The 134,078-nt window shown below is 43.3% G+C and overlaps 6 protein-coding genes across 9 annotated transcripts in view; all 6 read left to right on the plus strand.

The window, feature by feature from the left end:
- The window catches only part of SH3BP5L (SH3 binding domain protein 5 like), a 16,604-nt gene extending 3,634 nt beyond the window's left edge, over positions 1-12,970 (plus strand). For 2 of the 3 annotated variants that reach the window (XM_070936744.1, XM_070936746.1), the window contains exons 2-7: positions 2,233-2,899; positions 4,239-4,301; positions 5,724-5,852; positions 7,339-7,500; positions 7,720-7,893; positions 11,207-12,970. In XM_070936744.1, the coding sequence (XP_070792845.1) occupies positions 2,681-2,899; positions 4,239-4,301; positions 5,724-5,852; positions 7,339-7,500; positions 7,720-7,893; positions 11,207-11,608 (1,149 nt within the window). In that variant the 5' untranslated portion in view covers positions 2,233-2,680 and the 3' untranslated portion in view covers positions 11,609-12,970. The remainder of the gene's footprint in view (positions 1-2,232; positions 2,900-4,238; positions 4,302-5,723; positions 5,853-7,338; positions 7,501-7,719; positions 7,894-11,206) is intronic. The other variant, XM_070936747.1, reaches the window with a different exon arrangement.
- A 20,844-nt stretch (positions 12,971-33,814) lies between these two features.
- Positions 33,815-41,791, plus strand: LOC139312164 (zinc finger protein 345-like). Its single transcript, XM_070936730.1, has 3 exons — positions 33,815-33,905; positions 37,002-37,109; positions 40,269-41,791. The coding sequence occupies exons 1-3, from the start codon at positions 33,815-33,817 to the stop codon at positions 41,789-41,791; spliced, it is 1,722 nt and encodes a 573-aa protein (XP_070792831.1).
- Positions 41,792-51,111: 9,320 nt separating this feature from the next.
- LOC139312162 (zinc finger protein 345-like) lies at positions 51,112-60,681 on the plus strand. The gene is made up of 5 exons (XM_070936727.1): positions 51,112-51,142; positions 54,342-54,437; positions 55,213-55,287; positions 57,534-57,761; positions 58,814-60,681. The coding sequence occupies exons 1-5, from the start codon at positions 51,112-51,114 to the stop codon at positions 60,679-60,681; spliced, it is 2,298 nt and encodes a 765-aa protein (XP_070792828.1).
- Positions 60,682-66,463: 5,782 nt separating this feature from the next.
- LOC139309430 (1-acyl-sn-glycerol-3-phosphate acyltransferase alpha-like) lies at positions 66,464-81,962 on the plus strand. The gene is made up of 6 exons (XM_070933497.1): positions 66,464-66,648; positions 73,620-73,753; positions 75,491-75,666; positions 77,219-77,314; positions 80,034-80,106; positions 81,762-81,962. The coding sequence occupies exons 1-6, from the start codon at positions 66,464-66,466 to the stop codon at positions 81,941-81,943; spliced, it is 846 nt and encodes a 281-aa protein (XP_070789598.1). The 3' UTR covers positions 81,944-81,962.
- A 6,585-nt stretch (positions 81,963-88,547) lies between these two features.
- Positions 88,548-98,514, plus strand: TEKTL1 (tektin like 1). The gene is made up of 7 exons (XM_070933498.1): positions 88,548-89,102; positions 91,690-91,794; positions 93,581-93,779; positions 95,405-95,571; positions 96,665-96,760; positions 97,020-97,133; positions 98,314-98,514. Exons 1-7 carry the CDS (start codon positions 88,548-88,550, stop codon positions 98,512-98,514), a joined length of 1,437 nt encoding a protein of 478 aa, XP_070789599.1.
- A 4,165-nt stretch (positions 98,515-102,679) lies between these two features.
- Positions 102,680-110,495, plus strand: RPS5 (ribosomal protein S5). 2 transcript variants are annotated; one of them, XM_070936753.1, is made up of 6 exons: positions 102,680-102,770; positions 104,475-104,580; positions 104,711-104,920; positions 108,855-108,983; positions 109,066-109,164; positions 110,374-110,495. In XM_070936753.1, exons 2-6 carry the CDS (start codon positions 104,476-104,478, stop codon positions 110,440-110,442), a joined length of 612 nt encoding a protein of 203 aa, XP_070792854.1. In that variant the 5' UTR covers positions 102,680-102,770; position 104,475; the 3' UTR covers positions 110,443-110,495. The 2 variants fall into 2 exon arrangements, with proteins under 2 accessions (XP_070792854.1, XP_070792856.1); XM_070936755.1 differs by having other exon boundaries at positions 102,712-102,789.
- Positions 110,496-134,078: the final 23,583 nt, after the last annotated feature.

Raw genomic sequence — 134,078 nt, forward strand, 5'->3', positions numbered from 1 at the left:
TTTCATCAAGCCGGGCTGACCTAAGTCTTTCCCCTTTTAAATGGAAATTTTAAATCTGGTTTTAAATTATTGGGGTTTTAAATTTGTTCAGCCAAATTATTTAATTTGTTTTAATCTATTTTAAATTTTGTATTTATATGTTTTATTCTATGGCTGTTCACCGCCCTGAGTCCTTCGGGAGTAGGGCGGTATACAAATTCAATAAAATAAAATAAAATAAAATAAATAAAATAAATCCCCTACACAAAAGAAAAGATAATAAGAGGGAATGCAAATATACAGGAAGCTTAGAAGGTGGTTGGCAGAATTTTGATTGGAAGTGGACAAGTGGTGGCAGAGAACAACATTTGGAGTGGAGATCTTGAGATCCTAAAAAAGAGACAAGAAATATAAGAAAAAGAGGCAAAAAGCAAAAAGCCACAAAAGGCGTCTTTTGGGCTTTGGTGTAAATTAATTAAATTCAGGTGGTCCTCAGTTTACAATGGGATTGCCATTGCTAAGTGATGTGGTTATAAAGCATGAAGTCATGTGACCACATCACTTAGCAGTAGCAATCCCTGGAGTCCCAATTGTAACCCCAAGACGTGCAGATCAGGTCATTAAGCAGGAAAGAATGGGAGTCCCAGGCAACATGTGGAAGGTGGGAGGCTGGGAATCCCTGGCACAGGCCAAGTATGAATTGGAGGAGGGCTTGGGAGGGCTAGTGCAGGTTGTGTGTGAGCACAGGAAGACTGGGGGTGGGGGAATTTATCAGAGCAATTTACTGCCGTCTTCCCCATTGATTTTGCTTGTGGGAAGCCAGTGGGGAAGGTTGCAAATGAGGATCATGTGACTGCGGGGTGTTACAACCATCGTAAGCGTGAGCCAGTTTTCAAGCACCCGAATCTCAATCATGTGACTGCAGGGGTTCTGTGGTGGCCAAAACTTTGTTGTAAGTATCATTGCAACTTTGAACCATATGGAAATGAAAATATAAATACACGTAAATAAATAAGAGGAATATATGAAATGGTATATGGATGGGATGGAACTAAAGTGGTTTGCAAGCACATAGAAGCATAGGGAATACTGTAGTGTTGGTGTAAACTAAATTTAGCCATGTTCCTTTGTTCTTCTCTCATGCCCTAATTTATTTGGCTGATTAGTTCTGCATTGTGCATAATGTTGCTGCCCCCCCCCCAGGAAATAGCATGATGGGTGTATGTATTTATGTATGTTTGTATGCATAGAGTGGCACACATGGCTTTGCAGGGAGGAGGGAATTACAGTTAAATAGAAGGTGAATGCAAAGCATTCTGATGCAGGTTGCAAAATGAGTACGAGTGTGCAGTGGTAGGAAGACAGATTGTCCCTGTAAAAGCTGTGTGTGTATCTAATGAAAATGCCGCTGTTCATCAATGCTTATCCCACAGTGAAGTTGTTAGGCTCCAAGGTGCCCCAGCTTCCTGCAAGAGACAGCACGGTTGCCTTTCTAAGACTTTCTAAAAGACAGGAAAAGACTTGAGATGTCTTTGTGGCGAAGAACACAACTTTAGTTTGCAGCACCTGAAACGGAGCTGTAGTTGTCTGTTGCCTCTTAAAAGGTAAAGGTTCCCCTTGAACATATGTGCTAGTCGTTCCCAACCAGGGGTGGGTTCTACTTACCTTTACTACCAGTTCGCATTGCACCTGCGCGCACTCTTCTGCACATGTGCAGAAGTTTCTGCGCATGCGCAGATCACCTATGATGACATCCGGGCCAGTGGGCGGAGCCTCCCTCCGGTTTTACTATCGGTTCTTGCGAACCAGTCCGAACCGGAGGCAACCCACCACTGTTCCCAACTCTAGGGGCGGTGCTCATCTCCGTTTCAAAGCCAAAGAGCCAGCGCTGTCCGAAGACGTCTCCGTGGTAATGTGGCCGGCATGACTTAAACGCCAAAGGCGCACGGAACGCTGTTCCCTTCCCACCAAAGGTGGTCCTTATTTTTCTACTTGCATTTTTTTAATGTGCTTTCGAACTGCTAGGTTGGCAGAAGCTGGGACAAGTAATGGGAGCTCACCCCGTTACGCGGCACTAGGGATTCGAACCACTGAACTGCTGACTTTTCGATCGACAAGCTTAGCATCTTAGCCCCTGAGCCACCGCGTCCCATTGACTTTTTCTTTTGACGTTGTCTGTTGCCTCTTACTAAATAGCTAGTTTTTAAAATGTATTTTCTGTTTTTTCTCTTGCCTCTCGCTTGACTGTTTCAGTTCATTAGGTTGTGCTGCTGGAGCTTTACCATCAAGAGAGGACCTTAAGAGAATGCAGTAGAAGGGGGGGGGGGTGGAGGATACGCCTGACAGGGAACTTTCTCCACCCCCTCTGCAAAGGAGCATCTTTGGGAACCTCCCTGCCTGTGCCCCACTCTCTCTCCGTGGGGAAGATCTTGCATTCCATTGCACCCCTTTACTTTTCGAAAGGATTCCAACTCAGCTGACATCACCAGAGGCAGCCTACTGCTTCCCGGATCGATGCCGTAACTTTGGCCTCTTCTCCTCCTTTGCCGCGCCTGCCAAAGGCATCTGGATGAGCTCAGAAACCCCATGCCAATTCCCTGTGGGCGGGCCTGGCCTGCACATGGTGCCTGGGTTTTTGTGACTCGGGCAGCCTGCCCACCGAGGGAGAGCAGAGGCCGCAGAGAGGCACAGGAAGGCAGGCATGGAGGACTCTGACCAGCGCTTGGTGCTGGGCATGAACATGGGGGATGGGCGGCAGACGCCTCCGGGGCAACTGCAGACCCCCTCCGAAGGCAGCGAGGAGCAGCGGGTGCCTGGGCCGGAGGCCATGTGTGATGGTAGTGGCGATGCCAAGAAGAAAGAAAATGAGGAAGAGGAGGAGGAGGAGGAGGAGGAGGAAGAGCTTGACCCTCGCATTCAGGTGAGGGCTTGCTAAATTCCTTCTCTCGTGGCCCTGCCTCCCTGACCGCACACTTAGGAAGTTTGGGTCCTAAGGTCTGGTTGCAAAACTCTAGGGCGCCACTAGGTGGCAGCAAAGGGATACAGAAAAAGTCTTTGCTCTACCATTTAGTGAGGGTGGCTGTTTGTAACCCAGATCTGGTGGCCTTCAAAAACTGGCTTCATCTGTGTCAGAGGGGAGCTGAAACTTAGCCTTCCTGCCTCAGTCTGATTTTGAGCCACAATCTGTTTTTGGATTATTTTGTAGGCGTTTAGGAAGAAAATGAGAACAGCTTGTCTCTGGGAGCTCTCCTTTTTTTTTTCTTGCCCCAAAAAGGGTGAAAAGAATTGTACTGCCCCATCATCAATACTCCTTACGTTCCTGAATCTTGTCAATTCCCTTCATACAAATAAAACATTAACTTTATTTTGAAAGCCATATTTTCTAGTTTAACAGAATAAAATTGTTCTGTTATAAATAAAGTTGTTCCATAGAACAATTAATCAGTGGAACAACTTGCCTCCAGAAATTGTGAATGCTCCAGCACTGGAAGTTTTTAAGAAAATGTTGGATAACCATTTGTCTCAAGTGGTGTAGGGTTTCCTGCCTAAGCAAGACCTCCAAGGTGCTTTCCAAATCTGTTATTCCATTCTGTTCTGTTCTGTTCTGTTCTGTTCTGTTCTGTTCTGTTCTGTTCTATTCTATATTCTATATTCTATATTCTATATTCTATTCTATTCTATTCTATTCTATTCTATTCTATTCTATTCTATTCTATTCTATTCTATTCTATTCTATTCTATTCTAAATCTGTCAGGCAACACGATATAGCAACAGCACTTAGACTTACATACCGTTCCAGAGTGCTTTACGGCCCTCAGCATATTGCACCCAATAATTTGGATCCTCCTTTTCCCAAGCTCAGACGGATAGAAGGTTGAGTCAACCTTGAGCCGGTCAGGATTGAACTCCTGGCAGCGGGCAGAGTTAGCCTGCAATACTGCATTCTAACCACTGTGCCACCATGGCTTTTAATTTTCCATTGTTTATTCTGCATTCAATAAAGGATTCCCTCCCCTCCTGCATGTTCTGAATGCTCGAATGAATACATACCTATGCATGAGTGCCTATGTTCCTCCCTGTTCAGAAGTCAAGTAGGAATTAGGACACGTCGAGAAGTGAATTCCATCCCTCTGGATGTGCTGGGATGACAAGTCCTAGAATTCCCACCTGATGGCCATGCCAGATCAGAGGAGAGTTGTGCGCTGTGCTTAGTTCGGTGCCTTCTCTTAAGCCTCGGTCTCTGATTTTCTGCCCACAGGAAGAGCTGGAACATCTCAATCAAGCCAACGAAGAGATCAATCGAGTGGAATTGCAGCTGGATGTACGGCAACATTCCTTGAAACACCAAGGGAGGGGAGGGGAGGGGGGCTGTGGGCTCAAGATTTTCCTTCATATTGTAGGGAGGGGAAAGCACCCTGACTTAGGCAAGGAAGTGGAAATGGGTTGAATCCAGACATACAGATATTCCTTGACTCATGACTGGATCGCTTAGTGACCGTTTGAAGTTATGACGGAAGTGAGGGAAGAAGGGAGGATCTTCCAGCCAGAAAGATTGCAGTTAGAACTCTCCTACTCAGAGAAGAGGCAGCGTAGTAAGCTTCAGTGCCAGGAGGTCAGCCAATTAAGACAACTGTCTTAATTGGCTGTCACCAGAAGGTTGAGAAAGGAAGTCTCATCTGGTTAGCGTAAAACTCCACATTTGGGCTCTTTATCGTGTTGCAAGCAAGTTGCCTCTTGGAGGATCTGCAACTTATATGAAGTTTAAGAGTGGAGATAGGAGCAATGGATGCGTGTGTGTGTGTGATGGAAAATGTCTACCCCTTCTAAGGTTGCCACTTTATCAATGCCCCCTGGACACCCAGGAGACTGAATTGCAACTCCTGAGTCTTCCCAGCGTTGACTATCCCTCCTTGTCCCAGGACTGACCCAAGTTGTGGTTCATAGTTTACACTGGTCTCCACCCCCACCCCCACCCCTCCGGGACCACCTTTCTGAAATTCATTGGCAGATTACAGATTTTAGACAGCACAAAGGAAGAAGAGTTGGGGTATTTTTTGTTTTGTTTTTTGGGTGTTTTTTTTTTTAAAAAAACTAAGGCTAAAATAGTTGCGTCAATATTACTCAGGATGCAAGTCCTAAAAATTGTGGCCTTTCACGAATGTATCATTTATCCTCTGCAGTTTCAACATCAGAAGATTTTATTTTTTTTTTTTCTAAAGGGAAAAGGCCCCTCTCAGAATTCATGTCATGCGATGTGGGTGGGGCAGCCTCATGGTCCTGCGCGGGCTGGATTAATGGCTTCGGCGGGCCGTATCCGGCCCCCAAGCCGTATTTGAGGACCTCTGATCTAACACTTGGGATAGGTTGGCACCATCAGGGTCCAAATAGTGGCCGTGTGGTATGGACCCTCTGCCTGAGTTGCCCTTGAACATCCAATTTACACAGCATTGGAATCCGTCGCAGAGAAAGAATCTCATAAAGCAGGGGTCTCCAACCTTGGCAACTTTATGACCTGTGGACTTCAACTCCCAGAGTTCCTCAGCCAGCAAAGCTGGCTGAGGAACTCTGGGAGTTGAAGTCCACAGGTCTTAAAAGTTGCCAAGGTTGGAGACCCCTGTCATAAAGGACAAAGGCAGGCTAGAAGGGCAATGTCTGAATAAGAATAATAAATATGGCAAGAATTGTAAGGGAGGGGGATGTTTATTAAAGATGCTGACACAGTTTATGCCTTTGGTCTTAACAGGAGGCCCGCACCACATACCGCCGGATCTTGTCTGAATCTGCTAGGAAGCTGAATGCCCAGGGCTCCCAACTGGGGAACTGCATCGAGAAAGCACGCCCTTATTATGAAGCCAGGCGCTTGGCCAGGGAGGTACGCAGGCCGTGGCTTTTCAATACTTTTTTTTCATATGTTTTTATTTTATTTTTATTTTTTATTTTTTTAATTTATTTTTATATGCCGCCCTTCTCCGGAGACTCAGGGCGGCTTACAATGCATTAAGCAATAGCCTTCATACTTTTGTATATTTTTATACAAAGTCAGCTTATTGCCCCCACAAACCGGGTCCTCATTTTACCCACCTTAGAAAGGATGGAAGGCTGAGTCGACCTTGAGCCTGGCGAGAATTGAACTCGCAGTAATTGCAGGCAGCTGGATGTTAAATGCTGCCTTAGTAGGAGGCATTAGCTTCCTATGCCACTCAGGCTCCTTATTCAAAACAAAGTTAAAATACAAAACAAAACAAAAAATCCAAGGACACAAAACAAAACAATCAGAGCATTAAAAAGGGTGCATAAATCCTCCCCCCACATTATACACATATTATTCCCTCCAGTTGAATACTGATTAATATATTAAGTACAATGTTAATTCCCACCCCTCGCGAAAGAAGCCCTCCCAAAAATTTTAAACTAATAAATCTATTTACAGCCTGTCTTCTGTATGTTGTATTAAAGACAACTTAGTTAAAAGGAAGAACAATAATAATGACAAATGGCCATGGCCTTTCATGAATATATGAGCCGCGGTGGCGCAGTGGTTAGAGTGCAGTACTGCAGGCTACTTCTGCTGACTGTCGGCTGCCTGCAATTTGGCAGATCGAATCTCACCAGGCTCAAGGTTGACTCAGCCTTCCATCCTTCCGAGGTCGGTAAAATGAGGACCCAGATTGTTGGGGGCACCATTATCTTCCATTCCTTCTCAAGATTCAAGCTGCTATAATAATAATAATAATAATAATAATAATAATAATAATAATAATAATAATAATAATAATAATAATAATAATAATAATAATAATAATAATAATTTTATTTCTATACCGTCCTTCTCTCGAAGGACTCAGGGCGGTGTACAGCCTATTAAAAGCACAAGACAAACATCAATTAAAATAATTTAAAATTATTAAATAATTCGGCTCAATTTAAAACCCCAGAAATTTAAAACACCAATTTAAAATTATTATGTTGATAGCCCGGCCTGGCGGAACAACAGGGTCTTGAGGGCACAGCGAAATACGGAGGTAAGGTCGGAGATCTTACGCATTTCCGGGGGCAGTTCATTCCACAGGGCTGGGGCTCCCACAGAGAAGGCCCTCCCCCTGGGTGTCACCAGCCGACATAACTTGGCCAATGGCACCCTGAGGAGACCCTCTCTGTGAGAGCGAACTGGCCGGTGGGAGGCTAGTCAGATCAAATCTGACAGAAATGAGAAAAAAAATATGGGTGGATTTCCCTCAAGAGGGAAGGGGAGACAAAAGAGACTGATTCCTTTTCTGCAGACTGGTTGTATGTAGGCTGGTTTAATAGTGGTGGTTTGATTAAGATTGCTGATTCCATTTTTTCCTACTTTCTGTCAGGCCCAGCAAGAGACTCAGAAGGCTGCCCTGCGGTACGAACGAGCCGTTAGCATGCACAACGCGGCCCGGGAAATGGTTTTTGTGGCTGAGCAGGGAGTCATGGCAGACAAGAACCGGCTGGATCCCACCTGGCAGGAGATGCTGAACCATGCCACCTCCAAGGTGAAGTTCTTCTTCTAGAGTGGAATTGGACTGATGGGCTCCAGAAGAGTCCTGGATGATCAGGAGGGTTCCGGAGAGGGAAATGTTGCTCTGGAGCACCCCATAGATGTAGCTTCTGTAGTGTCAGAAAGCAGCAGTCGCCATGAAGATGGAGAGAAGAGAATTAGCAAGGCTGGTTCCAGTATCAGTTCAGTAACTCGTGATTCCTCTGCCCTTCAGGTGAACGAGGCCGAGGAAGAGCGCCTGCGCAGCGAACGGGAGCACCAGCGTGTCACCCAGCTCTGCCAGCAGGCCGAGGCAAAGGTGCAGTCACTCCAGAAATCCCTCAAGCGAGTCATTCTGAAGAGCAAGCCCTACTTTGAGCTGAAGGCTCAGTTCAACCAAATCCTGGAGGTGAGGTCGACCTTTGAACCTGCCCTAAGTCCCTTGCCCAGGGGGGGGGCACGGGGAAGCAGTGGTGGGTTTCAAAATTTTTTACTACCGTTTCTATGGGTGTGGCTTGGTGGGCGTAGCGTAGCTTGGTGGGCGTGGCAGGGGAAGGATACTGTAAAATCTCCATTCCCATCCCACTCCAGGGAAAGGATACTGCAAAATCCCCATTTCCTCCCAATCAGCTGGGATTTGGGAGGCAGAGATTAGATGGGGGCGGGGCCAGTCAGAATTTTTACTACCGGTTCTCCGAACTACTCAAAATTTCCGCTACCTGATCTCCAGAAGTGGTCGGAACCTGTTGAAGCCCACCTCTGGGGGGGCAGATGTTGATCTTTGCAAAGCTGGGTCTATAGAGGTAGTCCTTGACTTACAACAGTTCATTTACTGACCGTTCAAAGCACTAAAAAAAGTGACTTATGATTGTTTTCCGCAGTTACCTTTCAAGCAGCCCCACGGTCACGGGATCGAAATTCAGACCCTTGGAAACTGTTTCATATTTCCCAGGGTCAACTGATCACCTTTTGTGACCTTCAGACAAGCAAAGTCCATGGGGAAGCCAGATTCGCTTATTTATTTATTTATTTATTTATTTATTATATTTCTATACCGCCTTTCTCCCGTAGGACTCAAGGCGGTGTACAGTCAAGAAAAATATAGACACACAAACATCATAAAATTGCTAATTAAAATTGTTACTTAGTTTGGTCAATTAAATAAAACCCAGAATTAGATAACATTTAAAAAATCATTTGCATGTTTGTATGTTTAGCCCTGCCTGTTGGAACATCAGGGTCTTGAGGGCACGGCGGAAAGCACGGAGATCAGGGATATTCCGTATCTCCGGGGGCAGTTCATTCCAAAGGGTTGGAGCCCCCACAGAGAAGGCCCTCCCCCTGGGAGTCGCCAGTTGACATAATTTGACTGACGGTACCCTGAGTAGTCCCTCCCTGTGAGAACGAACTGGTCTTAACAACCGGGTTGCTAACTTATCAGCTGCGGTCATTCACTTAACAACTTTGGCAAGAAAGATCATAAAACGGGGGCAAAATTCACTTAACAAATGTCTCACTTAACAGAAATTTTGGGCTCAATTGTGGTCATAACTCAAGAACTACCTGTAATTGTTTCCCCTCTGTCCTGAGACTAAGCTAGAGAGGTAGCTTCATCGTTTCCTGATCAGATATGTATTCCACTCCTAGAAACTGATCAAAGAGGGAAGCAGCTTAGAACTAAGGAGAAATTTCCTGACAGTTAGAACAATTAATCAGTGGAACAACTTGCCTCCAGAACTTGTGAATGCTCCAACACTGGAAGTTTTTAAGAAGATGTTGGATAACCATTTGTCTGAAGTAGTGTAGGGTTTCCTGCCTAAGCAGGGGGTTGGACTAGAAGACCTCCAAGGTCCCATCCAACTCTGTTATTCTGAAATTATGAAACGCTAGGCACAAATTGGAGTTTTGAAGAACATTGTCTATCATGAGTCATCCAGCTCAAGTTAAACATTTGGGTTATCTTGGAGGATAAAGTAAACCCTCTTTCTGAGTCAAATTCAACTTTCGGTGCTTACCCGTGTAATTTCCTTGGAGGTACAGGTAGTCCTCGACTTGCAACTTACTCATTTAGAGACCGTTCAAAGTTACAACGGCACTGGTAAAAAGTGACTTACGATGGTGTTTCACACGACGTTTGCAGCATCCCCTTGGTCACATGATCAAAATTCGGATGCTTGGCAACTGGTTCATGTTTATGACAGTTGCAGTGTCCCCGGGTCATGTCATCAGCTTTTGGGACCTTAAGACCAGCAAAGTCAATGGAAAAGCCAGATTCACTTAACAACCATGTTAAGTTAATATTAATTTAAGTGAACAGCTGCAATGATTCGCTTAGCAAGTGTGGCAAAAAAGGTGGTAAAATGGGGCAAAACTCATTTAACCAATGTTTCACTTAGCAACATAAATTTTGGGCTCAATTGTGGTCATAAGTCGAGGACTACTGTTAGTATGGAAGTGGTTTGCTATTGCTCTGTTGTCCTGTTGGCATAGACCAGGGGTGTCAAACTGCATTTCTTCGAGGGCTGGATCATCATTATAGTTCTACCTCACAGGCCGGCAAGGGGGGGGGACGGGGAGTGGGGGGGGACAGATGCCTCCTACAGCACCCTGCTCACCAAAACAGGGCGCAGGGAGTCCGCGCAGGGCCCCCCTGCGCCTTGTTTTCACCCTCCATGGCTTCCTGCAGCACTGTGCCGGCTGTTTTCAGGCGGCAGAGTTCTCCAGGAGGCCAGGGCAGGTGAAAAAGAGGCTCAGGGCCCCTGCACCCAGCCTGATTTAGCTGCCAGAGTCACCACGGGCCAGTCCTTTGATATTTCCAGGCCAGCCCCATGGGCCGGATTTAAGCACCCCACGGGCAGGATTGTGATCATAAATCAGGGCCTTGAGTTTGACACCCCTGGCATAGACTCACCTGGCGTACACATAGTCCTCAACGTACGACCACAGTTGACCCCAAAAGTTACGTTGCTAAGTGAGAAATTTGTTTTGCCCCATTTTATGACTTTCCTTGCCACACATATTAAGTAAATCAATTAGTAGCACGGTTGTTAAGTAAATTTGTTTCCTCATTGACTTTGCTTGTCAGGAAGTTGCAAAAGCCGAAACACATATGCCTTGCCTAGGACATTGCAGCCGTCATAAGTGTGAGACAGTTGTCAAGCATCCGAATGTAAATCATGTGACCATGGGGATGACGCAATGGGCCATACGTGTGAAAAATGGTCATAAGTTACTTTTTTCAGCGCCATTGCGACTTCGAACGGTCACTAAGCGAAGGGTTGTAAATCGAGGACTGCCAGTACTAGCTTAGAATTCAGATTTTTCAAATGGGACGGGAGAGAATTTGGAATTCTACGTAGAAATCAGGAATTGACTTTGGAATAGCGCATCTCGTTCCCAGCTGGTTATACACAAGTCTAAATGGACAACCTTTGAGCTGAGGGCTGCAAACTCCCGTCCTCTTTTTAATTTGGATTTTGTCTCTTCCCATCCATCTTTTCTACCTAATGCAAACTTAAACCACAAAGTTTTAACTACTTACTCGGTATGGAAGGTGACCGAAGAGTGCACTTCTATGGATGTCTATATCAGTCTCCGATCTTCCTCAGCGATACTGTCCCTAAGGCAGATATCTTGTCTTCGGTGTAATACAATGATGTACCGATGGATGCGATATTAACCCTCACGGTAGATTTTCATGCCTGGTATTCCTTGCGTTTTAGGAGCACAAGGCCAGGGTGACGTCCCTGGAGCAGCAGGTCGCCCAGGCCAAGATGCGCTATTCCGTAGCCCTGCGCAACCTGGAGCAGATCAGCGAGCAGATCCACGCGCGGCGGCTCCAACGCTTAGTAGGACGGCGCGCTTCCCCAGTTGGTGCTGAAGCTAGCCCGGCGTTGCTGTATGGTGGGATGGTGCTACCTCCTGAGCCCGTTGCCTCGGCCGACACGCTCTCGGTCCTCAGCTTCCAGACCATTGCCTCTGACCTGCAGAAGTTTGACTCGGTTGAGCACCTGCTGGGCCTGTCCGATGCTGCCAGTCTCAACAGCGATGAGCTGGAGGAAAGGGAGCAGCGGCGGATGGCTCAGCCCCACTCCTTTAAGCACCACCGCAGCATCAGCCTCTGACCTGCCCCTTCTCCCGCCACCCCTTTAAGACCCGGCCTTCAGAAGAATGGGGGGGGGGGAGTGCTGGTTCCCAGGCACTAGGAGAAGTTGCAAGCGGAGGCATGGCGTCCACAGTGGTTTTTGGCCTCATCCATCTGCAGTGTTGATTTCCCCCCACCCCCCAGGTGCAAATCCCAGATTTTCTGCCCTTTTAATCTCCCCACCTCAGGGGCTCAAGTCCAAGTTCCAGATTTGGGGGGTGGGGGTTTGGACATTTTAACATTCTGAATCCCACCTTACCTGATCTATCAAGCTGCCATCTCCCCAAGCATGCCCCTCTTCCCTGGGAGCATTGCATGCTGGAAGTAATCTGCAACTTTGCACTTTTATCCTGGCTTGTTAGATCCTTGGTAATGTACCGGTAGTTATTCTCAGCTGCTGGAAGGCTGGTCTAGAAGCCAAGAGAAAGAGAAAGAGAAAGAGAGAGAGAGAGAGAGGTGTGGGAGGGAAGCAGCTTTGCTCCTTTTAATATTTCTTTGGGGGGGGGGAAGAGGAATATAGGTGGGCTATAGAGCTATTAGTGTAGAGATGCTCCCCCCCCTCCACGCCTCTTACTGCATTTGAGAGAGAACTTCCCACACTGCTTTCCCGCAAGGCTAGAGATGACAATAAATGGCTTGTTTAAAGAAGAACTCTGGTGCCCCCACACAGGGCTTCTCACTACCACCCATAACTGACAGGGCATGCTATTTGTCCCTCCTTTGCAACAGGGGGTGCGCGCATGCACACACACACACACACACACACACACACAAACAAGATGGCAGTCATCCACCTCTTTCTAGCTTCTAAGCTAGAGCCACGCCCGTCTTGCCTCATTGCAAAATCCAATGGAGAAACTGGTACCGCAGTGGTACCGTCCAGCACACTCCCAGGAGAAAAGAGATGTGGGGCAGGAGGCTCCTTCCACCCGAAAGGCCCCCCCTCCCGCCTACCCAATAACCCCCTCAGCACAACCCTTCCTGCCACGTGTTCTTCTGATCTTCCAATCGTTTGCACTAGCAGGTGGCAAAAGAGGGGGTACTAGTTTTTTTTTCTTTCTTCTGTTTTCCAGCAGTCCCCATCTTTCCATGCCTTTTTCGGCAGGTGGGTGGGTGGGTGGGGGCGGCGGGCAAGTTGGGGAGCAGTTTCTGCCACTCTAAAACAGATTTGCTGGACTTTGGCTGTGATGAGAACTTGCCGGTTTGAGGCAGCCATACAGCAACTCTGTACATGTTTGTGTGTGTATGTGTGTGCGTGCGCGCACGCACGTGGATGTGTGGAAGTTTGTATGACCGGCTTATGCTGTGTATTTTATTTAAAGTAAAATTTATGCCCTATCAAGTGACTTCTTTCTTTCTATTTTGTTAAGTGCACTCAGGTACAATATGTGTGTGTGTCTCCGCCCCCCCCCAGCTGTGTTACTGAAAAAACCATGGGGGGGGGGAGGAAAGAGAGACCTTCTTATGTAGGAAAATAGAGAATTGCAGATGTTTCATCACTCCTTCCCAAATGTTTTTGCTGCATGAACAAACTGGAGTGACGAGGCAAGCTTCCCCATCCTTGGCAGAACGCAGGGGTGAAATGCTACCGGTTCAGGCCGCTTTGCCCGAACCGGTAGCAAAAAATGCTTTAACAAAGTAAAAAAAAAAGGTTCCAAGGATCGCGTGGCACAGCTGATTGTCACAGCTGATCGTCGGAACCTTTTTTTTTTTTTTACTTTTTAAAGCATTTTTTTGCTTCCAGTTCAGGTGAATAGGTATTAAAAATGCTTTAAGAAGTAAAAAAAAAAAAAAAAAAAAGCTGTGCCACTTTTTTTTACTTCTTAAAGCATTTTTTACTACCTATTCACCCGAACTGGAAGTAAAATAATGCTTTAAAAAAGTTAAAAAAAAAAAGGTTTCGACAATCGTGTGGCACAGCTGATCATCGGAACTTTTTTTTTTTTTTTTAACATTTTAAAAGCATTTTTACTATCTATTTACCTAAACCGGAAGTAAAAAAATGCTTTAAAAAGTAAAAAAAAAGTTGGCCATGCCCACCCAGTTACATGACCACACCAAGCCACGCCCACCAAGCCACGCCCACAGAACCGGTAGGGAAAAGTTTTGAATTTCACCACCGACAGAACGTGAAAGGTTTTGTAGTTCACGAAACTATATGCCATGCTTGTGAGAGCAAGAAGTACAGACCTTTTCCCTCTACTGTATGCAAAACGTGTATCCTGAATGTATCTTTTTAATATGTCTAGTCCTATAACAGGAAAAAAACCAACCAGGAGTCTAAATAGCACCAAAACCAAAATAAACTGGAATGTAACTTGAACACAGAGGATGAAAGGGAAAAAAAAGAGGAAAGAACAACAACAAAAAAATAATCTTCAGACAAGTATAGAATGTACCAAAAATCAGCCCCCCAATCACAATATATTTTATTAATATTTTTGGAGTTTTTGTTTAGAGAAAATGTTACCACGCTCAGGAGTGTTTAAAGGCCCAATTTGAACATTTACTATAATTTATATAAAAATTGTCTATGGGGCATGAATTTTGGTACATCCTGTATAACCACATCAAGTCTCAAACAATAAAGTTTGGCTGTATGAAACTATTGATTAGTTTCCCATGGCATCAGTAGAAAGCCAGTTTTTCGGTTAAAAGTAGCCTTCTGGTCCAGGGTTTTAAGTTGGCTGCACTAAAATTGAACCATGTTCCTAGCAGTAGCTACAGATCCAGCATTCTTCATACTTCAGTATCATGTAACATGTTCAAAAGGCATGTTTTCCTTTTTTGAGCACCCTATGTACCATTGAAGATTGAACCAAAATTATGGTTCAGAGCAGGCCTAAAATCTGGGCCAGAAACCAATATAACTGCACTTCCAACACACAGAAGGTAAACTCCAACCCTAATTATATATCCTTGAAGAGATCCAGTATACCCAGGAAAGAATATTTTGTTGAATTAATCTCATCCAGGGGTTTTAGACTATCGTTCTAATGAAATATTATACACTACCCTAATTTAATTGATTTGTTAAAACTATGTTCCTACTCAGTATTCCAAATAATTTGCAGCCCATTTCTAGCTTAATAGAAATTTAAAGCTGAACGGGGAAAAAAAGTAGATTTAGGACCTTTGAAACTTTTTTTTCTATTTATTTATTATTTATTTATTTATTAATCAAATTTCTATACCGCCCTACTCCCAAAGGACTTAGGGCGGTGAACAGCCAAGATAAAATACAGATAATACAAATATTAAAAATCCCTTAAAATTATTAAATATTTTGGCCAAAACAGATTAAAACACCCAATTTATAAAATCACGAATTAAAAATTTAAAAGAGGAGAGTTAGGCCAGGCCAGCCTGCTGAAATAAAAAAGTTTTGAGAGCACGACGAAACGTGCGCAGGTCCGTGATCCTCCATATCTCTGGGGGGAGCTTGTTCCAGATGGTAGGTGCCCCCACAGAGAAGGTATGATGATTAAGATAATCTTAATCATCATTTAAGCTCAGATGTAGTTAATGCACCAGGCTCAAATTAATACAGTCAAGAGATCTTCTAATTGCAAGTACTACTGCTGAGCAGTCAAATTGTTTTTGCAAAACATCAGATGTTTTGAAAAAACTGATTAGTACAGAACAGGGGTGGGTTCTACTTACCTTTACTACCGGTTCGTAACGGGATCGACTAGAAGTTGGTAAACGGGCCATTTCTGTCCTCCGGAGGGCCTCCAGGGGGGTAGGGAAGGCCATTTTTGCCCAACCCAGACTCCTAGAAAGGCTTTGGAGCCTCGGGACAGCAAAAAATGGGCCTTCTGATCCCACCGTAAGTTGGCAAATAGGCTGTTTTTGGCCTCCGGAGGGCCTCCAGGAGGGTGGGAAGGCCGTTTTTGCCCTCCCCAGACTCCTAGAAAGGCTCTGGAGCCTGGGGAGAAAGAAAAACGGGCCTACTGGGCCATCACGTGCCAGGAACGGGGAGTGGGGTTGTGCGTGCATGTGCAGGGGCGGGGTACATAGAATTATGGGTGTGGGCACACATGTGCGCGGCCCCCCTTCACACTCTCCCCACTCCTGGTATGTGATGACAAAAAGATTAGCCATCACTGCTCTATATAGTAATATGGTCCTCTAAAATATTAATGCTTTTCTGTCTGTAAACTACGGAAAATTGGTTGGCAAGCCTGCTAAGGAAATGTGTTACCCATAACAACATCTTATGAGAGTTTGGATCACATTTAAATCTGCCTGGCGTATTCCAAACCCATCTTGTAGCTTTTGATGGGGAAGAATCAAGCTGAAGCCAGGACTCTGCTAAAATATGAAAGGGGCAAGATGACATCTTTCTAAGTTTTGTCTACGGCGATTTTTCAAATAAAAACAACTGATGGATGAAGGCAAGGAAACAACTGAATCTCAGGAAGCAATAGAAGTCAACATATATAGATGTATTAACTCTGCAATTCCCCCACATGCTGATTTGAAATTCTGAATAGTAATGTCCCAACAAAACTCTCCTGTTTTCCTATACATGATATCTTCGTTTTCTGAAAAAAACTTGCTGGGTCACAGTCTTTATGACATGGGTACAATGGTGATGGCTGCAAGCAATTGAGTATAATTGTTTATGCATACTTCCAGAATAGATAAGCATCACCATCTTGAACTGAACACAGAAGCATTTTGAAACAGCCATTAATCTGTTAGGATCTATTATGTTTAATGCTATCCAGATTGGCTCTCTTAGTAATATTTGCATTCTTTGTCCTTAAGACCAATCCATCAGTCTAGCCACATTCACAAGTTTTCAAGGGAAAGCATCTTAATGGGTTTCTTAGGAAGGACATTAGATGATACTGAAAATCAAAGCTAAATAATTGTTCATTCTAGAAATAGAAATAGAATAACAGGGTTGGAAGGGACTTTAGAGGTCTTCTAGTCCAGTGGTCCCCAACCTTTTTATCGCCGCGGCCCGCTGAGCGCGCGCAGGGGTGGGGCCGCGGCCCGCTGAGCGCGCGCAGGGGTAGGGCCGCGGCCCGCTGAGCGCGCGCAGGGGTGGGGCCGCGGCCCGCTGAGCGCGCGCAGGGGTGGGGCCACGGCCCAGGAGCCTTTGCGCAGGCCCATTGCGCATGGCCCAGGAGCCTTTGTGCTGAAGCGTTCCTGTCCCCCGGCCGCTGCGCGGCCCGGTGCCAGGTACTTCACGGCCCGGCACCGGTCCGCGGACCGGGGGTTGGGGACCACTGTTCTAGTCCAACCCCCTGCCTAGGCAGGAAACCCTACACCACTTCAGACAAATGGTTATCCAACATCTTAAAAACTTCCAGTGTTGGAGCATTCAGAACTTCTGGAGGCAAGTTGTTCCACTGATTAATTGTTCTAACTGTCAGGAAATTTCTCCTTAGTTCTAAGTCAGCGGTTCTCAACCTGGGGGTCGCGACCCCTTTGGGGGTCGAACGGCCATTTCCCAGGGGTCGCCAAAGCCCTCTCTCGCCCCCCCCCCGCCTTCACTCACCCTCTGCCTCTGCTGGATCGCCCGGTCGCCGTTCGCTTACCCCGCCCACTCCCAATCTATTGCTGCTCCGGAGTCCCAACTGATGGCTAGAGGGAAAAAAACTTTAAATTCTTGCCGCGGGGCTTCAAAGACCTAGCTGCAAAGAGGTAAATTCCTGGAGCAAGTTTTTTTCCCCCTAGCTATACTGAAAAGAGAAAGCGAAAGCAGGGTCTTAGCTGCAACGTGACAAAATGAGGCAGAGAGGTTTCTTTTTCTTTTTCCTCACCAAAAAAGGTAGGTACAAAACTGCAAACAATGGGAAATTTAGGGCAAGAGGAGGTTCAAGATTTTAAAACACAAAAGAAAAAAAGCTCTATTTAACTAGGGAATTGTAATAATTGAGATACTATTAATTGTATATTGTGTTGAAAGCAGAAATGGTTAAGTTGTGGTTTGGAGGAATATATGGGGGAAATTATTTGGTTTATTATTATTGGTAAATATAATTAATTGGATTGCATGAAAATAATTGGAATATTCATGTTCATATTGATAAATATACAAAAAAGATAGTTATATAACTAATTGATTTATATTAAAATGTTGAATTTGTATTAAACAACTGTATTACATAATTAACCAATGTGAGGATGGATATAAAAATAGATGACAATGCAAAGGAGTATAATATAGAATAGAAGGGAAAAATTGAATTTGATTAAGATTAGAGATGAGGATGAAGGGTAATATTGGTTTTTTTAAAAAATAGTTGAGGAATAAATATGGTAAAAAGGAAATACAGAAATTGTAAATTTAATTGAAATGACTAAATACTGTGTTGGAAGAAATATCCTTCTGGGTTCTGCTCCAAGTGGGGAAAAAGACACTGGAAACATGGAGACTGTTTGGAAAGATGTTTTAATAGTGGACAGGATCACATGGCTTGATGGGGCCCATTGTGTTAGTTTCTGTTGCTATTGTGTTGCAAATGTCCTTTGACAAAGGATTGACTTTCTGCCTCTGGCCCATTAACAAAGGGTGGGGGGCAGGAAGGTGGGAGCTGCTTTGTCTGTAAAATATGCTTCTCCATTTCTCATCCAGGGAAATATAATATTCTGCCTTTTTAATATTTCCCAAAATATTTCATTCTTCTAGGAAAGGGGTGGGTGCTAACCTCCTACAACTGTTTAAATTTGTGAACCGGCCAAATACTCTGTTCAAAGAAAATATGTTGTATGTTTGTATGTGTGTTTCTAATTATTGCTATTTATTCCTATTTGTTCTCTTTTATTCTTTAAAGTTTAACAATTCATTCTTTATCTTAATATCTTTATATTTGTTTGGGGTTGGCTTTCTTCCCTTTCATCTTTTTTATTGTACAGCAATCTTTCTCCTCAAACCTACCACCTTTGTCTTTTCTTTCTTACTTACTTTCTCTTCCCCCCCCCCGCTTCTTCTTCTCCCTACTTCCTCTTTCTCCTTCTCCTCCTCTCTTCCTCCCTCTCTTACCTTCACTCCTATTCTAATTTCCCTTCCCTTCCTTCATCCCTCTCTATTGCTGTATCCTTTTATGCATATGGACTACTCAGAGGGCTGAAAAAGTTATTTTTGACTGGTCCTCGCACTTTTGACCAGTCCTCGAACTTACGACTGTCCTCACATTTTACGTTTTTGCCCTATCTTGTCACCATGGTGAAGAGAAGCAGTTGTGAAATGAGTGACATGGTTGTTAAGAATGCTACAATGGGCATAAATGATGTCCAGTCATAACTGCGAAGACCGGTCAAAAGTGCGAGGACCTGTCAGAAATCACATTTTTCAGCCCTCTGGGTAGTCCTTTTGTGCACAGGGACTACTCAGAGGGCTGAAAAAGTTATTTTTGACTGGTCCTCGCACTTTTGACCAGTCCTCGAATTTACGACTGTCCTCACATTTTACGTTTTTTGCCCTATCTTATACCATGTTGAAGAGAAGCAGTTGTGAAATGAGTGACATGGTTGTTAAGAATGCTGCACAGGCATAAATGTGAGGATGGTCATAAGTGTGAGGACCAGTCAAAAGTGCGAGGACCTGTCAGAAATGACTTTTTTTCAGCCCTCTGAGTAGTCCCTATACACATAGCCATGGCCACCCGGTCACATGACCAGCTAGCCACGCCCACTCAGTCACATGACCTCCAAGCCACGCCCACAAAATAAGCCACGCCCACAGAACTGGTAGTAAAAGAAATTTAGAACCCACCCCTGGTTGGGGGTCACCACAACATGAGGAACTGTATTAAAGAGTCGCGGCATTAGGAAGGTTGAGAACCACTGTTCTAAATTGCTTCTCTCCTTGATTAGTTTCCACCCATTGCTTCTTGTCCTGCCCTCAGGTGCTTTGGAGAATAGTTTGACTCCCTCTTCTTTGTGGCAACCCCTGAGATATTGGAACACTGCTATCATGTCTCCCCTAGCCCTTCTTTTCATTCAACTAGACATACCCAGTTCCTGCAACCTTTCTTCATATGAACTTCAATTTTATTTCTTCTGTGCATGGATTATCATCATTTTTTCCAGTGCAAACCTCCCATTTGAGAGTATACTCATTAGAATCCATATGACTCAGTCATGACAGGCTATAATTGTTGGAAGCCAAGAAATCAGAAACTTTCTCCAAAAAGGAAATGTTTGACGTGGCTGCTGAAATCCCTACCAATGTATCCTTTATTTTAGAGGGCATGAACGTTTGAATAGGCATTAGCAGGAATAGAAAAGAAAGAGGAATATGAACAAGATCATCTGGAGGCAAAATAAGATAAATGCAACAGAATTTTAATTCATTGTGGTTTAATCAAGTGACCAAGCAATAAAAATAATTCCAGGAGTGCAAATAATAAATAACGCAAAGCACATACAGGAAAATAACCCCCAAAAAACATTGCTTTAACAAGCTGTCTTCCGATGCTGAATCATGAAATACTATAGTTCAGCAACCCCCCTGCGACTTTTAAATTACCCAGTTTGAGTTTTAATACCCTGCTAAACAAAGTAGTTTAATTTTGGCTTAGCTGATGTATGGATCTAATCCCTGTGGTTGTAAATCATGCTTGGTAGATCAGTGTATACTAGTGTAAGTTAGGATACTATAGCTTGTTCATCAAGCCGTAGTTGAAAATCATGACAATGAATGAATAAGCCTAGCCAGAAACTTGTCCATAATTCCAGTTTTTCTCATGGATTATCCCTAAGGATCAGTAGTTTTTTTTAAAAGCTGTTTTAGGCTCCATGTAAGCTGCCTCCATGTTTATAGCTTTTGAGACTACACTGGGGTTACATTAAGCCAAATAGGAGAATATCCTTTCTTCCTTCCTAATACCTCCGATTCACATCTACTGCATTACCAAATTCATTGTGATGAGTTCACAGGTAGACCTCATTTAGCTATGCTAATTGGGACTGGAAACTCTGTAATTAAGCGATGTTGTCAAAAACTGTGTGACTGCAGTACTTTGTGACAGCAGCTCTGGCATCCTGATTGCTGTTATTAAATGAGGACTACATTTTTTGTTAAGCAAGGACCTTATGTGACTGAGTTGAGATTTCCCGCTGGCTTCATTATGTGACCGTGAGATGCTGCAATAGCTGCAAATTCAAAGTCCAGTCATAACAGGGGGCTAGACTAGAAGATCTCCAAGGTCCCGTCCAGCTCTATTTTATTCTAATATAATTACCTCTCATTCATCACCACCATAAATTCAAATTTATGCTGAACAAGTGATTGTTAAACAAGACCACTTATATTTCTGGCATATTCAAAAGTTTTGCTCCAGCATAAAGTAGTTCTAACTTTTATGCCTCATTTAGGTATGATTTATATGCCTGATTTATACATCTGTTTTTTTTTCCCCTCTAGTTCCTTTGGAAAGGCAGTTTCCTCTAGGGAGAAATAATATATCAACTTTGTTCACAAATCATGCTAAAAATCATAGTTGGGGTTTAGAATGCTAGATAAACTCAGCTACTGTGGCTCGTAAACCACATCATATGGATTAGTCCGAGTGTGAGTCGAGTCAAATGCAGTTTCCTCAATAAATCACTTTTAAACAAACCATGTCTTAGCCTGATCTATAAACCCACCGCATCCATATTTTCAAAACAAATAGCAAGACAAATATTTTGCTATTTGGGCTGTCTGAAAATATCTTGCAAGAATCTAAATGACATAATTACATAATTCTCATAGCAGAGAAACACATTCTTACATAATATTGTTTACTCGTCTTTCCCTTGCTTATTTCGTCACTTTGCAGTGTTGTGGAACGAATATTCATCCGCTTGCATTCTCAGAGTGAAAATGAATTGGAGTTTTCTCAGTCTTCCTGCTAGAGGAATGTTGCCTTTGAACAAAACCACTGGGAGAATATAGCAGTGTTCTTTGGTAACATCCAACATATAAACAGTAAATGGGGTTTTGTAATGAACTTTGGAGGGGATATTTTCCCAAAAGGAATTTGGTGCATCTATACTTTTCCTTTTGTCCTTTCCATGTTATTATAATTGGATTGTGATCTTCCCAAAGATTTGAGTCAATATTTATTTCTTGTATATTGTCTATTAAATCTGATGACATCCATATCATGTCTGTCCTGGACCATGACAGGTGTCTATTTGAATAAAAGGTATATTGTTTTCCTTTCAAATGTCTATTTCTCCATACATCTTTGAATCAAACAATTCTAAATGAAAAAGAATTTCAACAATTTATGGAAAAAGAATTGGAGTTTTTCTTCAGAATAAGGAATTTGGTGCTTTGGTAAAATCCCAAGACAAGATGCTACCTGGAAACGGAAGAACAATTTCTTCCCTTTGTAGGCATCGCCTTCAACTTTCGTTCAGGCAATTGAGGAATTCAAGCTCTTGTCAGTCCCAAAGTGGAGGTGAGAAGGATTGCTGCTTCTCCGGTGTCCGAATCCCTCTCCTTGCTTGGTGAGGTGGGCTCCATCCATGGGAATCTCACTACAGTTGTTCAGCCTGAAGCAGGATAGACGTCTGATAAATAAAACTAGAAGAGAAGGAAGGGCACAAGTGAAGCCATGCCCATCACCACATCATCACACCAATGGCACAAGTTTATAACAGGTTTCATTTCTGCAATAACATCAGGGGCCACATGGCATTGTGGTTTCTACCAGTTGCCTTTTCCTCCAACTATTTCAGCCTGCCAACGGGAAGACAGAGTAATCCCGGTCTGGTCTGCCTGTTTCTAGCCATGCCATTCAAATCAAAAGGAAGGGCCCTCCAGCTGTGGCATCAATGAGATGCTGCCCTAACTTGTTCCCAGAGCAACGGTTGAGTCTGGTTCCTCATCTGCAAACATTTAAAAAGGAACTGCGAAGAACAGCAGCTAATTGCCTAGCAACCATCAAGCCTGTATCCAATTTCCTTTCCCTTCTCCCACTGTGCATTTTATTTTTCTTTCCTTCTTCCTGATGCATTGTCTTTGGTAGAGGAAGAAACCTGATGTTCTTTCTGCAGCTCAACCTGACACCTTGAGAGGTGGATTGCTGTTTTCCTTCACCTTCCATATTTTGGATCCCTTCCTCCCCCACTTTCAGTGTCTTGACTCACACTTTCCATGGCTGTTGTAAAGGTTGTTGTGTGTTGCACACACTAAGGCAGTGGTGAAATCCAAATTTTTTTACTACCGGTTCTATGGGCGTGGCTTGGTGGGCGTGGTGTGGTTTGGTAGGCATGGCAGGGGAAGGATACTGCAAAATCTCCATTCCCAACCCACTCCAGGGGGAAGGATTTTGCAAAATCTCCATTCCCACCCCACTCTGGGGCCAGCCAGAGGTGGCATTTGCCGGTTCTCCAAACTGCTCAAAATTTCCGCTACCGGTTCACCAGAACCTGTCAGAACCTGCTGGATTTCACCCCTGCACTAAGGGGGATACGTAGCAAACCACTTGGGGATAATATGAGCTGTACAAGTCCTCAACTTACAACAGTTCAGTTAGTGATGGTTCAAATTTACAATGGCACTGGAAAAAAAAGTGACTTATGAGCATTTTTCACACTTACAATCTTTGCAGCATCCCCCATGGTCATGTGATCAAAATTCAGATACTTGGCAACTGACTCATCATATTTATGACGGTTGCAGGGTCCCAGGGTCATGTGATTCCCTTTTGCAACCTTCTGATGAGCAAAGTCAATGGGGAAGCCTGATTCACTCAAACGACCATGTTTTACTAACTTAACAGCTGCAGTAATTCTTTTTTTTTTGCTTTAATTTATATGCCGCCCTTCTCCGGAGACTCAGGGCGGCTTACAATGTGTTAAGCAAAAGCCTTCATACTTTTGTATATTTATACAAAGTCAGCTTATTGCCCCCACAATCTGGGTCCTCATTTCACCTACCTTAGAAAGGATGGAAGGCTGAGTCAACCTTGAGCCTGGTGAGATTTTAACTTGCAGTAATTGCAAGCAGCAGATGTTAATAACAGTGCTTAGTCCACTGTACTACAGGCTCTTAATTGTGGCAAGAAAGGGCATACAACAGGGCAAAATTCACCTAAAAACTGTCTCACATAGGAACAGAAACTTTGGGCTCGATTGTGGTCATAAGTCAAGGACTACCTATATTTGCAAGATATACATGCCATGTTTTATTCAGTTCTATTTTCTTGTCCGATGAAATAAGCTGAATCATGAAACACTGTCTGGCTTTGTGGCTCTTAGGGTGTGGGCTCCAGCTGTCTTGAGAAGCCCGTCATAGATTCATGGGTGACGTATTGCATGGCATTTGTGACAGAGGTGGGTTTCAGAAGGTTCTGACCAGTTCTGGAGAACCGGTAGCGGAAATTTTGAGTAGTTCGGAGAACCGGTAGTAAAAATTCTGACTGGCCCCACCCCCATCTATTCTCTGCCTCCCTAGTCCCAGCTGATCGGGAGGAAATGGGGATTTTGCAGTAACCTCCCCCTGGATTGGGGAAGGAATGGAGATTTTACAGTATCCTTCCCCTGCCACGCCCACCAAGTCATGCCACGCCCACCAAGCCACACCCACAGAACCGGTAGTAAAAATTTTTGAAACCCACCACTGATTGGTGACCCAGGAGGCCACAAATGCCATGCAATGTGTGGATTTAGAGGTCAGAGGAGAGAGACAGCGTCTTCTCCATAATGCTTCTAGTTTCTTTGTTGTCCCTTGCTCTGCAGTTAAATACAGCGGCATCCAGGGTAAGTGTCAAAAAAGTCATAGTGCAGCCGCCCCTTATGTGTATTACAACCCATGTTAAAAAGAGGAGGGGGTCCAATTGTCCTACTTGACATTTTTACCACCCTCCCCCATCAGCCCTGCAGAGTTCTAGAGCAGGGGCATCCAACCTTGGCAACTTTAAGACTTGTGGACCACAACTCCCAGAATTCCCCAGCCAGCATTCTGGAAGTTGAAGTTCATAAGTCTTAAAGTTGCTAAGATTGGATGACCCCCAACCCCTGGGCCGTGGCCCACTACTGGGCCTTGAGACAATCAGAATCGGGCCATGGAAGTGACGGGCAAGCACATCTGTGTGCATCCCCCCTTGTGCAAGCAGCAGGCGAGTGCATCTCCGCATGTGCTGCCGCTCTTGCAAATGGAGCTGTGCACATTTCCCCGCCACTCATGTGGAACCATCCCCTCCCTCCCCTATTTGGCTGCATGCCAGGAAGATTGGGGAACTCTGCTCTAGAGGATCATGGCAGAGAAGGGACAATAACAGCCTCCCCCTCCCCAAGAAGCCTTTTGTGATGTCCTCCAACAGCTTTTGTTCCCGTGCTGTTTGCACTTTCTCTGCAGAGATCTTGGAAATGTGGGTTATTGGCTCTGTAAAAGGCTGGTAAATAATAAGAGGCCAATAGGTTTTGTGGGATTATTGATATGATTACCCAGACTCATCCCCACAGGTCTGGAGCTTCACGTGGAAGATAAGAATGTTCTCAGTGTTGCTTCTGGGGAACTCCTGGGTTCAAAACCTCTCTACTGTCTCACAGGTCAAGGGAAGCATCAAGCATAATCATTAGACCAGTTGTGGAACATACTGCCAATAAACTGACACTCAAAACTTTTGTATGTTTTAATTTTTGCAATCAGCTTATCTGTGGGTGGCACACTTTTCATGAAATTTTGGTTTAAAATGTGGGGGTCAATTTATAGGCTTATCCATCAGTATTTATATAGGTAGTTAAAAAAAATGTATCACCATATATATTCGTGGGGGGAAAAAACATCCACAAATAAACGGAATCCAATTTTGGTGTATTTTGGAACCTAGAATTCTCAGTTTATCCACAAGTTTATACAATGTGTGTGTGTTTTAAACATTCCCGGAAGTCTTAATCAAGAGGCAAATCGCTAGTGACAGAAAATTAGCTGCATGAAGCCTGCACAACTGGAAAGTGCCAAATTAAGCACAACCATCCAAGGGAAAGAAGAACAAGAGCTTTGAAACATCTGGAGTTCTCTCCACTGCATTTGCAGACTTACCAGGTGTTAAAATGCTTCTCTTATGAGCTGCCATCCTGAGCCAGCTGATTGCTATTTCCTCTGATGGGAAGTGTGTGTGTGTTGTGGCCCGTCAGCGGCCTGTGCAACTAGTAGCTAATTCCGACAGCGAGGAGGCTGGTGTGGTGCTGCGCAGCCTGTGCAGTTGGCCCTCGAGTCAGACAATGAGGAGGCTGGAGAAGATGTGGTGCTAGAGGCAGGGATTCAGCCAGGGCCTTCAGAACCTCCAGAAGCTCCTTCAAGTGAAGAGGACGAAGAGGAGGAGCCTCTTCTTGATGCATGGACGTGCAGAGCTGCCAAAAGGCAGGAGTGGCTCCTCCGGAGGAGGTCTCCTCATGAGTAAGGCTTGGGGCTAATTGGCCACTCCCTTAGCCTATTTAAGGAGGAATGCCAACTGAAGCAATTTGCAGGGAACAACTTCGTTCACATACCTTCGTGTCTTGTCTTGCTTATCTTATCAGCTTCCTGCAAATTGCCTCTGGGCATTCTGCCAACCACAGTAAGCTTTCAGTATTATTCTTTGAATTCTTGGCGGATGTTAATGCAGTTAATTAACAGCCATTGTTGTAAAAAACTGATTTAGTAAACTAAGGTTTGAATGGACTTTGTGCGTGCTGCGTTCTTTGGGGTCCATAGCTGGGGCAGAACAGTGGGGGGGGGGTGGGCGGGAGAGAAGAGAGTTAGAAAAGTAGTCAGAGACAATGCTTTACTTTTCCTTAGTTAACACCGGGGGTGTCCACAGTGTGTGTGGATGTGCATGCCTGTCAAAAAAATCAAGATGGCAGCCATGACCATGTGTGAATGAACCACTGGGCCTTTGTAATATGTATTGGAGAAGAACCACTGTGGTTAAAAAAACAATGTTTTTTTTTTTCCAAGAGGCAATTGGACTTTCTGGTTTTTCTTTGAAGACGTTTCCCTTCTCCTCCAAGAAGCTTCTTCAGCTCTGACTGGATGGTGGGGAATGGAAGGATTTCTATTCCTTGCAGACAGCAATAAATCCTTCCATTCCCCACCATCCAGTCAGAGCTGAAGAAGCTTCTTGGAGGAGAAGGGAAACGTCTTCAAAGAAAAACTAGAAAGTCCAGTTGTCTCTTGAAAAAATAAAGAAGCACCTTTGGGACAACCATGACCTGGATGACTGAGAATCTTCATAGACACTTAAAAACTATGGTTTATGAAATCATTGTGTGAACCCAGAGAACTGTGGCTTGTTCAGAAAGTTCCAGTTAAATAAAAATTAGTGTGAAAAGCGAATAAGGTTTGTAATAATATTTTTTTAAAAAATGCTCACTTTATTGGTGGGAGAACTTAAGCCAAAAAAAAAAGAGGCCCTGAATGTAAATCAACTACATCCCAACCAGTGGTAAAATCCAAATTATTTTTACTACCGGTTCTGTGGGCGTGGCTTGGTGGGTGTGGCAGGGGAAGGATACTGCAAAATCCCCGTTCCCTCCCCACTCCTGGGGGAAGGATATTGCAAAATCCCCATTCCCACCAGATCTCCTGTATGGAGAATTAGTGCAAGGAAAGTGCCTCAGAGGGAGACCACAGCTGTGATATAAGGATATCTGCAAGAGGGACCTAAAGGCTCTGGGAATGGACATTAACAATTGGGAAACCTTGACCTCCGATCGTTCAGCTTGGAGGCTAAAGACGCAGCATGGCCTTCTCCAATTCGAAGAGACACTTGTTCGGCAGGCTGAGGCAAAGAGGCAGTCCCGGAACCAGCGAAATCTGGGGGCTGGGCAGGGGACAGAATGTATCTGCCCTCAGTGTGGAAGGGATCGCCACTCTCGAATTGGCCTTTTTAGTCACACTAGATGCTGTTTTAGGACCTCTTTCCAGAGCACGATACCATAGTCTCTTGAGACTGAAGGATGCCAATGGAACTACTCAAAATTTCTGCTACCGGTTCTCCAAACTGCTCAAAATTTCCACTACTGGTTCTCCAGAACCTGTCAGAACCTGCTGGATTTCACCCCTGATCCCAACCTGGTGTTCTCCATATGGGTTTGGATACAGACCCATGTTTCCTAGCTCATATGACCAAATTCATTCATCAACAAACAAGTCACCATGTGATTAGAAAGACCTAGAATTGAGTGGTAGAACACCAGCCTTACAAGAAGCTCTTTACTGAAACCTTACCTTAACGTTCTTGATTACTCTGACTCTGAGATAAAGCTGGGCCAGGGAAACACTTTTCCAGGCGTCAGGAAGCCTCAGACCTTGGACAGCTGCTTCTCATCAGGACCAGGGCTAGTATCAGATTCAAAATGACAGCAGCCCAACCTGCCCTAACCGGTGCCAACTTCCAGGTGGGTTTCACTAAAGTAGAATGGCTCTTGTGTTGGGTACCTTGCCCATACTGGCAGCAGATGCACCCAGGAGGCATAGGCAGAGATCTGATTTGAAGCTTGACCACCGTGGATTGATTTTGCAGTTCTGCTGCCAATGCTCTGAATTTGGTTGAAAGGGATACCGTCTTGGGCACTGGAAAGGAAGATAGCTGGGTTTCCCCCTTCATTTCCCCACACTCCAAATTGGTGGAGAGTCCTACTGAGTCCAAGATCTTTCTTCTCCTAAATCTGTCTATCTCAGTCAGGACTGTTGCCTTGCCCCTTTCTCCTGGCCCGGGGCACGGCTGGGCTTTTACACAAGGTTCTGTCTTCTGCCGCTGCTGAACCCCTCTGCTCATCCTAGGGAAGGGATCCCGCGCTTCCCTGCGCAGCTCCATGGCTACTGCCGAGTGCTTTCTCCTCCGCTTGGCCCTCCTTCGCCTTGCGAGCACCTGGGGCTGACTGGAGGGGTGGGGGGTGGGGGGGAAACCCCTGAAAAACGAGGGGTCCCACCCCTCCACTCAATGCATTGTTATTGGCGACTCTCAGCCACCCCTCCCACCCCTCCCACACGGGCAGACACCCGCCCGCACCTACGATTTCAAGAGGTTTCAGACCGGCTTGCTATTGCGAGGACACAGGAAGGGGCTGGAGCAAACCGGTGGTAGTGCTTGGATTTGATGCTGAGGGGAGAGGAGGGGGAGGCAGGAAGGCGGGGAGGCGGAGGACCATAAAGAAAAGCCAAGGAAGAGCCGGACTCGGCGCTGGTGGGACGGGGGGGTTGCCTGCCCACGGTCTCGGGCTGCCTCGATCTCGCAGACGGCAAGCGGGGGGGGCTTCCCGGTCCCCCCCCTCTGCATCCTCCCCCCCAAAGGCCGGGAGGTGCGCCAAGACGGCTCGGAGGGAAGACCTCGGGCCGGGAGGCGAGAAATTTCCTCATTGTTTGAACGGCTGGGGTCGAGATCCCTCGAGGGACCTGCTGCAGCCGAAGAGGGCAGGTAGGAGAACGCCTGGAGGGGGAGAGGAGACCCGTGGGGGGGGGGGAGAGGCGAGGAGAGCGACCCTCTCCCCTATGGAGCAGCCTTCGCTCTTTGCCCTCTCCCCGCCCCCTTCCACAATTCTCCCCATACACACCGGAATGGGGGGGGGCGGATGGGGGGGGGGCGGCTGATCAGCTCTTCAAAGAAAGGGATCGGTGGGGATCAGCCAGGATCGGGATGGAAGAAACCCAGGGAAACTTCGGCAGGAGCCCTCTTCAGGTCCCTTCTCCCCGAACCGAACAATGGTCCAGCCCCGCCAAGGGGAATTCGGTCGCCTTCAAAAGTTTCTCTTTGGAGATCTGGGAACCCAAGATGCCTAGGAGCCCCTCCGCTCCGCCGGGGCACGGTTCCTTTGTGCAGTTCCCAGCAATTCTGCCACACGCCTGCCTCCTTACCTGGAACTGTAAAGGTGTTTGGAAAACGCAGGTTTTGCAAAACAAAAAACAAACAAACAAAAAACAACCCTAAGGATGCAGAACAAGCCTTAGATCTTAATTGCTCTAAAATGTCTGCTATTTTGCATTAAAGATGCCAGGGAGAAAGAATGTAGGTTGGTAGGATCCTGGTATTTACAGAAGTTCCTCTGGATAGCTTTGGATTACAATCTCTCTTTCTGCTACAGCTTCTCTCCTTCATGAAATGGGAATAAGAAGTGATCTAACAAAGACGATTAGGGGACTGGAGGCTAAAACATATGAAGAAGGGTTGCAGGAACTGGGTATGTCTAGTTTAATGAAAAGAAGGACTAGGGCAGACATGACAGCAGCGTTCCAATATCCCAGGGGCTGCCACAAAGAAGAGGGAGTCAAGCCATTCTCCAAAGCGCCTGAGGGTAGGACAAGAAGCAATGGGTGGAAACTCATCAAGGAGAGAAGCAACTTAGAACTAAGAGAAATTTCCTGACAGTTAGAACAATTAATCAGTGGAACAACTTGCCTCCAGAAGTTGTGAATGTTCCAACACTGGAAGTTTTTAAGAAGATAGATAGATAGATGATAGATAGATAGATAGATAGATAGATAGATAGATAGATAGATGATAGATAGATAATTTTATTTCTATACCGCCCCTCTCCCGAAGGACTCGGGGCGGTGCACAGCCAAGTTTAAAACACAATACAAATCCCAATTAAATTTAAAAATTATTAAAATTATTACATTTATGGCCAAGTTTCGTTAAAAAACCCCAAAATTTAAAACTCCGAATTTAAAACTATACAAAGATAGCCCTGCCTGTCAGAAGAGCAGGGTCTTGAGAGCACAGCGAAAAATTCGGAGGTCAAAGATTGTGCGTATTTCTGGGGGCAGTTCGTTCCAAAGGGCAGGAGCTCCCACAGAGAAGGCTCTCCCCCTGGGTGTCGCCAGCCGACATAGTTGGATAACTATTTGTCTGAAGTGGTGTAGGGTTCCCTGCTTAAGAAGGGGGTTGGACTAGAAGACCTCTAAGGTCCCTTCTAACTCTGTTATTCTATTGTATTCTACTTCACTATCCTTTCTGAGATGGGAAGGACCCAGGGATGATTTAAGAGCAAGGGGAACTAAACTGATTGAGGATTTAGTCCAGTTTTTAATAGAGGTAGGTAATTGCTGCCAGGTATTCCCCTTATTAATAAAGTTCAATACAGTGAGGTGATTAAAAAAATCTACCCATATTCTGTCTTAAATCGAGACATTTACCATTTTTTTCATACCCGCAATAGCCAAGATTGGTTCCTCTGAATTTTTGTTTTAACGTGCAGATCTGATTCACACACTATGATTAAGCAAATTTGTTTGGTTTTGGCAAAGCATGTTGTGTTTTTTTTTTAAAAAAAAAACATTGATCAAACAAATCATGATTTAGGATATTTGAAAGTCAGCCACCTGCTTCTGGAGGAAGCAATTCTGGACTGATATCTCCTTTTCTTTCAGGCATATTTGTTTATTAAAATAAATCTTCATAATTGTCTGTGACTGCTTGATTGGCATTTTCAAAATTATTCAGAGCCAAGTGCCTTTTAGAAAATATGTTAATCTTGGATTAGGCCTTTGAAAATAAGGGGTTCAATATATAAGGTTGATATAGATACTTATACATGTGCGCACACAACCTATGATTCAATTGTCTGATGCTCTGCTTTTTAAATTCCATTGTATGAGGATCAATAGAGGGAGAAAGAGATTTTGGCATTAGTTGGTCATTTCTAAGTCCCTTGTATCAGGCACAGAATAAAAAGACTTGAATGGGATGTGCCTGTTTGCTTTGCACAGACCCTGGTAATCTCCATCACTATTGAAAACCCTCCAGTATAAAACCCCTGATAAACTTCTTGCAATGGTATTCATTACCTAGGCATTTCCTTGTATGCTGTTTTATGGCTTAGCAAACTGCTTTCTTCAAATCAGGATAATCCTTAATTAAAAGAGCAGTAGGCAGGTTTTCAGATCTAGGAAAGATGTACAGCTAGGTTTGTTCATAAACATGTTGATTTCTCTTGATTTCTCATGGGCCAGTTTTCCTGAAGGTTGATCAGAATGAATGAAATCACTATACGTTGTCACCTGAGTTGATAAGGAGTTTTCATCGGCAATGATTTATGTGCAGTTGTCATCACTTGATGGCTGACTGGACCATCATAAGGTCCAGTCATAGCTTAAGGATTGATTAAGGAAGACTGCTGCTTCCTTTGATGTGTTGGACCGCTATTCCTCTCCTTCAGGTTGACTTGGAATTAAAGGTGTTGTTATCCAAGACATTTGGAATGGCTACTACAAGTCTAGGAAGACTTCCATATTGTAGGTCTGTTCTTCAAAGTGGAATATCGGAAACTTGAGCCTGAGCTAGGATGCAGCCAAGATTTATCACTAAAAATAGCAACGTCCTTTTGCAGGGACTTGAGTATGTTTTAGTCTTCCAGATCTTTACAGCTTTTAGGAACCAGGTGATGATTTCCACAGCATCCTCACTTCAGTCTGGGGTGGCAATGTAGAGTTGACCATCATTGACTAGACAATCCTTATACATTGGTCCAATGTTTTAGATATCTCCTGATCAGATTCCTCAATACTCCCAACAATGACAGAACTTCTCAAGTACTTGAAGAGTCCTAAAAAAATTAGGGAGATCTTGAGAGCTATATCTGCCTTGAAAGCGGCCCATGTTGAATTACACTGTACAGTCAAACATTAGGAGCTGATCGCAGGAAGTGTTTTATGACATGTTGTAGGATGTCATAAAATGCTTCATGGTGATTTTTATATCATAAAATGTTTCATAAAATTTGCCAAATTTAAATTCCATTGGAGACACAGATCCTGGATTTGGGATGCATTCTGTAAATTGGCGTATTTGAAGTACCTTGGTTGAAAAAGTGTTGCCCTATGATGCACTATTTCGCCCAGTTAAAGGTTACAGACATGAACATTTTAGTAGTATATAGATTTATATTGCTATCACTGATGATGTTACCTAGTTGGATAATGAAACATTTGCAAGAAAACAACTGAACTCAGAGAACACCAAAGACTCCACAGATACACTGTTGATACTTCATCCCAAATCTTGCATCTCACCCAGGCACTGAAATCAGGGCAGAGGTCCAATTCATAGGAGACAGGACTCAAGCCTCAGAGAACGCTAAGGTAGGGGTGTCAAACTCGATTTCATTGAGGGGTGGGCATGGCCAGGGTGGGCATGGTCAGCTAGACATCACTCGTGTCGGGGGTGCCTGTGGTGGCCTGAGCACTCTTTCACGAAAACAGAGCTCAGGTGGGCCGCATGTGCTCTCCCAGGCCCCGTTTTCAGCCGCAACAGCCTCCTGCAGCCCTCTGCCAGCAAAAACAGCTTTGTTTTCTCTGGCAGAGGACTGCAGGAGGCTGTTTCAGCCAAAAACGGAGCCTGGGAGGGCCACACGCAGCCCTCCCAAGTTCCATTTTTGCTGGCAGAGACACCATGGGCTGGTCCTTTGCTGTTTCCAGGGCAGCCCCACTTGCCAGATCTAAGCATCCCGCAGGCCGGATCCAGCCCCCAGGCCTTGAGTTTGACATCCCTGCCCTAAGGCATTGTCAGATTCACCTCCTTATTCCCTGCCCAAATGGAGTTCCACATCTATGTGAATGCAAGCAAGATAACCTGCAAAAACACCTCATAGCAGCCTGGTTACTCTCTTGCTAGGTAAAATGTGATATTTAGTTCAACACCAGTGATGATTATGAACAGACTGAGGATAGGATCTATTTTCAGCATATTCAGAATTAAAAGTAGGAGATCTAGCATTATCTTACCTCCATAAATAACTCCAACAGAACCAAGCGGGTTGGGCATCAAACTGATAATCCAGATGCAAACAAAAAGTTAGCAACTGTATTTTAAAAGGCAGTGTGTCGTGACTTCCAAGTGAGGGCTATTGCTGTTATAGTTATTGCATTTCCCTGCTTATTAGCCATTGCCAGAAGAAGAGATTGTTATAGAATAATAGAACAGAACAGAAGAGAACAGAACAGAATAGAATAGAATAGAATAACAGAGTTGGAAGGGATCTTGGAGGTTTTGTAGTCCAACCCCCTGCTTAGGCAGGAAACCCTACACCACTTTAGACAAATGGTTATCCAACATCTTCTTAAAAACTTCCAGTGTTGGAGCATTCACAACTTCTGGAGGCAAGTTGTTCCACTGATTAATTGTTCTAACTATCAGGAAATTTCTCCTTAGTTCTAAGTTGCTTCTCTCAATGTTATGTGTCAATGGTGTGAATAACATTGTTCTTGTTTTAGGAGCTGGTTCATTGTCTGGAGGTGACTTGGGACTGAATGATGGAGAATCAGTGGCTAGTTGTAGATCCTAAGCAGAAGCCTTACAAAGAAACTCACCAGGAGACCTGTGAAACTCTAGTGGCACTGAGTAAATATAATTTTATTTGCTTACTATATGTATATAACCAATATATATAACCAAAGAGCCATGGTGCAATACTGCATCACCATGCAGTATTGCAGTCTAATTCTGTCAATTGCCAGCAGTTCGATCCTGACCAGCTCATGGTTGACTCAGCCTTTCATCCTTCCAAGGTTGGTAAAATGAGGATCCAGATTACTGGGGGCAATAGGCTGACTTTGTAAACCCCTTGGAGAGGGCTGTAGAGCAGCATACATGGTTATCCTTGACTCCTTACCTTGTGGCCGAAAGACCGGCAAAGTGACAATACTTGCCTATTTCTATTTGCATCCACAGATAGCTGTTTTGCAGCCTTGTTTCAGATAACATGTTGCCCTCTTGGGTAAGGGAGGGGGGCAGTGGTGAAATCTGAACTGGTTTACTACTGGTTCACTGGCCGCGCAAGCGCCAAATGTGCACTGCATGTGCGCACCAAATGTGAGCTGCACCGCACAGTGTGCACCAAAAGGAGGCTTGGGAAGGTATGTAGAACAGCACGTGGGGGGAGGTGATCAGCTGTGGCGCGCGGGGGAACCTTTTTAAAAAACTTTTTAAAAGCATTTTTTTACTACTGGCTCAGGCGAATGGATAGTAAAAAATGCTTTAAAAAAAGTAAAAAAAAAGTTCCAATGATTGCACGGCACAGCTATGATCGTCGGAGCCTTTTTGTTTTACTTTTTTAAAGCATTTTTTTACTACCTATTTGCCAGAGCCAGTAGTAAAAAAATGCTTTTAAAAGGTTAAAAAAAGGCTCTGACAATCACAGCTGTGCCGTGCAATATTGGAACTTTTTTTTTACTTTTTTTAAAGCATTTTTTACTATCCATTCGCCTGAGCCAGTAGTAAAAAAATGCTTTTAAAAGGTTAAAAAAAGGCTCTGACGATCACAGCTGTGCCGTGGGATCGTCGGAACCTTTTTTTTTTTACCTTTTAAAAGCATTTTTTTTACTACCGGCTCGGGTTAATAGTTAAAAAATGCTTTAAAAAAGTTTTTAAAAAGGCTCCAACAATCAGCTGGAGAACCGGTAGTAAAAAAATGCTAAAAAAGGGGGAAAGGGGGGAAAAAAGTTCCGACAAATCGCTCAGCTGATTTGTCGGAACTTTTTTAAAAACATTTTTTACTACCGGTTTGGCGAACTGGTAGCATTTTTTACTGCCGGTTCGGGTGAACCGGCCCAAACCGGTAGCATTTCACCCCTGGAGCGGGAGGGGGAATCAGAGGTCCTCTTTCAGGGCTGTGCAAAAGAATTTGCTCAGCATCTGTCAGCCAAAATCTCTCAAATTTGTTCTCATTTGGACGCCAGCCTTGGGGGAGTGCAGATCTTGGGGGGAATGTCTGCAGTAGTGGGATTCAGCCAGTTCACACCACTTCGGGAGAACCGGTTGTTAACTTTCTGAGCAGTTTGGTGAACTGGTTGGTGGAAGAAATCATTAGGACAGAGAACCGGTTGTTAAATTATTTGAATCCCACCACTGGATGTCAGATACAGCATCTTACCCTGTTATCTCAATCTGGTGGCCTGAAAAAGTAGATAAGGTCCTTATGACTTTGACCTAAACCACTTCTCTTTTAACTAAAGCTGGCCAGGAACGTTGTGTGTGGGGGGTTCTAGCAGTGGTGACTTCTTCCTTGGGTGAGAGGTTTGTTCCTCCATCTCTTAAGGACATTCTGGTTCACCTACACCTCAAGAAACCATTGATGGATCCCACTATGCAGGTAGTCCTCGACTTACAACCACAACGGAGAGCCCAAAATTTCTGTTGCTAAGTGAGACATTTGTTAAGCGAGTTTTGCCTCGTTCTATGACCTTTCTTGCCACAGTTGTTAGGTGAATCACTGCAATTGGTAAGTTAGCAACACGGTTGTTAAGTGAATCTGACTTCCCTGCTGATTTTCTCTTGGCAAAAGGTTGCAAAAGGTGATCACATGAGACACAGCGACGGTCATAAGTATGAACCAGTTGCTAAGCATCTGAGCACATGATCATGGGGCTGATACAAAGGTCGTAAGTGTGAAAAATGGCCATGCATCGCTTTTTCCAGTGCTGTTGTAACTTTGAATGGTCACTTAATGACCTGTTGTAAATCGAGGACTACCTGTAGTGGACAATTGTTGTCCAGTATTTAACTCCCCCTTTTTGGGAAAGGTGGTGGAGAAGAAGGTCACTCAGCAGCTGCAAAGGACCCTGGATAAAGCAGATTATTTGGACCCTTTTCAGTCAGGATTAAGGCCTGGCTATGGGATGGAAATGGAATTGCTCAGACTTTTAGATGATATTTGGCGGGAATGGGTTGTGGATTGCATGTTTGGAAGGCATCAAGATGTAGAAGGCTATGGGGCAACTATTACTGGGATTGGACCCGTAGTGGGTTTCAATTTTGGCTGCTACCAGTTTGCTCATGGGTGTGTGCGCGCTTATGCGTGCAACAATTCTGCACATACGCAGAAACGTCCGGGTGGGTGGGCGGAGCTTCCCGCAGCTGCTGCTACCAGTTCGCCCAATCTGGGGTCAACCGGTAGCAACCCACCACTGGATTGGACCTATTAAGCCATCTCGTAATTAGTAGGTTTATGGGTAAGCATCAGAGGTGGGTTTCAGCAGGTTCTGACCAGTTTTGGAGAACCGGTGGCGGAAATTTTGAGCAGTTTGGAGAACTGGTAAATACCACCTCTGACTGGCCCCGCCCCATCTATTCTCTGCCTCCCGAGTCCCAGATGATCGGGAGGGAATGGGGATTTTGCAATAACCTTCCCCTGGATTGGGGAGGGAATGGGAATTTTGCAGTATCCTTCCCCTGCCAAGCCCGCCAGGCCACGTCCACCAAGCCACATCCACAGAACCGGTAGTAATAAATTTTGAATCCCACCACTGGTAAGCATGTTGTGGAAACCGGGCCCATCGTTATGTCGGAGGTGTGATGCATTTTCTCTGGATGAACAAGGAAGTGGTCCCTGGATTGATGTAGAAGCTGCAGCTAAAGAGGAGAACAAATCAAAAAGAAGGATGGAACCAAGCAAACCAGCAAAGTTAATTAGTATATCTTGCTTTTTTCTTCTTCAAGCAGGATCTTCAAGTTCCAAACCCAGTGAGATTTTCTTGGTGAAAGAGGAAGAGGAATCCAGCATCCTGGAGCCTGGTAGTAGGGAGAACCCAAGAAGAGCCAATTTAGGTGAGGAGGGGGGGCAGGGTTGTCAGCCAGGTTGCAGGTCTCAGCTTTTCTCTTCAGTATGTTTTCCTTCACACTTTAATGGATCAGTGGGAACATGAAGCTTACCTCCATTTATGCTCTAGTCTGACAAGGGTCAAGTCTTGATAGAGCCTTGATAGTACAGTGGTCTAAGCATCCTGTTATTAACACAGCTGCCTGCAATTTACTGCTGGTTCAAATCTCTCCAAGGCTCAAGGTTGACTCAGCCTTCCATCCTTTCTAAGGTAGGTGAAATGAGGACCCAGTTTGTGGGGGCAATAAGCTGACTTTGTATAAAATATACAAAAGAATGAAGGCTATTGCTTAACGCATTGTAAGCCGCCCTGAGTCTCCGGAGAAGGGCGGCATATAAATCAAATTTAAAAAAAAAAAAAGTCAGTGGCCTTGAATAAGATTTAAGCAAGAGTAAAGGGTAGAATTTCTCCCCTCTCTGGCCCCTCAAAAGGCTAGAAAGAGGTTTGGGAAATGGTGCTCCATGATAAAATGATCAAATCTGGGTTGGAAAAACCAAAATGGTGGTGGTGAATGAGAGAGAAAGTGTGTGTGTGTGTGTGTGTGTGTGTGTGACAGAGAGAGAGAGAGAGAGAGAGAGAGAGAGAGAGAGAGAGAGAGAGAGAGAGAGAGAGAGAGAGAGAGAGAGAGAGAGATGCAAAACATTTTTCAAAGCTTTGCAACACAATGCACGCACAAAAGCTCTCTCACACAAATATATTGCTGAAAAATATATTTATGTAACTATCACTTGCTTATTTGTTTTATTTACATCCCATCTTTTGTACAGGAGTTGAAGGCAGTGTACATAATGCTACCTCATCCTGTTTTTTTCCCTATAGTAATATTTTTATGGACTTAAAGCAGGGGTGGGTTCTACTTACCTTTACTACCGGTTCGCAACGGGACCGCGCACACGCACTCTTCTGGGCAAGTGCAGAAGTATTTTAATGACATCAGAGTCAGTGGGCGGAGCCTCCTGCCGGTTTTACTACTGGTTCTATAGAACCGGTGCGAACTGGGGGCAACCCACCACTGACTTAGAGTGACAGGCACGGGGTCCTCGGGAGCTTCTGTGGCTGAAGTTTGGCCTAGAATTCACATCTCTCCACTTGTAGTCCTACCCTTCCCCCACTAAACCACACAGGAATCATGAGGAACTGGAGATTCAGACATTTGGTGGAGGTGTATTTGAACTGAGAGATAAGCCGTGAAATGTGGCAGTAATAATGGGATGTTTTTCAAATTAAAAAGAGGTAGATGAATCTAAAGGGACACGGTGGCTCAGTGGCTAAGATGTTGAGCTTGTCAATCGAAAGGTCGGCAGTTCAGCGGTTCAAATCCCTAGTGCTGCATAACAGAGTGAGCTCCCGTTATTTGTCCCAGCTTCTACCAACCTAACAGTTCGAAAACACGTAAAAACTGCAAATAGAAAAATAGGGACCACCTTTGGTGGGAAGGTAACAGTTCCGTGAGCCTTTGGTGTTTAGTCATGCCAGCCACATGACTATGGAGACGTCTTCGGACAGCGCTGACTCTTCGGCTTTGAAACGGACATGAGCACTGCCCCCTAGAGTCGGGAACAACTAGCACATATGTGCGAGGGGAACCTTTACCTTTACCTTAGATGAATTTGGGGGGGGGGGAATTACAGCTTCTGACACCTAACCACAGTAGAAAATGACAGCCAGTTTGTCACGAGTTTTGCCTTGCAAATCTATTTAAGTTTATTCTGCATTTCTCCTAGCTAAATATATATATACTTGACTGGAGCTGACCACAATAGGAGCCAGAAGGATGGACAGAGAGGACTCTGGACCAAAACCTTGCATTGTGGAAATGATGTCTTAGCAGTGGGGCTTTGGTTACAATCAATATAAACCTGATCACCTGTCAGATTAACTTGCTCTGCCCGTTCCTGCAGTTTTTCACTTGGCATTCCTGAGGCCGAGATGAGGATGAAGAATAAGGCAATTCCTTTGGTTATTTCCTTGTGTTAGGTGAAGGAGGCGCCTTGTTTGCTGCGCTCTGTTTACAGGACAAGAATGGGAATTGAGAAGTAATGAGGCATACATTTCCTTGTTGCCGGTTGCTTTATCCTCTTGTAACCACAAAGTCTCAGAGCAAGGCCAGAAAAGGTGGGGGAAAAAATGGCCGAATGCTTGTTAGCAGAGAATAGAGTTTGAAATAGGGCACCTAAGGGTTTATTTATTTATTTATTTATTTATTTATTAAATTTATATACCGCCCCACTCCCGAAGGACTCAGGGCGGTGAACAGCCATAAAAATAAAACATGGAAATACAAAATTTAAAATAGAGATAAAACAAATTAAATAAATTTGGCTGAACCATAAGGGCTCTAAACCATAAGGGCTCTAAACCATGGTTTAGAGCCCTTAGCAACTGAAAGCTTTGATTTGAACAAACCTATACTCCAGGTTCTGGCCATCTCTTCAGGATACAGGTAATTCTCCACTTACGACCGGTTGCTTAGCAACTGTTCAAAGTTATGACGGATTCCTTCCAAAAGTTACTTACAACTTGGTTTTGAAGATCTGATATTCAGCCCTCTCCCTGCAGCAGTGGTGAAATCCAAATTTTTTTACTACCGGTTCTGTGGGCGTGGCTTGGTGGGCGTGGCAGGGGAAGGATACTGCAAAATCTCCATTCCCACTCCACTCCAGGGGAAGGATATTGCAAAATTTCCATTCCCACCCCACTCTGGGGCCAGCCAGAGGTGATATTTGCCGGTTCTCCAAACTACTCAAAATTTCTGCTACTGGTTTGCCAGAACCTGTCTGAACCTGCTGGATTTCACCCCTGCCCTGCAGTCATGTGACCCCATTTGGTGCACTCCGCAACTGGCCCATATTTACTGCCATTTGCAATGCCCTGGTGATTACATGACTGCAATTTATCTTTTTTCGCTGGAATTTATTTCCAGTTTGCTTAACAACCGCTGCAAAAAAAGCCATGAAATAGAGTCTGGTCACACGGTGACTCACTTTTAATGACTCTTATGAGTTATGTCTGCAATTGTAGGACACCATTACAGTTGTAACTTGAGGACTATCTGTGTGGACTATGGGAATATTGGAAAGGTGATGGTGTGTTTTCTTCCTACCAGGTGAGGGGATGGGCAGTGAGGAAGAGGAAGAGAGCGAAGAGGAAGAAGTCCCACAGCAACACCAACCAGAGCTGCTCAAGCTGGACGCCAGGGTGGTTTCTGGGAACTGCAAGAGCCTGCGCTGGAGGGTGGTGCAGCCGTCCAGCAGTGGCAAGGTCCTGGCAGGGGAGGGGCCCCCCATCCTGGTTCTACAGAAGGGCTACGAATGCGAGGACTGCGGGAAAGTCTTCAGCTGCAGCTCGCACTACAGCAAGCATCGACGAACGCACACGGGGGAGCGCCCCTTCCATTGTGAAGACTGCGGCAAAAGCTTCAACGTCAGCTCTAACTTATATCGGCATCAGCGGGCACATGCCAGTGCCAACACAACCCCAGGAACTCCCTCCCCGGCCCTCCTGCCCACCCGGGGCTTGCCCTACCAGTGTGCCGAGTGTGGTCAGTGTTTCCGCCGCAACACAGAGCTGGTGACTCACCAACGGCTCCATACTGGCCGGCTGCCCTTCCAGTGCAGCGACTGTGGCAAGAGCTTTTCCTGGAGTTCGCATTTTGCCCGGCACCTACGCATCCACACTGGGGAGAAGCCCTATCCTTGCAATGAGTGTGGCAAGCGCTTCAGCCGCAGTTCCCATCTCTACCGCCACCAGCGCACTCACGGCACCAATGCAGCTGCCAATGTTACCCGTGCCTACATCTGTACCTACTGTGGGCGCAGTTTCAGCACCACGCTGCACTTTGACCAGCACCAGCGTACCCATCGTGGCCGCAAGCCCTACAAATGCACCCTTTGTGGTAAAGCCTTTGCTGATGGCTTGGCGTTGGTGAAACACCAGCGTCTGCACTTGGTTGGGGGGGACCAGAGCCACGAGTGCTCAGACTGTGGGCAGAGTTTTGGGGGACGGTCCCAGCTGGCTCGCCACCGCCGACTCCACGGCACTGCCGATAAGCCCTTTGGTTGTGGGGAGTGCGGGCAAAGCTTCAGTGCTCGCACTCAGCTAGCTCAGCACCGGCGGCTTCACATCTCCACTGATAAACCGTACCACTGTGGGGAGTGTGGGCTCAGTTTTACGTGGAGCTCCCATTGGGAGCGACATCGACGCATCCACACAGGCGAGAGGCCCTACTCCTGCGGGGACTGCGGCAAGTGCTTTGGGCGCACCTCCCACCTGTATCGACATCAACGCACCCATGCGGGGGGGCAGCCGCACATCTGCCCTGACTGCGGCAAGAGCTTCAACAGCACCTTGCATTTCCAGCGCCACCAACATGCCCACCACAACCCCGACGGTACTCAGCTCTCTGCCAACGCGTGTGGGAATTGTGGCGAGCCGTGTGCCGATGCCTCGGCTTTGCTGAAACACCAGTGTGTGCACGTGGAGGAGAGGCTGTATCCCTGCCCCCAGTGCAAGCGGCACTTCTGTGGGACCTCGCGCCTTTACAGGCATCTCAGAAGTCACGCCCGCCAGACAGAAGAGACAGTACTGGGGTTGTCTTCCCCACAATATGAAGGGGTTGAACCATGCTAAGGAGAGGAGGGGAGGCTAGAGAGGTGTCCATGACTGGCTAATGCCAAGGTAGTTCTCCAGGCTAGACTTCCCAATCCAAAGTCCAATGTAAATGATCCTGTTCAGGTGGGTCTTTGGGCTTCATGTTCTATATTTGTTTCTGAGCAGTGGTGGGTTCCAACCGCTGTTACCACCGGTTCTCTTCGTGCACGCGCTTTGCACGTGATCGCCGTGTGCATGCTCGCTTTGCACGCACGTGCGCTGAATTTACATTCTGCGCAAGCGCGTTAGGTTTCTACCCAGCTGAGGTGTGGCAATCCACTCTGCTGCGCCTATCAGCTGGGCTAAAAAAAAAAGAAATAAAGGTAGGAATAAAACGAGGGCGGACAGGAGGGCCCAGCTCCCAGTCAAAGAGAACCGGTTCGGTGACATCACATCATTACCACTACCGGCTCGGCCGAACCGGGCCGAACCGGGAGCAACCCACCACTGTTTCTGAGGCATAAAGGAAGAAGAATTAGATCCTCTAGAACCTAGGCAGAATTAATACCAAGGCGGAAACAGTTTCAGGGTTTTTATCAAAACATTTAAAACAAAACCACTCATCCTGCTAGCAGGAACCAGTGACCCTTTCCCCTGCTCCGTGTTTGCTCTCCTTCATGTCCCAATGGCAGCCATAACCCTCTGAGAGAAGGGTGGGCCCTCCATGGAGGGCTGTATCTGGGGACCCTGCATTCCTTCGCAAGGACACTTTGCTACCCAGAGCCATGGATCCTCCTTGTAAACAATTTTCAGCACACACCTGCAGCAGGTGAAGGAATCTATCCTATGGTCAAGAAAAAAACCAAGGTCATTAACTCCTCCAGGGCAGATTTGGGGGTTTGAATGAAACAACGGGGAAATCCTGCACAGCTTGCAGGAGTTCAGTTCATCAATGTCGACAATTAATTTGCCGAACTGATTCATATGGGTCTTTGGATTATCCAGTATGTTTAGGGCAAAGATGGGAGTAGATCTAGATAAAAGAAGAAGTGATTGATAGCTATAACATGCAAGGGGGAGGTTCCACCATGGTGGAATATCTGGCTAGAATAAAAGGGGGAGTAAAGTGCTCGGCTAGTTCAGAGTGGTTCTGTGGGACTCCTGAAGCCTTTATCTGGCTCTTCTCTAGAGCAGGGGTCTCCAACCTTGGCAACTTTATGACTTGTGGACTTCCACTCCCAGAATCCCTCAGCCAGCGCATGCGCTGGCTGAGGAATTCTGGGAATGGAAGTCCACAAGTCATAAAGTTGCCAAGATTGGAGACCCCTGCCCTGGAGAATGCAGGGAGTATGGAGAGATTAATGCTAGGTGCAAAGAACCGGAATGACGCATGAGCAGATCAGAGAAGTTTCTTTATTGCCTTTATTCACCTGTTTCCAAGAATTTCGCCAAACTAACTTCACTCTCTTGGGAACAGCCAGATAAAGGTTTCAGGAGTCTGCCTTTGTCACCTCCTCCCATTTACTTCTTTATTCCCCAATCTACTCTAGTTTGAAATTCCAGCATAGTGCCTATAAAGGTGTTAAGAGCTCTTGCAATTCCTAGCCACCATGGCTATTTAGCCATATCTGGAGATATTAGGATTGAGGAGGCTGACCTAAGCCAACCGATTCAGTATTTTGTCAAGGCTAACCTATAATACGTTGTCTCCTTCCAAGAAAAGTCCTTCCCACCCTCATTAGCAGGGATCTTCCTCGGTGCCCTTGGTGGTCTTTGAGCCTGGATATTGGCTTGCAGACATTTCATTACCCAACTAGGTAACGTCATCACGGCTAATGAAACCTCTGCAAGCCAACAACCATGCAGAGAGAGCACCACAGTTCAACTCTGAATTACAGATATTCCCTTCTATTGGGTGGATTTTTCTGCACAAAACCAGGAATGGGCTTCAAAAATTTTAGCAAGGGGTTCTCTGCCTGGTTGCTGGGTGGGCGTGGCCTAGTCAGCCTCCTGTACCACAGAGTGGGGGGCGTTTTTACCCTCCCTGGGCTCCCGAGGCTTTTCTCGAGCCTCCGGGAGGGCGAAAATGGCCTCCCCATGCTCCGGAGGCCCTCTGGAGGCCAGAAATTTCTGGTCTACCTGAACTTCCGTTAGGCCCATTTCTCACTCTCCCCGAGCCTCCGCACGTGCCCTGCACCTACCTGCATCCAAAATGGGCCGCGTGGGGACTCCTTGAAGGGGCGGGGCGGGGTGGGTGGGGCCAGCCAAGAGTGGGATTTGGGGGTTCTCCGAAGTGCACAGATTCTTAGCTAGAGCTTCTCCCGAACCCCTACAAATCCCCGGCAGCCCACCCCTGCACAAAACCATCTACAATGAAAAGAAGCTCAGGATGGTTTAGTGCAAAACATGCTAATAACAAGGCTAACACAGTAATAATTTGCAGCCAATCTTCTCAGGTCTCCAAGCTGGTCACTGGACACACCACAACCAAAGAGAGGTAGCTTATCTTGTCTCCAAAGAACAGCCTCTAACAATGCTGGACCTCAGCTGTCCCCTGTAGCTTCCAGAAACACAATATTGGCATCACGTGGGCTGTGACCCATCCGTTTGTGAGGATGACAAAAGTATGGGATTAATGCCCCCAAATTTTCCCAGGTTCACCCTTCCTCGTGCTCTAACAGGGAGTGATTTCAGGGGGCAGACAGCATCACAGCAGAAACTCTACAGAATGTCACTTTCCCCTTCAACTACTAAACTATGATATTATGCAGAAGTTATATTGCTACTGCTCAGAGTCAAAACAGCCAGTTTTTTTTTGACTAGTTGCATTGGGAATCTTTTAAGTTAAAAGCAACCTGTGTGAAATGGGTAAATATAGCCTATTTAATTTTGCAACCATTTGAATGCAGAAACCCCACGAGAAGAACTAAAAGGCAGTCCCAACTCCACCTGTCCTCCTTCCCCAGTGGTGGGTTCCTCCCGGTTCCGCCGAGCCGGTAGCGGTGACGATATGACGTCACCGAACCGGTTCTGCCCCCCCACCCCCCACTTTATTCTTATCTTTTATTTGGCCCCACCCCCAATCTATTGCTACCTCCTGAGTCCCAACTGATGGGCTATAAGGAAAAAAACTGTTTAAACTCTTGCCGCGGGGCTTCAAAGGGCCGCCCTACAGCTGATCAGTGGTAAAAGGCAGTTTGGTGGTAGACCAGTGCCTCCAAAAATAAATGAATAGACCAGTGTCTGCAAAAATAAATGGGTAGACCAGTGCCTGCAAAAATACATGAGTAGACCAGTGCATTGCAAAAGTAAATGGGTAGACCGGTACAGCTCTGCAAGCAGTTAAAAGCCTGGTAGACCAGTACCTCTGCTAAATCCTAAAGAATTGTCACATGACCATCAAGCCACACCCACAAAATAAGCCACACCCACAGAACCGGTAGTAAAAAAAATTAGAACCCACCCCTGTCCTTTCATTGCCGTAATATGCTAGATCTGAAGGAAATCATATTTTAAAAATAGACGACATTAAACTGCAGGTCCCTCCAATTTACATACTAATGTATGTTGCTTGAGAATCCGGGATTTTCTGGAAAAACTCTCTGTGGTATTCAACTAACTCCACAGCATGTAATCCATCCATCATTCTCAGTTGGGATTGAATTTGCAATAGCTATTTATTTATCCTGAAACTTGCCCCTACTTAGAGGAAGTTTCACCTCTGGGAGCATCTGTATTTCAAAATGAAACTAGTTAAAACCTTACCATGTTTTATATACTGGTGGTCCTCAAATTACAACCACAATTGAGCCCAAAATTTCTATTGCTAAGTGAGATGTTTGTTAAGTGAGTTTTGCCCCATTTTACCACTTTTCTTGCCACTCTTCTTAAGCGAATCACAGCAGTTGTCAAGTTAATAACACGGTTGTTAAGTGAATCTGGCTTCCTCCTTGACTTTGCTTGTCAGAAGGTCGCAAAAGAGGATCACATGACCCCCAGGACACCGCAACCGTCATAAGTATGAACTGGTTGCCAATTTCTGAATTTTGATCACATGACCATGGGAGTGCCGCAATGGTTGTAAGAGTGAAAAAATGGTCATAAATCACATTTTTCAGTGCCATTGTAACTTTGAACGGTCACTAAACTTTAAATTGTGGACTACCTGTATTTCAGGTTTCCCATTTGACAGAATGAGCCCAGCTTCCTTCTGAGCCAACATTCCAAAAAATGAATCAAAATCAACAAAACAAACCTACCATGTAGTGAACCAAATTGCAGGCCCATCTTTCACTGATTTTTTTATTATCACTAGCTCAGTGGTGGGTTTCAAAATTTTTTACTACCGGTTCTGTGGGTGTGGCTTGGTGGGTGTGGCATGGCTTGGTGGGCGTGGCAGGGGAAGGATACTGTAAAATCTCCATTCCCTCCCTAATCCAGGGGAAGGTAACTACAAAATCCCCATTTCCTCCCAATCAGCTGGGACTTGAGAGGCAGAGAATAGATGGGGGTGGGGCCAGTCAGAATTTTTACTACCGGTTCTCCGAACTACTCAAAATTTCCGCTACCGGTTCTCCAGAACTGGTCAGAACCTGCTGAAACCCACCTCTGCACTAGCTGTCATCCTTCAGAGTCTTCCCATGTCCTCCAGTTATTAATATCCCTTGATGAATCTGTTAGCAATCAAACTTGCCCATACCTTGGAGGGATTTATGTATTACTTTGTCAATGGATATTAGATAGGAAGGGAGGTCATCATGGGTGACTAGACTAGACCAGTGATGGCGAACCTTTTCAGCACTGAGTGCCCAAACTGGAATGCGCGTGCATTGGGAGCACCGGAAACCCAGTGACCAGCTGGCTGGCATGCACATGTCTGTTTTTTGGCCGTTTTTGGCCATATTTCGGGTCATTTTTGGGGGTGTTTTCAGGCCATTTTTCAGGCCCTTTTCCAGCACTCAAGAGCCCACGAAGACCAGCTGCCAGAATAGCAGCTGGCAATGGCGCGCATGCCCACAGAGAGGGCTCTTGCATGTCACCTCTGGCACGCGTGCCATAGGTTCGCCATCACAGGACTAGACAGAGAAGACGTAGAAGGGATAGTGTTAGGATCCAAGGAGCAGTTGCCCAATGGATGTGGGTAATTTGTAGGATCACAGTCCCTAGACCCCCGGGAACCTACCACAGCAATTTCCCATCAGGACTGTTGATAATGCCTGGTTGATGCCTTAACTACTAAGTCCCTCAGATCTGGAAATGGCAACCAAATGAACAGGAAGAGCATAAGCAGGTCTATTCGAACGGAACAGTTTTGCTCTGATGTTGTTCAGTTTAAAGAAGGTGAGCGACCACAATCCCTAAGATGTTGTCTTATGCTGTCTTTGCCAGAAATAGTTGCTTATTTGCATTTGTTGCACGTCCAGATTATACATGTCCCGTGTTCATTCCCCCTCTTAGAGAGTCTCTCTTCTCATTCCTTTCCTTTCCCCCATTGATCCACACTTTCCTTCTCATTTGCCATGCTGCCCTGCAGCAAAATCTGGACATGCCATGATAGAGCTGTGGTGGCGCAGTGGTTAGAATACAGTATTGCAGACTAATTCTGCCGGCTGCCAGCAGTTTGATTCTCACCGGCTCATGATTGACTCAGCCTTCCATCTTTCTGAGGTCGGTAAAATGAGGGCCCAGATTGTTGGGGGCAATATGCTGACTCTGTAAACCATTTAGAGAGGGCTGTAATGCCAAGTTTATCATGTTTTCTAGAGTGCAAATTTGCTGTGAATGCAACGGAAATGCCGATCAAGTCCTTAAGCTTCGTTTATGGATTTGTTAAGACTGCACCGTAAGTCAGTTTTTTTGGTGCCCAAATGAGGAAACCTAACTGGGATCAGTCACAGAAAGTTTAAGCTGATTGGTTCCTCCTGGTCCTTTCATAGAGGTTTAATGATCAGAGATCAGTCACCAGAAAACACCTGGGGCACAGATGCAGGCCAGTCACTGCAAATCATAGTTAAAGGAACAGCCTTCCCTGAGCTAGTATTCTCCAGATTCGATGGATCATGCACACCGATGGAATTTCTACTTCAAGCCACTTTCAGGGTCCTGCTTTAGGGAAACAGGCTAAAAAGATTAGTTAAAAAAAACCCTGAGATCCTGTTCAAACTGACCATCTCTTCATTTTAAGGGGTATACTATAGATGGAATTTGAATGTGATAAAACACGTATCTAACTTTAGATGTGTCTCCAAAGATACTTGATTGCTTTGAACAAAGGCTATTTGGTGCCGTGTTCCACTCCATCTTGCTGGGTGTGTCATTTGAAAGATCCATTCATATATTTTATTCCCCATCCATTCCTGGTACTATTTTAGTATTAAGATAATTGTAGGAGGAAGTATAGAGGTTGCCTAGCAAACAGAAGGTTCTCCTCAATCGGCTCCTGTATAAATTAACCAAGAAGTAGTTTGGTTGGGGGGCAGGGAGGGGAAATTCTTTTCTTTCCTTTTCCTCCACAGTGAAGTGGGGAATAGCAGTATCTGATGACAATTTATGGTTGGAATGGATCTAGGAAAGTTGTACACTTATTTTGACTGCCTTGCCTAGGATCTAAATGGATATCCACTATATTCTGGGATGAATGAATTTCCAAAGGTGCTAGAAATTAGAACCATCACCTTTACATAGGGTATAGCTCATGTGTAGAAATTGTGTGCCAACTGAGGCTGTGATCAGTAAATCCATTACTCTGAGGTTGTTGAGCAAGGAGTTGATGGTTTATTGTCCATAAAGTGGATAATCTCCAATACAGCCATGTCTGAAATGAGCAGGAATCTGTGTGTTGTGAATCAAATAGACTAGGGTAATAAAAATGTTTCAGTCAATAAATCTTGTTTTTATGCCTACAGCAAACGTTGTTTCACTCAAACATTCTTTGGTAATACATACATTGCCTTATTTTGTAGCTAAGGCTCGTAGATCCCTTTTTCCTAACTGGGTTTGCTTATTGCACTAAATCCTAGCTTCTTCAATTATGGTTTGTGGAATAAGCTAGAGCAAGCTGGGTGCCTATAATATTTAATTAAATAATGATTTACAAACCACAGTGGTGAGGTTCATATAGCAGGCTAAACTATAACTTTTACTATGCCAACCCAGTCCTATCATCATAGGTATAAAGCTCTGATAAACCATTTAAAATATCCTTACACTGTCTTAAATTTACTTTTTATTCTACTTGATGTGCCACACACACAGATGCAGACTTTCATAGACAAAATGGTTCTTGTATAGCTTCCCATTGCCAAAGTGGTTATTCAATTATATGAACTACAGGAAGATAATCATTTTCCAAGGATGGGTATGACCTTCTAAGATCTGTTTTAGGCCCAGTGCTCTTCAACATCTTCATCAATGACTTGGACGAGGGGATAGATGGGGAACTCATCAAATTTGCAGATGACACCAAGCTGGCAGGAATAGCCAAAACTCCAGAAGATAGGCTTAAAATACAGAAGGATCTTGACAGACTTGAACATTGGGCGCTATCTAACAAAATGAAATTCAAAGGTGAAAAGAGCAAGGTTCTACATTTAGGGAAGAAAAACAAAATGCACAGGTACCGTATATGTGGTACCTTGCTCAATAGTAGTAACTGTGAGAGGGATCTTGGAGTCCTAGTGGACAACCATTTAAATATGAGCCAGCAGTGTGCAGCAGTTGCCAAAAAAGCCAACACAGTTCTAGCCTGCATAAACAGAGGGATAGAATCAAGATCACGTGAAAAGTTAATACCACTTTATAATGCCTTGGTAAGGCCACACTTGGAATATTGCATTCAGTTTTGTTTATGTTTATGTTTGTTTATGTTTTATTAAATTTATATCCTGCCCTACTCCCGAAGGACTCAGGGCGGTGAACAGGCACAGAATAAAATACATGAATACAAAAGTTAGAAATAATTTAAAACCAAATTAAATAATTTAGCCCAAGACAATTAAAAATCCCAATAATTTAAAATAAATTAAAATTTCAGTTTAAAAAATTAAAAGAAAGGGGAGAAAATTAGGCCAGGCCGGCTTGCTGGAATAGGAGGTTGCCGTGAGGTAAAAAAGATGTTGAGACTCTAGAAAGAATGCAGAGAAGAGCAACAAAGATGATTAGGGGACTGGAGGCTAAAACATGAAGTTGCAGGAACTGGGTATGTCTAGTTTGATGAAGAGAAGGACTAGGGGAGACATGATAGCAGTGTTCCAGTATCTCAGGGGTTGCCACAAAGAAGAGGGAATCAAGCTATTCTCCAAAGGACCTGAGGATAGAACAAGAAGCAATGGGTGGAAAGTCATCAAGGAGAGAAACAATTTAGAACTAAGGAGAAATTTCCTGACAGTTAGAACAATTAATCTGGATCTGCCTTGTTCTGCAGCAACTTGAAACGCTACTTCGTCTTCTAATGGCACACCTTTCCATTATCTGAAGATGTTTTATTGTTGGGAGTTTTAGGTTCATCTTCACTACATCTGTCCTTTTCCATCATCCCTCCAGGGTTGAACATTGGGCGTTTCCAACCAATGTAGGGGAACGGAAGGGGGGGGGGGGAGCGTGTGAATGTGAGCGTACACAGGACAAACCAAGACGCACGTGACTGGGATTCCCACCCCCACTCCCGCCCCGGTAGCGCGTGGATATCGAGGGAGCCAGCAGAGGGCTCCGGCTTGCCGATTTCCAGGCTTTGGGGGGTTGCGGGTCTTCCCACTCGCCTCTTTTTGTTCGCCGGTTGTATCCGGGGTTGAGCTTCCTGGGTCGGGGAGGTGGCGGCTGAAACCCGAGCGATCAGGGCATCCCACCTCCCAAAAGAGACCAGCCGGAGCTGCACCTCCCTTCGTAAGCGGGGTTTAAGAGACGGCTGCAAATAGGAGCGGCGGCATCGACGGTGCTCACGAACAGCTGGAAACTCCGGAACTTCGAAGGTGAAGTCTGGGAAGAGAAAAACCCAGGTTCTCTCCGGTGGGAGAAGAGGAAGAGCCGAAAGGAGCAGCAGCCTCCAGAGGACGGAGGCAAAGCTGGAAGCCGCTGGACTTCCTTGAGAGCGAGTCCCGTTGAATTCAGAGTTGGAAGTTAATTTGAAACTGGAGTAATCCCGGAGAACTCCCTTTTGCAAGATCCGACGGCTCTTCTCTTCATCCTTGTTTCCTCCGGCGGCCAGCCATGCCCCTACTGGAAATGCCATCAGAACATCAGCCCTTTTTCCCCCTGCTGGACGTCCTCTGTAATTGATTTCAGTGGTAGCTTGCCTTTGGATATGGAAGCTCTACACCGCCGTCCTGACAGTGAGCCGTTGATAACCTCCCATCTTCCATTCTATGTTAGTCGCTTCTTGTGGGTGTAAATTCTGTAAGTTGATTATACACTCTGCAAAGAAACTCTTGCCTTCATTGGCAGTGGTGAAATCCAATTTTTTTTACTACCGGTTCTGTGGGCGTGGCTTGGTGGGTGTGGCAGGGGAAGGATACTGCAAAATCCCCATTCCCTCCCCACTCTTGGGGGAGGATATTGCAAAATCTCCATTCCAATCCCACCCTGGGGCCAGACATAGGTAGTATTTGCTGGTTCTCCGAACTACTCAAAATTTCCGCTACCGGTTCTCCAGAACCTGTCAGAACCTGCTGGATTTCACCCCTGTTCATTGGCCTTCAAGCCCTTTCCAGGGCCCCTTAAGATGCAAAGGTTGGCCTGGGCTTTCTCTGTTTCTCTTATATGGGCAGCTTTCTTAGGACCTACAACAGAGGTTCATTTACTGCTAGGACGTATAATGCATTGCTATAGCTTACCCTTCTACTAGAGGTGGGTTTCAGCAGGTTCTGACCAGTTCTGGAGAACCGGTAGCAGAAATTTTGAGTAGTTTGTAGAACTGGTAAATACCACTTCTGACTGGCCCCGCCCCCATCTATTCGCTGCCTCCTGAGTCCCAGCTGATTGGGAGGGAGTGGGGATTTTGCAGTAACCTTTCCCTCTTGTGGGGAGGGAATGGCAATTTTACAGTGTCCTTCCCCTGGAGTGGGGAGGGAATGGAGATTTTACAATATCCTTCCACCAAGCCAAGCCACGCCCACCAAGCAATGCCCACAGAACCGGTATTAAACAATTTTGAATCTCACCACTGCCTTCTACCTCCAGTTACTCTGCCAATCAACCTTTCCCTTAGTGGGTGCCTTTCAGAGGAGTTGAGCTTGCAATGTGGTTTGCACAGCAAGCTTAAACCTGGTTAATCAAAAACCTACCATCCGTATTGATACATGTTCAGCTTGGCTAATTTTAACCCATGATCAGTTTTGGGGTGGATTAATAGGTTGTGCCGACCCAACCCAATAGTTGGTGATTTTTTTTTTTATCGAAAAGTTTTACAAAAAACGTTTCCCCCCCCAATATTCCCCCCACCCTTTTTCCCTCCCCCCACCACCCATTAGTTGGTGATTGAATGTATTCTCTACACCGAAAAAATGGATAACCAAATAATATATGTACTGAGCTCAGCTCTAGGTTTTATTTATTAAATTTATATGCTGCCCATCTCGCAGTTCGAGGCGATTCTCAGCGGCTTACAGTATAATAAAACAGCTTTAAAAACAATGATGAATATAAAAACAGATTAAAATGACAAAAAATTAAAACGAACTAAAACAACCCATGGGTTTGAATTCTCACCCACATAGGCCAAAGGAGAATCTAGTGAAATGCTGAATTGTGCCCGCTTGGAGAAAGCTACTGTACTAATCATCGTCTCTGCAATTAATAGGCCACTCATTTAAAATCAATTAAGGAAAGAAGAAGGACCAACAATTACATGGCATGTACTGCTGAATTAACTTGACATGCTAAGCCATAAACTGGAGAGGGTCCACACGCAAAGCTAAAATGTGTCTGGGTACTTTATGGTTCAGCCCTGTGTAAACCTAGGCAACAGTTTATGAACCATAATTGGGAAGTATGTATACACAGTCATAAAAGGTTTTGTCCAGCTTGCACTTCAGTCTGTTGTGCACAGGTAGTCCTTGACTTGCAACTATTCATTTAGCGATCATTCATAATACAATGTCACTGAAAAAAAGTGGCTTATAACAGTTTTTCACACTGATGACATTGCATCATTCCTCAAGTCATGTGATCAAAATTCAGGGACTTGGCAACTGGCATTAATTTACAATAGTTGCAGCATCCCGAGTCATGTGATTGTCACTTGTGACCTTGCTAGCCAGCTTTCGACAAAGTCAAAGGAGAAAGCTGGATGATTCTCAAACATTTTTTATATTAGGTTATAAAGTATTATAATATGCAAACTATAAAAGTAAATAAAAGAGCAGTGAAAGAGGAGGGGAAGGGAAAGAGAGAAGTGAGGAAAGGTAGGGAAAAAAGAAAAGAAAAGCATTGACTTCTGACTCTGCAGTAGAATAGGGCATTAACATCAAAGAGCCTTGATAGTACAGTGGTCTAAGCACCCTGTTATTAACACAGCTGCCTGCAATTACTGCTGGTTCGAATCTCTCCAAGGCTCAAGGTTGACTCAGCCTTCCATCCTTTCTAAGGTAGGTTAAATGAGGACCCAGTTTGTGGGGGCAATAAGCTGACTTTGTATAAATATACAAAAGTATGAAGGCTATTGCTTAACGCACTGTAAGCCGCCCTGAGTCTCCGGAGAAGGGCGGCATATAAATCAAATTAAAAAAAAAAAAAAACGCATTGTAAGCTGCCCTGAGTCTCCAGAGAAGGGCGGCATATAAATCAAATTTTTAAAAAAATCATAGCTTTTTGTTTTTCCATAACAATATGAACACGTCATTTCTATAAAGATCTATCAATCTAATCTGTAAAACTCAAAGTCAAAATTAAGCTGGAATTTTAATGACCGTACTTAACAATTGTGGCAAAAAGCTCATAAAAATCAGGTGTGACTCACTTAACAACCACCTTGTTTAGCAAGGAAATTCTGGTCTCAATTGTGGTCATGTTGAGGACTACTTGCAAACATAGTCACTGCAGGGGTGAAATCCAGCAGGTTCTGACAGGTTCTGGAGAACCGGTAGCGGAAATTTTGAGCAGTTCGGAGAACTGGCAAATACCATCTCTGGCTGGCCCCAGAGTAGGGTGGGAATGGAGATTTTGCAATATCCTTTCCCCAGGAGTGGGGAGGGAATGGGGATTTTGCAGTATCCTTCCCCCGCCACGCCCACCAAGCCACACCACGTCCACCAAGCCACGCCCATAGAACCGGTAGTAAAAAAAATTGGATTTCACCACTGAGTCACTGTATTTGATTTGGTAAACAAAGGTCCAGCAAAATATGGCCTCATTCAGCATAGGGAACTCCATTATCAATTGCAATCTGCAAGAGTAAGACTAGATTTACCAATTTTCTAATAATGTCCCCCAGGGCCTCATTTTTGCTCTTATTTCCTTATGGAAGAGAAAGTCCATTTGTACTCAGGCTCCCTGTTGTCCAGGAGTAAATTCTTGCTCCTTGTAACCCCTGTAGTCCAAATAATGCAATCATGCTTCACACAACAGAATTCTCTCTGTGTCCTGCCACTTGGCTCAGCATGCAGGACGTTGTCATTTCAGGGTTGGCGATATTCACAGAAGCACCTGATCATCAACGTCATGCAGGAAAACTATGAAAATGTGATCTCACTGGGTGAGTAGCTCCTCATCCAACAGGTTGTTGCTGTGTCATCTCTCCTGACTCTGCCCCTAGCCTTAATCCATTGCTGCAATTTCCATCCAAAAGTTGAATTTTGAAAATGGTCCTTATCTAAAGCAAACAGATAAGCCACGCTTAACATTTTGGGGATGGGATGTGGGTTGATCGAGCGATGCAGCACAGTGAGAGAGAGTTGGTTTATTGGTGGGGAGAACTTCCTTGATTTTTAATTAAATTGAGATCTGTTTATGACAGCAATCCTGGTTGGAAGAGACTCTGAGGGCTGCCAAAGGGAACCCTGACAGCCAGGGTACATTGTTGGACTGCCCCACTGGGTGACACAAAATAGCAATAGCACTTAGACTTATATACCGCTTCACAGTGCTTTACAGGCCTCTCTAAGCGGTTTACAGAGTCAGCATATTGCCCCCAACAATCTGGGTCCTCATTTTACCGACCTTGGAAAGATGGAAAGCTCAGCCAACCTTGAGCCAGGGAGAATCGAACTGCTGGCAGTCGGCAGAATTACCCTGCAATACTGCCTTCTAACCACTGCGCCACCATGGCTCTAAAAATTGGTGGTGCCTTGAGTTTGACACCCCTGCTTTAGCTAGTCCCTCTTTCTTTCCAACCAGTCTCACAGATTTATTATTGTAGGTATCAGATGAAGGGAATATCTTACGTTTGCCTGCTTGAGTTCCTTGATATCAATGTAACAAGTGGTACCTTGATGTCTTCTGACGTGCAACCTCCATTTCTCCCATTGCAGCAGAGGAAATTGCAATCAGTTGGCCTCGGATAACTGCCTTTGCTGAGTCCCACAGAAGAAGAGGACTTGGGCCTGGTAGGTTTGCAGGGAGGAGGAAGACTCTCCCTGTCTCTGAATAAGTGCTCAAGTTCCCTGAAACCTGGATTCCTTTCCCCTATAATCAGAGAGCCAGTTTGGTGTAGCGGTTAAGGCACTAAGGTAGAAACCAGGAGACTGTGAGTTCTAGTCCTGCTTTAGGCATGAAAGCTGGCTAATAGACTTTGGGCCTGTCACTCTCTCAGACCAACTCGCCACACAGGGTTATTGTTATGAGGAAAATAGAGGGAGGGAGGCGTATTAGATACGTTCGCTGCCTTGAGTTATTTATAAAAAAATAACAAAGCAGGGATATAAATTAAATACATTTACCCAGGATATGCCAAAAACAGCTGGAGCAGGCTGCATTTTACCCTGAGGTTACTATCTTAGGTTAAGGCCATTTCTGGAGTTTATCCTTGAAAAAGGGACTTGTTTTCCAGTCGTATTTTTTGTAATGCCATGAAGAGCTTTATTATTTATTTATTTATTAGTTTGATTTATATGCTGCCCTTCTCTGGAGACTCCGGGCGGCTTACAATGTTTTTAAGCAATAGCTTTCATACTTTTGTATATACCTGCTTAGTAGGGCTTTTGCCCCCCACCCCCCCAAGCGGTGTTCTTTTTTATACAAAGTCAGCTTATTGCCCTCACAAACCAGGTCCTCATTTTACCTACCTCGGAAGGATGGAAGGCTGAGTCAACCTTGAGCCTGGTGAGATTTGAACTCGCAGTAATTGCAGGCAGCTGGCAGCTAAATACTACTTTAACATTAGTTTAGTCCACTGCACCACGAGGCTTTCACTTTACAAAACATCTACCTACATTGCTATTAGGATACTGCAATAGTAGTAGCACTTAGACTTACTTACCGCTTTACAGTGCTTTTATAGTTCTCTCTAAGCGGTTTTACAGAGTCAGCATATTGCCCCCAACACTCTGGGTCCTCATTTTCCCTCCCTCGGAACGATGGAAGGCTGAATCAACCTTGAGCCTGGTTGGATTTGAACTGCCAAATTGCAATCAGCCGGCAGGTAGCAGAAGTAGCCTGCAGTACTGCACTCTAACCACTGCGCCACCGAGGCTTTTATTGCATCTGTTTTTCTTTGTAATAGTTTTCTGATGTGGCTTTTTTTTTATATTTTACTTTTACTGTTGTCAGCCACATGGACATTGTATCTAAAGTGGAAGGAAAGGCAGCATGGACATCCAAATAGTATGACCGCAATATCAGTGGATCGCAGCAGTAGTTACGTCAGCACAGTTTTTCTGAACTTGAGGCTCTTCAGGCATACTGACTTACGACTTCCATAATTCTTACCCAGCACAACCCTTGGATGCTCTGGTGGGAATTATTGGAGTTGCTACCTAACAGATTTGGAAAACCTCAAGTGGAAGAGGTTGGGCTAATTCAATAGGCAAGTGGCCGACTGCTCCCCAGTGTCCTGTTGCTTTTGTATTTGGCTGATATTTGGAAATAAGGTTTGCCAACACTTTAGCTAGCCTTTGTAGCTGTGTCCCTATAGACCACTTTATACCCAAAGCATTTTTTTCCTTCCCTTCAATCATGTCCAATTCTTGCATACTCTGGACAAGCTCCTGCAGTTTTCTTGGCAAGGTTTTCCAGAAGTGGTTTGCCATTGCCTCCTTCCTATGGCTGAGAGAAAGTGACTGGCTTGAAGTCACCCACTTAGCTTTGTGCTTTAGGTGGGACTAGAACTCACAGTCTCCCCAGTTTCTAGCCTGACGTCTTCACCACTACATGAAATAGGGTCTCCATCCAAAGCATGTCCAGAATAATTTAATAATAACCATGCTCTGAAAAGCTTTTCTGGCTGATTTGTACCCGAAACATTGTACCCAAGACATTAAAAGAGCCTAGTGGCGCGGCAGACTAAAGCACTATTATTAACAGTTATTAACATCAACTGCCTGCAATTACTGCAAGTTCAAATCTCACCAGGCTCAAGGTTGACTCAGCCTTCCATCCTTTCTAAGGTAGGTAAAATGAGGACCCAGATTGTGGGGGCAATAAGCTGACTTTGTATAAAAAATATACAAAAGTATGAAGGCTATTGCTTAACGCATTGTAAGACGCCCTGAGTCTCTGGAGAAGGGTGGCATATAAATTAAATGAAAAAAAAAAAAATTAAGGCATTAGAGAAATACAACATTTTTTTCTCTACCTGGATCAGTTGTCAAAGCTATGCAGGAACTCTGTTTGTGTTTGTGTCTCTGTGGTGCAGTCATGGAGTCTGAACGGAGCCAAGCACCGCAGGCCCAGTTGCAGAGCCAAGCAGCTGGCCCAAGCGAAAGTGGACTCAATGCTGACCTCCGTCGCCAGCTGGGCTTCATCCTTCAGACGGCGGGCAGGAGCCAAGTGGAGAAGATGCTGCGGGAACTGGTGAAGGAGCAGAGCCAGGAAGGGAAGCGGAAAGCAAGGAAGAAGGCACCTAAGAATCACAAAGATGAAGGTGAGATGGTCTCCTTGCAGGAACTGTGGGAATACTGAGAATGAAGGGGACGACACTGCAAAATAACAGGGAAAGCATCTACAGAGGGAGTCAAGCGGGAACAGATTGGGGGAGACCTGGCTCAATAGCTGTAACTGTGAGAGAGATCTAATGGACAATCACTTAAATATGAGCCAGCTGCAGTGGTGGGTTCCTCCCGGTTCCGCTGAGCCGGTAGTGGTGACGATATGACGTCACTGAACTGGTTCTGCCCCCCCCACGCGTTATTCTTACCTTTTATTTGGCCCCACCCCCAATCTATTGCTGCCTCCTGAGTCCCAGTTGATCAGCTAGAAGGATTTGTTTAAACTCTTGCCACCAGGCTTCAAAGGGCCGCCCTACAGCTGATCAGTGGTAAAAGGCAGTGTGGTGCCTCCAAAAACAAATGAGTAGACCGGTGCCTGCAAAAACAAATGGGTAGACTGGTACAGCTCTGCAAGCAGTTAAAAGCTTGGTAGACCAGTACCTCTGCTAAATCCTAAAGAATTGTCACATGACCATCAAGCCACGCCCACAAAATAAGCCACGCCCACAGAACCGGTAGTAAAAAAAATTAGAACCCACCCCTGGCCAGCAGTGTGCTGCAGCAGCCAAAACAGCTAACACAATCCTAGGTTGCATTAACAAAAGGATAGAATCAAGATTATATGAAGAATTGTTGTTGTTGTTAGTTGCGAAGTCGTGTCTCTGTTTTCGCTGGCAGAGGCACTGCGGGCCAGTCCTTTGCTGTTTCCAGGGCGGCCCCACAGGCCAGATCTAAGCATCCGGTGGGCCAGATCTGGTCCCCGGGCCTTGAGTTTGATACCCCTGCACTAGATGGTAGCAAGGAGATGCAAAAAATTATCCTTGTATGTGCCTAATGGTGATCTGGATTATCGCAGCCCTCTTTTTGTATCTGTGGACGATGGAGCTGGTAGGAGGGTCACTCCAAAAGCCCTGAAGGACGTCACTTTGAGAAAACTAATCATTTGGAGTTGGTCCTGCGGCTTCTTATCTTCCTATTTCTATTCCAGCTGTTGGGGAGAATGAAGAAGAGCTGCAGCCAGAACAAGACTGTGCGGAGAAGGGGGCATCGCCCTCAAGGAGGTCTATCAGCCCAGATGAGGCTTGTACAAGCAGCAATTGGTGCCCGCAGAGCCTAAAGGACCAGCAGCCTCCTCAAGAATCCGCAGTGCATCAGCAGGAAGGGAAGAATTCCGACAGCCAAAGGCACCTGGAAAAGTCTGGGGTGTGTGGGGAGTGTGGGAAGAAAAGCATGAGTGGTAGTGGACGAGGCCACGGTAAGCCCACACCAGAGAGGCCACACCAATGCACCGAGTGTGGACGTTGCTTCCGGCAACACTCCATCCTGGCTAAACATCAGAAGATCCATACGGGGGAGAAGCCCTACCTGTGTGTGGCTTGTGGCAAGAGATTCAACCGCAGCTCCAACCTGGTGCAGCACCAGCGTGTGCATACAGGGGAGCGTCCCTTTCCCTGCGCAGCCTGTGGCAAGGCTTTCACCCAGAAATCGGATCTGGAGCGTCATCAGCGGGTGCACACAGGGGAGCGGCCATACATCTGCCAAGACTGTGGGAAATGCTTCTCCGTCAGTTCCCACCTCGACCGGCACAGGCGCACCCACCAGGATAACCCTCAGGAGCAGCCTTCGGCCACTTCTCTGGTCCCCGCTACCCACTACTGTCCCGACTGTGGGAAATGTTTCAGACAACGTTCTGCTCTCGCTAAGCACCGTAAAACCCATTCGGGCGAGCGCCCGTACCCCTGCAGTGCCTGTGGCAAGCGGTTCAGCCGCAGCTCCAACCTGGCGCAGCACCAGCGCATTCACACAGGGGAGCGCCCGTTCCCGTGTGCCGACTGTGGCAAGAGGTTCATCCAGCGTTCTGACCTGGAGCGCCACCAGCGGGTGCACACTGGGGAACGCCCATATACCTGTGTTCAGTGCGGCCGGGGGTTTTCCGTGAGTTCCCATCTCGACCGCCACCAGAGAGTCCACCAAGCCCTCGCGGTAGCTGCAGCTGCCCACTGCTGCCCCGAACACGTGAAAGGGTTCCTCCTCAGCAGTGGGGCCAAGCAGACCCTGAAATATCAGTTGTACGGCGGCAAAGGACGTCTCACTCGCAGCAGCCATTGCTTGGACTGTGGGAAGAGCCTGAGCAAGCTTCCCGCTCAGCCCGCGGGGCTTGTGGTCGAGAAGCCCTACAAGTGTGAGGGTTGCGGGAAGGCCTTTGCCCAGCGCTCAGCGCTGATGAAACACCAGCGCATCCACACCGGAGAGAAGCCTTTCTCCTGTGGGGAGTGTGGCAAAGGCTTCATCCAGAAGTCGGATCTGACCATCCACCAGCGCATGCACACCGGGGAGAAGCCATACCGCTGTGACACCTGTGGCAAGTGCTTCAGTGTCAGTTCCAACTTGCTGACTCACCAGCGTACCCATCTGGGGGAGAAGCCCTACGCCTGTGGGGAGTGTGGCAAGGCCTTCGTCCAGCGCTCGGAGCTGACCATCCACCAGCGCACCCACACCGGGGAGAAGCCCTACAAATGCAGCCTCTGCAGCAAATGCTTCAGCCGCAGCTCTCACCTGAACCGTCACCGGCGCACCCATAGTGGCCAGAAGGACATAGCTGATCCAGTCCCTTCCCCATTGCTTGCCCCCAACCCCCACAAGCCAGGCATTCCTCTGCCCAGCTCTGTCTTCTCCACCTCCTTTTCATCTCCCAGTCCTCTCCCTCCCTTACCTGCCTTCCCTTCCTCACCCTCCCCTCTTCCCCTCCCTGGTTTGGAGCTGCCTTGGACTCTCCCCTTCCCATCCCAGGGGTTTTCCCATCCACCCTACGTGCCCCCTGCTCCAGACACAGCCCAGGCTTCTCTCATCAACTAATTTTTCCCCTTCTCTCTATTCCTGCTCAGTGTCCTCCTCCTCTTCCTTCTAGCTGCCCTCCCAAATCCTTTCTGGTTTTGCTTCTTCCTTCTCCTTCCCTGTTCACTGAGCTTCACTCTCTGTTCCCCTGCTCTGTTTTCACTGGCCATCCATGATGAAGCTGGAAAGGAGAAGCAGGCAGAAATGGGGGGGAGGGGGGGCATGTATCAGTGAAGCAGGTTGCTCCAGAGCTGCACAATGCTCGGTCCTTCTTCCTGCCTTCTGCATCATTGTGAGACAGTATCAAACTCTCCGTCTTCCCACCAGGGTTAGAACCACTCTGGGTAGCAGCTTGGCTGGAAGAGAAAGAGGAAGTTGGCAGCTGTAGTAGCAAGGACACTGGTAAGCCTTGGCGGGTTGGGAGGGGGATATTAGCAGCTGCCCGATGATGCCAGCTTGGTCATCTGAGCTATCCATACCCCAGAGTATTGAATGCGCCTTCCTGTCTTTCCAGCCAACCTTGTCTACACATCTGGCAAGACAAGAAGGAATGAATCACAATAGGGTACAACATCCTGTGACCCTTGGCAGAATTCATGGCAAGGAATCGCATTTTTGAGGCTGCTTGATACGACAAACTCCATGCAATTGGAAAACATCTGAGGAAAAACTGGGTAAGGATGTTTTTTTCTTGGACATATGAGCTTCTGCCCTGCTGTGTGAATATGTGTGTGTGTGTGTGAGTGAGGGGAAAGGAAGAGTCTGAATTTGATAATATCTTTCATTAAATTCTGATGTAGTCAACTCTTCCACCCACAGAAGGTGTCTGCAGGGAGAGTCAAAAAAATGATGATGGTAGACATGACCACAGGATGAAAACTCCACCCATTTCTATGAGCTGTGTTGACGAGGGGTTAGAATGCAGTATTTCAGGCAAATTCTTCCCACTCTGTCAGGAGTTCAATCCTGACCGACTCAAGGTTGACTCAGCCTTCCATCCCTCTGAAGTCAGTTAAATGAGGACCCAGAATTGTTGCGGGGAATATGGTGACATTATAAGTCACTCAGAGAGTACTGTAAAGTACCATGGAGCAGTATATAAATCTAGTGCTCTTGCTTATGTGCGTTGCAACACCACTAAAAAAAGGAACAGGGAAAGTCAAGATGGCGGCCACCATCTTGACTTTTTTGACCTGCATAGACACTTGTGCCCCTACCTCATCCTCATTGAATGCCACTCATTCAATTCTTTGCAAAGATTTGGGAATCCTGAAGAGCAAAGATTGGAAACCTATTGCTTTCCAGAGGGTGCTAAACTACAAGTCCCAACAGCTCCTATGAGCATGGGTAGTGCTACAGTAAGGAAAGCCTTTTGGTGTCGTTTAGCAATTCCCTGTTTGAGTGAATTCTAAGCGCTCTCACCAAACTACAGAAGTGGCCAAAATTGCGGAAACCTTTTGAGAAAAGTGTATTTTTGAGGTTTGATGGCTAATAACACCACTTTTTTTTTTGGAGTAGTACCATAAAATTATATATCAATGGAAAGATAATTTAATCAAGAATGTAATGCTTTTCAACCTTTGTTTGAGAGATAAAAGTGGCTTTTTTTGTGGAATTCTAGATTTTAGGCCAAATTCCTGCAGTCTGCGCCAAACACTCCTTGCACTCAACTTCACATTGCATTGTGCCATTTCATCTTGTATATAACCAGATGATTTTCTTCTGTCGCGTAGGCACAGTCTCTTAATTCTTCTATCATCACTTGCTCTTATGCACCTTTTCCTGCCTTTACCAGTGTACCAGTTTTGGAGTGACTGAGTCTCCATATACCTCTTCAAAAACTTAGAAATGCCACCCTTCGTTAAGTTTCCACCAATTTTTCTTCTAATTTCTTTATAACTGTAGCCTTGTTCACTTAATAATACTATTTTACATTGCTTTCTGGGCAACCAGTCAACTCTTTGCACCATTACTTTAATTTCATTACGTTTTACAAGCTCACTAAATGAAAGAACACAGAAAAACCCCAACCAACTTGATAGCAATCACATAACACACTGACAAATGCCCTCCTCTCAGCTTCAATACATGACATCAGTAACTGAATCCTACTCTGATCTGATTGGCTCATTGCCAAAACAAAATGACACCTGATTGGCTCTCTAAACACGCATGCTCATTGGCTACAATCAGATGAAGGAAAGCTACCTGATATCAATTTAAGCAAGTTGTGCTTCCTTTTTCTGGTTATTTGACTATAACTTTTCATAGAATTCAGACACTTTGTTGCATTACATTCTTGATTAAATTATCTTTCCATTGATATATAATTTTATGGTACTACTCCAAAAGAAGTGGTGTTATTAGCCATTAAACCTCAAAAATACCCTTTTCCCAAAAGGGTTCCACAATTTTGGCCACTACTATAAGCCTCAGGAGAAATACTGCCAGTTCAACACATCCAAAAGTGCTTTTAAGTTTCTAAGACAGATACAGCCTCACCTGTGTGTCTCATACTGTAGCAGTATCTTTCTTCTTTGATGTTCTCTCACTTCTGATCTTCTTGTTTTGTCCTCCCCCAATTTTCATTTTGGTGCTGCAGATTATGGTGCATTTCGTAAAAGGGAAACCTGAGGAAGATGCTCTCAGAGGACAGAGAACACAACATCTGTTCTGCAAGACTGAGAAAAATGGGACAATTTGGGGCTGGCAGCTGCCCAGGCTAGAGATTGAGATCCAGCTCCCTCTAGTGTATGTTTAGCAAACCATCTCATGTGCCTTGTCTTCACTTCTGTGATTGGAAAAGCTGCCATGTTTTCTGGTTCCTAGTTGTCATCATAATCAGAAACCAAGAGTTTAAATACTCTCTGTATACATAGATGTACACACAACACATGCACATACAGGTAATCCTCGGGTTAAAACCACAACTCCAGAATCTTGGTTGCTAAGCAAGGTGGTTGTTAAGTGAGTCACACCCAATTTTATCACTTTTTTTGCCATAGTTCTTAAGCGAATCATCTGGCTTCCCTCACCGACTTCGCTTGTCAGAAGCCAGTTGGGAAGGTCAGAAATGGTGATCACAGGACCCCAGGATGCTGCAACTGTTGTAAATACACACTGGTTGCCAAGTGCCACATTTTGATCACATGATCATGAGGTGGCTGTGACAGTTGTAAGTGAGAGGAACAGTTGTAAATTGCTTTTTTGAATGCCATTGTAACTTCGAATGATCACTAACCGAATGGTTGTAAATTGCTGTACACAATTTGAAATTATTTGAAATTATTCTAGTCAAGACTTTTTGTATCAAGTGAAAAATCATCTTTTTTTGTATTTAGTGAAATAATTATCGCTATTATGCATTTTTACAACATTTTTAAACTGTGAAGATTTAAAAAAAACAAAAGAGGAAGAATTTTGGAAGCGATTTCCAGGAAGCAAAAAACACTAATGTCTATATTAATAAATAAAGGGTGAGAATATCCTTTCCTCACTTTAAAATTTGGTAGGATCATAAAGCAAGAAAATAACATGAATTGTGCATTCCTTCCTGTTAATTTCTACATAATCCCATTAATATTTAAATCCATGAACACTTAGCTTTTTTAAAATCAGCCTCCTAAAGAATTTTGCCATATTTAATAACTCACAGAAGAATCAGAGAAACGACTAATACACCAGAACATCCCAAAGGTGCTTTTTCAAGAAGCAACTGGACTTTGTTTTTCTTTGAAGACATTTCACTTCTCATCCAAGAAGCTTCTTCAACTCTGACTGGATAGCGGGGGAATGGAAGGATTTATATAACTTGCAGATAGCTGGTCAATTGCATCCTTTTAGAGCAGTGGTTCTCAACCTGTGGGTCGAGACCCCTTTGGGGGTCGAAAGACCCTTTCACAGGAGTCGCCTAAGACCATCGGAAAACACATATTTTCAATGGTTTTAGGAATAATTTTATGGTTGGGGATCACCACAACATGAGGAACTGTATTAAAGGGTCGCGGCATTAGGAAGGTTGAGAACCACTGTTTTAGAGAGTCGTTGGAGCCACCTGGAGGTTTATCTGTGTCCTCAGGGCCACCTGAGTAGTGCAAATGAAGCGAAATGTCTTCAAAGAAAAACAAAAACGTCCAATTGCCTCTTGAAAAAGAGCAACCTTTGAGCAACCGTGACCTGGATAACTGAGAATTTCCATAGACAATACACCAGAACCTTTACCCTTTTACTTCTTCTGAAAAGTTGCTACTGGAATGCTTCTGATTTTTGGCTGACATGGACTTGTATCATCCTTCTCCTACAATATGAAACTTTTATCAATCCTTAACTGATAGTCCCTGATAAAACGACATGTCAACAACCTCCTTTTGCTGATTTTGGAGGAAATGAAGAAAGAACACGTTTTCTGGAATGTAAAGGAAAACATATAGCTACCATATGGAGCCAAATTTATGCCAAATGCATTCCTCAAGCAAGCTGACTGCACCACTTTCTCAATAAAACTGGTGGAAAATGTGATGCAAATACATTGTAAGTTTGTTCTCCGTGGAGGTGAGACTTGCCAGGCTTGATGTTAGAAAGCTCTGATTTCCTCGCTCCTCTGCCTTCTGTCTAGTCTCTAGCTACAGGTAGCCCTTGAGTTACAACCGTAATGGAGCCTGCCTGCAGTCATAATGGTTGTAAATTGGTTCAGTCATGTGACCAACCAGATTTTATGACATTGTTTGCAGCAGTTAAGCAAATGAACACTTTGGTCATAAATGGAAACATATTGTTCACTATGAGTGTGGTTTTGCCAAAAAACAGAAGTCTCAATTTTTTTGGCAAAACTGTTGTAATACAGTTACTCGACTGCAGGATGCTATGTAAAAAAGCTTCATAAAACACAGTTGTGATCACGGGGCAACTCCAACTGTCGGAACTTAGAATCCAGGTTGTAAGTTCCCTTTTTCAGATAGGTTATAAGTGACTGGTTGTAAGTTAAAGACTACTTACTGTACATTGTAGTCAACTACATGCCTGTGAAAAACTCTCAAGTAGAGTATGAAGATTAAGATTTCCCCAGACAGATCACACAGAGAAAGTATGTATCTAATGGAAAAGTCTTAGATTTGGGGCTAAACATACCTGTAGAAAAATATTACTTGTATCTCACAAGACAAGGAATTTCACGGCTGTGAAGTCACTGTCAGTTTTGGGCTGAACCTGCCCTTCCCTTTTGGATATCAGATCGCAAGAGTTATGAAAAGCAGGTTGTTTATCCCTTGGTAATCGTTATAAGGAGGATTGGCTTATTGACTCACAATAAAGCAAATGTCGCCACATGTATAGCTTCATGTACAGATTTATATAAACATGTTACATAGACGTTAACTGGTGATACTTCCTTCTGTTCTCCCAGGCCAAACCTTCATTTGCTAATCGTATATCTGCTATGTACGATGTGCATAGTTCGAGAATAATTACTCTTCTTTCTCATCTGTTGATAATGTAGGATATTCAGCATGCATAATATTTTTGAAATTGATAGCGTTCATCAGTTGACATTAACTGAGATAGTTCATTTATCTCTGTCCCAAAACATAAGCTTAACAAGTATACACCTCTGCACATTCCTGGCTCCCACGCCTATCCCCACATGTTTGTTAAAACCAATGAAACTTCTCCCTTGTTGTGATGTACTTGCTTGAACAGGTTCTTTTTAATGTATGCTGATTTGCACACCCAGCCACACTACACCCTAAACACCATCAAAGCATGTGTGATGTTAGTGTGTCTGTAGTGTTTTGCCCTAGGAAAGAGCATGGCTCAGTCGCTAGTCCTAGTCAATGTCTTTCTCTTCTTCTTAGCAGTGCTGCTCCTTTATCATTTTAGCAATATCTTCAGATACTACTTTAGGATCTACTTTTTAAAAGGCTGGTTGTTTATGTGGTCCTTTTTTCTGCTTCCGGTCCTAGCTCTCCGTGGAAGGAATGTGGCAAATATAAGGTAAGTCACACAGCACTATGGCATAAGACACGCATACATGTACATGTCCTTTCAGTTAGAATAGAATAGAATAACAGAGTTGGAAGGGACCTTGGAGGTCTTCTAGTCCAACCCCCTGCTTAGGCAAGATACCCTACACCACCTCAGACAAATGGTTATCCAATCTTTTCTTAAAAACTTCCAGTGTTGGAGCATTCTCAACTTCTGGAGGCAAGTTGTTCCACTGTTTAATTGTTCTAAGTGTCAGAAAATTTCTCTGTCAGCCTCCGATCTTTCAATGCTTACTTGTCGGCTGCCATGGTACCGGGGATGGGGGGGTGGGGGAGGAGGGGGAGTTAGGAAATTGCTAGATGGGGAAGCGTGCTGGAGAAGGAGTATGGAGAAACGAAACCGAATCTTAGCTATAGTCCTGTGCCTTTGAAGCTGCTATCTGCTGACATTCCAGATTGATGAAACTGCCAGACATGTGATTTCCACCTGGCCTCTGGAGGACCTTTGGATTGGATGATTTACGCTGGACAGTTGGGAGGGGATGCTTTCTATAAGTGATTTTCGGGCCTATTGCCTCAGATCTTGCTTTCCTTGGTTGCATTCAGTTCAATTTCAGTAAAAGTACCTTTATCTATGGAAATGGAGTCGGGGGTCATTCTTTCCTGAAATCTGAAAGGAGGCACGTCTGACATTCTCTTTAGTTCTAGGTTGCTTCTTTTTTTGCTTCATTTTCACCCATTGCTTCTTGTCCTGCCCTCAGGTGCTTTGGAGAATAGCTTGACTCCAGGGGTGGGTTCTAATTTTTTTTACTACCGGTTCTGTGGGTGTGGCTTATTTTGTGGGTGTGGCTTGGAGGTCATGTGACTAGGTGGGCGTGGCTAGCTGGTCAGAGTCATTTCTGGAAGGTCCTCGCACTTACGACCAGTCCTCGCACTTAGGACCCGACTCATTTGTTTGCTTTTAACACTGATCAGCTGTAGGACGGCCCTTTGAAGCCCCGCGGCAAGAGTTTAAACAGGTTTTTTCCCTCTAGTCATCAGCTGGGACTCAGGAGGCAGCAATAGATTGGGGGTGGGACCAAATAAAAGGTAAGAATAACGTGGGGGGGGTGGGGGGGGAGAACCGGTTTGGTGACGTCATATCGTCACCGCTACCGGCTCGGCCAAACCGGACCGAACCGGGAGAAACCCACTACTGCTTGACTCCCTCTTCTTTGTGGCAGCCCCTGAGATATCAGAACACTGCTATCATGTCTCCCCTAGTCCTTCTTTTCATCAGACTAGACATACCCAGTTCCAGCAACCATTCTTTACAGTATATGTTTTAGCCTCCAGTCCCCTAAACAACTTCGTTGCTCTTCTCTGCACTCTTTCTAGAATCTCAACGTCTTTTTTACATCATGGCGACCAAAACTGAACGTAGTATTCCAAGTGTGGCCTTACCAAGGCATTATAAAGTGGAATTTAACACTTTACGTGATCTTGATTCTATCCCTCTGTTTATGCAATCTGGAACTGTGTTGGCTTTTTTGGCAGCTGCAGCACATTGCTAGATCATACTTAAGTGATTGTCCACTAGGATTCCAAGATCCCTCTCACAGTTATTACTATTGAGCAAAGTACCACATATACTGTACCTGTGCATTTTGTTTTTGTTTTTGCCTAAATGTAGAATCTTACTTTTTTCACCATTGAATTTCATTTTGTTAGATAGTGCCCAATGTTCAAGTCTGTCAAGATCCTTCTGTATCTTACGCCTATCTTCCGGAATGTTGGCTATTCCTGCTAGCTTGGTGTCATCTTCAAATTTGATGAGTTCCCCATCTATCCCCTCGTCCAAATCATTGATGAAGATGTGGAAGAGTACTGGGCCTAAAACAGAGTGTTGGGGTACAGTTCCATTGAGGACTACACGTTGAGTGCGGTTCGTCAGCCAGTTACGAATCCATCTGGTGGTGATGCTGTCTAACCCACATTTTTCTATTTTATCAAGTAGTAGGTTATGGTCTACTTTGTCAAATGCCTTACTGAAGTCCAAGTATATTATATCAATAGCATTCCTCTGATCCACTAATTTTGTCACTTTGTCAAAGAATGCAATAAGATCATGCAAACATGATCTGTTTCTGACAAACCTATGTTGGCTTTTGATTATTACTTTGTTTGCTTTAGGTATTTGCTGATTCGTTACTTGATTATCTTTTCCAGAATCTTTCCTGGTATTGAGGTCAGGCTGATAGGTAGTTTTCTAGATCTATTTTTTTTTCCTTTTTGGAAGATGGGAACTACATCAGTTCTTTTCCAGTCCTCTGGCAGCTCTCCGGTGCTCCAGGATCTTTGAAAGATATAGTTTAATGGTTCTGAGATCTCATCTGTCAGTTCCTTCAAAACCTTGGGGTGTAATCCATCTGGTCCTGGTTATTTGAACTCATCTAGGATAGACTTTCAGTGATTATCTGCTGTTAAACAGAGCAACAGGGAGAGTTGCTCAAATAGAGTCAGGAGAATGGAAGCAGAAAAGCAGAATTATAGGGAGAAGAGTAGAGTTATTTATTTGCTTACTTGCTTTATTTACTTGTTAAATTTGCAGCTTGCCTTTCCTCCAGAAAGTGCCCTTGTAGGTTCCAGCTCATCTTATTTCCAAAGACATAATCCTAGGTTAGATTAGGCTGCAGTTGAGTGACTGAAATTGTGTGAGGTCATCCAGTGAGTTTCCATAAATGAGAGCTCTAATTCAATAGGTTTCCCACTAGGCCACATTAAGAGAACAAGGAGAAAAGCAGAAGTCCTTGAGTACTATGTACAAGGACTAGCAATCTGAATCAGGTGGTTAAGCAGAAAAACAATTTGTAGAGATCACAAGAAGCAACTCTGAAGTTCTAGGGCAGGGTTTCCCAACCTCGATAGTCCACATGTATCTCAGTTCCCAGAATTCCACAACCAGCATATGATTGATGAGAATTCTGGGAGTTGAAGTCCATTTACCTTCAATTTGGCAACAATAGGAAACACTGTTCTAGGGCAAATGATGGCCCACAGTTTACAATCTGAAGTCCCCTGATAGTTCAGCCTCCCAACAAGAACAACCCAAGTTCTTCCTGGCAGCTACCTGCAGCAAGAGGAAGAGAGAGAGAAACAAAAAATGGGGAGGGGTCTTGTAAAGAAAAGATGAGGTGCTGTGCATTGGTTTCTTCAATCCCCACCATCTGTTGTTTGCACTTATAGTTGGAATACCTCCTTATAATCTGTTCTTGCTACAAAAGGTGTCTCTCCCCCCAGGTAAAACATGAAAAGGTTACAGCAGATGAAACACTGGATCTTTCTATAATTTACCGTGTTTCCCCCAAAATAAGACCGGGTCTTATATTAATTTTTGCTCCAAAAGACGCATTATGGCTTATTTCCCTGATAGGTCTTATTTGGCGGGAAATACAGTACTAAATGCCTCTGTCTGGTTAACGATCTTAACTGGGTCTTATTTTTGGGGCAGGGCTTATATTATGAGCATTCTGAAAAATCATGCAAGGGCTTATTTTCCGGTTGGGTCTTATGTTCAGAGAAACAGGGTAGTAGAACAATTACATAAAAAAAAATATTTTATCCAAAGGTGCCAGAGCTCATCTAACTACTTGATTCAAAATGAAAAATAGACATTCTAAGACTACCACTACTCTGAATATAGAGTAACATGCTGATGTTGCTCTATACCAGGGGTGTCAAACTCAAGGCCCGGGGCCCAGATCCAGCCCGCGGAGTGTTTAGATCTGGCCCATGGGGCCGCCCTGGAAACAGCAAAGAATCGGCCACAGTGCCTTTGCCAGCAAAAATGGAGCTGTTTTCGCTGGCAGAGGGATGTAAGAGCCTATTGCAGCCGAAAATAGAGCTCAGGAGGGCTGTGGGCGGCCCTCCTGACCTCCATTTTCGCTGGCAGAGGGTTGCAGGAAGCCATCACAGCCGAAAACAGAGCTCGGAAGCCTGTTTTCGCGGGCCACCACAGGCGCCCCTGACGTGAGTGATGTTGAGCTGGCCACGCCCACCCTAGCCATGCCCCCCTGCCCCCCCTCCCCCGAGGTCAAATACAACCCTGATGTGGCCCTCAATGAAATAGAGTTTGACGACCCTGCTCTATACCTTCATGATAGCTTACAGAGCCTGCCATTTTTACAGCCATGTTTTATTATACTGATAGCTCCTTATAATTCCAGAGTCTTTGGTGATGTCATGAGGTTAATTAAGAAAACTTGTCTGAAATTGACTGAAATGGTATACTATAGGGTTTCCTGCTTGAGCAGGGGGTTGGACTGGAAGACTCCCAAGGTCCCTTCCAGTTCTATTATTGTCTAAGAGGAGAAGAGATAGTACTTGTTGTATGTAACAAACTCCAAACACTATCCATTATGGTATATGGATCATAGGCTACAGAATAACAGAGTTGGAAGGGATCTTGAAAGCCTTCTAGTCCAATGCCCTGCTCAAGCTGGAGACCCTATACCATTTCAGATGAATGGTTGTCCAGTCTCTTTTTGAAAGCCTCCAGTGATGGAGCACCCACAATTTCTGAAGGCAAGCTATTCCATTGGTTGATTGCTCTTTACCATTAGGAAATTTCTCCTTAGTTTTAGGTTGCTTCTCTCTTTGGTTTATTTCCATCCGTTGTTTCTCGTCTTGCCTTTTGGTGCTTTGGAAAATAGTTCGACCCCCCCCCCCCCACCTTGCCTTTGTAGGAGCCCCTCAAATATTGGAACACTGCTGTCATGTCTCCCTGAATCATAACGTTTAACCATGCCAATGGATATATTGCACTTATATATGTTTGTTTGCACCCAGCTCTTCCTGAGTGATTGAATTCCAAAACAAAACAAAACAAAACAAAACAAAACAAAACAAAACAAAACAAAACAAAACAAAACAAAACAAAACAAAACAAAACAAAACAAAACAAAACAAAACAAAACAAAACAAAACACAAGCCTAAACTAATGGTGTGTGTGATCTTTGTCTGAGACCAGGGAAAACTTTAATCTGGTCACCATTCAAAGGGATCCTGGCTCAGTTCCTAAATTTTCCAGACAAGCTCATATCATTATTCAAATATTGCTCCTGTACTGAATGTCTGGGACCCATCCCATTCGGTTCGACCTACTTCTGTAAGAAGGATTGCTGGAATACAGGTAGTCCTTGACTAAGAACAGTTTGTTTAGTGACCTTTTAAAGTTACGTCTGAAAAAGTGACTTATGACTTATCACACTTATGACCATTGCAGCATCCACATGGTCACATGATCAAAATTCAGATGCTTGGCAACTGACTCGTATTTATGACTATTGCAATATCCCGGGGACATGTGATCACCTTTTGCAACCTTCTGGGAAAGTCAATGGAAAAGCAAGATTCACTTAACAACTGTATTACTAATTTAAGAACTGCAGTGATTTACTTGACAAATATGGCAAGAAAATGGGGCAAAACTCACTTAACAAAGGTCTCTCTTAGGAACAAAATGTTGGGCTCAAAGGACTACCTGTATGTGCTCTTTAGCTGATCAATCCATGATTGCCCTTGTTTGCCATCCACAAGGCACTTCCGCATTACATCTGAACATGTACAGGTTCTGCAGCAGTGGTGAAATCCAAATTTTTTTACTACCGGTTCTGTGGGCGTGGCTTGGTGGGTGTGGTGTGGCTTGATGGTCATGGCACGGGAAGGATACTGCAAAATCTCCATTCCCTCCCCACTCCTGGGGGAAGGATATTACAAAATCTCCATTCCCACCCCACTCTGGGTCCAACCAGAGGTGGTATTTTCCGGTTCTCCGAACTACTCAAAATATCCACTACCAGTTCTCCAGAACCTGTCAGAACCTGCTGGATTTCACCCCTGTTTTGAGGAAAACTCCTCAGAGAGACAAAGATAAAATTTGCTAGGTGTTTGCTCCTTCAACTTACCACATTCTGTCTTATTATGAATGCACCGTATTAATGTTCTACTCCAAGCACAACAAAATTCTTGGATGCTAGTTAATGGATCCATAACCTCTGAAGGATGAGAAATACAATCGAACATTTGAGTTAATTCCTTGGACATAAGCATCTTGGGGAATTCTGGGAGTTGAAGTCCTCACATCTTCAAGTGGCCAAGGTTGAGAAACGCTGCTCTATAGCATAGAAATGTAAGAGGAAAAGACTGCAATATAGTGTCAGACAATAATGACCTAACTGGGCAAATAGGACAGTCTGGCTGTGCAGTAGAAAACTCGTCTGGGTGATCTCACTTGTCCTTAGCCTAGCTTCCTTCATAGGATTGTTAGGAAGATGCTGTTGAGAAAGGGCAAAGTATGAATGCGATGATTCATATTTAGCTATCCACCATCTTTTATCCTCCTACCTTAGTATATACCAGCAATGGCTAACCTTTTTGCCATTGCGTGCCAAAAGTGGGGGGAGCACAGGGGGATTGTGTGCGTGCGTGCCCCACCCATAATTCAATGCCCCCCGTGCCCTGCCCTCCCACGCGTGTGTGCGTGCTTCCCCCCATCACTCCCCCTGCTTTTGGCACGCAATGGCACGGTTGGCCCGTTTTTCACTCTCCCCAGGCTCCAAAGGCTTTCTAGGAGCCTGGGGAGGGCAAAAACAGCCTTCCTCACCCCCCCCAGAAGCCCTCCGGAGGCCGGAAACAGCCCATTTCCTGACTTCTGGTGGGCCTGGAAGGCCCAAAAATCAGCTGTCCGGCACACACATGTGTGCTGGAGCTGAGCAAGGGCAACACTCGTGTGCCCTCAGATATGGCTCCGCGTGCCACCTGTGGCACATGTGCCATATGTTCGCCATTATGGGTATATACAATTGTGTCACTGGCTGAAGATCGCACATGTTCTATGGAAAAGTGCAATTGTGAACAGGTCTTACTTGAATTAGCTCTAGCAACTTCCTCAGCTTCTTTTCCGCAACTGTTTCTAAATCCGATCTCATTCTTTGATTCAGAATTCTGCGTTTCATCATGCTACCCTTGAAACTCCTTTATGGCATTAAGATCAATGTGCAGGGAGCTACAAACTTAAACCTGAAAGGGCCTTATGTCGTCATCTCTAATCTGCAGTGCTCCATGGACTTGCTTGGTGAGTTTGTTGATCTTTTGGCACATACTGTTGGAAGGGCCCTGGAAATATGTCTTGAAATAGGAATGACTCATCTCCATCTTTACCCATGTAAGATTAACTTGAGGAAAGGTGATCCCACACAGAAAAATAGTCTCATGCACAAAAAGCTGGATCCACAAAAAAAAAATGTGTCCATTTCATCATTTAATTTTATTGATCCTTTTATGTTGTATTTTTAACTCGTCATATTTGGCTTGCATTGTTTTTAGGCAAAGTTTGGGCTTGCCAGAGTAGAAATGTGGCATGCAGCTTAAATAAATTAAAAGCAGAAAAAACAAAACAGTAACAATAACAGGATTGTAAACAGTAGTGATGGGTCTAGTTGCATTTCCCCTTGCCTTGAACAATGGGTGAATACACAAAATATTTGAAACATTATTTGCCGTGTTTAAAGACGGACAATATGAAGCATTGGAGAAGAGCCTAGGATTGAATTTGTCTGAAATATGTTTTATTCATTTGTGCTACTGACCATTTTTAGTCATCTCTGGTAGAAAATAAAATGGCTTCAGAATTCTTCCAAAGGAGAGTTAATATTTCATGACTGGGTATGAGTATTTTGACTGTCTTTCCTTGCGCCCTGTTCTTTGCAGTCTCTGGGCTTTTCATGCTTCACATGAAGACAGGAGAGAACAGCAGGAGGTTATCCTCTCCTAATCCTTTTCCGGATCAAGAAGCATGAACAGCTGGAGAACAAACTGATGCACCTCCCAAGAATCAGTTTTCCATATCTGTAAACAACAAAGCAGAAGGATCTTTCCTTTCTCTGTGGAGAAAGATAGATGGGCTCTGTCAGGAGAAGGGGGATAGCTTCTAAGAGCTTCTGCTCTGCTGCAGTTCTTAGCACCAGGCACTTTCCGTATGGGAGACCAGTGTTTCTCAACCTTGGCAACTCTAAGATATGTGGATTTTACCTCCCAGAATCCTGGGAGTTGAAGCCCACACATCTTAAGAGTTGCCATAATTGAGAAACATTGCCTTAGATAGTCACACCATAATTAATGTTTGGTTTCCTAAACACAAAATAATCAACAGGGTCAGTGGTGAATTTCAAATTTTTTTACTACCGGTTCTGTGAGTGTGGCTTGGTGGGTGTAGCATGGCTTGGTGGGCATGGCAGGGGAAGGATACTGTAAAATCTCCGTTCCCTTCCGACTCCTGGAGAAGGTTACTGCAAAATACCCATTCCCTCCCAATCAGTGGGGACTCGGGAGGCAGAAAATAGATGGGGGCAGGGCCATTCAGAGGTGGTATTTACCGATTCTCTGAACTACTCAAAATTTCTGCTACCGGTTCTCCAGAACTGGTCAGAACCTGCTGAATACCACCTCTGAACAGGGTGCTGAGAAACAAGACTGTCTTTGTTCTAATAGCTTTCCTTCCATAAGCCCACATGCAGCACATGCAGGAAATTCCACTTTTCCTTAGAGGAATCTGAAGTAAAACCTTCCTCACTCTACTATCTTCCACATTCCACATTTGGGAAAAATTGCTCAGAAATGTTCCTGTAGCCCTGTATCTTTTGAAATGGTTGAATTCAACAGGGATGTGAATCTAGGTCTGTTCACTCCAGCTGATGTTAATTCTGTCCTGGTTACATTCCACATTGGGGGACTGGGGAGTGGAAAGAACCAACAATCAACCTTAGATTTGACCTTTTTCTGATCCTTTTCTTCTTCTGTAAAAAAACTCCAGGGATTTTTCAAATCTTGCCCAAGCAATGTACCCTTTTCGTCAAGAAAGAAGTCCTGTATATGCTTACTGTTGGTGTTGTCCTGTGGCTGTGTGGTTTCATTTTCATTGACCATAAAAAGGAAGCAGAAGCTGTTGAGATAATGTCAGCAACTGGAGACACCATGCTCCGGGACCATGTGAGTAGGGGAGGACAGCAATACATAACCTCTACATTGCTTTCTGTATTCATGGAATCATAGAGTTGGGAGGGACCTTGGAGGCCTTCAACTCTCTGCCCAAGGCAGGAATCCTGTTACATGGGGAAAGTATTGGTTCTTGTCAGCCCAAAGATACCCTTCCCCAAGAAGATGCCCAAGGGATATTACACAGTGCATTACATATTGTGTGATATTGGTTGAGTATGAATTAGCACAGGGAAACACTGTGTTAGGCGCTATTTGGATACTGGCTGTGCCATGTAAGTAGCAATCACAATTATTGGATGAAACTAGACTCTTGTGGCTAATAAACATTCAATTTTATGGAAAGTTTACATATGGAATAAGGCACTTTTGCATAACGATGCAGTAAAACAAACATCCTAAATGCAGCTAAGTGGAAACATCCACCCTTCTATCAGTACATAATATATGTTGATGGAGGATAGGAATGGGACAAGGTAAAAAGAATAACACTGAGAAGCATGAATGTTAATCCTTTTACTTATTTCCAATACCTGTGTGTTTCTCTGTGCTAATTGTTAGCTTGTCCCTCGGTTCTAGTTTAGCCCTGTCCCTGTGGATTAATTATATAGTAAATTTGTAGGTCCTTATGTCATTTCAAATATGCAGAGTTTATGGTAGTGGGGCCAGTTGAGAATATGATCTTGGCAGTAAAAGGTATTTCTCCCACTGATCTCTTCAATCTTGAAAGTATCAGTTTGGTGTAGTGGTTAAGGCACCAAGGCTAAAAATCAGAAAATCATGAGTTCAAGTTCTGCCTTAGTCATGAAAGCCATTTGGGTGACTTTGGGCCAGTCACCCTCTCTCAACCCAACCCACCTCACAGGGTTGCTGTGGGGAAAACAGGAGGAGGAAGGTATGTGTTGGATATATTCGCCACTTCAAGTTATTTGTAAAAATAAAACTGTTATAGGTAGTTCTTGACTTACAACAGTTTATTTATTGACTGTTTGCAGTTACCACAGCACTGAAAAAGTGATTGATAACCAGTCCTCGTACTTATGACCATTGTAGCATCCCCACAGTCAAAATTAATTGGTAACTGGCATTTATTTGCAATGGTTGCAGCATCCTTGGGTCATGTGATCATTATTTGCAATCTTCCCAGTTGGCTTCTGACAAGCAAAGTCAATAGGGAGAGCTGAACTCGTTAATGACAGCACAATTCAATTAACAACTGCAACAATTCACTTAACAACTATGACAAAAAAAAAGGCTGTAAAATCCATGGCAACTCACTCAATCACCTTACTTAGCAATGGAAATTCTGGTTCTGGTTGCTGTTGTAAATTGTATTGATTTCCTGGGCCTATTTGAATAATATCACATGACAGGAATGTAGAGTTTAGCTGTTAGAAAAATGCTATTAGAACTGATGGAATTGAGAGAAATAGTGTGTTATCAAAGTGTGAATCAAAGATACTCCCTTGTCAATACTGTATTAATTGGCTGAAGAAGAAAGGCCTAATGTGTTCATTATTAAACTGGTTCTTTCCTGTCTAATTAGCTGAGAATATGGGTATTTTCTGAAGGCCACAGAACTGGTGAATCCACCTTGGAGCCCTTGCAAAGAGAGGCCGTCCATCTCGCAGTGAAGGCGCAGGTAAGAATGTGACATTTCCACACTTTTTATTTCTTTATTCAACTCAAGACAGAAATGCAGATAGGAGAGCAATGCTATTTCTCTGAGTCATTCAGTTGTAGAAACCAGAACCATCAAGGTGACAAGCTAAGCAATGTATAATCATAATTATTATTGGAGTGCAGTAGTAATTATTATTGGCAACTGAGCTACCAACCCAAAGCAGCAGAGGAAAAAACAAAACCCTTTGCATCTCACATTTAAAAGAATATTTCCTTACTAAATACTATGAATTCAAGATTGGAAGGAGCTGCTTTATCTTCCTTTCCCAAAATGCCACCCCAAAACTAGACTGAATTTATTTTCTTTCAGTGTAGTATGTAGCTATTAAAAATGTGGGGTCAACTTTATCCAGGGAAAGCGAAAACACATCCAAAACCCAACTGAAGACAGAATAAGCGCCTTGGTGGTGCAGCAGACTAAAGTGCTGTTAAATAGCACCAGCTGCCTGCAATTACTGGAGGACCCGATTTGTGGGGACAATAAGCTGACTTTGTATAAAAAAGAACACCGCTTAGGGGGGGTCCGAAAGCCCTACTAAGCAAGTATATACAAAAGTATGAAGGCTATTGCTTAACGCATTGTAAGCCGCCCTGAGTCTCCGGAGAAGGGCGGCATATAAATCAAACCAATAAATAAATAAATAAATAAATAAATAAATAAATAAATAAATAAATAAATAAATAAATAAATAAATAAATAAACTGAGGAACCACCTCAAACCATGAACCAGGGATGGGGGAATAGCAGAACAGACCTTTCTAGAGGTCCTGGAACCTCTGGGGACCCCAAAGCCTCTAGGACAGTGATGGCTAACCTTTTCCGGACCGAGTGCTCACAGCAAACGGGTGCATGCGAATGTATACGCCTGAGCCTCCAAAATGCAATCCGTGTGTGGCCCCCGTGCATGAGCTCCGGGCCCCGCACATGCCCCCCAGCGCATGTGTCCACATGTGCATGCGTGCCCCTTGCACATGCACGCCCCCACTCATGCACCCCCCCACATGCATGCCCCCACGCAGCCTCCCGCCCCGTGTATGTGCGCGTGTCCCCCACACGCCTCAGGCATGTGTACATGCACGGTGGAGCTGAACTAGGGTGACGGCTCGCATGCCCACAGAGAGGGTGCTGCGTGCCATCTGGGGGCACGCATGGCATAGGTTCGCCCTCACGGCTCTAGGACCTCTGGGGTGCTCCAGGACCATTTCAGGGGCTGTAAAATCGAACTTATTTGCCAGTCTTTCAATAAGTTGGAAGCAGTCCTGAAAGAAAGAAAATTAAACTTTTAAAAAAGCTTTAAAAAGAACACCGGGATAGAGTAGTTAGGAAAAGGACATGGCTAGTGGGGAAGCACTCCATTTTGCAAGATTTTGTAATGCTTATCTATCCCTGCTTAAGTGAATACAACCCAAATAGCGTTGCCTGTTTTTTTTTCCCCTTCAATGTTTCTCAACCTTGGCAATTTGAAAATGTGTGGTTTTCAGCTCCCAGAATTCCTCAGTCAACAAACTGGTTGGGGAATTCTGGGAGTTGAAGTTCACATAACTTCAGCTCGCTGAGGTTGAGAAACACCTCTTATGTATGGTTGTTTCAGGTTGTTTATTAGACTTTTGGGTTTTCTTTTCCCCTTATTAATTGCCTCCCCCTAATTAAAACTCCACTGTGGAAAATTTGTGGCACCTTAAACTCTACCACTGATATTGAAGTTAACCCCTCATTTACAAGGAAGCAAAGAGAGATGAATCTTTTGGAGCCAACAAACTTTCCCACCAGCGCCGTTTTTACACTCCCCTTATAAAGAGAACCAAATAGCAGCAGCAGCAGCAATCTTTGGGACGGTTTCCCCTCAGCAAGGCCTTCCCCATTCCTCAAACCTGATTCTATGCTGATCAGAGGTTGCAGTAATAGCATATTTGCTACATGGATGTGGCATAGTTATATTAATTATGTTAGTCATACTCACATCATTACTGTAACATTATAAATATGCAATTAAAGTTGTTAATATTGTAATATTTGTTCCACCTTGTATATAATCCCTCATCATTTAGTTGTTCAATATTATAAGATATTACTCAATGCTAATAACCATGGTAACCTTAATAATGTTATTTAAAGGTATGATAGATAGGCCACATAGAATAGAATAGAATAATTTTTTATTGGCCAAGTGTGATTGGACACACAAGGAATTTGTCTTGGTGCATATGCTCTCAGTGTACATAAAAGAAAAGATACGTTCGTCAAGAATCATAAGGTACAACACTTAATGATAGTCCTAGGGTACAAATAAGCAATCAGGAAACAATAGCAATATAAATCGTAAGGATACAAGCAACAAAATTACAGTTATACAGTCATAAGTGGAAGGAGATGGGTGGTGGGAACGATGAGGAGGTCATTTCTCTTCAGTTTTCCTTTAGATAGATGTAAAAAACAAACAAACAAAACAAATCCTACCTAAAAGCAACTGCCACTGTGTCTACAGGATATGGTCAAACAAACCACGATGGTGACTGTGATGGTAGGATTGAAGTTCTTCTTTATTTTATGTCCAACACAGCCACCATCTGTATGTGTTACTCTGCTGGCAGAAAGGTTAGCTTCATGATTCCACTTTTGCAATGCAATGGTCGCGATGTCCCTCTTCTGGACAGTGATTGTTTTTCTTTCCTTGCAGGTGCCAATCATTCCTGTGGTGATGTCCTCCTACAAACCATTTTTCAACATGAAGACTAGCAAATTCACATCTGGTATTCTGTTGCAATGGGAATAGCTAAGTCAATGTTTGTCTGGGATTTCCCCCCCAAGAGGTAGCAACATGTCAGCTCTCAAGGGGAGGCCTACAAGTGCAAGTGACCGGGATAAAAATAGGTCAGCCCTTCGTCACACAGCACTATAGGCTCCAAGAGGCAGATAATGGTTTTGGATTGAGGACTCCACTTGATTTAACCCCACTGGAAAGGACAGGGCCAAAATGTTCAGCCTTGCAGTCAGGGTGGGATTTTCTTTCCCCCTTTATTGAACTGAAGAAACTTCCTGGATGAGAAGCAAAACATTTTCAAAGAAAAAAAAAAAACAAGAAAGTCCAGTTGCCTTTTGAAAAGCACCTTTGGGACCTTTATTAGAGGATTTCTTTTAAAAAGCAAAAAAAATGGAGCTGCAATTAATCTATTGCCACATTTTAGCAGTATAATCATGGTGTTCTAAAGCAGCGGTCACCAACTGGTAGTTCATGGACCACTGGTAGTCCACGAGAAAATTTTGGTGGTCCACAGAAAAATTATTTGCATTTTTTATATACCACTAAATATTATTTATCTTTTTTAAAAAATTCGTATTAGTGGTCCACGGGATTTAAAATTATGAATTTAGTGGTCCCTCAGATCCGAAAGGTTGGTGACCCCTGTTCTAAAGGGCACCCAAATAGACTGGGGCACATGCAGTATCTCTGGCTGCCCTCTTTGGCTGGCTTGATCCCATCATTGCAGTTTTAATTTGTAATTGGTTTTAACTGGGTTGCTTTAAATTGATGGCCAAAATTATTTAATGTCTTTTAAACTGCTTTTAAATTTTATATGTTGTGTTTTACCGTGGCTGTTCACCCCCCTGAGTCCTGTTGGAGAAGGGCGGTATACAAATAATAAAATAAAATAAAATAAAATAAAAAATAAAATAAAATAAAATAAAATAAAATAAAATAAAATAAAATAAAATAAAATAAAATAAATAAATAAAACTAGTGTCTCTCTGAATCTACCATGAGAACTTCTGAATGGCAGAGAAGGTCTATAATCCATGCAAGCTATACCTCCAAGGACAGGTAGTCCTTGAGTTATGACTGGTTGGTTAGCGATGGTTCAAAATTAAAATTGGGCTCCCCTAAAAGGTATTTATGTCCCAGATGCGAGTTCTGATGGCCAGGCTGAAAATCGGTGTTTTTTTCCAGTTTTTAGTAAAAATGCCACATAGTAAACAATGGGCTTGCTTAACAACTGTAGTTTTTCCTTAATGATTGTGGTGTTCGTTTAACAACCATAGCATTTGCTTTATTGCCCCGCAAAAAAAGTGTCCAGTCACATGATGATTCACTTCATGACTGTTACGACTTACAGCCATAATGGGCAGGCTGCATTGCGGTTGTAAGTCAAGGACTACCTGTACTTCGTAGCATTAGCTACAAAGTCAAGAGATAAGATACCATAGTTTTTGTTTTGTGTTGCTCAATGCGCAAGTCAGCTTGTTCTTTCCCCCTGTGCAAGTTAGGGGTGGTCAGGCCTTCCAGAAACCAGCTGGGACCCCGGCAAGCTTAACTCTGGTCATCTGGATGAGACATGATTGAGATCAAATGCATTTGGATACTTACGAGCCATGCCACAATAGGTTTCTTTGTTTTCTCTCTTCCAAGGGGACATCACCATCCGGATTCTTCCTCCAGTGAAGACCAAAGGATTGGGCCGGGGTGATATCCCAGACTTAACAGACCGTGTGTGGGGGAGCATCCTATCCAACTTCCATGACATCTCAGCAGAGCCTGGGGAACAAGCAGGCATGGTCAAAGAAGACACCAGACAAGCTCCCAATTACTAAGGAACTAATTCAATTTTTTCCTCCTCTTCATTGTTTCTTCTTCGGCTTTTTGTGGATCTACCCATTTACGGGTGGCCCTCTTGGGTGTCTTAACCTGTGACCTGGACTTCTTGTGAGAAGAGTGCAATTTTCTTTTGGAGAAAGCATAGAGATCCTTCAGGAGCCCGTAAAAGTGGTTCTCCTCTTAATTCGGGTTTGAGTCCTGCTTCCTTTTTCCATACACTTTAAAGGATAGAAAACTAAAATCAAAGGGAGCTCCATGCAGCGTAAACTTGAGTAGGACGGCTGTGGTTTCCAAAACAGGTTTCTCAGCTACGTTGCTTCTAGAGCTAGAACTGGGGCCAGAACTGGGGAAGGCAGCAGGCATTGTGAGGCGAGCGCCCGTTGCCACAGCAACCAGCATCTCCGATGCAAAAGGGACAGCTCGGCCTGAGCCAGAGACAGAGACAGCCGGTTGGGAGGAAGAATTCACAATCTGATTGTGAGGCCGAACACGTGCCTCACAAATCCTCCTGAAGGCTGGAGCGCGGAGGCCTGTCTCCTTAACGTGGCCTCAGAGATCTCAGCTTTTTTTTGCACACAGGTAAATATGGCGCAGGAGGACCGTTTCATTGGATGCTTCCCTGACTCGCTTTGGCCATGCAATGGGTTGTGGGAGCCCCAGTCTTTGTCTTACATAAACCGGGACATTGCATTAAATCATCGTGGGGTTGACTGCTTTAGGGAATGGCCAATTTTGTCAGCGTAGCCATTGTCTTTTGTTAACTCAGTTTAGTGAGTTGTATGACTGCAGCCAGAGGTGGTGGGGCTACAGGGTAATGCACCTGAGTTTTCCAGGGATAGTACAGTGTATGTTGGTGGGAAAGAAAGTTTGAGGGAACTTTGTCAATTAACCCTGTCTTATTGAGGCTTTCCCAATAGAAGACCAGATACTGCAGCAACACTAACTATTCTTTTTTGCCTAGATGGTCTTAAAATAAATGTCATATATTATGGAATATTATGTATTTACTCTGAATATTGACATACTGCCACATCTATATATCGCTAGCCAGTTTACAAATCAATTCATGAAAAAATATGGGTGCTGTTAAAAAAACCCAGTAAAATTTAATCAGATAAGAAACAAAGGGTATCCTTTGTTGGGATAATCATATCCAAAGACTTGTCTAAAAAGGTTGTTTCCATCATTTTCTGAAAGGGAACCAAAATGGGATCTACCCAGATCTTTGCTGGGGGGGGGGCAGGGGGGGATGGGGAGCATATTCTAAAGGGTTAAAGTGTGGAGCATAAGAGAAGTGTTGTTTCCAGGTTCTGCCTTCTTCCGTGGAAACTCAAGGCTTCTTCCATATGTTTTGCTTATCCAGACCGTTTATAATAAACTCACGTGACTTTCATTTCCCTTTCCTTTTATTCTTATCCAAACCCTCTCAATAGAATTCCATGCTCACCTTTGTGAATTTAAGTGCGTATGTATGCTTCCTTTGTACACAACACAACTTCTTTTCTGTTCTAGATTGTCAATGGTACCCTCTACTAGCTTTGGTGTTGCAGCTTCCTACTAATCTGATCAACGTTACTGTTCCAATACTGGAGGTTTTTAAGAAGAGAGTGGACAGCTATTTGTCTGAAATGGTGTAGGGCTGTGATGGCGAACCTATAACATGTGTGTCACATGTGGCATGCACGACCCTCTCTGTGGGCATGCGAGCCACCGCCCCAGTTCACCTCTGCTGCGCATGTGCCTGCGCCTCCCACCAGTCAGCTGGTCGTTGGGTCTCTGCCATGCATGCGCAGGGAATGGGGCCCATATAGGCGGCTGCATGCGCATGCGCGAGGCAGGGCACATGCACAGGGGCTGCATACACATTGCATTTTGGGGGCTCAGGGGCATGCACGCACATTCATATGCACACACGCTTTGGCCGCTCGGTCCGGAGAAGGTTAGCCATCTCTGGTATAGGGTCTCCTGCTTGAGCAGGAAGTTGGACTAGAAGACCTCCAAGGTCCCTTCCAATGCTGTTATTCTGTTATTATTATTCTATTATATTGCATTTAGTTTTGGTCACCACGATGTGAAAAAGATGTTGAGACTCTAGAAAGAATGCAAAGAAGAGCAACAAAGATGATTAGGAGACTGGAGGCTAAAACATATGAAGAACGGTTGCAGGAACTGGGTATGTCTAGTTTAATGAAGAGAAGGACTAGGGGAGACATGATAGCAGTGTTCCAATATCTCAGAGGCTGCCACAAAGAAGAGGGAGTCAAGCTATTCTCCAAAGCACCTGAGGGTAGAACAAGAAGCAATGGGTGGAAACTCATCAAGGAGAGAAGCAACTTAGAACTCAGGAGAAATTTCCTGACAGTAAGAATAATTAATCAGTGGAACGACTTGCCTCCAGAAGTTGTGAATGCTCCAACAGTGGAAGTTTTTAAGAAGATGTTGGATAACCATTTGTCTGAAGTGGTGTAGGGTTTCCTGCCTAAGCAAGGGGTTGGACTAGAAGACCTCCAAGGTCCCTTCCAACTCTGCTATTCTATTCTATTCTATTCTATTCTATTCTATTCTATTCTATTCTATTCTATTCTATTCTATTCTATTCTATTCTATTCTATTCTATTCTATTCTATTCATCTCCAAGACCTCCCATCCCGGGTATCTTCTAACTTTTTATGGGAAGCTGGGTGGAATGGGCCAACTTGCTGTAGCCAAATCACCGCTGCCAACTTGCTATGATCAACTCGCCACGGCCAACTTTCCACGGGACAATACAACAATTCAATTTAATTATTTAAAATAATTAAAAATTATTTTAATTGCTGTCATTCACATTTCATTTTGTCCCTCTTTTTTCATCCTTTCTTTAATGATTCTATTCTACCATTTCTTCAGTATTAGTGTAACACTTGTCCCACACTGAGTTGTCCTGCTGCGAGTTGGCTGTGGCGATTTGAAATAGACCCAGGCTGAGATTGGTCAAATTTGGTCAGGGGGTAAAGAATGATCTTCTACAGCAAGAGCTTCATGTCAATTGCTGAGCTCAGTTGGGCCTGAATACTTCCTGATTTTCTGACTCCTCAGGGTCGTATGCTTCACTTGTTTGCCTTTCCATGGGACTCACTCTTTTGCCCCTCCTAAGAAGCACCACCTGTCCTATTGAAGACATTCTCATGTTCTGCAATTCTGACATATTGCAGCATAGAAACTAAGCCCCTAAGCCTTCGACTTTCTCCAATAAGGACACAAGCTTTTAGTTCCAACAGGTGTAGTTGAGCAAGAGGACAAGGATTACATCCACCTTGCAAATCGCTGAGAAGCTTCTTTTGTTCTCCACACTGCTTGGAGTTTATTGGAGTCTCCCTCTGGCCAACTCTTAATTTGCTCTCCTTATTTGCTAGCTCATTGATCAAGCAGAAAAATAAATTACATTCAGGTCATCCTGATAAAGAGTATGCATGTCTATAGCAGGCTTATAGCTGAATGTACATATATTTCCATCCAACCAACCAAGTTACGAAGAATTTTGTAAATGTAGCAGAACTGTAGCTTTGAGCAAGAAGCAAAAATTATATCTGCAATAGTTTAAAAAAGAAGCCGCAGCAGCTGAGGAAGCAATAAATTCTTCAAAGTGTAAGTGATTATACCAATTCTAGAAACTGAGGAGGGAGTGAAGAAACAGACAAGTGATGAAATGTTTAAGAACAATTGGACTGATAGCAATGAGTGTTTAGGAAAGAACAGCATATGAAATAGAGCAAATTATAGGAAGAATTTGAATAACCTAGGCTATTGGCTACCCTATGAAGATTAGAATTTGAATTCCTTTCCTGACTGTAACATATTAAAAACTGAACTTTTAATATCTGAAAAGTTGATTGTTCTATTCCCATCCAGTCACTTTCTGGGCCCTCCAAATAAGTTTACCTAGCTCAGATTCCGATACCAAAAAAGTAACTTCTCTGAAATGTCAATATTCCCACATTGTCAAAGCCACAATCACAAATCAAGGAAACATCTGCAAATATTAAAATAGAGATGGACTTGAGGATGAAGAGCCTTGGTGGCGCAGCAGACTAAGTGCTGTTAACAAGCACCAGCTGTCTGCAATTACTGCAAGTTCAAATCTCACCAGGCTCAAGGTTGACTCAGCCTTCCATCCTTTCGAGGTAGGTAAAATGAGGACCCGGTTTGTGGGGGTAATAAGCTGACTTTGTATAAAAAAGAACACCGCTCAGGGGGCCCCAAAAAGCCCTACTAAGCAGGTATATACAAAAGTATGAAGGCGATTGCTTAACGCATTGTAAGCCGCTCTGAGTCTCCAGAGAAGGGCGGCATATATATATATATATATATATATATATATATATATATATATATATATATACATACATATATATGTGTATAGTTAATATTTCGGGTTTCTTCCCGTGTAATTGTGGATATATCCCTAAAAGGGTAGAAGCGACGTTTCAACAGAATCCCATCTGCCATCATCAGGCTTATGTCAGTAGTCTTTTGGCACTAACTGCCGTTGGTATTTCAAATCTGGTGCTGGTATTCTGTATGTATATATATGTATGTATATATATATATATATATATAGGTCTTTGGTTATTCGGGTTTTCTCCCGCGTAAAATTGGAGGTGTCTTGGCAACGTTTCAATGAAGTCTCATTCGTCATCTTCAGCCTGGTGTTCTCAGCTTCGTGCTTCTAGGAGCAATGTGTGTGATCGCAGCTGTTTCTTTCTTTTAACTGCCAGTGGGGGTGTGAACTGATTGGGTGGGAGCTTGGCTGTGTTCTGATTGGGTGGAGGTGTGTTCTGATTGGTTGGGGGTTTGGCTGTGCTCTGATTTTGCTGGGTGTGTGTTCTGTTTAGGTGGGGGCTTGGTTGTGCTCGGGTTAGTCTGAGTAGCAGGGGGATTTGAGCTGGTGAGCTGTGTTGCTGTTGTTTGGCTTCGTGTTCGTGGCCATGCCATCTCTTCATGTTGGGTGTCAGTCTGCTTCATGTATGGATTGGAGGGGTTTAAAGTGGCTAATGATGCAGCTGTGGTCTGACTTCTGGTCCGTGGTCATGCCTGATCATCAGTGTGGGTTTGAGTCTGCTTTCTGCATGGATGTGTGGTGGTTACATCCTGTGTGGCTCTCGTGAGTGTGGGTCTGGTGTCATTCTTTGTGTTAGGGACTCGTTTGTCAATAAGGGCGGGTTTCCAAATGGCTGGCAGGCAGGAGGTATCATCTCGTTTATTCATGCTGTGTGGACGTTTTTCTATCTCGATGGCTTCTCTGATTATTCTGTTGTTAAAGTGTTCAGTTTTGGCGATAGTTCTGGTCTTTTTAAAGTCAATATCATGTCCTGTGGTTTTGAGGTGTTGGACCAGGGAAGAAGTTGGTTCCTCTTTTCTAACTGAGTTCTTGTGTTCTTCAATGTGTGCACTTATTCTTCTGTTGGTTTGTCCGATGTATGTGGTGGGGCAAGCGGTGCAAGGGATTTCATATACTCCTTGATTTTCTAACTCAATTTTGTCTTTGGGGTTTCTTAGGATGGTGGATATTTTTCAGTTTGTGCAGAATGCTGTCTTGATGTTGTGTTTGTGGAGGATCTTGCTGATTCTGTCTGTGGTGCCTTTTATGTATGGGAGGAGGGCTTTGCCGTTTTCTTGTTCTCTGTCTTGGGTTTTAGTGGGGGTTTCTTTTTGGATTAGGTTGGTGATCTGATTTCTTTGGAATCCATTGGATGTTAGTATGTTAGTGAGAGTGTGTAGTTCGGTTTTTAGGTGTTGTTCGTCAGCTAAGCGTTTTGTTCTGGAGATGAGTGTCTTGGCTACGGAGTTGATCTGTGCTGGGTGGTGGTGTGAGAGTGCGTGCAGATAGCGGTTCGTGTGTGTTTTCTTCTGGTAGATGGTGTGTCCTAGGGAGCCATTGGATTTCTTGTAGTCTAAGACATCCAGGAAGGGAAGTTGGTTGTTAGCTTCTGTTTCCATGGTGAACTGTATTTTGGGGTGTAGGCTGTTGAGGTGTGTGAAGAAGTTGTCCAGTTTTTCTTTCCCGTGTGGCCAGATTATGAAGGTGTCGTCTACGTATCTGAGCCAGAGTTTCGGTTTGTGATCTGATTTTTCTTGAGCTTGGGTTTCAAAGTGTTCCATGTAGAGGTTAGCAATGACAGGTGATCCCATGGGTGCTCCTTGGGATATATTCCTTGGAATATATATTCCAATTTTGAGAATGAGTTTGGTTGTCTGCTTGCAGACATTTCATGACCTGACTAGGTAATATCATCAGTGCACTGAACACAGAGAGTACCAAGTGCTCACAGTTGAATCCTGAGCTACATATATTGTCTTCTATTGGGAGTTTTGTGTTGAGGGCCTGGCTTCGCGACTTATCCTAAGACACCCTATATTTTATCAGGGGAAAAGGTCAGCGTGCCAAAGTTTGGTTTCCTTCTTTCCCATTTCAGATCATTATGCCGCTGATTGCAATTCCTTTCCATGACCTTGAATGCCTCATCTGCCCACTTCATGCACTTGGTGTGGAATCCTTTCCTGCTAAATTTGTAACATTTACTCCTCTTCCCTGACAGCCCCAGGACTTCAACTGCAGTCATGGGACCTCCTGCTCACCTGCTGATAGGTCAGGTAGGTGCTGAGAAGTGGCACAAGGACACACGTACAACAGTACACGAAGCCTCTACATTGACAAAGAGATGCGGCAAGGACGCTCTCGAACTGTGGCGTCCTGCCAAAGTCCCCGGCCAGGCTGAGGAAACACCATATGAGCGCAAGCTGAAGGTTGACTCCTGGAAATTCAAGATAGATGTCTCGGATTCTGGAGAGGTGAAGAGAAAACCCCCGGAGGGACCAGGGGTGACTCTATGGAAATGCAAAATGAAGCCACCCCCTTGGGTTTGCAAGTTAACCTTGCCTTGCTCCCGGGACTATAGCAACACAAAGAACAATGAATACGTGGCTCAGTACTTCAGGGAGACACGCCTAGTAGTAAGTCGCCTGCGCCAGGCTCTTATTGAAATCAACGAGCAGTTCAAGGGAATAATGCGTATACGGCAGCAACTGGATGCCATGTTGGATAAAATCCGCCAGGGCCTCATGACCAACAAGCAGAGCAAAGCCATCCGAGAGCACCGGGCAGAAACAGAAAAGGTGAGATCTGCATTCTTATCAAATCCATCTCCTTCAGGGGTGGGTTCTAAAATTTTTTACTACTGGTTCTATGGGCGTGGCTTATTTTGTGGGCATGGCTTGATGGTCATGTGACAATTCTTTAGGATTTAGCAGAGGTACTGGTCTACCAGGCTTTTAACTGCTTACAGAGCTGTACCAGTCTACTCATTTGTTTTTGGAGGCACTGGTCTACCCATTTATTTTTGCAGGCACCGGTCTACCTATTTGTTTTTGCAGGCACCGGTCTATCCATTTATTTTTGCAGGCACCGGTCTACCTATTTGTTTTTGCAGGCACCGGTCTATCCATTTATTTTTGCAGGCACCGGTCTACTCATTTGTTTTCTTTTAACACTGATCAGCTGTAGGGCGGCCCTTTGAAGCCCTGTGGCAAGAGTTTAAACAGTGTTTTTCCCTCTAGCCAATCAGCTGGGACTCAGGAGCAGCAATAGATTGGGGGTGGGTCCAAATAAAAGGTAAGAATAATGCGGGTGGATGGGTGGGCAGAACCGGTTCGGTGACATCATATCGTCACCACTACTGGCTCGGCGGAACCGGGCGAAACTGGGAGGAACTCACCACTGATCTCCTTCCTTGGCTTGTTGTTGTAGTTGTTCAGTCACTAAGCCGTAGCCAACTCTTTGTGAGCCCAGGTACCACAACACGCCAGGTCACCCTATCCTCCACTGTCTCCTGGAGCTTGCCCAAATTCATGTTCACTGCATTGATGACACTATCTAACCATCTCATCTTCTGCCATCCCCTTCTCCCTTTTGCCTTCAGTCTTTCCCAACATCTTTTCCAATGAGTCCTCTCTTCTGATTTGGTGGCCAAAGTACTTGAGCTTCAGCTTGAGTATCTGTCCTTCCAAAGAACAGTCAGGGTTGATTTCCTTCAGGATTCACTGATTTGATCTCTCTGGAGTCCAAGGGACTCTCAAGACTTTTCTCCCAACACCTCAATTTGAAAGCATCAGTTCTTTGGCGCTCAGCCTTCCTTGTGGTCCTACTCTCACAGCCATACATTACATGCTAGTGAGTACCAGAGACTCACTCATGGTCATTCTTCTTAATATATTACAAATATCAGTTTCTTAAACGCTGATCTTCTTTTTTAAGGTGATCAGTAGCAGTAATGATGTTCACCTATCACAGTAACATCATATAATATTGCTTGCTTGATTCCACCTTAGTTCAGAATCAATTCAGCTATTTTAAATTGTAAACTGGAGTTGTGGCATTGTATGAACGTAGCTCATTGGTTGGGCAAACCATGATTCAACTACTCATAGCTCAGAAAAATGAACTGGATCAATATCACCTAGGACAGGGGTCAGCAACCTGCAGCTCTGGAGCCGCATGTGGCTCTTTCACCCCTCTGCTGCGGCTCCCTGTCATTCAAAATATGCAACACAACCGCTAATGTGTGACACCCGCTGGCATGCAATTTACTGAGCTTTTCAACCCCCGATAGGCCAACCATGGATAAATCCAAGAAAAGAAAAGTTTCAGAAGAAAACAGAACATTTAATTCAACTACATATGCTAGTTTTGTGGCCACTCAAGAAATAGTTAGGCACAGGAAGGGTTTTGTGGCTCCCGTGTTTTCTTTTCTGGGGGAAACGGGTCCAAATGGCTCTTTTGAGTGTTTTAAGGTTGCAGACCCCTGGCCTAGGAGAATAGTAAGCACTCAAGCACTCAGTATTAGTACAAGGAAATTATTTTGCTGGTTTTTTTTAAAGAGTGTATGTGCAAAAATATTGTGTTCTTGGCATGGCACATCTAAATAATCATGAATAAACTTTTTTTCTGATGAACTGGCTAATATTTCCTATCTGTTTCCAATATCTGTTAATGGCAGTTATATTGAACACAGATGTTGTATTTAATCATCTGAGCTACTATTGTGACAAGAGTTAATTTCCATGGATTTCTTTAATTTTTATAACCTTCTGAATTTGTGAGCATCATCTTGAGATCCTGTAGCAATGTGAATGACTGAATGAAAATGTGCTTTCTTGAAACCATTTAATTGAATAAACTTTCTGTTATATGATGATAATCTTCTGTCTAAAGCTTTTATAAGACACTTTCCAGCTTTCTCCATTATCACAGATACCGACTTCCATAAATTAAACATAGTAGAAATACAATATATAGATGGAGATAGTGAAAAGAAAAATAATAAAGACCCCACCCCCTTTAAAATTGGAATAGTAATCAGCAAGGTGCTCATTTCGTCTGATTTTATTTTAGGAATGTTTTTTTTTTCTACTCTTCTATTTGTGTATCCTGACACACACAGTTTAATTTACTATATCAACCATTCTTGTCCTGGAGGTTATGCCCAATGACTGCACGTTTTTTTTGAACTGATTATTTAATGTGCCAGATTCTGATGCATTCTCTGACAATCTTATTTATATTTACATCTAATTGTTTTTAGTGGTTATTTAAGACTATTTTAATTATTGATTTTATCGCATATCACCTTTTGTGAAATGGGTGGCTATATAAACTTGACAAACAAGCAAACAAGCAAATAAATATTTCCCTTCTGGCATGTAGATCTCTGACAAAGTAGATGCACTCATGAAATGGGAAAAGGAGGAATTTACGAAACTGAAAATCAAACTGCAGGACATGATGGCCTGGTCAGGAGATCATCTTAAGGTAAGGAATTAAACTTTAATTGTGGATACTGGCTATTGACAGATGAAATAATCAAAGCAGGAAATATAGGGAGGCTTTAGATTTGTCCAAGATTTGTGTATTTCATGGGAAAGAGTTAACGAAATTACTTTTTTCAAAATCTGCAATCCTCTGTACCTCAGAGATTGAAAACCAGATCTTGAGAGATGAAATTCTGAACAATTATTTTATATGGAACTGAGAATCATAACTGGTGGGATGACACAGTTAAGTTTATAGTTAGCAAACTTATGGCTGTGTGGAATGGCAAAGCAAAGGGACTGTTCCTTGTTTGGCTTAGAGCAGGCAGGGGTGCTCCTAAAACACAACTTAGCTGGGTCAGCTATCTGTAAGGACTGAAGCTAAATACAATTTAACTATTTCAGATTTTCAGGCTTTCTTATCCTTGGCTTATCATGTAGGAGCCTCATCAACTTACAAGTTTGTTTAGTGACCATTCAAAGTTACAGTTACAAAGTTACAAGAGCCATGGTGGTGCAGTGGTTAGAATACAGTACTGCAGGCTACTTTTGGTGACTGCCAGCAGTTTGGTGGTTCGATTCTCACCGGCTCAAGGTTGACTCAGCCTTCCATCCTTCCGAGATCAGTAAAATGAGGAGCCAGATTGTTGGGGGCAATAGGTTGACTCTGTAAGCCGCTTAGAGAGGGCTGTAAAGCACTGTGAAGCGCTATATAAATCTAAGTGCTAGTGCTAGGGCTATTGCTACAATGGCATTGGAAAACGTGACTTATGGCTGTTTTTCACCCGTACGATTGTTGCAGCATCCCCATGTTCAATCATGATCCAAATTCAGATGCTTGGCAACTGACTTATATTTATGACGGCTGCAATGTCCTGGGGTCAGGTTCCATTTATGATTTTCTGACAAGCAAAGCCAATGGGAAAGCCAGATTCACAATCACTGTGTTACTAACTTAACAACTGCAGGGATTCACTTGAAACCTGTGGCAAGAAAGGTCATAAAACAACAACAACAATAATAACAACTTTATTGTTGTTGTTCGTGTATACACAATATACCCATACAACGAAATTCACTTAACACCCAAAGACCAAGTCCAACACACATAACGATCCCCAAACACCCCTCCACCCACCACAAATTCCCCACCCCTAAACCACCCAAACATCCACACAACAGACCAAGTAATGCTGTCCAACAGCTCACTGATGTTGGCCCTTTAGTACATGGTTGAGTTTAATTATAGCTCTGGGATAAAAACTATTCAGAAAACGTGTGGCCCGAGTTTTAATTGTTCTGTACCTTCTGCCAGAAGGCAACAGTCCAAAAAAGAGGGGCAAAAATGGGGCAAAACTCACTTACCTATCTCACTTAGCACCAGAAACATTGCATTGGGCTCAGTTGCAGTTGTAAGTCGAGAGCTACCTATAACTATTACTAACGCAATGGTACTGAGAATTGGATTAATATGATCATGCCATCTTCCTGATCAGTTTTAGAAATGGTGAATTTTTAAAATCCTCTGCTTGCCATCTATTAATGGCTGAGGAGCTTTGTTGGAAAAGTGAAACTGCCGCTGCAGAAGACAGTTTACTGAGGAGAGAAGCCAAATCATTGCTGGTGTCAGCTAAATCAGAGACAGGGCTTCTTTTCTTAACTTTGGGGCCAAGTGGAAGAGAACCGTGCTAGGCTTATATCTAAGCCTAGTTATAAGCCTAGCAGGCTGAATAAAAGTGGTTGTTTCATCTTTGGTTTCTTCATTATCAGCACCCAATTTCTTGCAGCAACTAGGTGCATGTAGGGAAACCCTCAACACCCTGTGTGGCGAACGTGGCCGTGTCCTCGACCTGGTGCCCCAGCCTCTGCGCATGGTTCTCTTAGAGGCTGGGCGTGATTCCTGGCTTGGCCTGGACCGGCCTTCATCCCCCTGGGTGGAGCGAAATGAAACCCCAATTCCAAACCCCGTGGGACCATTCACACCAGGTAATTACTGTAACTTTTGGGGGTGTGTGTGTACAGAAATAAATCCTTAGAGAGCTCAGGGCTGGTACATAGTTTGATATTTGATAGTTTGACATGGCTTACTGGTTATCAAGTAATAATACAAAGGAAGAAACAGTTAAATGCATTTCACATATTAGCAAAAAAAATTTCCCCTATCGTATCAGTGGCATTTCAAGAAACGAACTGTACCAGTGAGAATTTGTTACCTGTTGAAGAAAAGGCTTCTACGGTACATTTGGATCAGGGGTGAAATCCAGCAGGTTCTGGAGGACTTGGTAGCGGAAATTTTGAGTAGTTCGAAGAATCGGCAAATACCACCTCTGGCTGGTCCCAGAGTGGGGTGGGAATGGAGATTTTGCAATAGACTTTCCCTGCCACGCCCACCAAGCCACATCACGCCCACCAAGCCACACCCACCGAACCGGTAGTAAATAAATTTGGATTTCACCACTGATTTGGATATATAAATATATATTGCAGACAAATTTGTCTGCCTATCCCTTCATAAAGTGAGAAAAATTTATAGGCTCTTGGATTACTTTTTTCTAGAATTTCTCAGCAGTTCCACAGGCAACTAAGGTACACCTCTTGAGACCTTTATAAGAACTCATCAGAATCCTCAAATGGTGTGTAGCTGCTACAGCATCTCACACAAAGCAAAGAGGCTGTGGCAATCTGTACAGAGATTCAAAGGCAAAAACAATCAGCCGGTAGGAAAGGTTTGCTAAGATGACAGCCTGACAAAAAGAAATTCAACGCTTCAAGAAAATTAGCAAGATTAATGAGCTAATTAATAAAGAAGGGCTACAGGATTTATCTCAAATCTCTAGATTCTGTGCTCTAGCCCTCAATTTTTGGCATTAAAACCAATTAAGGAAAGTTGGGATAAATCTTTTTTTCTCCAATCATGCTCTGCAGTTAAGGAGCTTGGTGCCTATCCAGACACTGAAAAGATGAACGTCCCTCGAAGTCAGCCCCGTATGCTCTCAGATTAAGTGCTTTCCTTCACAGATGAGGCAGCGGGCTAGAGCATTTGTTCTCATCATTGGATCATCTGATAAGGAGAAACCTCACAACTGCAGCCTCTCCTTTCCACTTTTAAACCCTTATTGTTATTTCCATCTCCTCAAATTCACAAAAAAGAAAGAAGTGAGAGGCAAAGATAAAACCAAAACGAAGAGATGATATTCTCTTCTCAAACCAAATTTCCAGATAGATGTACGGTATTATATTAGGGATGCACTCATTTTTAATTGGGTTAATCTAGCTGGCCCAAGAGTTGTTGGCATATTCAAGATTCTAGAATTCTTTCCTGAGAAAGAATTGCAAGTAGATTTAGGAACTTGCAAATGGTAATGATGTCAATCCAGAGGCTCAGCCTTTTAGTCCAATTCTATGATTTAGAGGTAAACAGCACAAGCAACATAGGAGAAACTTCAATTAAACAAGAGTAGATTTTTTTTCACGAATGGCCTATCCTTGCCTATTACACTGACAAAAAAAGGAACGAAAGCTGACTTGAATCGTAAGCTACATTCAACAAGCAAAGCAGATTTGAAAAGAACTCTTTATTTCCTCTTCGTTTCATTACTGCTATTCTCCAGAGTGTGCAGGAGCTCTAGAAGATGCCCGGCATCTTACTACTCTCACCAAAGAAGTGATGCTTCAGTTACAAAAAACTATCAGAGAAGCACAGGACACCCGTAATACTGTGCACGACGCCATTGAGAACAGATTGCAAGGCAAGATGGAGGAGACTCTTGGCCATAAGGTAATGCCCTGATAGATCTGCTTTAACATAGACAATCAATCAATCCACTGATCTGCCCAAAAAGCAAGCAAATTCTGAGATAACAAATACAAACTTTAATAAAACTAAATGATTACAAAATGGAAGTGGTCTAATGTAAAGTCAGACTACACACACACTGTTTTTTGTCACATCTCCATGATGGTGAACCTATGGCACGTGTGCCGGAAATGGCATGCAGAGCCATCTCTCCGGGCATGTCGGCCATCACCCATCGCCCCTTGCTCTTCTGGGTTCTGGCGCGCACATGAACGCTGGACAGCTGATCTTTGCGCATGTGGGAGCACCGGAAACCAGAAAAGCAGCTCCCTGGCGCACATGCGCGCAACTGGAAGCTGAGCTTCTGGTTTCCAGCACGTGCATGCACGCTGGCCAGCTGGACTTCGCGTGCCAGAAACTGGAAGCTCAGCTTCCCGGCGTGTGCATGTGCACCGAGGAGCTGCTCTTCCGGTTTCCAGCACTACCGCAGGTGTGCACCGGGGAGCTGCTCTTCCAGTTTTTGGTGCTTCTGAAGAGGTTGTAAAAAAAATGCTTTTAAAAGGCTCTGACGATCCCAGCTGAGTTGCCTGATCGTCAGAGGCTTTTTTTCCTTTTAAAGCAAAAAAAAAAAAATGCTTTTAAAAGAAAACAAAAGCCTCTGACAATCAGGCAACTCAGCTGGGATCGTCAGAGCCTTTTAAAAGCATTTTAATGTTTTTTTTTTAATTTTTATTGAAAGTTATTAAAAATTACAGAAAAAAATATAGCAATATGGATAGAATTGCAGAGAGTAATATAATACATATAGAGTTTTATATACTCTGGTTTCTCTTCAGATCGTATAAATCTTTCGCCTTTTACATTTTAATGTTCTGAAAAGTAAAAAAAGTTTTTACTTTTTTTTAAAGTAAAAGTAAAAAAAAAAGTTGGCCACGTCCACCCAGTCACATTACCCCCACCACCACCAAGCCACGCCCACCAAATCAGTAATATCAAATTTTACATTTCACCACTGGAAATTTAGCATGTTTGATCAACCTGATTCAATTATTCTTTTACTCTCTCTCCCTTCCAGGAAAAATTAGATATAACCCTGGGAGGGACACGCAGTACTCTACACCGCTGCCAACGTTTCCAGCATGAGATGCGTATCACTCGTGGATTGACCCTGGTGAGATATGAAGGGCTGGGAGCCCCCAGTGCTGTAATTCTCTCTCTTAGCCCACTCCAACTCTGATTATTTATTTAAAACATTTATATAGCTGCCCATCTTTCAACCAACTCTGGGTAACTCCCAATCAAAAATTAAAACTATGAAACACAGTATTTATTTAAAATATTTATCTGGCTGGATTAGCTGGAGTTTGATTGGAAAAGAGTTGCCTTTCTATCCATTAGAATCCACCTTTGCTTTGAATTTATATATACAGGGCCCTGAGAGTATGAAGTACCTGGAGACACGGGAAAAGCTGACAAGGCCAATGGTGCAGACGTATCAGAGACATGTGGGGACACAATTGCCTGAAGCTACAATCGTCAAGCAGGTAAGGGTATATTACAGTCTTTGTGTAGGATGTATAATGCAGTCTTCCAGACCATGAATTTTGGCCCGGGCAGAAAATAGAGGAAGTTTCTCAAAACAGCAATTAAGCCATTTTTAGCAGGTGTGCTTAATTGTTCTACTTTGGTCAGTGGGACTTGCAGTGTTTATGCTGTAAAATGCTAAACTGAATTATCTGCGGGATACTTGGTGCTCTCTTATAAGTATAAGTATAATTTTATTTCTATACTGCCCTTCTCCCGAAGGACTCAGGGTGGTGTACAGCCTATTTAAAAACACAAGACAAACATCAATTAAAAATTTAAAATTATTAAATAAATTCAGCTGAATTTAAAACCCCCAAAATTTAAAATACCCCAATTTAAAATTGTTATATTGATAGCCCGGCCTGGCGGAACAACAGGGTCTTCAGTGCACAGCGAAATACCCAGAGGTCGGAGATCTTACGAATTTCCGGGGGCAGTTCATTCCACAGGGCTGGGGCTCCCACAGAGAAGGCCCTCCCCCTGGGTGTCGCCAGCCGACATAACTTGGCCGATGGCAACCTGAGGAGACCCTCTTCTTGGTGGTTTTCTTGCAGACATTTCGTTATCCAAATAGGTTACATCATCAGTGCTAGAAGGGAGTGTGGTTTGCTCTCTGTTTATATATAAGTGGCTTGCCCCGTCACTGTTGGAAGTTTTTTTTATAGTTCCTTGATTAAAACACCTCAACAGCAGTCAACACCCAGATAATCAGAGTTTAACACCAGGATTAACACCAAACCAACAGTCAAGCAGCAAACAAGATCCCAAATGAGGAACTGCCAAGCAATCAAAGAGTAAACAACAGCCTAATCAAGGAATTGCCAAGAACACTCCCACCAAGACTGACAGGGCAAACCACTTGCATATAAACAGAAAGCAAACCCCACTCCCTCTGATGATGTTACCTAGATAGGTAATGAAATGTCTGCAAGAAAACAACCAAGCTCAGAGAGCACCAAGGACCCCTCACAATTCAACCCTGAGCTACAAATATTCTCTTCTGTTGAATTAATTGTACACCTCATTGTGATGCAAGTTAACTCTGTCGATACAAAACTGATTTGCAAATACGTCTTCTCGGGCTTGCAAACCCTTGCTTACTTTTTCCTCTCTCCTGTTGTTGTTTTTTTAATCCAGTCCACTGCACAGTTAAATCGCAGCATGGAAGATACGGCCATGGATATCCAACATCTAAAAGCCACTCAGAAGTACTTGCACGAATGCATTCACAACAAGCAAACAGGCTATGATGTTGATGGTAGTATTAAACGGCTGCGGCAGCGCCGTATGCATCCACGCACCAACATGAATGAGATTTTTCAACTGGTCTATACCTAGGAAGTCTGGCAATTAATGAGCCCTAAAATAAAACCTGGATATTTATAGTCGTCAACTTCTTTCTAGTTAAGGAGGGAAAAATATTTGATGGGCAGTGATAATACAATGGAATACTAAATTCAAAATGGTCTAACTTGTTCCTAAAATAGAAGGGAATATATGGCTGCTTAATGTAGAACATGGTGTAGAAGTTAAGGTAGTAGAGGTTAAGGTAGTGGGGAGACTCAGGTTCAAATCCACTAATAGTTACGGAAGCTCACTGGGTGCCTTTGGGCTATTCAGTCTCTCTGAGTTTTACTTATCTCACAGGCAGTGGTGGGATTCAGCCAGTTCGCACCACTTCGGGAGAACCGGTTGTTAACTTTCTCAGCAGTTTGGTGAACTGGTTGTTGGAAGAAATCATTAGGGCAGAGAACCAGTTGTTAAATTATTTGAATCCCACCACTGCTCACAGGTCAGTTGTGAGAGAATATGGAGGAGGAAGCACTGGGTATGCTATCTAGCTCCTGCAACAAAGGCAGGAGATAATTCAGTCAAACGAAGGTCACTGTTACTGTTTTCTCCTATTGTAAACAGTGTTGGGTTTCAAAATTTTTTAATACTGGTTCTGTGGGCGTGGCTTGGTGGGCGTGGCAGGGGAAGGATACTGTAAAATCCCCATTTCCTCCCAATCAGTTGGGTCTTGGGAGGCAGAGAATAGATTGGGGCGGAGACAGTCAGAATTTTTACTACCGGTTCTCCAAACTACTCAAAGTTTCCGCTACCGGTTCTCCAGAACTGGTCAGAACCTGCTGAAACCCACCTCTGATTGTAAACCTAATTACTAAATCCAAATTTATGTATAGTAGCAAAACTTTTGTGCTAAATACTGAGCGTACAATACACAGAATCAGAGAACTGGAAGGGATCATTCAAAGTCAATGTATTGTGTTTGAGGTTCTTAATACTTTCCTGCAGGAGACCAATTTCTTCTCTCCTAATTTAGGAATTAATTTTGATTTTCTGGAAAAAGAAAAAAAAAAAACAGAGATCCAAGTCCACTAGTGAGGTATCTTCTTTTTAATAGGCGCATTCTTGTATTTGTTATACCATACTTAAGACATATAAGGTGTTAACTCTCCCTGGATACTGTAACTTCTGATTTCAGAATCTTTTCTTCATTGAATGGAGGTTCTTTGACCTGATATACTGCAGCCCCACCATATGTAAGAATGAGAAATCAAACCGACCTGTTAATTTTTATTTATATCTTACTTTTATTATTTTTTTTATAAACAACTCAAAGTGGCGAACATACTTTATATTCCTTCTTCCTCCTATTTTTCCGATAACAAAAGCGACCTTGTGAAGTGAGCTGGGCTGAGACGGAGCTGGCCCAAAGTCACCCAGTTGGCTTTCATGCCTAAACTGGGACTAGAACTCATGATGTCTTAGTTTCTAGCCTGGTGCCTTAACCACTATATGAAACAGTCTTGAGGACATTTTTAAGCACCATAAAATTACTAAACCTATTGTTTTAGTATTTTTGTGATATGATCTGTATTTTCTATTCAAGCCAAGTATCCACATAACTAGCACAATAGTTTTTTCAGCAGAACCTCTCTCGACCAGCTGCCCTGGACCTGTTTTTAATATATACATAGTACCAGAGAGATACCTTTATACTCACTGCCAGGAGGCAGGCACTTACACAGCTAGTTTGGGTCCTCATTGGGAATTCACAGTAGTAGATAATGTTATTCTGTGTGATTCAAACTTCCCACCAGAAGTTGAACTCATAAAGTTTTATACCTCAAATGCAATGCATTAGCTTTTAGGAGCTATCTAGATTCTGGTCTTGGTGATTGCAGGGAATAATATATCGAAGCTATCTTCTCTTAAACCTTCAGAGCAGCAAAATACTGATGTGAAACTATGTCATGTCTCTGTATATGGGGATTTTTTTTACATAATTCCAAAAGCTACAATTGTTTCTGTAATGCCTCTGCATATTGCAATAGTTTAAGTTACTGAAATAAATTATATGGTGGTGATTTGGTGTTGCCAGGGTTCATTGGGAGAACTGTGTGGACTCTGGGGACAATCTGTACTCAGATTTAAGCCTTTAAAGCTTAACTTTGATTAAGATGTTGAGACATATCAAATAGTTCTTCAGCATTAATTTTTGTGAAGAAGGTACTAAAGCAGATGTTATTCGTACAAGCGCCACTTGAAGGGAGATTCTCTCACAAAAGTGTTAAAGGAGCAGAATCATTCAGGTCTTTCCTCTAGAGAAGTCCTCCAACTCTTCTCACTGTCACTCATGACCTTTGTGACCTCTCCTCTGGATTACTGCAATGCACTCTACATGGGGCTGCCCTTGAAGAACATATGGAACGCTGCTGCACGTATAGTAAATGGTGTTGATTACTTGACACTATTCTGTGTGTTGTAGTGGTTGCCTGTGCTTCCGGGTACAATTCAATGTGCTAGTTGCCATCTTTAAAGTTTATGGCTATGGACCAGATTATCTGGGGGACTGTCTTTTCCCAGTTGTTCCTACCAACCAATCTAATCTGGCAGGATGGGCTGCCTGGGTCCTGTTACTCAGGAAATGGCAGGGCCCAGGAAATGTGCTTTTTGCAATGTGCAAGTAGCACTTGCCTTATGGAACATCCTCCCTCCGGGGATTAGGACACCCTTGAGTTGCTGGCCTTTCATAAGATCCTAAAAAGGCTTGGTTATGTATCCAGGCATGAGACCCCAAAGTGTCCCATCTCCTGGCTGTGACAACACTCATGGATTATAGCAGTTTCTTTATCTGCTGTACGTAGTTTACATTTCGCAGTCATGGTAACTTATTTGATTGTTCATTGCCCAGAATCACTTGTTAATGAGATAGGTGGGCCCACAGTTTGAATGAATTAATGAATAAATAAAGTGGAAAGTAAAGGCAGTTTACCTTCACTTAAATAAACAGATTATGCTCCACCTAGTTTGAGTAAACAAAGCGAGGGAAGCTGATCTAAATGCACCTGCACAAAAGAGATTTTCACATGCAAGATATCTCTTGCCAACATTTATAAAGAAAAAAAGAGGACATTAGGGTCCCCAGATCCGGGTTCAAAAATCTGGCCGAGATGCAACCCAATGTTAGTAGTCTTTGTTTCTCTTGATTCCACCTACTGGGCATCTGGAGTTTTGCAACCCAAATCAGGTAGCCGAATGTTTATGGAGATTCTCAAGTTATCTAGGTCATAGTTGCCCCAAAGGTACTTTTTTTTTCCAAGAGGCAACTGAGCTTTCTGGCTTTTCTTTGAAGATGTTTCGCTTCTCATCCAAGAAGCTTCTTCAGCTCTGGCTGAATCTGGCACCTTTTTCAGAGCTGATGAAGCTTCTTGGATGAGAAGCGAAACGTCTTCAAAAGAAAGCAAGAAAGTCCAGTTGCCTCCTAAAAAAGCACCTTCGGGATGACCTAACAAGCAGTTCAATTACAGAGAAATAAAACTGATAACGAGGAAAGGCTGAAGGCGAAAAGCAAACTGCCTCAATCATCATCATCATCATCCCATTGTCATCAGGGCACTTGGTACCATGTCCAAGAATTTCACAAAACACTTAAAAGAAATTGCAGCTTCCTGCAATAACACCAGCGGAACTGTAAAAAACTGTGCTACTTGGAACATCGTACATCTTAAGAAGGTACTTGGTTGATACCTAGGATGCTGGCAGCAACCCGTATCAACCATTAGCACCAGTCAATGGTATTTGTGACACATTTTTAAATGTCCAGTTGAGTTTCATTTTTAATGAATAAAATAATAATAATAATAATAATAATAATAATAATAATAATAATAATAATAATAATAATAATAATAATAATAGTAGTAGTAGTAGTAGTAGTAGTAGTAGTAGTAGTGATTTGTGATATGAAATCCAGCATGGTTAGCTCGTTTGCTGTGTACAGTCATTTTTGTGTATATAATAATAATAATGATGATGATGATGATGATATCATTATCATGACAAAGTTATCAAGGCCGCTTTCGTCCGCAAACCCCTCACTACCTCTGTCACGACTCGGAAGGACCAACTCCGCATGCGCTAAAGAACGTCTAAACCATGCGACGATTTCTTCGGACCCGAATGGCGCCCCGGAGTGAGGATGAAGCGCATGCGCAAACACGCCGGAAGCCGGTAGCCCCTGGATAAGTCTCCGAGAAACCCCGCGTGTGGCCCTTTTCTGCCTGAGCCAGCGAGCGGCGCACGGGGAGGTGAGGGGAGCGTCTCCATGTGAGCTTTTACCTCCGCGAGCGGCGGCGGGATCCTGTTTGGTCCGAGGGTTGGGAGTAAGGAGAAGCTCTGAGGGAAAAGCCTGGGGGTGGTTGGGTGGACAGAATCCGTTGAGAAATGAGGCAGAGCACGTGATCCGGCAAAGCGGAGAAAGACACGGCGGCATTAACATTCAATCCCTGAATAAAATAAAATAAAATATGACACAATAAAGCAACGGCAATTATTCTGAGGCGGGCTTTGTAGGCCGGTCAGCCCTCTATAACCCTGCACCCTTCCAATATGCTGGGACTTCATGGCTCCAACGTGGTCGTGCTGACTGAAATGGGAGTTGTAGTCCTGAGCCAGTAGAGAGTACAGTAGGGAGAGGAAAGGGAAGGTCGGGCTTCACATCTTTATTTGACCAGTGAACTTTTCTTTTTGGGGGGGAGGGGGGGGAGGAGAATGTAATTTTTGGCGCCTCCTAATTTCTGAAATGAACTTTCCTGAAGGGAGAAATGATCCATTTTTTAAAAAGTTACGGTGCTCCAAGTATAGCCGTTTTGAGAGAGAGAGACTTTTGAGAGCGAAGCAGGTTGTATCTCGTGAGGTTTTTCCTCCCACTTATTTCAGCTGCTGTGATGATTCCCCTCATTTTCAGCTTGTGATTCTGCATTGCTCTTCGTTTTATTTATTTATTATTTATTTATTTATTAAATTTATATACCGCCCTATTCCTGAGGGACTCAGGGCGGTGAACAGCGAACGATACAAACGTTAATAAAAAAACCAATTAAAATATACTAAACACTCTGGTCCTAGATAATTCAAGACATCCCAGTTTAAAATAAAATCAAAAGCAATATAAAGGGAAAGTTAGGCCAGGCCGGCCTGCTGAAACAGGAATGTTTTGAGGGCACGGCGGAAAGTGCGCAGATGTTTTACTTACGGGTGTGTTGGTATTTTATGACCCAACCCTCCTGTCCCTTTATACCAGGGGTCTTCAAACTTGGCAGCTTTAAGACTTATGGACTTCAACTCCCAGAATTCTCCAGCCAGCTATGCTGGGAGTTGAAGTCCACAAGTCTTAAAGCTGCCAAGTTTGAAGACCTCTGCTTTATACAGTAGGCCATTTTCCATTCCCCCCCCCAAGCTTTTTCTTCACATTCCTGTTCACTTGTCCCTCCAGCTAATTCATATAAACAGAGTCAACCACAGCCTCCAAAATTTATAGAATGTATGCTCCTTCTGGTAATAACCCACCACATTGCTATCAAGATTTAGATCATCCGATAAGCCTGAATTTGGAAAGAGGGAATGTAATAGTAATATATTTGTAAATATAGCTTACAACTACAATTAGCCTTGAAATATGGGTGTAATGGGACTTGTAGTCTGGCACCTAACTCTTAAAGAACGAGCATGTACTGCATCACGTTTTTGTAGGTTCGTGGGAATTACAGGCCATTTGGATTCTTTCTGATAGCTTGTCTACATCATTAGTATTGGTTATGAATTAGAGCTGTGCGATTACGTTTCTTCACAACTAAATACTTCCATATTATGAAAAGATAATTGAACTAATTTGCATAGCATGAGTAGAGTTGCCTGACGTTGTCTATCCAGAAAGTCAATATTGGGAGTGAGGAACAAGCTATTGAAGAAGGCCGATTCAGGATTTAATTGCTTTTTATATTTGTATCTAGAATGACTGACTGGGAGACAGCCCCTGCTGTGGCAGAGACCCCTGATATCAAGCTGTTTGGAAAGTGGAGCACAGATGATGTTCAAATCAGCGATATCTCCCTGCAGGTATGAAAACAGAAGTTACAGATGGAATTTTGGAAGACAAAAACTGCAGAGTGGTTTGTTTTCTGGCTGGAAAAAAAGTTTTATTCTTATATTTATCCTAATGCATGGCTCTTTATTTGTGTTTTTGTAGGATTACATTGCTGTGAAGGAGAAATATGCTAAATATTTGCCCCACAGTGCTGGGCGCTATGCTGCTAAGCGCTTCCGTAAGGCCCAGTGCCCAATTGTGGAGCGCCTCACCAACTCCATGATGATGCATGGGCGCAACAACGGCAAGAAGCTCATGACTGTGCGCATCATTAAGCATGCTTTTGAGATCATCCATCTGCTCACAGGAGAGGTAAGCATGGGGAGAAAAGACTATGTTGAGACATGGAGCAGGATAACTGAAATAAATTACTTGAAGTGGGGGGCAAGAGAAGGAGAGATGAAGTCATACTTACTAGAAATAAATAGCTATAGTATGAATGAGGCATAAGCCATGTAGTTGGAATTACAGGCCTGATAGAGTACATTTGATAGACAGGTATTGTGTTTGGTCATTTTCTTAAGTCTACTTTTGAAGCCCATTACAATTCCCATTAAAGAGTAAAGTTTCACTTGAATAATTTTTAATTTATGAAATAGAGATGCTGCAAACAGTTTATCAATCTTGGATAGCAGAGTGCATCCTGAAGCCCAATTGCTTGCAAATACTCGAAGCCGCTCTGAAAGTTGTCACTAAACTAAATGTTTTAATGGAACCAAAGGGGAAAAATACTACTTTTGCTTTTGTCCCTACTTAGCTGTTAAACTGTCTTCTCATTGATGTATTCAAAAGAGGTTTGCTCTTCAGCCCAAAATAGATTTAACAGCCCTGATCTAAGAGAAGTAAACCATAAAAATCAATATACCCACAGTATTTTCAAGGATTTATTCCTGAGTAATACATAATTTAACATCTATTTGTGCTACATCTTTAAATAGAAATAGATTTGGCCTCAGTAAAAATACATCATCTGAATTTTAAACAAATCCTGCTTTGTTAATAAGCTATTAAACATTGTCTTTCTCACAATATTTAGTGCTCTATTGACATAGCAGGTTTGTTTAAAGTTCAGATGGTGTTTAAATGTTTGGTCTTAAATCCTATAGAAAATGTTCGCTATTAAATGTACATGTTGTTGCTCCTTCCTGCCTGGTGTGAAGAGTAGTTGCTTAGGCTAGAGATCCTTGTATAATGCTAAGAAACTCCATACCTAGAATGTATTGCTGTTGGAAAAGGTATCTAATCTTAATCTTTTTCACTCAAAATTCTAGACAAACGAACATTAACATTATAAGAGGCAGACAAATAAGATGGTTGCTATCTTAATATAATGCAGTCCATTATTGTAAAAAGCAAAGAGGACGGCCATAAGAGAGAGACTGAGGAGAACCAGTCCAAAGAGATGAGAATGAGAAAATAGATTAAGTTTAGGGCATTTGGAAAAAGTATGCAAACATCTGAGACATCCTTAATTCACACAAGTATAAAAAAGAAGGGGAAGCACATCATACTTGGAAATTACGTTATCAATCTACATGTAGGTGGTCCTTGTTTAGAAACTGCAATGAGGCTGGCAACTATTGCTAAGCAAAACGGTTGCTAAGTGAAACTCTTGCTTATGATCTTATTTCAGCTTTCCTTTGCTTTACAAACCTGCAAATATTGTAAATGTGTTGGTTCCAAAGTTAGTTTTTCATCACTGTCATAACTGCAGCAGGTCACTGTACCAGGCAATCTAAATGAGAACTATCTGTAAAAGTAGTCTTTTGTCTTCTGTGGAGTTTATTCCTTGGTCTGGTCTGCCTCATAGGGCTGATAGTTGCTTTGTTGTTATGGCCTGCAAAAAGTTGGTGCTAGGGAACTGCTATATGAAAAATAGAAGAGAGGGTCAAGGCAAGATTTTGCTGGTTGAGCCTCATGAATATTTGGTGGCAAGCAGCCTCAGACTTCTGTTATGTCATAAAGTAAATAAAAGCATTTCTAAAAAGTTAGACACAGATCAGCATCAAATGATGTTACTTGCTTAGTGCTGCTCTGATTTGGTAGCCACTGATTTTATAGAGATAATTGCAGGTTTCTGGAGTTCCCCCAGTATCATCTGGATTGGGCTAGCAATTAGAAAGGGAATTATGACTAATCAGCTTTTGAACATTTTATTTATTCATAACATTTTAATGCAGCCCATTTTATCTAAGGGACTCAGGGCAGCTTACAGTAAAAACATCACAAAATATAAAAGCATAAGTAAGAAAGTTGAGCCTTGGTAGTACAGTGGTCTAAAGCACCCTGTTATTAAGACCAGCTGCCTGCAATTACTGCAGGTTCGAATCTCTCCAAGGCTCAAGGTTGACTCAGCCTTCCATCCTTTCTAAGGTAGGTAAATTGAGGACCCAGTTGTGGGGGCAATAAGCTGACTTTGTATAAATATACAAAAGGATGAAGGCTATTGCTTAGCACATTGTAAGCTGCCCTGAGTCTCCGGAGAAGGGCGGCATATAAATCAAATTAAAAAAAAAAAGTTAAAAACAGTATTAAAAAGTTTTTAAAACATGGAAAAAACACTTTTAAGACAGCAACCATCCCCAGGGCTGCCTAACACTTCAACTCCTGTGCTAATTGGCAGAACCAAGTCTTAACACTTTCTGAAGGCCCAAAAATATAATTTGGGGAGAGATCTCCACTGTTAAACTCCTGGGAGGAATGAACTAAAAACACACAAAACAAAATTGGTATTTACATATTAAGTTTTGACTTTCTTTAATACCTTTCTCTTTTTATATGTTTTAATATGTACAGAAAATTTAAGAGTGGTGGAAACCTCCAGGATAGGGAGACGGGAACAATAAAAACATAGCAGTTACATATAGGGAATAATTTCAGGCAAATCTTTAATACATCATTAAATCTAGACCGTATATAATAATATTGATCAGAGAACTAGTTCACCATTGCTGTTTTGCTGTAGACAAATTGAAACCACTTACTCTGCAACTGTTTTATCAAACTATCTTGTGCAGAGTAGTTAATCAAAGGCAATATCTATAATATGCTAGGATTTTTTAATGTCTTCAAAATTAATTACATAGCCTTGCTGAGGAAATTGGAAAAGCCTTACAACAAAAAGCATTATTGATCTCCAGTCATTGAACACTGTCAGAAATAAATTGCCCTTTTTGCACTTATTCAGGACTAAAGAAATGGGCTTTAGGAAAGCTACCAGGTGTTTATAGGCTTATTTTGGCCACAACAGTTTCATCTCCATGATGTTCACAAATTGTAATCAGACTAAGTCATCTCTGGATATAGTGCTCCTTATAGGGTGTGTTTTAGGAAAGTCAATTTGATTCCTTTTGCTTTCTTCAGAGCAGTTGCTGCAAAGTGATTGTTACAAAAGTATTTTATAACCAGTGCACAATTTTTCTGGGTTGAGGACTGTGTGAGTGGGCATAGAGAGTTGGATGGTGTAGTTATTTCTGCTTGGTTAGTTTCAGGATAAATATTTATTCATACTCAGTTGAGCAAGATTCTAGAAACTACACAGACACAAAATCATTCTAGTATTACTACTATTTCTTATATTGGTGAAATAATATTTGCAACTCCGGCTGTTGTTGTTTTTTTTAAACTATCTCTGCCTTTTGGAAACTAAAAGTTACACTTGTGTGCCCCTTAATACAAGTAGGAAACTATAATATTGGAGAATAGAGCTAAAGTTAGTAATAGCCAGGTCTACTAACTTAACAACTCCAGTGACTCACTTAACAACTGTGGCAAGAAAAGTCGTAAAATGGGGCAAAACTCACTTCTCAAATGTCTCACTTAGCAACAGAAATTTTGGGTTCAATTATGCTCATAAATCAAGGACTACGTGTACAACTAAAGATACAATTGGAGAATTCCCCATACATAAATATTGTCTGTCACCTCACTTTTTTTGCCCTTGCAGTTTTAGAGAGATTTCAATAATGGCAAGTATAGTAGCATAAAATTAGTTACAGTCATGATTATATCTTTGAATTTTGTTTACTTTTTGTTAAAATCTCACTTCAATTAAAACAATTAAAAGGTAAAGATTCAAATTTAGATATGCAGATTATTTAAGCGTTAATCATTATGTGCAGTGTGCTCTTCTGGAAACTGTAAAATATTTAACATTTTGGGCTATTTTTTGAGAAACATTGGCTCTTTAATCCTTTCCCAGACTTGGTTTGGATGTAGTTTAAACCTTGCTTGATTTTTGTTCCAGAATCCCCTCCAAGTCCTGGTGAATGCCATCATCAACAGTGGCCCTCGTGAAGACTCTACCCGTATTGGTCGTGCTGGCACAGTGAGGAGGCAGGCTGTTGATGTGTCACCACTGCGTCGTGTCAATCAGGTAGGGGTATTTATCAAGAGGGGTAGATTGATGTAGACTCGGCTGACTATTTTGTGAACATATCTCCTATGTCTTCATATAGGCTATTTGGTTACTTTGCACCGGGGCACGTGAAGCTGCCTTCCGAAACATAAAGACCATAGCTGAGTGCCTAGCAGATGAGCTGATAAATGCAGCAAAGGTAAGAACGAAAGAATGGAGAGCTGAGCTGAGTTGAGCTGTGGAGAAGATGGCTTAAGAGACCACAGACCTAGGAATCAAATATATAAATCTTAAAAGAGTATTTACATTAGCTTATCTGAGACATTTCAACAAAGTCCTCTGGAAAACCCAGCAGGAGCCCAAGTGCAGTGGTGCTAAGTTGCATCTCACAGCAGCAGTGCACATTTTGTTTACTTGGGGTTGGACCTGTGAATAATAATAATAATAATAATAATTATTATTATTATTATTATTATTATTATTATTATTATTATTATTATTATTAATTTTATTATATAATATGTTAATAATATATTCAATAATATAGAGGTGGCAAAATGACCCTTAAGATGAAATAATTTCCTGGAATCTTTTTATAGTATCCTCAAGTGTTAAGAGATTTAAATAACAAGAATAACAATCTTATGTGGTATTTCAAACAAAAACACCAGAATTATTAGTGACCTTTAAAGCTATTTAAGAAGACACCAGTGTTTTTGTGATTGCCTGTCTTGTAGTATAGGATGATGCCCCTAAAGTTATATTTGCTGGATTAAACATTAATTTTTATGGTGCAGAGCAATTCTTTCCTGTCTTTATTCTAGTCCTCACTGTTTATTGTTTGGCAAAAATAGCTATCATTGCAAGTAGCCTGCTAGCATTAGCAGTAAACAAAGAATGCAAGTCAATACAATTCTAACATTGTGAAATTTATTTTATTGCTCAATTTCTGTGGTATATATAGCCATCCATCTTATAAAATGATTTGGGTAGAATTAAAAATTCAATAGAAATAAATTAATACTAGTAGTAAAACTAAACACAAATTAGTAACCAAAAATTGATGACACCGAGGCCAATAGCAAGCGATATGGTAGCCTCCATCTCATAGATCCTCTTAATCTTCTGACCCTCAAGCGTGTTAACATAGCCACATTGTTAAGGCAAGTGGCTACTATGTTAACATAAGTCTGGCATGTAATCAGTTAATGGTACCATAAAGGTTTCTGGTGTGGTGATAGCTGACTGGCTTTTTCAGCCATGTACATGAAAACCACTCTACTGCTATACCTCCCATTTATCTTGAGGAGTTTGGAGGATGGGAGAGAAGGAGAGACTTACATAGATGTTTTCAGTGACGTCAGATGGGATGTGTGGTTGCTTAAACTGTAACTGTACTTGTTCCTAGGGTTCCTCCAACTCCTATGCCATCAAGAAGAAGGATGAGCTGGAGCGTGTGGCCAAGTCCAACCGTTAAAAAGAGTTGTTCCTGGAAACCAAAGCAAATAAATCCTCATTTTCATACTGTTACACTTTTTTTGTGTTGCAGTTCACTTGTTGAAGCAGATGGGACTTTTTCTTTGATTTGAGGGAATGGCCTGGTCGGTTTATAAAAGACATGATATCTGGAGGTTTTTTCTTTTCTTTTTCAAATAATTTTATTAAAGAGATATAAATTGATAAAATTCAATATATAAACTACAAAAATGTGACAGAAAAATACAAGGCAAAGAAAAAAAGTCATTTCTCCCTTCATGCCATCGGGTAAAAACAATTTTAGTAGTTTGGCACCATCTCTGATTAGCTCACTTCTTAGATTTAAAATAAGTCCATGTGCTACATCAATCAATCTTTGTCAGTGTAGCACATCTTGACGTCAAATAGATACCTAGGTATCTCACTTTCTTTACTGTCTGTATTTTAATTTTCTCAGCCAATTCTTTTTCTTGCATTTTACTCATTCGACTAAAATTTTGGTTTTTTCCTTGTTCACCCTCAAACCTGCAACTTCCCCATATTCGCCCAATACCTCCATTAACCTTTCATTGTAAAGGGTCTTCTAGAATGAACACAAGGTCATCAATGAATGCTTGCACCTTGAAGATTTCCTTTTTTATTTCCAGACCTTTTATTTGTTTGTCATTTCGCATAATTCTAGTGAGTACTTCTAGAGATAGAACGAACAATAACTGTGATAATGGGCATCCCTGCCTAGTTCCTTTCTGAATTTTGAAACTCTGTCGTTTCACCATTAACAACTACTTTGGCTTTTTGGGTGGAGTAAATTGCGTTGAACATATTTATGAAATTCTCCCCAAATTCATTAGTTTTAATTGATTTGACATGAAGTCCCATTTGACGTTGTCAAAGGCCTTTTGTGCATCAACAAACATTTAAGCCAATTTCTTTTCATTATGGGTCTCATAGTATTCCAATACGTTTAGTATGATTCTGATTTTATTTTTTATCTGCCTCCTTGGCAAGAAACCATTATGGTCACTGTGAATAAAGTCCTCTAAGAATCTCTTTAACCTTTCGGCCATAATAGCCATGAATTATCTTATAGTCCAAATTTAACAAAGATATGGGTCTGTAATTCCTAACAAGTGTCAAATCCGAATTATCCTTTGGAATTAAGGTGATGATTGCTTCCTCCCATGAGGCCGGTATTTTTGCATCTCTCAGAACTGCATTGAATACTTCTAATAAAGTGGAATTTAGTGGATCTTGAAAATTTTTGTATATCTCCGAAGGCAATCCATCCGGGCCTGCCGTTTTGTTATTTTTCTGTCTTTTAATTCCCATTATTAATTCTAGAGGTGTTCTGTCTTTGTTCAGCATGAGTCTTATTTCTTCTGACACTTTAGGTAAGTCGGCTTTTTGGAGACATCAAATGCTTTTTTCTTTGAGAGTGCTGCCCTCTTCTGCATATAATTCCTTGTAGAACTCATGAATTATGTCTCTCTTCCCTTAGTTATGATTTCTGCCCCTCTTTACTGCATAATCTACTAATGCACTTTTTATCTTTTTGTTTCTTCAATTTATAAGCTAGCTATTGTCCCGGTTTATTTGCATTTTCGAAATAATTTTATTTTAAGTATTTTAGTCGTCGTGCCAAATCCTCCTTCTCAATCATATTCAAATTATGTTTAATTATGTCTATTTGTTGCTTCAAATCCCTTTTGGGTTTTTTTTGTAGATCTCTTCCTAGTCTTATCAAGTTCTTCCTCCAAATCTTTTTGATGCTGTCTTTTCTTTTTATTTTCTTTCGCCATGTAGGCGATTGCAATCCCTCTCGTGTAGGCTTTTGCCGTATCCCATAGATTTTGAATATTCGTGTCCTCCTTTTTATTATCTTTGAAGAACAGATTCCTCTGTTCTTCCATCTTTGATTTAAATTCTTTATGTTTTAAAAATGCTCTCTTTAATGTCCACCTTCTTGTTTTTTCCCCCTCTCCATCTAATTGTCACTGGATTATGATCTGCACAAAGATTTTTTCCAATTTCAATTTCTTCTATTTCCAAATTTAATTCCTTTGACATCCAAGCCATGTCAATCCTTGACCACAAGGCATTTTATCCATTCGCTCCAAAAATTTGGCTGAGAGGTATTCAAAAATTCACAATAAGGATTTGTATACTCTGGCTGTACTGTCCACCCTTGAAGTTCTCCTAAAAATACCAAAGCAATCTCCATTTTCCCATGATAAAATATCTGTAATTCTAAATTCCTTTGGCCACTTAATCTGTTGTTAACTTTGCAGTGCACTTCTGCCATAGTTCCATACAGGCACAGAAGAAGCGAAGCTAGCTCTTGAGGTTTTCACACGAAGAACAGCATAGTTAATTTCCCCTTTTCCCACTTGGGCCATCCATTGTCCACCAATCCAACATGTTCTTTTTATTTTGGGAAAACAGTGCACCTTTGGAAGGTTCCCATCACACAGCCTCTGAAGTGTCAGGACTTTCTCAGGCTAATTCCTCATCTCCCTGCTCCCAATACATTCCAAACATTCCCCTACCTTCTCCTTTGTTTCTGTTATCAAGTCTTTTTTTTTTTTTTAATTTGATTTATATGCCGCCCTTCTCCGAAGACTCAGGGCGGCTTACAATGTGCTCAGCAATAGCCTTCATCCTTTTGTATATTTATACAAAGTCAGCTTATTGCCCCCACAAACTGGGTCCTCATTTCACCTACCTTAGAAAGGATGGAAGGCTGAGTCAACCTTGAGCTTTGGCGAGATTTGAACCCTGCAGTAATTGCAGGCAGCTGGTCTTAATAACCAGCTTAATAACAGGGTGCCTTAAACCCTTGTACTACCAAGGCTCTTTGAGTTGAGAGTAAAGCTGCATTACGAGTCATCCTTGACAGTTGTTTATTTTTTAAACATTAAAATCAAATTTACACCATCTTTTAAAAGAGGTAGAAATTCACCTGAATTCAGTAAAACCTTTCTGGTCCAAAGGGTCTTAATCTCTCCAATATACAAAAATCCAAACAAGTGATTAAGATATAAAAGTTGTTCAAACTTAATGTGAATATGAGCTTGATGTAATCCTGAATCTCAACCACCTATAAGATGATTGTACAAAATAGGAGTTTCTATTCACAAGGAATGACTGCCTGGAATCATATGGATTGTCTCATTGATCTTCGTTCCAGAGAAATTACACTAGCTTGGATCCAGCATCCAGCCATGATTCCCTTCACAAGAGCTGTCTTGCTAGTCAGCAAAAGCCAGAATATGTCAGCTCACTGTGATGCCCACAGGAACTCGTATCTGGGGCTTTCTAAATGACCCTTTTGGAAGATGAGCTGTGATTTGGGCGAATAATCCAGAATGCGGACTATAGCAGTTCAATGTGACAAGGCTATAGAAGAGCAATGAACTAGAAGCAGTTCTAAAAGCACTGTACCATTGATGTAGAGTACACTTTTGGTGTCATGTTGCTGTCTCATAATGTGTCGTTTTCACAGAGCTGGGGTGGGAGTAGCCTGTGCGTGATGCATCCGGCCCATGGTCTGCCAGTTTAACTTCCCTTGATGTAGGGGCTGCTATTCCTATAGTCTTTATTGATCATCTTTCAAGGTCCTTAAAATTTAGACTTGTATCCCATTTTTTGTTTAGGAATTCAAGGTGGTATAAATGGTATCCCTCCACCTATTTTTTCCTCCCAAGAGCAACCCCCTTAGGCTTGAGAGAGAGTGTGGCTCAAAATCACCCAGGAGCTTCTGCAGTTGAAGTAGATTAGATGCAGGGTCTACCCTATTCAACAGTCCAACACCACCTCCAATATGCTAACCTTTTTATCTTTCCCAATCATGTTTACTCTTGTGATTATGCAAATATATATTTTTAGCTAAACGGATTTCAATAAAAGTGCAACAAATTTATTGCACTGAAGAGGTCAGCAGACTCCACTGTAAGGAGGTCTTTTGAAGCTTGAAGAGTGACTAAAAATGTTGGCACACTGCCTACTTGAATAGTGTTAAAACGACTATTAACATCATTGCTTGCTACTAAGAGTAAGAAAAGGTGTTTTAGTCTTGACCTTTCTACAGATCCGTTGTTGTTCGGAAAATAGACCAGGGGCCTTTAATCCATCAAAATATTCATTGTCATTGTTTCATACACTGTCAAGCACAAGAAATCAGGAGCCGTGGTAGTTCAAATAAATAGGTTTAATACATGATAACACTCTACAAGAATCTGAACTATTAATGGTCAAAGCTAATTGGCATTAGATGAGTCAGTAGAACTGAAGGTGGGCTGGACTTCGATCTCTCATGAGTGTGAAGAGATTCGAGACTGATGACACATTTGACCCCTCCCTTGGGCTCAGACTGATTATCTACATACACATTGCATGGGGTACTAAATCCCTATAGAATTCCCCCTGAATCAAATTTTTAAAATTAGTATGAAATCTTCTTAAGGTGGGATGCAACGTATCAACAAGCTGATGGCTTTATTATTAGATTTATATCCTGGCTTTATTTTGTATACGTTAAGGTAGAGCTTCCTATTTCCTTTGGCTGAGAGAGGAGGACTGGCCCAAAGTCATCCATGCAACGTTCATGCTTAATTCTCTGCTGGTTTCTAGTGCAGCACCTAAGTTGTTAAAGCACAAATGGGCTCTCCAGTATCAAGAGCCAAGTAGCTTTCCTACTTGCGACGACTGCAACTTCAGGATTTGTTCTTCCTGTAGGTGAACAGGGCTTACGTAGAAGCAAGATGATGAAATGTTCAATGGCACGTATCGTAGTGTTTTGGTGTATTTTATAGGGGAAAATAAAATGAAATATAAAGGCTATGATTGTTCTCCCTCGTATTGTGCAACAGGAGATGATAAAACTTGAAGGCTGTGGTCCAGATTACGTTTTATATGAAAGCTGAGTTGCAGGAAGGAGTTGCTTTTTTTCTGACCACAACTGAATGCTAATCCCTCCTCATTTGCAGAAGTTGCAACATTTTTAAGTAATTTGTTTTAGCATTTAGCCACTGAAAAACTTTTGATGGAAAAATCCTTTAAAGTTTCTTTCCATATATAAAATTTACAGATGTTAAATTCAGTGCATTCTGCTTAATAAGAACTTAACAAATGCCATTAAAGAAAAGTCATGAGATCATTCCTGAAAACCATCTTTTATCTTCTGAAAGGCAGCACACTTAATACATTTTAAAAAATATTGGTCTCCCTATATCCCCAATAAGAGAAATCCCTAAACCATGGGTGTCAAACTCACGGCATCACGTTGCCATCAAGTGACGTATCGCAATGTTTTTTCCCTTCGTGGAGATGGAATGGGCGTGGCCTGCGTGTGATGCATCCGGCCCACAGGCCGCCAGTTTGACACCCCTGCCCGAAACAATTTAAAACATAGGCAGTATGTCTTAAAACAATGTAAGACATAAGCAGTATGTTTTAAATCACTTAGAGCAAGGGTGTCAAAATTGATTTCATTAAGGGCCGCATCAGAGTTGTGTTTGACCGAGGTGGGCAGGGCCAAGGTGGGCATGGCCAGCTCGATATCACTCATGTATTTCTTGGAAGAAAATGTTAATGGGAGATGTAGAAAGCCATAAACATTCAGGCCAAAGAATATTGTTGCTAGGGTTAAGTTTGTTACCATGCTGTAAACGCAGGGAACAGATTTTACATACATCAGATAAGTAGGACTATAAAATGACTTTCAACCCAGAGAACTTTTGAGCCACAACAAAAATCCTGCTTAGCTCATTACATCCTTTTGTTTGGTGACCATTTGAAGTTACAACAGCATTGAAAAAAGTTAAGTTATTATGACCACTTTTCACTTATGACTGTTGTAACATCCCCATAGTCATGTGATCAAAATTCAGATGCTTGGCAACTGGTCCATACTTATGACCGTTGCTGTGTTCCAGGGTCATGTGATCCCCTTTTGCGACCTCCTGACAAGCAAAGTCAACGGGGAAGCCAGATTCACTTTACAATCATGTTACTAATTTAACAATTGCAGCGCTTTATTTAATAACTGAGGCAAGAACGGTCATAAAATGGGGCAAACAAAACTCACTTATCTTGGCAACTGAAATTTTGGGCTCAATTGTCATATTCATGGGCATTTCTCTGCTCCTCAAAATATCTTTCGCAAGTAATTTATTCTACAATCTCGAGTTATCCAGGCCCTGGAATTACCTGCCACCTAATTTATCACAATTCCTGGATCACTATTTTACCTGGTACAACAGGGGCAAGTGATCAGCAGTATCCAAAATTGCCCAGGTTATATCTGAGATGGGTGGTTGGATGTCATTTGTTTTGACAGGGGCCAAAAATCAAATCTTTAATGACCAATTTGGAATCAGAGTCTCTATGGACAGTTTGGGTATGGGGGAGAGAACACCCTTCCACCATTTTAGCTCCAGTCACAGCTGTGTGGTAATAGCACTGAAATGGATGTTTCTAGAGACGTTTCTTGAGAAACTTCCCAAGTTTCCATCTCACTGTACAAGAGCGAAACAGTGAATTAATCCTGTCTTAATGCAGTGAAGAGTGTAAATGGACAACATTCTTTTGCAAAATGCATGTGATGTTGCGGTGTTTATATGCTTGTATTCTTTGAGCGACAAGGAACTGCCAGAGTTTTCCATCCAGATCCGGATATGCTTAGTTCCAGCAGGACAGCTCCATCACGTCATGACCTGGAGAGCAACTTACACAGGACAGACAGGAAGTTCATTTTCAAAGTAGGATTATAATCTCTGTACATTCAGACCAGGAAACTAACTCTCTCCAAAGGCTTCCATTGTTATCCATCCATCTGTGGTATCAGGGAAAGAGATTATTTAACTTCAATTGGGGAGAAGTTGTAAAACTTTGGCACTTGCAAAGATTAGCTTGGATTGCCATCCTTGCTTGCAAGTCATTGGATCAGTGGACATTTCCCCCACCACCCACCATTCCAGTGTTACTAGAGATTGTATACTCAGATACTCTGTGTTCATTGTGTGTACAAGTCATTTCAATCTTCAGTCATGCATAGACACAGAAATTATGGACTTCAAATTGCTTCCAAACAAAAGCTTTTATCTGTAAAATCTGTTCCTGCACTCTCTTAAGGGTGAGAGGAGGGGAGGCAAGAGAAGAGTAGTACTTTAAAATACCTACCTTAATAAAAGTTAGCCATTAATTAGCTTTACAGGGATACTCAGTGTTAAATTGCAAGGGCTTAAAAATCTATGATCTAGCAAGCACTTTTTCATGCTAAAATCCCCCGGGAGAATGATTTTCTGCAGGGTACATCTACACATGCACACTTTTAGGTTATGCACATCTGCTTTTTAGTGGAGAGTAAGTTGTATTATCATAATACATGTCAGCCCATGCTCTTTTAAAGAGAAAGGATGTATCATAGTCTGTAAGACGATCCTCCTTGTAACCGACGGATGCCTTCGTTTGAAAAATATTTGTCCTTATGATGGCAGTGTTTTTGCCGCAGGTGATCCTGCCAATACCTTGCTCTGCAGGTAATGCTGGTTTTGCTATTTGCTGGTTCCAGCACTGTCTGAAACAAGTTATGACTGCATATCATATGGAAGTTGGTTTACCTCTAGGCCCCTGTAGCTTCCTGTTGATCAAAATGTCCTTCAGAATTGGGGTAATTTTCTGCTTTACTCTTATTGTGCCAACCCTGTGTGTCCATTCTTACAGTGACTCAGTTGGAGGGGTTCCCAACTTTGGAGGCTTAGTGGGGGCATATCTGGAATATTTAGAACATGCTATCACTCTCTGAAAGCTTCCATGGGGAATATAACCACTATCAAAGTCACAATTTCCCAGAATGCTCTCTGCTATCCTCGCCTGCCTTGTATTCTCCCATAAAATCAACCGAGGGACTTTTATTGAAAGTAAAACCACAATCACAATCACTCCACGCACATATGGAAACGTATGATTTAGTCTTTTTTCCCCCAATTACTTGTACAGGGATTATTCTCTATACTATTTATGTTGTTTTGTATTTTCTGTTATGGATTTAACCAGGGAGGCTAAACCAATTTCGTTGTATGTATTATGTACAATGACAATAAAGGTTATCCCGTACTTATTGAGCTTCTTTGAACACTTGGAAGGAAGGTGGGATAAACCATAGGAATTTTTCTGTTTGCTTTCGTTTCTGTCTGGGAAAATGGGCATAGTTCCAAAAAGCAATGAGCTTTTAAATGAAATTTGGATAAAATGTTTAAGCACTTGTTGTTTTTGGTAGAGGTAAGAATATCTGTCATATAATGAGAGTTTGAAAATTTTGAGAGCACGAAATGATTTTCACCAATCGAAATACTGTCTGTAAGTGTTTGGAAGGTTGATGTTTTTATGTTGTTTCTGTTTAAAAAATAAAAAAAATTTGCAAATAAACCAAAACAAAAAGCAATGAGCTTTTCATCTAACCCTCTTTTTTATTTCTTTGTTTTCTAAGCAGGTGTATAAGGCCCATTGTATACTAAAAATAATTTGGAAATAAAGACAATGCAGAATGGCTCCCACATTGACCTCTAGACAAAGTAGACCACAGCCTACTTCTTGATAAGATAGAAAAATGTGAGATGGAAAGCATCACCATCAGATGGATTCATAACTGGCTGACCAAATGCATTCAATGTGTAGTCCTTAATGGAGCTATATCAACATGGAGGGAAGCATGCACTGGGGTACTCCAAGGTTCTATCTTAAACCCAGTACTCGTCAAGATCTTCATAAATTATTTGGATGAGGGGATAGGAGGGGAACTCATCAAATTTGCAGACAACACCAAATGGGGGAACAGTCAACAATTTAGAAGACAGGCTCAAGATCCCAAGGGATCTTGACAGACTCAAATACTGGGCTCTATCCAGCAAAATGCAATTCAGTTGTGAGAAAGGTAAGGTTTTACATGAAAAGTAAAATACAGAATAGGTGGTAGGTGACTCAACAGTAGTAACTGTGAGAGACATCTAGGAGACCTAGTAAACAACCACTTAAGTATCAGCTAGCATTGTGCTATAGCTGCCAAAAAGCCAATGCAGCCCTAAGCTGCATCAAGAGAGGAATAGTATCAAGATCATGTAAAGTATTAGTACCGCTTTATACTGCACTGTTAAGACCATGCTTGGAATATTGCACCTGATTTTGGTCACAATAGAAAAAAGATGTTGAGACTCTAAAAAAAAGTGCAGAGAAGAGCATCAAAGATGATTAGGGGACTGGAGGATAAAATATATGATGAACGATTGCAGGAACTGGGTATGTCTACTCTAACAAACAGAAAGACTAGGGATTTTTAAGAAGAGATTGGACAGCCATTTCTATGAAATGGTATAGGGTCTCCTGTTTAAGCAGGGGGTTGGAATAGAAGACCTCCAAGGTCTTTTCCAACTCTGTTATGCTGTTGCTGCTTGTCACCTGCCTATTGGTTTCAATTCTTTTTATAAAAGGCAGATGTGTTGAGAAGCTTGGTAGGCATCAAGGAAGATGTCAGTAGCATCAATTCAGAGATAGTAACCATTGTCATGCAAAAAAAAAAATCTGTTATGTAGGAGAAGAACACTGACAAATCTAGACCAAAGATTGAAGTGCAGAAGAATTATTTATTAAACATATTTACAAAGGCACCCAATTTATAGACTATGACTCAAAGATATGTATGGTCTGAGCTATCTAACATACAGTCATGAAAACTGGAGCATAAAAAATGCTAAACAGAAAAATTAAACACCTTTGACCCGTGATGCTTGAGAAATTGTTGAAAATATATCCGTGTCAGCCCTGGAGGCCATCTTTTTCTTTGGATCTTCAGGGCTGCCACTTAGTACTGTGGGAAAGTGGGAGGGGGTTGTATGGACTTGGTGGAGATATATAAACATAACAACATTCTTTTAAACAGATAAACAGATTAACAGAATTGGAAGGGACCTTATAGGTCATCTAGTCCAACCCTCCGCTCAAGCAGGAGACCCTACACCATTTCTGACAAAATGGCCGTCCAATCTTTTCTTGAAAGTCTCAAGTGATGAAGCTCCCACAACTTCCGAAGGCAAAGCTGTTCCATTGGTTGATTGTTCCCACTGTCAGAAAGATCCTCCTCATTTCTAGGTTGAATCTCTCCTTGGTCTGTTTCCATCCATTATTCCTTGTCTGGCCTTCAGGTGCTTTGGAAAACAGCTTGACCCCCTTCCTCTCCGGGAGTCAAGGATGTTCAGCCTGCACATGGAGAGGCGTGACTGGGGGGCATCGCCAGTTGGGACAGTGCATTGATTGGACCATGTGATGGACATGTGGGTGCAGGGGAAGGGACTTGGGCTTTCTTTTGGGTGGGGAAAACCCGGGAGCTTTCAGATTCGGGTTTTCCCAGATGTACCAATATGACATCTCTAATAAAATGGAACTTTGAAGAACTTCAAGCCTTGGAGTCTTGTTTAGTTGGGGGTGTTACCTGGAACTCTGACACTCGGCCTGCATTATGAACAAGTAATTTATTACGCGCTAATAGTGAAGCTAGAGCGTAATGTTTTGGACAGTTAGACAGAAGGGTAGAGTCACTGGAGAAAGCCCTGAGGCTTGGAAAAAGCAACATGAATTTAAGAAGCAGACCAAGGAGCCTGCTAGTTACTATCACTGATGACATAGGCAAAGAAGCTAAACCTGGAGAAATGGCATCCTTCAGGTCACAAAGACCTGCAAGTGCCTGGGATGACTGAGCAACACTTAAGAGGAATATGATCTGCTGGGTGCAAAGACCATGCAGTTCTCCTGTGAATGTTCCACTGCAATGGATGGGAGCAGCACAAACCTATGAAAAAGCCTTGTGTGCTGCACACCTGGTCTAGTTACCTTTGGCCTTCTTCTAGAGAGTTGGGCAGATTTCCAAACTCAACAATGGACTGCAGCCTCCTGTCCTGTTATTTTTCTTTCCTGAGAAAGCTTGTTGGGCCTGTTTTGCACTAGCGGCATTTATGCAAAGGCTGAGACTGGAAACTGGTGCTTTGCTCTGCTTTGTATAAGTGCCCCCACTTTTGAATAAATAAATTAATAATTAAAGAGCCTTGGTAGTACAGTGGTCTAAAGCACCCTGTTATTAAGACTAGCTGCCTGCAATTACTGCAGGTTCGAATCTCGCCAGGCTCAAGGTTGACTCAGCCTTCCATCCTTTCTAAGGTAGGTAAATTGAGGACCCAGCTGTGGGGGCAATAAGCTGACTTTGTATAAATATACAAAAGGATGAAGGCTATTACTTAGCGCATTGTAAACCGCCCTGAGTCTCCGGAGAAGGGCGGCATATAAATCAAATTTAAAAAAAAAAAAAAAAAAACCAAAATAAAGAGTTAGGAAGACTGACTGACTGGCTGGGAAGGTGGATGCCAAGGGCTTTGTAAGGAGCGTGGTGCTGTCATGCTTCATATCATGAGGACCCAAATTGTTGGGGGCAATATGCTGACTCTAAACCGCTTAGAGAGGGCTCATATCAGGAGTGAAATTTTGAGCAGTTCGGAGAACCGGTAGCGGAAATTTTGAGTAGTTTGGAGAACCGGCAAATACCGCCTCTGGCTGGCCCCAGAATGGGGTGGGAAATGGAGATTTTTCAATATCCTTCTCCCAGGAATGGGGATTTTGCAGTATCTTTCCCATGGAGTGAAGTGGGAATGGAGATTTTGCAGTATCCTTCCCTTGCCACGCCCACCAAGCCACGTCCACAGAACCGGTAGTAAAAAAATTTGGATTTCATCACTTACTCATACATTTCCATATGTAAATCATATTCTGTGCAACAAGTATATTACTCTGGTGTATGATCTTATATCATGATATATCCAATATGATATGTATATACATATTGTATATACCATGATATAAGATCATACACCAGAGTAACATACTTGTTGCACAGAATATGACGTACATATGGAAATGTATGGCTAGTTTTTTTTTCTTTCCTAACTCCTTGTATAAGGATTATTTTTATATTATTCATGTTCTCTTGTATTTTTGTATGGACTGCACCAGTAGAGGCTAAACCAATTTCGTTGCATACATGATGTACAATGACAATAAAGGCTTTGAACTAAAAGCACTGTGAAGTGGAATATAAGTCTAAGTGCTATTGCTATATTAGGGACCCCCAATAGTAAATCATCTTTTATTGACTTGGCTACAAAACAGGGATCGAAACTCAACCAACCCACAATGTGACTCAGAGTAATGTAGAAATCTCAATATTTTCAAAGAATGCTTCTAAATTGGCCTTTAAAAAATAAAAAAGTAGTCTTCCATGGTAATAGTTCAACAAGGGATGTCTGTAGAGCAGTGGTGGGTTTCAAATTTTTTTACTACCAGTTCTGTGGGCGTGGCTTGGTAGGTGTGGCTTGGTGGGCGTGGCAGGGGAAGGATACTGCAAAATCCCCATTCCCTCCCGATCAGCTGGGACTTGGGAGGCAGAGAATAGATGGGGGCGGGGCCAGTCAGAATTTTTACTACCAGTTCTCCAAACTACTCAAAGTTTCCATTACTGGTTTTCCAGAACTGGTTAGAACTTGCTGAAACCCACCTCTGCTGTAGAGGTCAAAAAAGAGGAGGTTTCAAAGGATTTCTAGCAGGACTACCAGATTCTGTAACAGCTTTGTTCCATTTTATGCCAAGGGTGTCAAACTCATGGCGGCATCACGTAACATATAGGGACTTTTTCCTCCCTTCACTAAACTAGGTATGGACGTGGCCAGAGCATGACGCATCTGGCCTGCGGGCCGGAAGTTTGACAGCCCTGCCCTATGCCATCTGTCTGGTAAACTTGCAAGATTCGTTTTTCTCGCCATGTGTTTGTATACATCCGAACTAGACTGTTGTTTCTCTGTGTCATACAATGTATGTGGGTAGGTGGGTATATGCATATTTATTTATTTATTTATTTGTCATATTTATGTAGTGTATATTGGGGGTGATGACCCTTTGAGAGCTGTATGCAACGAAATTTCATTTTAATGTATGCCGATTAGTGTACTTTTAAAATCAATAAAGTTAGCCTAAGTCAACATGGCAGCCAAATGGCGTAAGGGATGCCCCACATTTTACATGCATTAAATGTGTGATGCATGAAAATAAGAGATGAGGATTCAATTGCAGTCACGGTCCCCATCTTGACTTTTTTTTCTTCGTTTTTCCTAACTCCCATCTCCATGGATACTCCTGCTGTATGCAGTCCTTTTAAACTCTTGCAAATTTCAGCTGATCTATAAATGTCATAACTTGACTAGAATAGCTCACCAAAGGTTTGCTGAAATTGTGCTTCTGTGTTATTTAAGTGGAAATGAATTCTCTTCTTGGGAACCAGAAGAACGTAGGCCAACCTCTTCTCAATGCATTCGACAGGAAGTCCTCAACTTAGAACCACGACTGGCACCAGAATTACCATTGATAAACCAGGGGGTTGTTAGGTAAGTCATGCCTGATTTTATTATCTTTTTTGCCACCGTTGTTAAACGAATCATGTGATAGTTAAGAGAATCCGGCTTCTCTCATTGACTTTGATTGTTGGAAGCCAGCTGGGAAGATCGCTAATGGTGATCACGAGACCCCAGGATGCTGCAACCTTCATAAATACATGCCCGTTGCCAAGCACCCAAATTTTAATCATGCGACTGGGGGGAATGCTGCACAGTGAATCCTAGGTCACTTTTTTTCAATGCCGCTGTAACTTCAGTCACTAGATGAATGGTGGTAAGTCGAGGACTGCTCTACAGTAGGAACTGCTTAATAACTGCTAATTGTGCCTAGGTTTGTTTTCTTTTTTTTTTTTACAAAATATTGGAAATCTAAAATCTTTCAATACACCCCTGCGATGGCATGCTGGCAGCCAGAAGAACCATGGCTTCTGTCTGCCACCTGATTGGCTGGTGGCTAACTGCCCTGTGCGGCCAAAGGCCTGGGACAAACAGTGTTTCAGCAAATGAGCTGGGCCGAAGGATGTGCAGCAGAGTTGTGGAGGCCCATTGGCCAGAGCGAATGGCTAGGGGAGGGCCAGCCGAGGAGGAAAGCTAGAGGTAAATGGGCGGAGGAGGAAGCCTGGAGGAGGAGGAGGCGCAGCCAAGGGTAGGAGACTGAAGGTCCCATTCCGGTCTAGGAATTTTCTTTAGCTGGACCATTTAACAATACAGGTAGTCCTCAACTTACGATCACTATTAAGCCCAGGGGTGAAATCCAAAATTTTTCCCTACCGGTTCTGTGGGCGTGGTTTGGTGGGCGTGGCAGGGGAAGGATATTGCAAAATCTCCATTCCCACCCTACTCTGGGGCCAGCCAGAGGTGGTATTTGCCGGTTCTCTGAACTACTCAAAATTTCCAGAACCTGCTGGATTTCACCCGATTGAGCCCAAAATTTATGTTGTTATGTGAGAAATTTGTTCAGTGAGTTTTGCCCCATTTTACAGCTTTTCTTGCCACAGTTGTTAAGTGAATCACTGCAAAGGTTAAGTTAGTAACACAGCGGTCAAGTGAATCCTGGCTTTGCTTGTCAGAAGGTTGCAAAGGGGGATTATCTGACCCCAGGATACTGCAATCCATCATCAATAAGAGTCAGTTGCGAAGCTCTGAATTTTGATCCCATGATCATGGGGATGCTGCAGTGGTCTCAAGTGTGAAAAATGGTCATAAGTCACTTTTTTCAGTGCCGTTGTAACTTCGAACCATCATTAAATGGACTGTTATAAGTCAAGGACTACCTGTAAGGCGCTTTGGAAACTATTTCTCTCACAATGGTTTCCCTAAGAGAAATGCTTCCCCATGCCTAGCCACTCCGGCAGATCTGAGATGTGTCCTTGAATATGGGGTTCATAACAACAGCTGTGAGCCCAGATGCTGAAAAACATGTTAAAAGAAAGAATAAAAAATTGTAAAAACTACTTTATAGCAGTGGGGTCACTGTACAAGGGCTGGATATTGGAGGTCTCTTGTTTAAAAAAAGAAAACTTCTCATCTGGTGCAGGGGTGAAATGCTCCCGGTTCGGACCGGATCGCCTGATCTGGTAGCGATGGTGGCGGGTGGTTCGGAGAATCGGTAGCAAAAATCCCTGCCCCTCCCCTCACCCATGCCCAGCTGAGCCCCGTGATCATCAGAGGCTTTTTTTTAAATTACTTTTAAAAGCATTTTTTCTATAACCTCTTCGGCTGCAAAAAAAATGCTTTTAAAAGGAAAAAAAAGCCTCTGACGATCAGGCAACTCAGCTGGGATCGTCAGAGCCTTTTAAAAGCATTTTTTTTTACAACCTCTTCGGCCGAAGAGGTTGTAGAAAAAATATTTTTAAAAGGTAAAAAAAAAGACTGACGATCACAGCTGAGCAATGCATTCATCATAGGCTTTTTTTTAACTTTTAAAAGCAATACTTTTAAAAGTAAAAAAAAAAAAAGATTGCGCGCCACAGCTGTTCTATTTACCGCATGCCTCCTTTTGGCGTGCATTGCGCACGCACACCTCGCATTTGGTGCATGGTGCGCACTGTGCATGCACAGCCAGCGAACCAATAGTAAACCGGTTCAGATTTCACCACTGATCTGGTGCCCTGCAGATGTGTTACATCTTCAGTTAGCATTATCACAGCCAGTTTATACCATTCCTTTGTCCATGTTCCTAAGGTAACTTCTACACGTGGTGGGATGTCTCAGGCCTGGGAGCTGCTGCTCAACAATTCTCAGATCTGTGGGCTTGCTTGATTTCTCGTGAAAAGGTGAACCAGTAGATGGCACTCTTCTTTAAACATTGTGGCTGGTTGTAGTGAAGGCCTAGTATTGGAAGCAACAGGAAAATGATTTGTTTCTGGCCTGAAAAACAGGACGGAGTTATCCCTTAGGTCTAGATCAGGGGTCTGCAACCTTAAACACTCAAAGAGCCATTTGGACCCGTTTACCACAGAAAACACCGGGAGCCACAAAACCCTTCCTGTGCCTAACTATTTCTTGAGCGGCCACAAAACTAGCATATGTAGTTGAATTAAATGTTCTGTTTTCTTCAGAAACTTTTCTTTCCTTGGATTTATCCATGGTTGGCCTACCGGGGGTTGAAAGCTCAATAAATCACATGCCGGCGGGTGTCGCAAATTGGCGGTTGTGATGCATATTTTGAGTGACAGGGAGCTGCAGCAGAGGGGTGAAAGAGCCACATGCGGCTCCAGAGCCACAGGTTGCTGACCCCTGATCTAGGGAGAAAGGAATGTTTTGGGGAGGGGGACTAGGATCGTGATGGCGAACCTTTCTGCTTTACATAAATCTAGGTTGCTCTCCCAATCTCTTATTTGGCATTTTTCTCTAGTTGGTATTCTTGGGGTGGTGGATCAGTTGAGTCTTCTTGAAAAGAAAAAAAACTGGTTAATTTCAGAGATTTTTCCCGCTGCCAAACATTTTCTCGGAGTTCAGCTCTGGCAAAGGACATTCTGGTTTGGCTTCCTGGTGTAATCTGGTTGGAGAAGTCAAACTTGAACAGAGATCACGCTGGGATTTTAACCTCTCGTCTTGAACTGTTTTTGATGTTGCTGTTGCTGGAAATGTTGGTTTGATTCACCTTTCGCACACATAATGGCTGTAACCTAGAGGCACCTCAGGGCCATTCCTATGAATACTCATCTCTCATAAAAACAAACACACAGGAACTTAAGTACTGACTGGGTTTGGAGGTGGGAGACCATGTGATGCAAAATAAAGGAATGTTTTCTACAGATTGAGGCATTTCCTTGTGTAAGAAGCACTGCAGAAGTTTGTGTATTAAAAGAAAAATAATGTTAAGAACCCCCCTTCAAAGACAGCTGCAAAAGACACGTCTGCTTCCAAACACACAAATGATTTGGTTGTAAATGCACCTGTATAGAGGGATCTAAAGTGGCCTTCTTCAGCTTGAAAGACTCAGAGCAGGATTAAAATTCCCCTCAGCCTCAGCCTCTCTGGGCTGCAATGGTGGGAGTTGCAGTCCATTCATTTAGAGCAGGGGGGTCAAATTCGAGGCCGGCGGGCTGGATCTGCAGGCTGCCCTAGAAACAGCGAAGGACCAGCCCGCGGTGCCTCTGCCAGTGAAAATGGAGCTCGAGAGGGCCGCACACAGCCCTCCCCAGCTCTGTTATTGGTTGTGATGGCCTCCTACAACTCTTTGCCAGTGAAAACGGAGCTCGGGAGGGCTGCATGCAGGGTGGATAAAAATCAATGATTTTTAAAAAAAAAAATCAAAAAAATCAGATTTTTTTGATTTAAATCAGATTTTTTTTTATTTTTATTGAATTTATTTTAATAAAAAACTTTTGGGGTAAAAATCTATCATAAGATAGTTTTCTATTTAAGATACATAAATAAATTAGTTTATTCAGCATGAAATGGAGCTTAGTTATGTAGCATGAGGCTGTATATTCTGCAACACTGGGACTATCGGTGAGTCAACAGCGGGTCAAAGGAGTAGCAGAGATGACAGTTGCTCTTTAAAAATTATGATTTAAATCGAGTTGATTTAAATCAAGGCTTTTTACTATTTAAATCATGATTTAAATTGTGATTTAAATCAACTCGATTTAAATCAAATCCACCCTGGCTGCATGTGAGCTCCATTTTCACTGGCAGAGTGCTTGGGCTACCACAGGTGCCAGTGATGTCGAGCTGGCCACGCCCTCTGGCCACGCCCCCCGCAGGTCAAAGACAACTCTGATGCGGCCCTCAAAGAAGTCAAGCTTGACACCCCTGATTTAGAGGCTGTGCAGATCCTCTAAAAGATTAAATCTTCTATCGCTATGACCAGGCTGTACAGGTAGGCCTCATCTTACAACCACACTGAGCCCCAAGTTTCTGTTGCTAAGTGAGACAATTGTGAGTTAAGTGACTTTTGCCCCATTTTACAACCTTTCTTGCCGCAGCTGTTAAGTGAACCACTGCAGTTGTTAAGTTAGTAACATCGTTGTAAAATGAGTCTAGCTTCCCCTTTGACTTTGCTTATCAGAAGGCCGCAAAAGGTGACCACTTGATCCCGGGACACTGCAACCATCATAAATATGAGCCAGTTGCCAAGCGTTCGTATTTTGATCGTGTAACCCGGGGGATGCTGCAATGTTTGTGTGAAACATGGTCGTAAATCACTTTTTTCAGTGCCGTGGTAACTTCAAATGGTCACTAAATGAAAGGCTGTAAGTTGAGGACTACCTGTAACTGTAAGGAACATCTGTGAAATCCCATGGATCTTGTTCCAGGTTCTTATGAAAATGGCTTCATTGTGTGATATTTTGAAAAATGAGCACAGGGAGAAGACAACCTTCATGCATTCTTTCCCCACCAGTCATCTTAGAGACTAGAGTAATTTGACAAAAAAAATAAAAATAAAAAAAGGTCTTTAGTCTCCTTACTTCCAGAAACAAAATTCAATTCTACCTAATTGTTTAATAAAGAAATAAATTTAACTCTGGATGATATTAATTACAAAGCTTTTGGGTAATGACAAATTCTTAGACTTTTTAAACTCTCTTAGTGACTGTAATAAAATGTATTTTCAGTGTATTAAACTGTGTAATAGGGACGCGGTGGCTCAATGGCTAAGACGCTGAGCTTGTCGATCGAAAGGTCGGCAGTTCAGCGGTTCGAATCCCTAGTGCCGCGTAACAGGGTGGGCTTCCGTTACTTGTCCCAGCTTCTGCCAACCTAGCAGTTCGAAAGCAAGTAAAAAATGCAAGTAGAAAAATAAGGACCACCTTTGGTGGGAAGGTAACAGCGTTCTGTGCGCATTTGGCGTTTAGTCATGCCGGCTACATGACCACAGAGACATCTTCGGACAGCGCTGGCTCTTCGGCTTTGAAACGGAGATGAGCACTCCCCCCTAGAGTCGGGAACAACTAGCACATATGTGCGAGGGGAACCTGTACCTTTTTAAACTATGTAATAAATGAAGAACTATTTGGCTATTTATAATTACTGGTTTTGTCATTTTGTAGGAGCAGAATATGAGCATATTCTGCTCATATGCTATTTGCATATCTATCTATCTATCTATCTATCTATCTATCTATCTATCTATCTATCTATCTATCTATCTATCTCATCTATGTCTATACCAGGGGTGTCAAACTTGCGTCGTCAGTGTCGTCATGTGATGTATCTTGACTTTTCTCCCCTTCGCTTAACCAGGCGTGGGCATGGGCAACATGTGTCACATCTGGCCCGTGGGCCGTGAGTTTGACACCCCTGGTCTATATAGTAATCTCTCTGTATTTCAAGTTGGTGGTTTGCCCTTGGTTTGAACAGGTTCACAAGAACCTGTAGTAAAACCGGTGGGAGGCCCCGCCCACCATCCCGGATGTCATCATCAGCGATCTGTGCATGCGATCCCATTGCCAACTGGTAGTAAAGGTAAGTAGAACCCACCTCTGAGGCAAACCCGCCTTCTAAGTCTGTCTTCACTTTATGCTCCTTTGGCCCAACTGTATTCTACACTCACATGTAGTTTGTAGCTCAGTTTGTCATGAAAACCCTGAAAATTGGGCTGATTAAGTAAACGTGGTTAAACACGGAAAGCATGTAGTGCAAACAAAGCTATTGTCTGAGTTACCCTAGGACAGTGGTTCTCAACCTGTGGGTCGCGACCCCTTTGGGGGTCAAATGACCCTTTCACAGGGGTCGCCTAAGACCATTGGAAAACACATATTTTCAATGGTTTTAGGAATAATTTTATGGTTGGGGGTCACCACATGAGGAACTGTATTAAAGGGTTGCGCCATTAGGAAGGTTGAGAAACACTGCCCTAGGAGATTTCCAGCTGCACCACTACCTTCTATCTAACCAAACATTTGATTACTAATTTGTCAGTTTCACTGCCTTGTTACTCTCTGCCTTAATTCACAACACATGCTAAACTAGGTTAGCTTTCTGGTTTTAGAATGCGGTGTGAATGCAACCCATTGGATTAGATTATGGTTCAGAGTCTCAGACAAATTAAGAAGCAATTCAAGACCTGAAGGAAATGTGGTATATGAACAAGTGGTTTAGTAATTAATTTGTGGTTAGTGTGTTAAAAACCCCAAACCCGAAAATCGATTTGATTAAGTAAATCGCGATTAGGTGAATCACGGGTAAGTTTGTTGTTTACACCAGACAGAGGAAGGTGGGTGCAATGGATCCGTTAAGTAGATACTAGGGGCTTCTGTCCTCAGCCGAGGGGGCTGGAAAAATTCCGCCAGCAGACTCAGGAAATTTAAGCCGGTTCTCCTGGCGAGTCTGTTTGTTAGGAGTGGAAGATTTCTAACACGTCGGAGTTTTGCGCTCTCTGTGTAAAGCTAAGCGGCCCCCGGAGGCTTCTACAATTATGAATGGAATTTGCAAACCCATCGGAAGGGCAGAGGGCAAACCATCTTCCGGAATAAGTTATCCCGCAGGTCGAGTCCACCCCCCTCAAAACGCCTGAAGGCGCGAAAGAAACCCACTTACGTCCGTCTGATGGAAGAGACGCTGCTATAGATTTGCGGTGAGCCCCCTCTGCAAGGAGGGCGATTTCCTAGGCAGAGGAACCCGGAGAGCCTCAGGGGAGAGAAAGGGGCCATAAACCCGCACTTGGCCGGGGATGAGGTTCAGCCACTTTACGCGGGCCACTTTGACGGAGGATTACGCGCCGGCTAATCCCTCCTCCGGGAGAGAATGCGGCGGTACCGGCTCGGTCACCCCCGCCGCTCCCCAGAGCAGGTGGAGCCCTGACACGGGGTGTGCCCGAGGAATACGCTCTCTCCAGGGGGCAGATTCCAGTGGCAGGGAGTGGCCAAGAGCAAACGGCGGCCGGGGCCGGCACACAGCTGCGGAGGCGCGGCAGAAAAAGCCGGGAGCGCAAAGAGAGCGAGAGCAGAGCAGCTGCCGCGCAGGAAGGCGAGGAAGGCCCGCCCGCGTCTCCGAACTGGTAAGACTTGGCCGGTGCGCTAGGCGAGAAGGGAAGCTCCGGCCCCGCAGCGGCCTTGGGAGCCCGGCAGAAGGTCAAGGGTGGCCGCGGTGGGACCAGCGGGCTTTCTCATTAGGGGAGCTGAAAGGAGCTCCATATGGAAGCCAGGGCCAGATATCTCTGGGGAAAACGTTCCTATCGTGGAAAGTTTTATTCGACCCACAAACGAGGGGGACCGGGTGCGAATGATGCTCTTAAAAGGCTTCTCCGCTCCTTCTGTGCTTTGCATTTGCTTTACACCATGAGTAAGTGCCATGCGTGATTTGGATATGCCAAATTTCCAACGGCTGCTTAGCATATTCCCCGTGGTGGAATATCAAGCAAAAGTGTTTCCGAGGAACATGTTTCTAGTCCTCAGTGTGCAGGGAAAGCTTTGGAAGAGAATTTCTGTTACCTAACTGAAAAGTTGGAATTGGCCTTATCCAGGCCTTGGAGGGTGAGGAAGTGGTTGCTTTTTCGTTCAGTACCTGATACCGTAAAGTCAAGCTCAACACCTACGGGTGTCTTGGACTTGGCTGTGCGGTTTTTTTCAACAGGAGAATAAAAGAGATTTACCTGTATTTGCTTTGGGGGTGGTTTTCAGCTTTCTAGTCTAGCCTACATTTTAGGGATTCCGGGGAAATTTCTCCTCCAGGGATCCAGCCAAAACTAACCAGACAACCCTAGCCAAGGTCAAGCAGGTGCCGCCATCAGCTAAGACTCGGGAGAGGTAACATTCCTCAAATTAGATGCATTGGAGCTCAGGTTATTTGGAAACCCCCATCGTCTAGCAAATCCCGCGTTGGTTATAGAAGGTCTGCGTAGCTTTTCAGTACTGCAAGATTCCTGCGCACTATTTATGCTCAGAGGCACTCTTTGTCACCTACACTTTTTCATATGTTCCATACGGCAATGGTTCTCAATCTGTGCTCTGGGACCCTGATGTCGTCGTAGGGAGGTCTGCGAAGGCTTGAAGAAATGTTATGGTTTAAATCTTGAGTTAAGTCTTTGATGGTCCATGGCCATCGTCTTTGGCTACAAAGGAAAGGAAGATCTGTGCTGAAGAAAAGATTGAGAACCACAGCCAAATAGTATTATACTGGATCTGGAAGCAGGATCTAAAAAATAAGGTAACCTGCTTGGGAATTTGGACTCTTAAGAAATCCCTGCAGTAGGAAGCAGTCACCTTAAGAGCACCCTTGGTCTCTGGGTGTTACGTGAATTTCATTGTATGGGTATACTGTGTATATATGTACAATGACAATAAATTATTAAATTAAGAGTTCTGTGTCTTTGACTCGCCTGTGTCCAGAGTCTGGGTTGCTTCAGGTGCTAGTTTAAAAAAAGAATTCAAGAGACAGAGACGAGCTTATTTTTGGCTTAAATCCTCCACCTTAAGAAATGCCCACGAGAGCTCTATGGTAATGCCTTGTCTGTCCTGTTTCCCCTGGCATGTGTTTGCCCCTGTTGAAAAACCAGTGCAGAAGAAAAATTATTCTTTGGAAGCCTTTCAAGAAAGCTCCAGCTAGCAGCTGTCGGGAGAACCAAACTCAGTGATCTGCAAAGACCAAGCAGACCAGGGACTGTAAATTTCAGGTTGCCAAGCGTGTGGAGAATTCCTGGTTGAACTTGCATTGCTGTCTTTGCCTCCCCCCAGCCTTCACTTGACAGATGCTCCAGCTGTCCCAGGGGTTCCCTCTTGACTGAAGTGCAGATGCCTGTGTGCCTGTCTACCCAGACAGCTGACCTCCGTAACCTTTGAAATAAGATGATGAGCTGTCAAGACGGTCAGTGCTCTTGCATGCCAATGGGTTATTGACCAATACTTTCAACGTGCCCAGACTTTTTGAGGCTGCCCTGGTTTGATCAAGCTGCTTGGGGAAGGTCTATATTCCCCATAGAAAATACTATTATCTACTGTGGTAGGGCTGGGAAGGATTCCTGTCTGAAACCTGAAAAACTTCTGCCAGTGAGCACTTAGAATCGGGCAGTTTCACAGGTTCCATGTTTGAATGTTTGCAAAGCTGGTGGATAAAGGGAAATTCCATTAAAGCAAAGGTGAAGAACCTACAGTCCTCCAGATGTTGCTGCCCGACACTTACAGCCTCTGTCTGCAGTACCTTGTGTTGCTGGAGGTTCTGGCTGAGAATTGGATTTCTGCAACCGCTGAAAGCCCACAATTGAATTACGGAAAATAATGGATTCAGGTTGTGGGACAGTTGGTTTCTTTATTATTTATTAACTACCTCTTTTGTTGAGGCTACATATCCCTCCGTCCTAAAGTGATAAGATCTGGACTGCCAAAATCCAGACTGCTGTTCGACGATGGCAGGGACAATCTCCTCGATGCCCTTTAGTGGGCATCTGGGTTTTTGCAGCCCAGATTGGATGGCCTTCCTTGTTCTTCTATTTATGTCTGAAAAATCAATCGATCGATACTCGCAAATTTATTTATTAAACTCATACACGGTGATTCCAGGTGGTTTATAACATCAAAAATTGTCAATGTAAAACCCTACCACACCTTCACAGCCTTATAGTCAAACCGGCTGCAATTTGACTCTGCCCAGCATGCCTTGCACAGTTCTATCAATCTGCTGCCTACTGAAGAAATGTTTGCAGAGGAGCAAAGGGCTACTATGGTCAACTGTCAGGCTTGACCCCCAACATCACTTTTGCATTTCC

Source organism: Pituophis catenifer, unplaced genomic scaffold (assembly GCF_029215685.1).
Source record: "Pituophis catenifer annectens isolate HBS135680 unplaced genomic scaffold, rPitCat1.0.hap2 SCAF_2, whole genome shotgun sequence".
NCBI lineage: Eukaryota > Metazoa > Chordata > Lepidosauria > Squamata > Colubridae > Pituophis > Pituophis catenifer.

Excerpts from the sequence above, each read along its gene's own strand:
- TEKTL1 (XM_070933498.1), top strand. The coding sequence starts at position 88,548 with ATGGGACCTCCTGCTCACCTGCTGATAGGTCAGGTAGGTGCTGAGAAG. Across the intron at positions 95,572-96,664 it reads AGGAGACTCTTGGCCATAAG|GAAAAATTAGATATAACCCT; the intron begins GTAATGCCCTGA and ends TCTCCCTTCCAG. Across the intron at positions 97,134-98,313 it reads AAGCTACAATCGTCAAGCAG|TCCACTGCACAGTTAAATCG; the intron begins GTAAGGGTATAT and ends TTTTTAATCCAG.
- LOC139312162 (XM_070936727.1), top strand. The coding sequence starts at position 51,112 with ATGTTAGTCGCTTCTTGTGGGTGTAAATTCT. Across the intron at positions 54,438-55,212 it reads TGAAAATGTGATCTCACTGG|CAGAGGAAATTGCAATCAGT; the intron begins GTGAGTAGCTCC and ends CTCCCATTGCAG. Across the intron at positions 57,762-58,813 it reads TAAGAATCACAAAGATGAAG|CTGTTGGGGAGAATGAAGAA; the intron begins GTGAGATGGTCT and ends TTTCTATTCCAG.
- LOC139309430 (XM_070933497.1), top strand. The coding sequence starts at position 66,464 with ATGGCTCAGTCGCTAGTCCTAGTCAATGTCTTTCTCTTCTTCTTAGCA. Across the intron at positions 75,667-77,218 it reads ACACCATGCTCCGGGACCAT|CTGAGAATATGGGTATTTTC; the intron begins GTGAGTAGGGGA and ends CTGTCTAATTAG. Across the intron at positions 80,107-81,761 it reads GACTAGCAAATTCACATCTG|GGGACATCACCATCCGGATT; the intron begins GTATTCTGTTGC and ends CTCTCTTCCAAG.
- RPS5 (XM_070936753.1), top strand. The coding sequence starts at position 104,476 with ATGACTGACTGGGAGACAGCCCCTGCTGTGGCAGAGACCCCTGATATC. Across the intron at positions 104,581-104,710 it reads TCAGCGATATCTCCCTGCAG|GATTACATTGCTGTGAAGGA; the intron begins GTATGAAAACAG and ends GTGTTTTTGTAG. Across the intron at positions 104,921-108,854 it reads TCCATCTGCTCACAGGAGAG|AATCCCCTCCAAGTCCTGGT; the intron begins GTAAGCATGGGG and ends TTTTTGTTCCAG.
- LOC139312164 (XM_070936730.1), top strand. The coding sequence starts at position 33,815 with ATGATGGAGAATCAGTGGCTAGTTGTAGATCCTAAGCAGAAGCCTTAC. Across the intron at positions 33,906-37,001 it reads TGAAACTCTAGTGGCACTGA|CAGGATCTTCAAGTTCCAAA; the intron begins GTAAATATAATT and ends TTCTTCTTCAAG. Across the intron at positions 37,110-40,268 it reads CCCAAGAAGAGCCAATTTAG|GTGAGGGGATGGGCAGTGAG; the intron begins GTGAGGAGGGGG and ends TCTTCCTACCAG.